This window comes from Ahaetulla prasina, chromosome 3 (genome assembly GCF_028640845.1).
Source record: "Ahaetulla prasina isolate Xishuangbanna chromosome 3, ASM2864084v1, whole genome shotgun sequence".
Lineage (NCBI taxonomy): Eukaryota > Metazoa > Chordata > Lepidosauria > Squamata > Colubridae > Ahaetulla > Ahaetulla prasina.
Window position 1 is genome coordinate 180,874,423 of NC_080541.1, and position 114,453 is coordinate 180,988,875.

General features: G+C 39.1%; 1 protein-coding gene across 3 annotated transcripts; it reads right to left on the bottom strand.

Moving 5' to 3' along the window:
• Window positions 1–1,496: 1,496 nt before the first annotated feature.
• On the bottom strand, window positions 1,497–113,365 carry TEAD3 (TEA domain transcription factor 3). 3 transcript variants are annotated; one of them, XM_058175590.1, is made up of 14 exons: window positions 113,094–113,365; window positions 47,000–47,254; window positions 26,218–26,282; window positions 23,024–23,086; window positions 22,833–22,895; window positions 17,085–17,096; window positions 16,470–16,607; window positions 15,444–15,487; window positions 14,310–14,371; window positions 12,172–12,305; window positions 11,479–11,652; window positions 6,984–7,124; window positions 6,705–6,857; window positions 1,497–5,003 (listed from the first exon to the last, which is right to left on the bottom strand). In XM_058175590.1, the coding sequence occupies exons 2-14, from the start codon at window positions 47,133–47,135 to the stop codon at window positions 4,890–4,892; spliced, it is 1,299 nt and encodes a 432-aa protein (XP_058031573.1). In that variant the 5' UTR covers window positions 47,136–47,254; window positions 113,094–113,365; the 3' UTR covers window positions 1,497–4,889. The 3 variants fall into 3 exon arrangements, with proteins under 3 accessions (XP_058031573.1, XP_058031574.1, XP_058031575.1); XM_058175591.1 differs by lacking the exon at window positions 23,024–23,086 and having other exon boundaries at window positions 113,094–113,364; XM_058175592.1 differs by lacking the exon at window positions 22,833–22,895 and having other exon boundaries at window positions 113,094–113,363.
• Between the last annotated feature and the right edge of the window lie 1,088 nt (window positions 113,366–114,453).

Sequence of the window (114,453 nt, forward strand, 5' to 3'; positions counted from 1 at the left end):
CCTAAAATTTTAAAATATTGTTAATTTTGCTGCAACAGATTAATGTAGCTACCCTTATGGAATATGTCAAAAATTCATAAGAGGTTCAGTATTGTATGTATTCTTCTGTGCTCTGGTTCCTCTACTGTCAGTTAAATTTTAAAGTAAAGAACATTTATTCAGTAATTGCCATATTAATAAAACAAGATTCAGAAACTTTAATAAAGTAAATTGCATTTGGTTTGAGAATCTGGGGACGGGAGGGACATGAAACAATTAGATGCTTGTCAGCCAGTACTTTGCTTTTGCAGCAACTTCACAGACAATTTTGTCACAGCCTGGAAAGAATATTTGAGTTGTAAGGCTGCTTCCAAATAGAGTTAAACAACTCTAAGCCCAGAAAACAAAAACTTCACTTGAATATTGTAGCAATAATCTCTTCACACAAGTTTTCATATACATTTTTTGTTACAAGTAAATATTTACAAGAACTGAATTCTGGATGCAGTGCATTTTTTCCTTTGTTCAGGAAATTGAAGCCTATACGGGATACACACATAATTTTACAGAATGTGCCTGGTAGAACATTATGGATAAAATAGTAGCTTGAGATTTGCTTATGTATAAAAGCAAACCCATTAAAATCAATGGAACATATAAAACACAAAGTTAAATTATGTTATGGCTAAATGTGGATCAAATCAAGAGTCAGACTAAAGCTGCTTCTTGAAAATATGCTGTGAACAAACAAGAAAGCAAAAATACAAATACAAAAAGGTTTTTGAGCCAACCCATGAACAATAAGTTTAATAGTTTTCAGCAGACCATAGCTTTCTAGAAGCTCCACTGTCTCATCTAGTTGAAGATGGACATACAGTAAACACAATAATATATGATACAACCCATCACAACTGGATTAAAAAAAATACACAAAATATAATACATAAAAATGGTTTTACATTATGGACTGACAGAGCTCTAAAAAATGGTGACCATAACCCTGGTAGGTTTTACAAAGTCTTTAAAAAAATAAAACAGTACTTCATGTGAAATTCATAAATACATAGGATGTGGGGGAGAGTTGGTTGTTGAGATTTGTGGTATATCCAACTAAGAAACATTCATAAAGCATTCTTGACATTCTTTCCTTAAGCTTGCTGTCACTATCTGAGGATACCAAATAGGCACTTATAAGTATAAATCTACCTGAAAGTTGAGGCCAGGGGTGGAGGGGAATCTGAAGAGGAAAGCTGAGGATAGAAAATCTAGTATTATAGCATGGGAGGACTGAAAAGGAAGAGAAATGTAACAGTCCGGTTTAAGAGGAGGCCTATTTGAAAGGCTTTAGCTGATGATTGTCAATGTAATACAAGAACCTGCGTTTACATAAAGACCTTTGTTCTCCCCACATCTTTTTTAACAGAAGATTATACATGAGCTAATGAGAATAGGGAAAGTTTAATCTTAATTCCTAGAATTTTTCATTTAGGAATGAAAAATGCTACATATAAATCAGCCAGCACTCCTGTCCTTATAGATGCTGCGGGCTGAAACAAAAAGGAATTCAACATCCCAGGCTCTATTGATTTTACCTTCTCCCATATTAGCTGTAATAGCTATTATTTGATACCAAGGATGCTGTACCTCTCTCCCCAAATGCTTGAGGAATCTCAAAACGTACCTGAATGTCAAAGCTGGCATTTATTGTCCAGTCAATTCTTCCTAAGGATAACATTTAGGACTGAAGATTGTGGCATCACAGTGACCAGTTTGCCCAAACAACACACAAGGTTGTGCTTGGAACATTCAATTTACCAAGGACAGTGGAGCAGAATTAACATGAGGCGAGGAGGAATGGAGAAGCATGATTTCCACTTGGCATTGCTTGATAGAATTTTCAGCACATTATGTTACTCATCTCTCCAGAACGCAACACGTTGCAAAATAAGGCACAGTTCTGAGCAAATTGTGACTTGGTTCTCTACAAATTCCATTTCAGTGTACCATTCCATTAGTGTGACCACCTTGGGAACTCCTTAATACAGAAAGGAGTGTTTGTTCTAACATTGTAATGGAGTTATCCAGAAGTTCTTGGGTGGAATCAATTACAATCAATTCATGGGGGGGGGGTAGGGAACCCCACAATCTTACTTGAATTTAAAACATCCTTCAAAGGGTTAGGGAACGACTCTGTCAGTTTTTCTTATGTTGCCACCTTGGAGTTGCATGTGTCACTCAAACAACAGTCCGACGGCTCTTAGGAACATTCTTACTCTTCTGATCAAACACTGAATTAGCCAGTGCCTTTGTACTGGTCCTTCCAGCAAAAGCTGACCATTCAGGTAGTGAAAACTGTACTAGATCAGTAATGTAGTGGTCATACAGGCCAATAGTGAAAATGAGGCCCACGTCAGTTATGAAAAAGAGATCATGATTTTATGAAAACAAATCTATTATCTACCCTCTCAGACAGACAGACAGACAGACAGACAGTGGCAAAAACAACACCTCCCCCCCAAGCACGAAACCCCTTGAAAAAGAAGGAATAACCAATGATAAGGCAGAAGTTTAACCTGAATATTATGTGACCCAGTGCCATGAACTAAATTCACAACTCATCTGTTTTAACATATTTTTATTCTGAAATTTCCCATCTACTTTTCACAGTCTCTTTGGGGGCTGCCCTCCGTACATGCTAATACTATGGTGAAAATAACATTTCATTGTGATGAAATGTCTCCTTACAGCACCTTAAAAAAAAAAACAAAAACCAACCCTCCATTTAAAGGGGGACAGATACCCAAGCATGAAAACGTAATAGCGGCAGGCTTTGACCTGTGCATTCCAAATCGTTTTAGAAAGGAGTAACCTCCTGTGCTCCCTTTTCCAACAATCGCACCCTTGCCTTGCCTTGCCTTGTAGTGTGCCCCTTTCCCAAGTACCTGCTTGGGAGTTCAAAATTCTACTGGCTTTGAGAAAGGTCAATGGTCTAGGGGTTAGTCTTGCTGGGTTGATCAGAAGGAATTAGACAAGAAGGAGGTGCTTTTTGTTTCAGTAAAAAAACCCATAGGACAAGATAGGAAAAGCTCAGTGATAGAGACTCAATGGTAGGGGCAGGCAAAAATAATACATTCTGTTAAATCCTCTATTACTCAAAACTACATGCTAATTGTTAGACAGGGTATAGTTGAAAGTTATGAGCCTCAGTCCAGGAGATGCCATGCATGATGATCTTGACGCTATTTCTGTAACAGAATTCCTAAAAGCACCAATCTAAATTAGAAGGCAACTATGTTAAACTCTATGTTTAAAATCAGAGGCCTGGGTTTAGACTTAAACGTCAGCATTTTCAGCAAGAAACAATATAGCTTTCAAGTGACGTGGGACTGCATTTCGTCTTTCAGTATCTCCTTATAATTATTTTGATACTAGCAAACCCTGCAGGGAAAAATATGTAATACAGAGGGGGGAGGGGGGAAATGTACCTGGATAATTATATTCTGACATTTTTTCTGTGACTAACACAGAAGCAGAAGACAAATTAATACCTCACCAGAATAATGCTTTGGTCTATGCTTTTCCCATAATGTTTTTGGCAAGGCAAATGTAAAAACAAAAAGAGAAATAGCTTCTTATGAGAGTTGTTAAATTCCCACAGACGTATGGAAATATGTCCAAATTACTCAGCCTTAGCCAGCCCAAACATTTCCCTAGACCATTATACCAATGTTTCTCAACCTTGGCAACTTTAAGATCTGTGGACTTCAGCTCCCAGATTTCCCCAGCCAGCTGTCTGCAAAACTTTAAAAGTTGTTAAGGTTAAAAGACACTATCTTAGACAGCTATCTCACAACCCCCTAGCCTAGTCAGACTGTTAATTTCATGATTACCTGATCTGCTTTCCTCCCAGTGCCCCCCTTCTTCTAATACATACTCTAACTTATAATATCCCACAAATACTTTTAAGACCTTCTTTTGCTTGCTGGGGTTCTCGTTCTTTTTTTTCCAAGTCAGTCAGTCAGTTAGTCAGTCAGTCAGTCAATCAGTCTCTCTCTTTCTTACCCATTCATACCCTTGCCTTCTTCCCCTTCCCCAATCTCATACTACTATTACTCATCTCTTCTTTTCAAGCATCTGGGAAAAAATTGCCACACTTTTTGTCATAATCATCAGCAGAAGCCTTCCACCAGCTTCTCAGCTTGGGTGGGGAGGTGGGACGATGCAGTAATCCTGCATTTAAAATGCCCAGGGTATTGAGGGAATAAAGTTATTTCCTTATAATTAACCAACAACTCCCCATGTTGCCCCAACTCCCTATGTTGGCACTGCACACAGACTGAATCAAGAGATATTTTTTTTTTAAAAAAATTCATTATCTTCCTCAGGGACTAGATCGGTTCAAAGGCAGCATCAGATTTCCCACCTTTCTTAGAACAAGCATCTTCAGCCTGCCCATATTAATTGTTCTCGGCAGATCGAAGCCACTAGGACAGAATCTGGAATTTGGCATGGAAAACATAGGCACATACGGATATTAACAAGAGTCTCGTTTCATCAGATGCTGTTAGCATTCTGTTGCTGGGAAGGCATCAAGAGGTACCAGACCTTGGCACCAACATCTCCTAAAATACTGATGGCCTAGCCCCCAAGATCAGTTCTTCCTGCTGCCTCCAGATACAATTCTCCTTTCACTTTATGCTTTCTTGTAATGCTTATTTTTTTTCTGTTTGTTTGTTCAAAACGTTCCTAAGTAGAAAACATCTGTGATTGTGAAAAGTCATTTTTTGGCATTTTTTTCTTTGTTCATTTTCAAAGGATGTGTGTCAAGGCATCCTATAGAGGTGGCTTCTCTGACAAGACTTTTCTTTCCTCCCTCTTCTTTAAATTGTCCAGTCAACCCAGAGGGGCTTTTAGTCTTTGACCAACTTGTACACATGATGCTGAGCTCCATGCTCACTGGTTGATACCTCGAAAACAAACGCTATGCAAAGTAATGTTTCCTGGGTATCTCTGTTTGTAACAACCTAGTTAAAAAAGAAACACATACAGGGAGATCAGAGAAAGTCAAACTGAACGGAAAGTCAAGTTATAAATCCAGAGAAAGGGTAACATATTTTGCATAAAAAACAACCATTTATGCAGGAATTCCTCTATCCAACTCAATAAATTTAGATTAAGTTAGAGAACTCAATTTAAATGATGGCATTAGGATGATGTTTTCCACAATTTTACTAGACACTTATTTCTTATTTATAGGATTTCATGTCCCTACAGTGCCACTTTATGTGGATAGGAACTTTTATTTGGGTTTCATGTTTTCTTGTGAGCAGCTTAAGGCTTAATGTATATGGAAAATGTACAGTAAAGTGGAACCATAATTATCCCTACTTACTAGTCAATTTCCTGAACTGTTATTCATTTAGGACTGAGTATGAGGAGCTGTTTTATTTTAGGAATTGTTGCCCAAGTTTACTTTTTTTTACTTTTTCCTGCCTATCTTTGTCTCTTTTGAATGAAGTTTTTAGATTGTAAACTCACAGGCAGAGGCTGATCGATATGAGTGGATGAGAAGTAATATAATTTACAGAACAATCACATGTGTTTCTAAAAAACCATAGATAGTTATAAGAGTTGCAGAGCTAGTAACTTACATTAGATTAGCTATTACATAACAGACGCACACCTGCACTTTAAATGAGCAAAAATCCAGGAAAAAAACTAAAAGAACTTGTTACCAATAAATTCATAACCTCCTGTTTCAAACAGGGAAAAGTGCTTCAGAACATGTTAGGAAGTGCTGTCAGAGGTCATGGGATTACTCCATCATGTTCTGGATCTCAATGGCTACATAATCCTAGGAAGTAATCATGTAACTTGCCAATCATTAAGCCATCTTTTTTTTTAAACAAAAAATAAATAATGAGCACTAAAAGAAGAAAACTCTTGAGAGGAAAGGAATGAAACTATTATTTATACTGGTAGTCCTTGACTTATAACTGTAATGGAGCTTGCCTGTTACAGTCGTAAGCTGTGACAGACATAAAATGGGTCATCCACATGGCTGACCTGATTTTACAATTTTTTTTGTGGTGGCTATTAAAGCAAACATGGTGGTTGTATAGTGAATGTCATGGCTATTAAAGAAACCCATTGTACGCTATAGAGTAGTTTTGCTGAAAACTGGAAGTAAACACCAGTTTTCAGCAAAAACATAGTAAATTAGGGTCATGTAAAATAGATTCAAGGACTACCTGTAAGCCAAGAACAAACCACTCTTTCCCTAAAGAATTTAATTAATCTTGATGTGCTTCTTGTCCTTTTATAAAGATTAGTTTTAGTATCTGGGCAGCAATAACACTGAATTTTTTATTTTATTTTATTTTTTTACATTTACATCCCGCCCTTCTCCAAAGACTCAGGGCGGCTTACAGTGTGTAAGGCAATAGTCTCATTCTATTTGTATATTTACAAAGTCAACTTATTGTCCCCCCCAACAATCTGGGTCCTCATTTTACCTACCTTATAACGGATGGAAAGCTGAGTCAGCCTTGGGCCTGGTGGGACTCGAGCCTGCAGTAATTGCAGGCAGCTGTGTTTTAATAACAGGCTATCTTACAGCCTGAGCCACCATGGCCCTTAAATGATTAAAAAGTGCTTTATTGAGCATCAATGAGAAATGAAGGAAAAGCTAAGAAACAAAACAGAAGAAGGAAGAGATTCTTTACCTGTAGGATGGTGAAATTCTCCAGGACACTATTCATCATGTATTTTTCTGGAAGATGTTTCAGTTTATGGATGAAGTTGATCATATACTCGCACATAGGAGACCGATGGATTCGATACACACATCTTCCATTCTCCATCCGAGCAAATTCAGTCTGCAGAAAGACACATAGAGATCCTGTAAAGCTATCAGTGCTGAATCTGAGAATACCTACTCAGAAAGGCAAAGATAATCAAATGGATTATCTGTTCGTTCCCCATAGAGAAAGCATAGGACTCACCTCCACCTTTTCAACAACTTGTTTTCCAAAGGAGCACACTTTAGTGGAGACTGTGATGGTCATGTTTTCAGCACTGCTATATTGGCTGCTTACACCATAAAAAGCACCAGGACCATCCTGTATAGTGCTGTTCAGATCCGCCTAGAATAGAGCAAGAGGTTCATGCAAATTAAACATGGATTAGAATGACTTATTGGCTCAGAATAGTGATCTAATTCATGCTAGTTAAGAGCATGTTGATCAGTTGGACAGGGGAAAAGGTGGATGGGGTTTACCTTTCACCTAAATATAGATGTCAAATCTACCTAGCATACAAAAGGAATAAAACCATAGCCAAATTAAGATTGAGAGGTCCTTGATGCTCTCTGAGCTTGCTAGAGCACTGATGATGTTACCTATTTATTTATTTATTTATTTATTTTGTCACAACATCATACAAAAAGATTATATAGTATATACACATATAAACATATATAGGAAGAAGAAAAGAAAAACAATAGGACAGGAACGGTAGGCACGTTTGTGCGCTTATGCACGCCCCTTATGGTCCTCTTAGGAATGGGGTGAGGTCAATAGTAGAAAGTTTTTGGTTAAAGCTATTAGGATTATGGGAAGAGACCACAGAGTCAGGTAAAGTATTCCAAGCACTGATGATTCTGTTGCAGAAGTCATATTTTCTGCAATCTAGATTAAAGCGGTTTACATTAAGTTTAAATCTATTGGTTGCCCTTGTATTATTGCAATTAAAGCTGAAGTAGTCTTTGACAGGAAGGACATTACAATAGATGATTCTGTGAGTTAAACTTAGGTCTTGTCGAAGGCGACGGAGTTCCAAGTTTTCTAAGCCTAGGATTTCAAGTCTGGTGGGATAAGGTATTTTGTTGTTTTCAGAGGAATGGAGAACTCTTCTTGTAAAATATTTCTGGACACGTTCAATTGTATTGATGTCAGAGATGTGGTGAGGGTTCCAAACAGGTGAGCTGTATTCTAGAATTGGTCTAGCAAATGTTTTATATGCTCTGGTTAGTAGTGTGGTGTTTTGGAAAAGAAGCTACGCAAAATTAGGTTTACAACTCTTAGAGCTTTTTGCTATGTAGTTGCAGTGGGCTTTGGCACTTAGATCATTTGACATGAAAACTCCAAGGTCTTTAACGGGATGGGGGTCGTCTGTAAGGTAATGTCCATCTAGTATGTACTTAGTTTTAGAGTTCTTTTTTCCTATATGTAAGACTGAGCATTTGCTGGTTGAAATTTGGAGCTGCCAACTTTCAGACCAAGCGGTTAGATGGTCAAGGTCGTTTTGAATGATAGAAGTGTTGTCTGTGGTGTTAAATAGTTTGACATCGTCAGCAAAGAGAACACAATTACTTGAGATATGGTCACAAAGATCATTAATGTATAGAATAAAGAGTGTTGGTCCAAGGACGCTGCCTTGAGGAACGCCACTCTTGACAGGAACAGGATTTGATAAAGCATTGCCAATTTTGACCACTTGTTGTCTGTTAGACAGAAAAGCAGATATCCATTTGTGGAGGGGTCCTGAGATGCCATAGGATGTTAGTTTAAGGAGAAGTTTATCGTGTACTACTGAGTCAAAAGCTTTGCAGAAGTCTATGTAGATTGCATCTATTGATTTGCCTTGATCTAGATTTGAAGTCCATATGTTTTTGCAGTGGAGAAGTTGTAAGTTACATGATAACTTTTTCCTGAAACCAAATTGTTTGGGTAATGAAACATCTGCAAGAAAACAAGCTCAGAGAGCACCAAGGACCCCTCATTTCAATCCTGAGCTACAAATATTCTCCTTTATTGGTACCAAATTAAGATTAATACTCCATGGATACTGCATTTGATACTGCTTTAATACGGTATCTTCTCCTATCTAACTGTATATTACACCCCCAAGTATATCAGCCTTCTTCAATGTTGGATGCCAGTTATGGGAATTGGTTCAACTTTCTGGAAGATTGAGGCTAGAAAAAACTTATTATAGAAATAGGCTAAGAAGAATAGCAAGATCATCTGCCATATTCTCATGTAAGAAATACTTTTTTTTTTGGTTTACATTTATATCCCGCCCTTCTCCGAAGACTCAGGGCGGCTTACAATGTATAGGGCAATAGTCTCATTCTATTTGTATATTTTTTCAAAGTCAACTTATTGCCCCCCCAACAATCTGGGTCCTCATTTTACCTACCTTATAAAGGGTGGAAGGCTGAGTCAACCTTGGGCCGGGCTCGAACCTGCAGTAATTGCAGGCTTTGTGTTCTAATAACAGGCTTCTCTATAGCCTGAGCTATCCCGGCCCTTAACTATCACAGACACTGCTTAACTTCAACCTGCATGAAGTTCTTACCCAAAACTTGACAAGGAAAAAGGAGTTCTGGGGTCCTCTCTCATAGAGTTCTTTTTCCTATATGTAAGACTGAGCATTTGCTGGTTGAAATTTGAGCTGCCAATTTTAGACCAAGCGGTTAGATGGTCAAGGTCGTTTTGAATGATAGAAGTGTTGTCTGTGGTGTTAAATAGTTTGACATCGTCAGCAAAGAGAACACAATTACTTGAGATATGGTCACAAAGATCATTAATGTATAGAATAAAGAGTGTTGGTCCAAGGACGCTGCCTTGAGGAACTCCACTCTTGACAGGAACAGGATTTGATAAAGCATTGCCAATTTTGACCACTTGTTGTCTGTTAGACAGAAAAGCAGATATCCATTTGTGGAGGGGTCCTGAGATGCCATAGGATGTTAGTTTAAGGAGAAGTTTATCGTGTACTACTGAGTCAAAAGCTTTGCAGAAGTCATATTTTCTGCAATCTAGATTAAAGCGGTTTACATTAAGTTTAAATCTATTGGTTGCCCTTGTATTATTGCAATTAAAGCTGAAGTAGTCTTTGACAGGAAGGACATTACAATAGATGATTCTGTGAGTTAAACTTAGGTCTTGTCGAAGGCGACGGAGTTCCAAGTTTTCTAAGCCTAGGATTTCAAGTCTGGTGGGATAAGGTATTTTGTTGTTTTCAGAGGAATGGAGAACTCTTCTTGTAAAATATTTCTGGACACGTTCAATTGTATTGATGTCAGAGATGTGGTGAGGGTTCCAAACAGGTGAGCTGTATTCTAGAATTGGTCTAGCAAATGTTTTATATGCTCTGGTTAGTAGTGTGGTGTTTTGGAAAAGAAGCTACATAAAATTAGGTTTACAACTCTTAGAGCTTTTTGCTATGTAGTTGCAGTGGGCTTTGGCACTTAGATCATTTGACATGAAAACTCCAAGGTCTTTAACGGGATGGGGGTCGTCTGTAAGGTAATGTCCATCTAGTATGTACTTAGTTTTAGAGTTCTTTTTTCCTATATGTAAGACTGAGCATTTGCTGGTTGAAATTTGGAGCTGCCAATTTTTAGACCAAGCGGTTAGATGGTCAAGGTCGTTTTGAATGATAGAAGTGTTGTCTGTGGTGTTAAATAGTTTGACATCGTCAGCAAAGAGAACACAATTACTTGAGATATGGTCACAAAGATCATTAATGTATAGAATAAAGAGTGTTGGTCCAAGGACGCTGCCTTGAGGAACGCCACTCTTGACAGGAACAGGATTTGATAAAGCATTGCCAATTTTGACCACTTGTTGTCTGTTAGACAGAAAAGCAGATATCCATTTGTGGAGGGGTCCTGAGATGCCATAGGATGTTAGTTTAAGGAGAAGTTTATCGTGTACTACTGAGTCAAAAGCTTTGCAGAAGTCTATGTAGATTGCATCTATTGATTTGCCTTGATCTAGATTTGAAGTCCATATGTTTTTGCAGTGGAGAAGTTGTAAGTTACATGATAACTTTTTCCTGAAACCAAATTGTTTGGGTAATGAAACATCTGCAAGAAAACAAGCTCAGAGAGCACCAAGGACCCCTCATTTCAATCCTGAGCTACAAATATTCTCCTTTATTGGTACCAAATTAAGATTATTTAATACTCCATGGATACTGCATTTGATACTGCTTTAATACGGTATCTTCTCCTATCTAACTGTATATTACACCCCCAATTATATCAGCCTTCGTCAATGTTGGATGCCAGTTATGGGAATTGGTTCAACTTTCTGGAAGATTGAGGCTAGAAAAAACTTATTATAGAAATAGGCTAAGAAGAATAGCAAGATCATCTGCCATATTCTCATGTAAGAAATACTTTTTTTTTTGGTTTACATTTATATCCCGCCCTTCTCCGAAGACTCAGGGCGGCTTACAATGTATAGGGCAATAGTCTCATTCTATTTGTATATTTTTTCAAAGTCAACTTATTGCCCCCCCAACAATCTGGGTCCTCATTTTACCTACCTTATAAAGGGTGGAAGGCTGAGTCAACCTTGGGCCGGGCTCGAACCTGCAGTAATTGCAGGCTTTGTGTTCTAATAACAGGCTTCTCTATAGCCTGAGCTATCCCGGCCCTTAACTATCACAGACACTGCTTAACTTCAACCTGCATGAAGTTCTTACCCAAAACTTGACAAGGAAAAAGGAGTTCTGGGGTCCTCTCTCATAGAGTTCTTTCAGGCCCCCTTTTTTCTCAGGAAACTTGTCATAAATCTGGCGTATGTCCACTGCTTCCAGGAGTGGGTCACTGTATGAGGGGTTCGTCTGTCCGATATGCACAAAAAGATGTTTGCTATACTGTAGTGGGAAAGAGAACAGAGGCATCGTTGCTAACTATGTAGGTTGAAACATTGCAAATAAAATAAAACAAATGGGATACCCTTGATGAATTTGCCCTGGATGACTCAATACCTTTTTTTGTCAATTGCTACCATCTGAGCAAAAGCAGACCAAAAGGAGCCATGGTAACATTTATATTTCACAAACCATGAAAAAGAATTCGGAACTCAAGTTCTGGGCACCACTTTTTTCAAAAGACCAGATAAATTGAAGCTCAGACACCATGTAAGCATGAAATTATGATACAAATCTCTCAGGATACCGCTAGAGTGAAAACTCAATTCTCTGGATCTTGATGCAATGGACCAAATTAATTTATGTGTTATGTCATTTGCGTAATAAAGCCACCACAGAAATTGGGATGGGATGGGAATAACAGATAGTGTTAAAAATGACACTTCATTGCATTTTGTAGAATAAAGAAAGAGCTATCATTCTCTCCTCCCTCTTGTATGAATTTCCTCTCTGAAGAGTTACCGTTTCAGGGTCACGCTGTACTTCCATGAATGCTGAATACTCAAGGAGCCGCAACTTGGCAGAGGCAATCGTTCGGTCCTGCCAGACTGGCACAGCTGAGGCAGAAGGTGGAAGAGGAGCCAAGGGCTCATAGCCTAGAAGAATGGGCAGATAAAATATTCTTGAACATTTTCGAACCAAATTTTAGTTGCAGAAGAAAAGTATGGAAAAAATAACCTTTAACCACCGAGAAGAATAGGCAAAAATAGGCCAGTTTAGTTCAATTTGGTTCATTTGTCAATCTTTCCAGGCTCATTCTGATTACAATAATATTGCATTACATTATATTCTCTTAAATCAAGATGTTTTTCCCCCCATTTCTGGGCTGTCTATGGACTTAGGAGATAGCAATATGAAACACGTTATCTCTTAAACAATGAAGAGGCCATCATTAGACCTTCCCATTCTGGACAATTAGCATTCAGTTTGTTCGGTAAGGTTATGGAGAAGGTTCTCTCTATTATCTGCTGCCACCTTGTGGGACGGAGGAAGCATGCCTTCTTTTTGCTGTCCTTTCCCTCTAGAATAGCAGTCCCCAAAAGATATGAATGGCCCCATGTTCTTGGGCTTCCAGAAAGTCCTTAAAATCTGCCTTTATCCTGGGTTTACTGATGTATTTGTGAGAGCTCTGTTGCTGCTATACATTTTAGTTTTTGGTTGTCCTTGGAGGAACATAGAAAACAGAATAAAAAGGCTGGAAGCAGGGATGAAATCTACTTATCTTCCCTACTGGTTTGAAAGTGCAAGCGATGCTCGCTACATGCGCGGACCCTCTGTGCATGCACAAACCCTTCTGCGCATGCACAGAGAATAAAAAAAAAATTACTTCCTGGTTAAAACCTGCTTGAGTGGGAGACCTTATGCCCTTCCGGACAAATCTCTTCTTGAAAACCTCCAGCAATGGAGCACCCACAATTTCTGGAGGCAAGCCATTCTGTTGATTGATTGTTCTCACAGTCAGGAAATTTCTCCTTACTTCTAGATTGAATCTTCCTTTAATGATCTTCCACCCATTATTTCTTGTCCTGCCCTCAGGTGCTTTGGAAAGTAGATCAACCCCCTCTTCTCTGTGATAACACTTCAAGTACTGGAAGACTGGTTATCATGTCACCCCTAGTTCCTCTTCATTAGACTAGAGATACCTAGTTCTCTCAACCATTCATTATATGGTATAACCTCCAGACCTCTTATCTTTATTGCTCTTCTTCGTACTCTTTCTAGGATCTCAGCATTGTTTTTTATCAGAACTGGACGCAATATTCCAAGTGTGGTCTCACCAGTGAAGTATAAAGTGGCACAATTACATTACGTAATCTTCATAGTATCCTTCTTTTGATGTAGATTCTGTTATGGATTGCACCAGAGACACCAATGACAATAAAGGCTATACTACTACTACTAGCCTAGGACTGCATTGACTTTTTTGGCAGCTGTAGTATATTTTTTCTGTTGAATTGCATCCCTTCCTTCTCTCAACCAGTACATTTTACAGAAGAGAACAAAACCAAATGCAGCCTAGAAAAGTAATATAAAGACATACATAATAAGAAGATTTTGTTCCAGCTGTCAGAACACAATTCTAGTCAAAGCCTGAGTGTAACTATGGCCATAAAGCATAATTCTGTAATTTCTTGACTTACTGGCTCAGCATTCCTTCAACATCAATTTGATTTTAGTGCAAAAAGCCGTTTCCATATGTATAAGTGTATTGTGAACATATTGTCTTACATGCTGATTCTGCTTTTATTTTGCCTACAGGTAAGTGAACTGAGGACAAGCAAAAACTCATTTTAGAGAACATGTAACTTGGATGAGCAGCCTGCATTCATATGCTGCATATAAATTACAAAATACACAGCCTAGTGGCACTATCACTTTCATTAAGATGATAATTACTCCAATTAAATTCACTATTGCAGTTGGTTAAAAAAAAAGTTCTTGAGAGCAGCAATGGAAGAAGAGAGCTATATCATGTAAACAAATATTTGAATCACATGCAGATGGTGGTAAAGGAGACAGGAGATGAGAAAAAATTAGTTTTTGCACGGTTGAGCATCAAGAGGGTAAATTGGAGAAATCAAGTGAGACAGACCACTTACTGGCTAGTGATGGAGGCATGGGTGGCTGAATGGGGTAGGCTGGTTGTGCAAAAGGTTTAATGCTGAAAAACAAAATAACATTGAATAGATTAAATTATTTTGACAAACCTTCCTCTAATCTGCATATCTCAGGTTCAAGCTTTACTCTGAATACCAGATGCCAGGCAATATGAGCAACAGCAGAAGAGGTGCAAGGATGAGGGAAATGATGAAATGTGTGATGGTACCATAATATAAATATCATCTATTACATATTTACATCAGATGTTGGGGTACGGGTGTAAAATTGCAGCATTTGTGTGATGATGTCTTTGGCTGCATGTCATTATTTTGCCAACAATGGGATTTTTTTTAAATTTGAATTTATATCCCGCCCTTCTCCGAAGACTCAGGGCGGCTTACACAGTGTTAAGCAATAGTCTTCATCCATTTGTATATTATATACAAAGTCAACTTTTATTGCCCCCAACAATCTGGGTCCTCATTTTACCTACCTTATAAAGGATAGAAGACTGAGTCAACCTTGGGCCTGGTGGGACTTGAACTTGCAGTAATTGCAAGCAGCTGTGTTAATAACAGACAGACTTAGTCTGCTGAGCCACCAGAGGCCCTTATTTGCTGCATATGTGACTGGGCAGAAAGATGCTAGTTAATTCATATTGTTGGGCTTCTCATAGTCGCTGGTCAGTCAATGTGGAATCACAGTGCTGGACCTGATGGGTCTTTTGATGTGATCCTGCATAATCCTGGATTTCTGGGATTAGATGTCTAAAAGTACTGACTCTCCAGTACTTTTATATCATATCATAAATTTAATATAGTTGATAAGGAAATATTGGTGGGCTTTGCTGGGGCAGGGTTTCTTAAGTGGAACATTATCTAAACAATAGAAGAGTTCACACAATGTCTTCCACATTTGAGTTGGAGCAATCTCTGTGTGCAACTGGCAACCAGGATTCAATTATTCTGTTTTAGAAAAATAGTAACAAGTTTGTTTGAAAAACACAATCTTGCATCAGCACTAAAAATGTACCATTAGCATACAGCTCAGATACCTACTTTACAAAAGTCATGTTCAAGACTATCCTATCCTATCCTATCCCATCCCATCCCATCCCATCCCTCCCTACTTACTCCTGAGAAGATCCAGACTGTCCTGGGATAGGCCCACTCCAAAACTGAGAAAGCAAAAAGGACAGAACACATGAAGTCAAAGATATTCTCAATGGCTGATGTCATCCCTCAATGATTCAAAGCATGTTAAGAGTGAATATTTAATACATCTTCTACAAAATAGTTTAAAACTTCTGCCACTAGCAGTTAAAAACTGGGACTACATCAGTGGGGAACTCTGCACAAAGCTAGAGGATTTCCTTAATTTTAGTGAAGTATCCTTCCAACTGTGAAGGAATTAGTGATTTTTAGAAGAATCTTAGGAGCCCACCTGTTGGTTTAGCACAATCACTGAAGAAAATGAGACTGGAAACTTATATCCATTTTGGGGGGATGGTGGGAGAAGGAATGAGAATGGAGGGGAGGCTTTTGAGGGGCAAACCAGTACTATTTACACCCTTAAAATTCACAAATCTCAAAATCGCTATAGGTAGTCCTTGGTTAATGACCACTTGTTCAGCAACTGTCAGAAGTTATGACTCCCACAGTCGTATGATCATGATCCTATAATGGTTGCAGTGTCATGTGGTCACATGATCACCATTTGCAACCTTCCTTGCCAGCTTCCCACAAGCAAAGTGAATGGGGAAGCCAAAAGGGAAGATCACAAGTCACTCCAGTAAGTAACTCCCACTCCTGCTGCTTTTTCTCCTGGGGAATCTGGCTATGGAGTATAAGATCTCAGGGATCCTGTATAGCATGTGCCCACCTGCAGTCTGAAGTGCATGCCCAATCACTCGGCCATACTTGTGTAGTCAAACCCTCCTGCACCGGCAGCAGCTACCCCTGGCCCACCATCATGCTTGTAAGCCACCCAGAACTTCCTTGCTTAGTGATTAAACATGGCACTCGAGTTAAAAAGGCAGAGATGGATAGCTGATGCAGGTTGGTATAAAATACCTAACATGTTTCAAATAAGCCAAGAGCATCTCTCCTAGGAATCCTTTCTGCTTATGTCACTACAGCCATATGTGGGGCATTTCTTACCCTGGGAGCAGCAGAGAAGACAGCCTGAGGGAGTGGAGGAGGAGGACTCAGCTTGTTCTGCAGGACACTGGCAGATACAATCTGTGCTGAAGACATGGAAGCCATACTCTGCAATGCCTTGTCCTTTGAGACTTGATCCTTCAAAATAGGATAGAAATGAAACAGAAGGAGGGCTTGCTAATCCATACCTTGAGAGCGCACAAAAATAACAAGCCACCTGAAATTAAGGGATAGTTTTTATAGTCTTTGTTAGTTACACTAAAACCATTTTCTGTCTGAGCTTCACCTACTGTACACTAACTATAAAACATTCATTTGTTGTTGTTTCTGAAAAGTAATGAGATAGTCGCCACTACTTGTAGAAAGGAACCGTGTTAATCAGAGACTGTCAAACTCTTTGGTTCTGTACGACTTAAGCAGAGCCAGAGAAGCAAACCACAGGCGGCTTCTTAGCATAATGTTCAAATTCTCCAAACAGCAGCTTCAAATTTTCTCTTTCTAGTGGTATCAGAAATCATTTCAGGTTTCACTGAGGTTAAGGATTTTTAAAATCTTGTTGGGACCTATACGGTATCTAAAACTAATGGGATAAAGACAGGTCTGGGTGGTACTTACCAGGTTCATAGCCTGCATGAAGGGAAAAAGAGAAAGAAATATGATTAGAACTCAGGTATGGGTGAACGCTGAGGAAAATCTGCATAATATCTGTAATCATAATGGGATTTCAAGGTACTGCGATAAGCTACCTTTACTTTGTCCCAAAGGTGCTACTTCAAAAGACAACTGGACTTTTGTTTTTCCTTAAGCTTCCTCATCCAAGAAGCTTCTTCAGTTCTCGAAGTTCTTCAGTTTCTTGGATGAGAAGCGAAACGTCTTCAAGGAAAAACAAAGTCCAGTTGCCTTTTGAAAATCCTTTAGAACAGGGGTCTCCAATCTTGGCAACTTTAAGACTTGTGGACTTCAACTCCCAGAATACCTCAGCCAGCAAAGCTGGCTGAGGAATTCTGGGAGTTGGAGTCCACAAGTCTTAAAGTTGCCAAGGTTGGAGACCCCTGCTTTAGAACAACCATGACCAGGATGACTGAGAATCTCCATAGACATCTGCCTTTACTTTGTAAATAAATGACACCTGAGCAAGGCCAATTTCCAATGTATCCTACTTCACAGAATACTGGGAACTTCGACTAAAAAGGGAATGGGTGGAAAATTCATCCTGGCAGGATGCTGATCTCAGTGGATTTTTGCTCTTCTGCAAATTAGTCTAGGTCTATGTATGGATGGTAACACTCTTTTGCACACGAGACAGATACAAGTGAAAAACAATGCTCAAGATTCTCTTCTATCATGTCTTTGCACAATTATATAGAAAAGGTAAATTAGGACTATCATATCTTGAGTGCAATAGTCTGGATGAACACTAGATGGCAGCACAAACTTACAGAAAACTTATCCAGGATTTTTGCAGGCCATATATGTAACCTTAAGTAAGTACTGTACTGAAGTATAGATATAATTATAATTTTATGCTATATATTAAAAGAATAGCAGTGTATTCTAGCATTAATATTTGGTATTTTTAAGAATACACTGCTTGCAGGCAGACAATTGTGCGAATCATTAGATCTTCTGCATTGTCTTTATATTTTCTTTGTCTTCCTCCTTAAAGTTTAAAGACTAACTGGCTGTTAAGCCATTTCTCCTTTCAGTCCCTCTTTTAAAGATGCCATGAAACATCTTTAGCAACCCAGAACTGAAGCCGAGAGAAGTTTATCAATACTGGACCAATCTCAAAATCTCAGTTCTGAACTTGCAGGGACAGAATTAAAGATCATCTCAAGTAGATTCCAATGTCAAAATTCAATAACAAAAGGAGGGCTTATTTTCTGAGTATTCCCCCTCACCCCAAGGCACAAGTTGCTAGCAGTAATGCCTAATGAGTTGGCTAATTCCAGAGTCTGAAAAAGGTCATTTTGTCATGAAGTAGACTATATACAGGGCTTCATTGTTAATCGCTTTGTAAGTCTGTTGCAAATGAATATACTTTTGTTCATCATATAACTTTTCAAAACAAATCAGAAATGCAGCATTGTGGACAACTATCTATTAAAGCAGGCTACAAAAGCCATGTTTCAGTATAAGAATGCACACACAGCCCCAGTTACAGAGGCACATGCAGGAACAACATGGCTTAGCAATGTGACTGCACTGCTGCACACTCAATGTCCTGCATTTTCTTCCGAGTATCCTCCTTATATCAAAATTAAAGTACCAGCAACAACAGGATTAATTTGGGCATGCATCCTGTAAAAAAGCTGTCAAGTATATCTCAAACTTAAGGGTTATAACAGCAATTTTTAAAAAACCAATTAAGATATCAAATCTATTGTTCAATATGTATTCAAAAGATTAAATAATTATTATTATGAAATAATGACATTAACTTCAAAAGAATGTTGATAAGTGATTTCATTACCAGCCCCTCTTTGTTTTCACTTATCTTTATGCAAGAAACTTCAATTTGCCTCCAGAAGTTTTGAATGCTGCAACACTGGATGTTTTTAAAAATATGTTGGATAACCATTTGTCTGAAGTGGTGTAGGGTTTTCTGCCTAAGCAGGGGGTTGGATTAGAAAACCTCCAAGGTCCCTTCCAACTCTGTTATTCTGTTCTGTTCTGTTCTGTTCTGTTCTGTTCTGTTCTGTTCTATTCTATTCTATTCTATTCTATTCTATTCTATTCTATGTATGAATACACTTCCCATTTTATTCTTACAATAACCTTTGGAGGCAGGCCAGATTCACTGTGTATACACAATTTATCTTCTAATGAACCACCTAGCATATCCATTCAGAAGCCCGTTGCACTGAGTTCAGTATAACCTACTCCCACAGATGCCAGTATAACATCAAATTTCAACTTGAGGACTAATTTGAAAATGGATCTTCTGGTTTCACTTGGGCACATGACATGACCCACCTGGAAGAGGTTTTGCCACTGGCGACAACTTTCACAGCAAGTAGCTAAGGTTTACTCTAAATACATAGCTTAAAAGGAAATTTGCCCCTTCCTTGCTTACAAGTAAGAAAAAGTTAGATGTGCTGCACATAGTGGCATTTCTAGAGTATTTGACAAAAATATTCCTTGACTTCAATTGTCAACCTCATTTCTGGGGTAATGTATTTTCTAACTTTTGTGGAAGATTTCCGACAGGGTCAGAATGAAGATAAAGGTGCTCTAGAACAGGGGCTGGCTGAGGAACTCTGGGAGTTGAAGTCCACAAGTCTTAAAGTTGCCAAGGTTGGAGACCCCTGCTCTAGAATTACATCCATTTACTGCATGCAGTACACTTCTATATCTTTTGTACTGTTCTATTCCACTCTTCAACTGAAAATATTTACTGAATTCTATGGAAACCAGGGATCTGACAATATAGGCAATGTAGTCTGTTTGTAAATAGTCAAGATTTTCTTTCTTTTTGAGTCAAAAGATGGGAAGACAACCACTGACATCTTTCCCAATCCTTTTTAAATATATATTCTACCTTGGGGAATCTAGAAAGGGAAGAGAGAGGCAATTTTGTATTTTTTTGTTTCTTTCCAAGGCATATATTCACCAACAAAAATGAAAAGATAATCCAGATCAGTTTAGAATAGTCTCTGGCTTCCTTTAGAACCACCCCACTCTCTGTGCTCCATCTTCAGACATTTTATTCAGCAAATCACAATACACAGAACACACAGAGGGAAAGGGATGAAGTTAGTCAATCTCCAGTTATAGAATAAGGAGAAAAAAGCCAACCACAGAAGAAAAGGAAAGGCAATCACAGGATAAAGCTCTCCAGTTGCATCCTTGCCCAGTTTCCTTAGTTCCTGGTTTCATGAACTTATTCTACATATCCTGATTCAACCACAGACATCTTATGTCCCTTTCTGGTTCTGCACATCTCGGTTGCAACCACCGCATACGCCTCCTTGCCAAATTACTTATTCGATTCTTAAACACATCACACAATAGCTTCTGTAAGAGAGCTAGAGTAACGACTTTTTCATTTGTTTCTTTCTGTAGCTGCTATGGTAACAAGTAAATTAACTCAAGCCTAACCCACTCGCACTAATAACTTAATCATTAAATTCGAACTAATAACTTAATAACCACATATTGCCATTGTAGATAATTGTTATATAATTAATAATAATAGTAGGGCTCAACGCTCCCTCCTACTTAACTTTAAATACGCAATAGCTGGTTAAGATTGTCCACTGTTTGGAATTGGGCATCATCAATATGCAGATGATGCTCAACTGTACATCCTGAACAGAGTGGCTTATGCTCTTGATCACTTCGTCATTGGTTTACTGCAGTGTATTTTCTACTTGGAGATGTCCTCCCAGAAATTACAATTGGTCCAGAATAAAGATAGCCCTCGACGTACAACTACAATTGAGCTCAAAATTTCTATTGTTAATAGAAATTATCATCATATTTATTTATTGAGCTTTGCCCCCATTTTATGGCTTTTCTTGCCCCAGTTGTTAAGTGAATAGCTTAAGGGCCGGGATAGCTCAGGCAATAGAGAAGCCTGTTATTAAAAACACAGAGCCTGCAATTACTGCAGGTTCGAGCCCGGCCCAAGGTTGACTCAGCCTTCCACCCTTTATAAGGTAGGTAAAATGAGGGCCCAGATTGTTGGGGGGGCAATAAGTTGACTTTGTAAAAAAATATACAAATAGAATGAGACTATTGCCTTATACACTGTAAGCCGCCCTGAGTCTTCGGAGAAGGGCGGGGTATAAATGTAAACAAAAAAATAAATAAATCCCTGCAGTTGTTAAGTTAGTGACAGGGTTGTTAACTGAATCTGGCTTCCCCATTGACTTTGCTTGCCAGAAGGACGCAAAAGGGGATCACATGACCCCAGGCCACTGCAGCTGTCAAAAATAGGAACCAGACACCAAGTATATGAATTCTGATCACATGACCTCAGGAACGCTACAATGGCCATTAAGTGTAAAAAAAACCTTGGCCATAAGTCACTTTTTTTCAATGCTTTTGTAACTTTGAATGGTCACTAAATGAACGGTTGTAAGTTGAGGACTATCTGTATAGCAGCGTGGACAGTAAAGGAAGCACTGTGTTATGCACGCATGATCTTGCTGCTTTGTGAGCTGCATTGGTTACCATTTGACTTCCAAGTGGAATTCAATGTGCTGGTTATCACCCATAGACTCTTCTAAAGGTAGTCCTCGACTTACAAACGTTCATTTAGTGACTGTTCAAAGTTATAACAGCATTGAAAAAAGGTGACTTATGACTCTTTTTCACATTTACAATAGTTGTAGCATCCCCATGGTCACATGATCAAAATTCAGACACTTGGCAACTGGAATGTATTTTTTTTTTAAATTTATATCCCGCCCTTCTCCGAAGACTCAGGGTGGCTTACATTGTGTAAGGCAATAGTCTCATCCATTTGTATATTATATACAAAGTCAACTTGTATTGCCGCCCCAACAATCTGGGTCCTCATTTTACCTACCTTATAAAGGATGAAAGGCTGAGTCAACCTTGGGCCTGGTGGGACTCGAGCCTGCAGTAATTGTAAATGCAGGCAGCTTTGTGTTAATAACAGGCTGCATTAGCCTGTTGAGCCACTTCCCAGTGCATTTATGTTGGTTGCAGTGTCTTGAGGTATTATGATCCCCTTTTGCGACCTTCTGACGAGCCAAGACGATGGGGAAGCCAGATTCACTTAACAACTGTGTTACTAATTTAAAAATAGCAGTGATTCACTTAACAACTATGGAAAGAAAGGTTGTAAAATGGGGCAAAACTGTTGTGCTTAGCAAAAGAAATTTTGGGCTCAGTTATGGTTGTAAGTCGAGGACTACCTGTGTGCAATTGTCACATCATTTCATAGGCCGTTATTCATTCTATTTTGCTAGCTTTGTTAAGACTTTTAGGTTACACAGTTAAGAGTTCAGGTGAAGGCATATTAACAAATGTCACCTGATAGGATTAACAATCTCACTAGGAGTTTATGGAAAAACAACAGCCAGCTGTTGAAAGTCCAATCTGGAAAGTTCTTACTGGAAATTTTCTCTCCTGTTTTTCCACTGACCTGACACAAAATGAATTGTTTTAGACACACAGCCCTATTCAAATCCTGCCACATAGAGATGCGCCATGACATCTACCAACTATCTCTCTCTGTCTCTCTTCCAAGATTTCTAGCTTTGATCTGATCCCAGGATCAAAGGGAAAGGGGCAAGGACATAAAAGGAACAGAGTGGCAATAACAGAATGCAGTATGTTAGCTGCAGCATGGCCATGGCTTAAAGGTGAGAAAGCTGGGGAAGCGCGTACCTTCAGCTTGGACTGAATCTCACGAGATTTCCGTCTGGCTAGAACCTGCAAGTGGCTAGAGACCTGCAGAGAGAAAAGCAGAAGGAGAGGGGGAAAAACAGCAGAGCCGTCAACCAGAGGAAAGGAGAGGAAGGAGAGGGGGCTGCCCATGCTCACATACCATGGATGCATGGGCAGGGTCTCCAACGTACCTTTATGCCAACCTGGTACTCTCGCACCTTCTTCCGAGCTAGAACCTGTATATGGCTGGACACCTAGGCCCCGCCAAGTCATTCAAAAAGGGAAAACACAAAAAGAATGAAGGTATGACCCCATATCGACAACAGTGCTTCAAGCACCCATGTGAAACACACTGGCCTCCTAAGCCAGTTGAAGTTCTGACGGAATAATATCAGCTTGCAGGGTAAACCGCGGTTAATGCTTACTGAAAGAGTCAGTTGGAGGAAGTTGCTGTAATCTTGCTGAATGAAACATTTGGAAATATTCCCAGGAAGTACCATTTTTAGGTTTCTTGGCAGCAACAAGTACTTTCAATTTCAAATGTATTATTTCTCATGGACTTCTACACATTATTAATCTTATTGGTTTCAGAAACTACTCAAATTCTGATTTACAGGTATTTTGGTGCTTCGGGCCCATGCACTCTCCTCAACTATGCAATCCCCTGTTTACTTATTTGATTTTTCTTAATCAGGTAATTGAACTGCCTTTCATACATTCAAAACTATTTATGGGAAGGTTCTTCAAAATATTAGTTTTTGATACGATAAATATTGATTCCTAAAAAATATGAAACATTTCTCAGCCGTTTGCAAAACTGCTTTTAGGGAATAAAACAGTAGGCATGAGGTTCTTCTTCAGAATAAAAATCAAAAAATAAGTTCATGGCTTTGAAAAACCGGTTCAATATTTTGAATAAAAATTAAATTTATGGTTGATTATAACTGACTAATGAAATAATCTTTTCAGGAAGTCATAACGCATACTTTTCCATTAACAAAATATTGAATATCATATACAAAGGACAGGTGAAGGAATTCATTACCTAAACAGCTACATTAACTTTAATCTGTGTTAAAAACAGGCAATGGAGATGGTTTCTTTCTCACTCTATATTCATTCATTTATTTTATTTTAAACTTTACATTTCTGTACAGAGCACATCTCCAATGATTGGGAGAGCTGATGAAATACAATAAGCCAGGCAATAGGGGAAAACTCCCAAAATAAATCTGTTCTGTTTTATAGTGACATACTTTGCAATCCACTCCAATCTCTCGAGACAGTTTTCAGTCCCATTAAATATGCTTAGAATTGTCTTATAAACCATTTCCTAGCTATATATGATTTCAGTTTCAGCAGAAAGTTACAGATTGTTAGCTTTGGAGCTGAGAATCATATCTGTAAAGATAAACAGCTCAACATGAAAGATGTGCTTTCAGACAGTCCAATAAAGATGCCTAGATAAATCAGCACAGATGTAGGACTGGCATTTCCAATTTCACTGTACTGTGGAAGGACATAAACCACAGTTAAAATAGGAGGAATTGACTGGAACCCTAGAAACAATCATTTTCCTAGTCCAAATAGACAGCTTTCATTAATATGTCACGCACTGCAATTTAACATAGCTAACACTTCTTCCATTAAAGAATTCTGCCGCTCCCCACTAATGAACCCTAATTATTCTAAAAGCTACTCCTATATGTTTGTAGAGGAAGAAAATGGAAACAAATGTTAAACTGAAGTTTCGTTCATCACAACTTTTACAACACACATGACATGTCTGCCCTTTCTCCATTCATAAAAAAAATTATTAGAAGACCATCGGATAGGTAAACACAAGGTACATTCCCCATCCCAATTCTGTTTTTTAGACTATACTTCAATTTTATTGAGATTGACCAGAAGAACGAAAGCTTTGATTCAATTAGGCAGACTTAGCAAGTAATAGCAGTCAAGATCCAGTAATCATCTCAAGACTGTTTACAATGTGGTATGCCATCTCATGTACAAGGAAGAAAAGTACAGTCCAAGATTTGTTACTTTTTGTTCAAAATTTCTTACTGGCATAAATGCTCCCTCACTAAAATAGAAAACCCCTTTAATCTTTCTCTTATATTTTCCATTCTTGTAGTTGTTTTTCTTTATTTATGGCTGTGAATTTCAAATTTTCACAATCCAGAACTTGGCTAGTCAGAACCCGTCCCTCCGCCCCTGTTTTTAAAAATTTTCACCAAGCTAAATTAATGAGGAAGAGTGATACTATGGGCAAAGGAATTAAGAATGAAAAGGTGAAATGAAATTAGTTTGATACCGTGTTTCCTCAAAAATAAGACCCTGTCTTATATTTTTCTGAACCCTGAAATAAGCGCTTAGCCTTATTGCCATGCGCTCAAAAGCCCGATTGGACTTATTATCAGGGGATGTTTATTTGGGGGGAAACAGGGTAAAAGTACTTATATATAACTTTAGCCTTTACTGAATTAAAACTTAATAATAATTGTTCATTTTTAATAAAAACCCTTCATTGTTTCCACTGACATGTCTGCATTCACTGATATGCTAAACAGGTCTTCACTTGAGGATTCTTCCCAGCTTTGTTATAGGATAAATGGCCCTTAAGTGGGCCTCCAAATCTGCCTAATCTAAAAGGAAGGTTTGCTAAAAGCCAGTGTCAATTTTTATTGTGTGAAACAGAGTTTCCAAAGCTCAGCAACTTCCAGATGTGTAGACTTCACCTCTAGAATATTCAATAATAGCTGGCTGCAGAATTTAGAAAGCTGAAGGCCACATATCAGGAATTCACCTATATTGGGAAAATTCTGACAAGCGACTTAGTAATTAGAGTTGCCATTCTTAATTCCTAAACTTTAAGTTATACAATAAACAAAGTGTTTCTCAATCATAAATCCAGCTGTATAAAATCAAATGACTGAACTTATTCTATTTTTTTGTGTGTGAGATAAATAGCTGTCATCCATAGGAAACCTATATTAAGGAAGATGAAACAGAAATCTCACAGGAGACCAATGGCCGAGTCAAAATGAGAACTTAAAGAGCAATAGCACTTAGACTTATATATTGCTTCACAGTGCTTTACAGCCCTCTCTAAGCAGTTTACAGAGTCAGCTTATTGCCCCCAACAATCTGGGTCCTCATTTTACCAACCTCGGAAAGATGGAAGGCTGAGTCAGTCTTGAGCCTGGTGAGATTCGAACTGCCAAATTGCAGGCAGCCGGCAATCAGCAGATGTAGTACTGCAGTCTAACCTTGGCACAACTTTTGTCAGTTAAGATATCCACCATGTAAGTATATATATACAGATTAGTCTTTTTTCATTCTTCACACTTTTTAAAGGGACAAGCATGAAATGCATTTTTACCTGTTTTCTAGTCCTTGTCTTCCCTGTCCGTAGCTTGATGTATCTTGCTATCAGTTCATTGCGTCCTAAAGCAGAAAAGGCAAAAAAGTAATGTGATGAATGCAGACCCTCTCTCGTCCCACTTCTTAGAAATAAAAGGCTGCCCTTTGATCTACCTTCCTTACATCCTTCAAGCTGACGAACAGCTGAACTCCTGCTCCTAACTCAGTGATGACATTTTACCAGAAGATGGCACTAATGCAACTCTTCTCTAATTGAACAAGATGGCCTGAAAAAAGCTCTGCTTGAGGCCCTGGTTGTTTATGCATTGAATCAGATATCCACAGCGGTCCATAGTGTTGTAAACACACACACACACAACCTTGGTGCTTAAGTTGGACACTCAGAAAACAATGCCAACATGGGACACACAGAGATTTAGCTAGGAAGTCATTGTTTCCTTTAAATAAGTTATGGGATTTCTGAGAACCAGGATTTGTAGCCCAATTTGGAAACCCAGAATATTTCTTGCCCTATTCTGCCATGTTTAATTCAGCTATCACAGCATGCTTGGACCATCCCTCCCTCCTTCCTAGCTTCCATGCATGACTCCATGGAGCTTTCATAATACAGAAGAAAAGAGGATGCTACAAAAAAAAAAAAAAGCTGTAAAATACAAAGGTATGAATGCTCAGAGTTTGAGGTCTGATATACGACAGTCAACAGGATGTGCAACCTACTGGGATGTTTTAAGTGGCACTGGCTTCTGAAAGGAGCTCTTCCCAACCTCCTCTTTGTCCTAATTTGAAGCAGAAGAGCTTTTGCTCCACATTTTACAGGCCAGCTGTGGCCAATCTAAATTCAAACGTCAGAGCAGCTGGGAGCTTTCTTTTCCCTCATCTCCCCCCCCCCCCAAGCATGGAAGAAGAATAGTTTGGGGAAGCATGCCAGATTTATTTTGATGGACCAGATGGTATTGGCTTAAAGCTGGCTGAAATGCCCTTGCAGCTAACTTAGAACAGAGACAGAGAGACAGAGAAGGCTGAAGGCTGAAGCAAGTGTGGTTGTTCTGGCAAAGCCAGAGTTCTGTTGTCCTTTCAAGGAAAGCATTGGTTTTCAGCCTTAGGGACAGAAGTCTTAAATGAGGTCACATCACAGTTCCTCAACCATGCCTCTTCTCTTCGCTCCCCTCCCCACCACCATAGTTTTTTACAGACAAGACCAGGTGCTGCGCCCAGTCAAACAGCACCATGTGAGAGGGAAAAAGAAGGATGATACCGAATACTAGAGTAACAATACCATCATAAAAGCCATCTGGCTCAGCGCATATCCCTTGATATATGTAGTTCCTGACATTGATATTAAAAAAAAATAACAGAAGACTAGCTCTATTTTTTTTTAGTGGCTGAGAAACAAAGATAAAGTAGGACTACATGTCATGTAAGAGTTGGTTCCCCCTTAGGAGTTGTGCGCATGCATACACAGTTCTGTTGGGACCTATTCAAAGTTTTGCATAGTGCTTCCTAGCCTGGTGTTTCTACTGTACTACTCATATACAATTCTATGGGGGGGAAAACTGCCTCTTTTACGTTTTCTGATTTTTTTTCCTTACAACTGAATATTATCACAGTTTAATGCTGGTTTTCTTAATATATGAAAAGAATCTAAATGAACAAATAGTTTTTGGTGATATAAATGAAATTAAGCAGTAAAGCCATCTAACATACAAAATGACTGTGTCGAGAGAGGAAAAAAAAGAATTGCCTTCTTGGATTTAATGACTGGTTGTACCACTTTAGCTGCAATAACTGCAATAACTGCAATCAAACGCTTCCTGTAATTATCAGTCCCTCACATTGCTGTGTAGGAATTTGGACCCATTCATCCTTGTATCGATTTAATAATATTCGGATGTTTTCTAGGTTAACTGTTTATTTCAGGTCCTGACATTATACTTCCATGGGGTTTTAAACCTGGACTTGGCTCTGGCCATTCCAAAACTATGATCCCCCCCCCCTCCATAATGTTGCTTGTAAACCTGGAGTTTGTTTCTTGCTGCATGTCCCACTTAATAGGAGAAAGGGTTTAATTGTCTCCTGAAGAACTGCTTCATCTAACAGAATTCATGCTTCCTTCAACTATGGAAGTCATCAGGGTCTTAACAAGCAAAGTTATGCTCATATCACAAAATCGCTGGGCTTGGTATTAGCTTCTACAATAAACCAGAGTGTTTTGTTTTTGCTAGATATAGAGTCATCCGCCTAGCCACCAAAATCCACTTTTGATTCAGCTCTCCAAAGGTCCACTGGAACATCCACATACTTTTGGCAAACCTAAGATCAGCTTCACTGTTCTTCCTGGTCAGCCATGATTTCCACATTGCTACTTTTCCATTTCTACCCAGTACTTTTCTGGCTGTGAGATCATGAATGCTTAATTTTAGCCAATGCAAGAAATGATTGCAGATCCCTGGATTATTTTATGTTGAACTTTTTAAGTTATTTTGACAGGACAGTTACTTTTGGGAACATTCATTATTGTCCCAACATATTTTCCATTTCAGTATTGCATCTTACTATTATTGGAATCCCAAGCTTAAGAAATGACTTTGAAACAGTTTCCAGATTGATAGGCATTAATAACTTCGCATAAACTGCCTTGGAATCTGTGCAATGAAAACTCCACAATGATAAGGAGAACCACAGGTTGTGACATTTATTTGGGAAGGGCTAACCCTGATTTTTTTTTCCCAATTGTGTACTCTTCCAACTAACTAGCAGAGCAATTACTTTTTCACACTGTTAGATTATTTTGTTCATGAAGTAAGTAATGAAACAAATGCCTAACTTTAATTTTATTTGTTCTCTCAGAACTTCTTGATATTCTACTAGGTACATAAAAAAATCTGCTAATTGTGTATGACTACTGCAATTCTGTAGCAATTTTTATAATCCAAAATTAACATCTGAAAATTGCACTGATTCAAAAGGTTATGATTTTTAAATGCACGTGTGACCCATTTAAAAATAGCCATTTACCATGACCCATCAGTTTCAGAAAACACAACTGTAGTGCTTCTGCCTTTGAGTTTACCTGCAACTGGGCATCTTGTCTCATGAAATAATACAGGCAGCAGAACTGGAAAAGGCTGAATAGTTTGGGTCAATCCTTCCACCATACCTCCAAGCCCTCCTGTTCTTTTTCAGTTGTGCTACGATTGTGCCTTGCTGCTGAGGCCTTCCTAAAAAAAAGCTTTGTAAAATAATCTCAGGTGCTAATTCTTTGTCTGAGTAACATTCAACTGGCATTTCCCTCCCACCCTTATTTCCCTATACTACATACGCATGTTCACTAGCTGATCTTTAACCAGACATTTTCAAACAATTGCTTTCAACTGGCTGTCACCCACGTGGGACTTGACATCACAGTACATCAAATAAATGTTTCGTTTTGGGGAGGGGAGGAGTGCTTTAATTGACTCAGGATGTCCAGTTCCTGTACTGACTGAATCATTGTTTCCATGAATGTGAGCTGCATGCCCACCACCTGGGATAAAGAACTTATGACTTTCTAATGCTCTAACTTCTTTGATTTAGGCAATTTAATACTTCTGTTTATGGAAAATTTGTCTCCTGGTTTATAACATTCAACATCTAAAAAATGTGCCAAGTCAGTATATTAGATGAAATCCCATGTTCTGTCTATTTTGGTATCTTTTAAATATATTTTTAAAATATGCCTCCATTCTTTCTATTATTCTATAAAAGTCTTACATTTCAAAGAACATAAATGTGCCAAAATCTGAGTTTGCGTTGACTTTTTGGTGAGGAGACGGTTTCCTTTCTTTCTCAACAGACCATCCTTGCTCTACGAAAGGATTATTCATTCCCATTTCTACTTTCAGAAGATAAGAAAAAGGCATTTTTCCTTTCTGCAGAATTCATCTAGGACAGTTGTGGGATGAATTTCTTGACTCAGAATTTATTTTTTGATATTGTCTATAAGAGCGCTGCCAGCACATGCTGCCTTGTTCATCCTTTGAAACATTTCTCAATGTGGAGCCTTCTAAACATGCTAGTCCTTCTATTCCATTATCCTCAACCAACACAACTATGCTGGCTGAACATCATGGACATTTTAATCCAACACATTTGAAAGGTGTTGGGTTAAAAAAGACTCTCGTATGTTATGGTCAAGATGTAACTCCTGAGTTAAAGATTGGAAGGAAGGAAATGAAGCTGTCATTGACAGTAAGACCTAGAAGTGAACTGACGTTTAAATAGAAGGCTGTACTTCTCTGCTGTTGTGATTGATTTCCTAGTTTACTGCTGCTTCATTTCCTATTTCGTAGCTTCCTGACTTGCCAGAACAGCAGCAAAAGTAAACTGAGATTTGCACTTGTACTTTGTGAAAAATAAGAAATCTTAGTGTTCCTGGTACATAGCCAAATACACACAGACAGGAAAACACAACTGCCTTCAATCTTAATAAAGACATACAAAATGATTGAGCATTTCACTAGATATGAAGGGAGTGAGACTTCTAGTTACAATTGTAGCTACAATTTCAGATACTGGAAAACAATCAGCAAAAGATAATAAAATGCCTCAGTAGCTGTAATAAGATGTACTCTTAATACAAATGATGTTTCATTCTCATCCATTTACTGACTAAGTTCAGCACATAGATAAGCTTCAGAATTACAAGAGAAGTGACCCTTGGAATGCAGGAGCCAGCTCACCAAAAAGAGACTAACAGAATAAAAGAGTTGGAAGGGACCTTGGAGGGCTTCTAGTCCAGCTCCCTGTTCAGGCAGGAAACCCTATACCATTTCAGACAAATTGTTGTCAAATCTCTTCTTAAAAACCACCAGTGTTGGAGCACTCACAACTTGTGGAGGCAAGTTGTTTCACTGATAAATTGTTCTAGCTGTAAGAAAATTTGTGCTCTCCTTGATTAGTTTCCATTCATTGCTTCTTATCCTGCCTTCAGGTGCTTTGGAGAATAGCCTGACTCACTGTACTTTGTGGCAATCCCTTAGATATTGGAACACTCCTATCATGTCACTCATTCCTAGTCCTTCTTTTCATTAAACTAGAAATACTCAATTCCAGCAACCATTCTTTGTATGTTTTAGCCTCCAGTCCCCTAATCGTTTTTGTTGCTTTTCTACTGATTATCTATTGATCATCTACTGATGATCATATACTACTGATCATATACACAGAAGTGGTCCTTCTATAGCAATAACAATAGTACTTAGACTTATATACCGCTTTACAGCCCTATCTAAGCAGTTTTGCAGCTACCTATCTCTCATTTTACTGACCTTGGAAGGATGGAAGGCTAAGTCAACCTTGAGCTTGTGAGAATCGAACTGCTGAACTGCTGGCAGACCACAGAATTAGCCTGCAATACTTCATTCTAATCACTGTGCCACCATGGTTATAGGTAACATACTTTGCTTGCCTCAGCTGATAGATGCTAGAATATAGAATGACAGAAACATCAGCATCTTCTGATTATTCCTTCAGAGCTCCCATATTATTTACCTTCTGTTAAAGGACTGAACTGCATATGCTATACTGTATTTGGAATATGCAGGAGAACTGGCAGAAGAGAGAACAATTCAAATGTAGAAGCAAACAACTATTTGAAAGGAAGAATAGATGTAATATATATTTATTTCTGTACTTTTTAAAGGATTCACTGGGTTTTTAGAACAGGAAAAATGCTACAAAAATGTCACAGGATGAGATCTTCAGTATAGGAAATGTTAATCAAGAGGTAATAAGGAAAAAGACCTAAAATCCTGGAAAAAGAAAACAAAATATTTTAAAGCAAAATGCCTGCTATTTCCTTTAGTTGAAGGGAATATGTGTTTAAAACAGGTCTCAACCTTGGTCCTTTAAGACTTGTGGACTTCAACTCCCAGAGTTCCTCAGTCAGCTTTGCTGGCTGAGGGACTCTGGGAATTGAAGTCCACAAGTCTTAAAGCGACCAAGGTTGGAGACCCTTGCTCTAAAATATGTAGTTTTAAGAACACTACAAAGATTCTGCTGCATAAGAAAAGCAATACACCTAGTCTCAAAGTCTCTCTTCCTGTCTGTTCTTTCACAACCATTAACATCCTAATACCAGAACATCCATTTCTTTAGAACTGTTAATAATCCAAACCATGATGTTTCTTGATAAACCTTGTCCCTTATCAAAGTTACCGTATATACTCGAGTATAAGCCGATCCGAATATAAGCCGAGGCACCTAATTTTACCACAAAAACTGGGAAAAACTATTGACTCGAGTATAAGCCGAGGGTGGGAAATGAGGCAGCTACTGGTCAATGTAAAAAATAAAGATAGAGCCAAGTAAAATAACATGAATATTTATTTGAACGAAAAACAATAAAAGTGCAAAAGGGGGAAGGAGGATTCCCAGCTTTAGAAAATTTAGAACTACGCCACCTTTGGTATGACCTGAGCACAGCTCATAAAATTATCTGCTACAATGTACTTCCTATCAATGACTACTTCAGCTTCAACCACAACAATACACGAGAACACAATAGATTCAAACTTAAAAGTGAACCTCTCCAATCTAGATTGCAGAAAATGTGACTTCAGTAACAGAGTTGTTAATGCCTGAATGTGCTACCTGACTCTGGTCTCTTCCCAAAATCCCCAAAGCCTTAACCAAAGACTATCTAGTATTGACCTCACCCCATTCCTAAGAGGTCTGTAAGGCGTGCATAAGAGCACCAGCGTGCCTACCGTCCCTGTCCTAATGTTCCCTTTAGTTGTATTCCTTTTATGTATTCAATTCATGCTTATATTTATATAATTATTTAATATGTATTTGACAAAATAAAATGAATGAATGAATGAATAGAATAGAATAGAATAGAATTTTTATTGGCTAAGTGTGATTGGACACACAAGGAATGAATGAATGAATGAATGAATGAGTGAGTGAGTTACTTCAACAACATTGTCTCACAGAAATTGACAATACAACTGCAAGCATGAAAATGAGTCCTCCTTTAGCTTCCAAGGGACCAGGGTGCCTCTGAAGGTCAGTGCTCTAAGCACTAAGAACCCAGCACAAATCTAAGCCTGTATGCACACCAATAGTGAAAATACCCTGCACAGTGTCTCTTGGCAGAGAAGGTTAATTTTCATAGACGTTGGGGTGGCTCTTTTTTTTTGGCAGGGCAATAAGGATCTCTAATATCATTAAACCCAAGTGTGAGGAAAAAGACAGCAGCTAAAATGTTAAGGCCAGTTGTGTGACCTTCTCCAATACAGTTGGCCTGGCTGTTTGCCAAAACTTAAAACACCCTCCCATCCCCCCCTCCCTGCTAAAGCTTCTTTCTTAAAACAATTGTGGTCTTTGCCTTTCATGTCGCTCAACCTTTCACCTGCCAGGTTCCTAGCCCTTCACCCTTGACCCACTGCTGTGTTTGCTTAGCATTGTGCCAATCGACTTTAGAAGTCTGTGTGTGTGTGTGTGTGTGTGTGTGAGAGAGAGAGAGAGAGGGAGGGAGGGAGGGAGTGCAAAAGGGGGAAGGAGGATTCCCAGCTCTAAACAAAGGGAAATCCCGGAATGCCAGCGCGAAAGGCGGTGCTCGCGTTCCTCCTCCCTTGCTCAAAAGCCCCAATAACCTTCACCAGCAAGGCAGACCCCCACGGGAAGGAAGGGGACGGGCTGACTCACCGAGCATCTGGCTGAAGAGCAGCTGCTCCAGGTCGCCCAGCACGGTGAAGCACGGAGGGAGAAGAAAGAATGAAAGAAGGGGAGGAACGGCCCCTCCTTTCTCTCTCTCTCTCTCTCTTCCAGCGCCACGGAACAGAAGGGGACTAGGCGCGCACACACGCCCAGCTTCTGAAGCACGGAGGAGAAGAAAGAATGAAAGAAGGAGGAACGGCCCTCCTTTCTCTCTCTCTCTCTCTCTCTACCAACGGGAAAACGCCTTTTCTCTTGCGGGGGAGAGGAGGGAGGGAGGGAGGGAGGTTGGCTTGCTTATTCAACCCTTCCCGGCTAGCCATCCAGCCCTTCCCAGGAGAAGGCGAGGAGTTTTGGGCGAGCGACCTTTTTGCTAGAAAGCGGCAGCTGCTGCCCCAACACCACCAGTTGGGGCGGGAGCCGGGTGAGCTGCAGTAACTCCCGCCAGGCTATGCATTGGCGCGGGGAAGCCCTGGCGGTGCAGTCCTTCTCGGCTGAGGGAGGGAGGGTTTTCCCCCCCTCTTCTCTCTCCCGTTGCGCCTGAACATCTGCCTAGCAACAATGACGACACGGGAGAACCTTTTTCTACTGGTTGAGCTTGGCCAATCGCCGCTTGCTCTGAGTTGCTGCATTGTTTGTTCACCCGGGCGTCTCAATTTACCAGAAAGCGGAACGCGAGTTTGAGGGTCGCGGGCGGGATGGCGCTGCGCTCTGCGCCGCTGAGCCACCGGCCAGAAAAGGTCATTCCATCGAGATGGAGCGGCTCCTTCCTCTCGCCTTACCCATGCTGTGCGAGCCGGCTGGGCTGCAACCCCGCCGCCGCTCCTTCCTCAGCCTCCCGGGGCTCGCGCTCTAGCAGCCGCCAAGCTCAGGCGGACTCGGCAGCTCCCCATCAGCACCAGGAGAACTGGCAGAAGAGAGAACAATTCAAATGTAGAAGCAAACAACTATTTGAAAGGAAGAATAGATGTAATATATATTTATTTCTGTACTTTTTAAAGGATTCACTGGGTTTTTAGAACAGGAAAAATGCTACAAAAATGTCACAGGATGAGATCTTCAGTATAGGAAATGTTAATCAAGAGGTAATAAGGAAAAAGACCTAAAATCCTGGAAAAAGAAAACAAAATATTTTAAAGCAAAATGCCTGCTATTTCCTTTAGTTGAAGGGAATATGTGCTCTAAAACAGGGGTCTCCAACCTTGGTCCCTTTAAGACTTGTGGACTTCAACTCCCAGAGTTCCTCAGTCAGCTTTGCTGGCTGAGGGACTCTGGGAATTGAAGTCCACAAGTCTTAAAGCGACCAAGGTTGGAGACCCTTACTCTAAAATATGTAGTTTTAAGAACACTACAAAGATTCTGCTGCATAAGAAAAGCAATACACCTAGTCTCAAAGTCTCTCTTCCTGTCTGTTCTTTCACAACCATTAACATCCTAATACCAGAACATCCATTTCTTTAGAACTGTTAATAATCCAAACCATGATGTTTCTTGATAAACCTTGTCCCTTATCAAAGTTAGTATCTTTGAATTAAAACTATGTTCCACACTGCTATGCACTGAATCCTAATTTCCTTAAATATGTGTGAGTTAAGAAAGATTCAACCCATTTACTTCATGGGTCTATCTTTTCATATGTGATTCCCTCTTCTGAACATCTTCAGATGAGACCACTAAGGCATGGGTTTCCAACCTTGGCAACTTTAAGACTTGTGGACTTCAACTCCCAGCTGGCTGAAGAATTCTGGGAGTTGTAGTCCACAAGTCTTAAAGTTGCCAAGGTTGGAGACCCTTACTCTAAAATATGTAGTTTTAAGAACACTACAAAGATTCTGCTGCATAAGAAAAGCAATACACCTAGTCTCAAAGTCTCTCTTCCTGTCTGTTCTTTCACAACCATTAACATCCTAATACCAGAACATCCATTTCTTTAGAACTGTTAATAATCCAAACCATGATGTTTCTTGATAAACCTTGTCCCTTATCAAAGTTAGTATCTTTGAATTAAAACTATGTTCCACACTGCTATGCACTGAATCCTAATTTCCTTAAATATGTGTGAGTTAAGAAAGATTCAACCCATTTACTTCATGGGTCTATCTTTTCATATGTGATTCCCTCTTCTGAACATCTTCAGATGAGACCACTAAGGCATGGGTTTCCAACCTTGGCAACTTTAAGACTTGTGGACTTCAACTCCCAGCTGGCTGAAGAATTCTGGGAGTTGTAGTCCACAAGTCTTAAAGTTGCCAAGGTTGGAGACCCCTGCACTAAGGGACCCATTGGAAATAGGTTAGTTTAAGTTGCTACAGGATATCAGAAATGGTGGAGTGTAAGTTATTGATTTCTGGCCTTCGTTATTTTTACAAATTACTCAAGGTGCTGAACATATCCAACACTCTTTTCTCCTCCTATTTTCCCCACAACAACCACACTGAGTTGGGCTGAGAGAGTGACTGGCCAAGGTCACCCAGGTGGCTTTCACAGCTATGTTAGGAAAATTTGAAAATGATAGTTTCATTCAGTGGGGGGGAGGAAAGGTTATATATTTAACAAATAAAAATAATGAACATTTATCATGAATACATGCCTCCAACCCACATGTAATTTACGAATCGAATCTGACCAAGTTTATTGAGAAAAGCTGACCATGATTACATGGTTTGATACAGGAAGTCCTGCAAAGAAAAGTTAACTCATCGTTCCTGAGCCTTAGAGATTCGTGAATATGAAACACGATGGTTGTCATCTGGGAAACATTTGCAGCCACCCATTTAAGAAATGAAATATAGCCATAACAGACAGCAACTGAAAGAATAGAAACAGTTAAGAGCAAGGGAAGGGATGGCTTAATGATCCAAGGGCTAGGATTCTCCCCTCCAGTTGACAGAAGAAGAGAGTAACTTGCTGGCCAGGTTTGGGTTGAAACTAAACATTTAAAGGGGATGGAATTAACTAGCTATTTTCCCTTTTCCTGCCCTTTTGATTAACTGCTAGCCTTCACTGACTGCTTTTCATTAAAACAATCAAGTACTGTGATCCTCAGACAACTTTTATGTTTTTTGGAATTGTTGTGGCTCTACAAGCATAATATACCTCACAGGAATTGTTGCAAAGTAAACAATCTAAAAGTGTTTGGCATTCTGCAAATCCAAAGTAAGATATCAAGAGGATTTTTTGAAAGGAAGAGTATTAAGATAGGACTGCAAGCACAGAAATACACCCTTGTGGAAATTCTCCCCCTCTCTAGGCTATCCAATATCCATTGTGCTGATGATAGTAAAAAGTGTCGGAGCAGCTCTTCCCTTTCCTGGGCACCTGCCATGGCTAACTGTCTCTTCCAGTTACCGGCAGGCAGACACTGCAGGCCTGCCTCTGCTCAGCTGTCCCAGTCCCGTGATTCACCAGAGGCTGTGCCATTCCCTCTCGGAGGGCACGTCCTCCTCCAAATTACTACATTCCACAAATTCCTCTTCCCTGACACCACCATGTGAACCAGTTGGACTGCTCTGTTAAAAATAACCTAGTGGGGCAGCCTTCCAGCCAATCAGCCTTTAGTAGCATACCAGCCTTGGTGGTGCACAACTCAAGTTACACCTGCTGTCTGGGGCAAGTCAAGTGCAGAGCCAGTTTCCTGTGAGCTGCCTAAGCTCTCTGCCCCACCAGAGGAGAAAGAAATGCCCCTTGCCATACACGGCCCAGACTCTCTCCCCACACTTGCACACTGGCCACCGTTCAAGGGCTCCAGGTTACCACAGGTCAGCAGCTCTCCCTCCTCCTTGGTCACTCCTCACAGCAGCTGGAGATCAGTTCCTGTGTCAATAGCTGGCCCACCCTTTAGCCAAGTATGAGCCATTTATCATAGATGTTTAGATAGTGGTCTGTGATTCCTGAGGCATTTGCCCTGAATAAAGCTCTCTATGATTCTGCAGAAGCCCGCTCGCCAACTTGCCTTTGGACCCACCCATGGTTATAAAGTTATGGAAGGAAACGTCTCACCAAGTTCAATCTCTCTACAGCTGAGAGTGCTTTTCCAAGAACGGCATCGTATAAGATTTTACCAGTCAATTGTTAGGTGTTCGGCGCACAGCTTTGTGTATCTCCAACGAGCAACATGGGCTTGGTTGGAATTGCTGCAGGGTGGCGTTGCTAGGAACATCCAGGTGCAAATGGTTTTTTTTTTAGGTAATGGACAAAACACTCAAGATTGGCATGCTGATATGCAAGGTTATTTATTCTATTTACAATTATTATAGAAGTACACCCACCTTATTGTTTGCAGAGCCTAGTGTACACTTCCCACAGAAAGGAATTCACTCTACAGCATCACTAGAGGTATTCCAGAACAATCCATGGATAATTAGGCAGAGATTACATGCCTATGATGCATTGGCACACACTCTAAAAAAATGTTCACCATGTTTCTTCATACGAAAATATAGTTCTAGAATGCACTGAATCATCTCTTGAAAAATGAAATATTATTTCTAGTTTCACATAACTTTTTTTCTTCATCTGATCAGTGACAATATTCCTTGCTATATGACATCTAGAAATATAACATGTGAACTAAGGCTCAGCAACAATTTATGTGACTTAGATCAGATTTCCACAACCTTTCTGGATTGGTGGCCTGGAGGTGGGGTAGGGGATGGTTTTGTGGGAGGGGTGGGCACGTGTGTGCATGCGCACAAGCACCCATTCTTCATGCAAGTGGGGCTAAAAGCCCGCAACGCTCGTGTGACTGAGGACCTGAGCGCCTCATGCGAGTGGGTCGAGTGTCTGTGATTCTTGCATGAATGGGGTCCCAAGCGCCTGTGACACTTGTGCGAATGGGGCTGCGTGCGTGCATGCCTGCGCACGCACCAGCCACCCCCTTACACGGTCTCCTGGCAAATAAGCTGCAGGCTGGTAGTGGGCCACAGCAAGCAGGTTGGGGACCCCTGACTTTGCTGACGCTTTTGCTATGCATTTATTTTATTCCAAGAAAGGCTGCAACTGGGCCACAGGTATTATATGAAATATCTTCATGTACTCTCATGCTCAGAAATTAAAATGTGAAATGAACTGTTTCTTGTGAAAGCATGTGAAATTGTGCATTGATTGTTGTTTCATATTTATTATTACTTGCATGTGAATAAGCAGCACACAAAACATAGATAATTAAAGACAATTAATTATCTTTATAGCATAATGCCCAATAAGCCTATTTTATACACCTGATAAACTGACACTAAAGTGCATATTGTTTCCTTATCCTGAGGAAATTTTATCTGCATCTACCCCCTTTTTTAAATAAAGGAACTTCTGTTTCTTAAAATCCAAGTATTAATAAATTAGCATGTGAAGCAGTTTAGAGAATGACAATATTATGTACCAGGCCTGTGAAAATGATTTATGAGGCATTGTGCAAAGCATCCTTCCAAATCCTCTACACCTGGGGAGTTAAACTGGTGACCCATGGGCCAGCTGCATCATGCACAGGCCATGCCCATCCCAGCTCCGCGAAGGAGAAAAACGTCACAAAAGTCACATGACAGTGATGTGATGCTGCGAGTTTGACATCCGTTACTCTACACAAAAGTGAGAAGTAGCTGCAGCCTCTTTGCTTTGCATGGCTACTTCAAGGCATTCCCCAAATCTACTTCCCATTCATTTGTGTGTCCAGAAGCTACTTCTGCAGAGTAAAGCAGAAGTCTTTTCTGATGAAGCCAAGATCTTCTAGATGTCTGTGTGTGCCCAGGACTCTATTCTGGTGGAATAGACTTATGAACACACACACACACACACACACACACACACACACACACACACAAACACACACACCCCTAGAAGATCTTGGATTGCCTCAAAGTAACAATTCTGTGAGTGATTGGATCTGTTTCAAGGAAAGATCCAGAGATGAGATCTCCTCATGGATGCCTGACCCAGACCTACTGTGCCAAAGGTTTCTCTCACAACAGTGGAAGAGTAAAGGCAAAACTATAAGGCATTTATTTTTTTAAAGAGCACTTTTAGTCCATTATCCAATCTATCATTAAACTGGAAGGGTGCAAGAGATTCTGATGACTAATATGCAACTTTGTTATCCAAAAACATTTGCAGAGTAAGCTGTCAGCTTCTGACAAACGAACAATCAGCCATAACGATCAGTGATCATAATGGACAATCACTGCTGCCATATAAATCAAAGCTAAGCATAACATTTTACAGACAGAAATCCTCAAACCCATTTCAGTCAGTACCTCAGCAATTGGTGCTGCCACTGTTGTTATTACAACCCACACTGTTCAAAACAGCACTGCAGTCTACTTGCTACAAGGGAGCAGCACAGTAACCCAAGGCCATATCTGGGAACCTTAACAGAATACTTAACAGATTATCTATAGTGCAGGGGTATCAAATTGCCGGCCTCTGGGCCGGATACGTCACACGCAGGCCACGCCCACCCCAGCTCCATAAATGGGGGGAAACATCAAGAAATCTCATGTGATGACAACGTGATGCTGCGAGTTTGACACCCATGATCTAGTGCTTCAAGCTTCCTCTTAATCAAAGAGATTAGGGACCCTCTTCCAAGGCAGCCTCTTGCAAACAGAACAGGGCTTAAAAGAAACAGGATTCGTACATTGGATTCCATTAATCAAGCATCTTCTCCCATCTTACATAAAAAGATAAGCATATTAATTGAGTAGTTACTTCCTCCAAATATACTTGGAGGGTATCCAACAAAAAAGCATGACTCCATTCTACTTACTGCAAGCGAAGTATGGACTAAAGTGCTACTGAGAAGAAAAAAAAAAAGGAGTTAGTATGAAGCAAAATCTAAAATACCAGTTCTTAAGTTGTCAGGTTAGAAAAGCAAAGGCAGAGCAGGGTTGCTGTTTCTTTAAGTGATTGCCAGATGCCTCCAAGTGGCTGGAAAAACCAGTTTGTACGCTTGGGTTTGAAGAACAAAGGGCAAACTTCCCAGCAGTACTCCAGATATTTCTGGAGAAACCTTTTTTTAAATGTCTGTTCAGAAATCTCCCATTCCTTTCAAGAGCTCTCAGATTGTGTGTCCCTGGTAAATTGGCTAAAGGAAGCTAAGGTACAATATGGCAGCTTCTTAAGTTTATCTTAGTATGAAATATAAAGGTCCAGTTTCTTTTCCAGTCTCTCTTCGTAATTACAGAATGATGCAAAGCAGGAGTACTTCAATCAGCAAAAAAATCATTAAAAGAAATACCCAGGCCAGGTATCTAACCAATGTCTTTAGTTGACCTTACAAGCAAATGAAAAAAAACCCCACGAAGTATGTTTGGCGAACCTGATTAATTTTGGCAACATGGAAATCTATAGCCCATTTAGGGACAGGTTTTTCATGTAATAACATTTTTACTTTTTGAGGATTAACAGATCTGGATAGACATCTTCAAAGGAACAAATAGTTAGTTACTATATAATGATCATCAGTAGGGTATGGAAGTATGGAAGCCCTCATCATGCTTACGAAATAACCATTAGAATTCTATTCTATTCTATTCTATTCTATTCTATTCTATTCTATTCTATTCTATTCTATTCTATTCTATTCTATTCTATTCTAGAATAACAACCTACAGTTATAAAGGGAGAGTTAAGTAAGCACCCAACTTTTGCCAATCATTTTCAGCAGCCATATTTCATATCAGCATCCCACCCAATTACCTAGTTGAAGTGTGGCCTGGGATACTGATCCCATCTGGGTGGTCCCATTAAATGATCCCATCTGGGTGAATTCTTCCCAAGAAATTGGCAATTGCCCTTCCAATCATAAAGAAAAGATTACTGTAACATGGCCTCATCTATGCAATAAAGACAAGGTAAAAGAGATATATCTTAGATTCTGGAAGTACCATAAAAATAGGGAAAAATATATGTACCCATTTTCATATGATTTTTTAACTCATAGCTACTTATCTCCTATCCCCAAATTAAGGACTAAATAAGCTTTCATTATCAGAGAGAAAAAACATTGTTATGCTTAAGGAAGCTCAGACCTTGACTTAAACAAGCTCAATTAAGCAGGCTTTGACGAAAACAATGTTGTGCTTAAAGCAACAGGCAGTTACCTCCCTATCCCTGATTCATTTGGCAAGATTATTAACTTGGTGTTTGCTAACAGAACAATCATTCCCATGGAAATATTTCTTTGAGGTCACAAGCATAGGATTATGACATCACAAAAGGAACACTGGTAGAACAGATAAGTGGGAAGGAGCAATGCAATGATTGTTTATACTTTATTGCATAAGATGCAGTTCAGAGGTATCCAGGATTAAAGCCTTCCAGAGAAAGAAAAACCAGATATCATTACAAAGGGAAGTTAGTTCATTCAAAGTCTGTTCCAATAAGTAAATTTAAGATATGGAAATGTATCAATTGTTTACATTCAAACCAAATAAAAATGGAGAGACTAGAGATTATAATTTAGGAATTATTTTAGATTATGATTGTTAGTTTTGATACCCTGCATTTTGTTCTGGGAAGTCGGGGTGGGGGCGGGGGTATGGGGAGGGAATTGGGGGTTGAGGCTAGAGATGGAGTGATGGTGAATGTACAGGGATTATTGAAGATGTATAAATATAATTAATGTAGGGTCGGGTCTGCCCAGTTACCATTTTAGAACAGTGGGGAGGGAGAAAAGAGAGAGTAGGAGGTAGGAAAGAGGAGAAGAGGAAGGAAGAGGGGTAGAAGAGGGAGAAGGAAGGTGTAGGGTGGAGAGAGGAGAGGATGTAGATAAGAGAAGGAGAGGAAGGTTTGGATAGTAAAAGAAGGTAGAAGAGGGGAGTGTTAAAAAGGGGGGGGGGTGACTGGGCAGGCCCGACTAAATGTATATAACTGTACATTGAATGAACTGTTTGACATGATTGTAAAAATAAAACTTTTTTACTAAAAAAAAACCAAAACCAAATAAAAATGGGGGAGCTTCATTTTCCCCTTCCTCTATTTTTAAGTTTTCAAAATTTTATGGATTACATATGAAGAACTAACCAACAACAATAAAAGATCTAAGCAAAATACTGTTATTTTTTTTCAAGCTTTTAAAGAAAAACAAATGTAGGGATTTTCAGATCCTGAGATCTCTGTTTCATAGTATAAAAGATATGTTTGACTGTCTTTCATGTTACAAATGTCCTGCGTTAAATGTCTTATGTGTTGTGCCTCATACTATCATGTCACAAGAGTAATTGATAAAATATTATCATTCCCCTACTGCTGAAGCCAAACCACTTTGAAGATAGTGTTGGTTCTAATGAGGTGCAGGGCCCAACATGAATGAAGTCCTATCTTTATGAGGCATACTATTTTGAGACAGTATGTGATTTCCTGCATAATATGTATGCATCAAAAAGAAAACACAACCATGTCAGTTTTTATAGCATTTTGAATAGGTTTAAGATTTGCATGTTATTGGAGCAAACAAACATAGCCTCCTTATCTCACGGCTTGGCCACGATCAATGAGTTAGCCTTTAAAGCAGCCTTTCTGAGTAGACTGGATGGATGCCCTACTGAACTACAGACTTTCCCTTCCAGAATTCCATTCATTAGCCTGGAGAACTCTGCTTTAAGTTTTTAGAAAACACTTGGTTGTTTTAACTTAAGACACATTTAATAGATCAATTAAAAAAAAAGATGGAAGAGGCTATCCCCCTTGGGGAAAAAATTGCAGCCCATTCCTTACTGAGTTTAAAAAGGTAATTCAAATCTGTTCCATAGTTAGACGCAAGAAAAACACAGATGTGGCAAAAAAGAAAATTCAAATAAGGTAGTGTAAATGGGTAGTGAGCAGACCTTGGAAAGAATGTGGTGTTTTGTTTGTGACCTGCATTAGAGGCCAGATATACCACCTTTCACACCCAAAGGCAGGTATGTGGGATCCTCAAGCAGACAAAAATCAATCTTCCTTTGACAGGAATGAACTTCCCAAACCAGTTCATCAAGTCAGGCAGAAAGAAGAGTGGGAGGAAGAAAAGAGGTGAGGCATAAGGGAGTGGGAGGGATATATAGTTTAAGGGAACTACAAAGGAAATATGAGTCACAGATCCAGGGAAGAAGAGTTCAGCACTCTGTTTATTCACTTCAATATGACCACCCCCACAAGCCGTAAGCCCTTCACAATATGGCTTCTGGAAGTCCACTGTCCAGTAACCCAGAAAGCAGCCAAGTAAAGGGCCAGGAGCAAAATCCATTTTTCGTTTTCAAGGTCTGCACGTTATAAGTACATGCTTTAAACTTCAGAACGTTTATAAAAGGCAAATCCTACTATCTCATTACACAATGGTGAACTTTTATGATGTTCTAACACAGACTCATGGTAAAAGGATAGCTTTTGTGCCAGATTAAGGTGGCAGTGAAGCTAATGCCACAGATAAAACTATCAAATTCAAGGAGAATTCTACCATATCTGACAAATAGATTTTCTGCAAAAGTTATCCTGCAGCCTGCAAGTTTCATTGCCTGACAAAGACAAAGGTAATCCTTGGCTTATGACTCTTCATTTAACAACAGTTCAGAATTACAACAGCCATGGAATGTATGCTTTAAGGCCTATAAAGCACTTCTGACCTTTGCAAAATTCCACTCACACAATTGCAATCTAGGTGCATGGCAACCTGTTTGTACTTATGACTGACCAGTATTTTTATTTTTATTTATTTAATCGCATTTTTATACCGCCCTATCTCCCAAGGGACTCAGGGCGGTTTACAGCCTAATAAAAAATACATATAAATACAAAATAAAACACCAATTTAAAAAACTTATTAAATAAGGCCGAATATTAAAACTACAATAAGATAATAAAACCCCGTTAAAACCAAATTTGAAATTCTAGTCCAGTCCTGCGCAAATAAATAGATGTGTCTTAAGCTCGCGGCGAAAGGTTCGAAGGTCAGGAAGTTGGTGAAGTCCTGGGGGAAGTTCGTTCCAGAGGGTGGGAGCCCCCACAGAAAAGGCCCTTCCCCTGTGCGTCACCAGCCGGCACTGCCTGGCTGATGGCACCCTGAGGAGTCCCTCCCTGTGAGAGTGCACGGGTCGGTGGGAGGCAATCGGTGGCAGCAGACGGTCCCACAAGCACCTTGTGATCATCTGATTGCCACTGGCAAATTTCTCTGTTGCTTCCCTAGAAAATCAGTGCACAGAGCTGTGATTCCCCCCATCCCAGAGAGGGCTGCCTGCCGAGTGGAGGGGAACTCCTTTGACAGGCTACAGAAATGGCGATCAGATCCACAAAATCAGGAATTCTGTTTGTCTACATGTCAGTATCATGTTGTTAAGCGGACGGAGCAAAAGAGCTGCCTGAAGAGTTCAGCTCCCTTCTGTGTGTGGAGGGGAACTCCTCTGAAGATCTGTTTGTTCCATCCGCTTAACAACCTAAAAGACAGCTTAACTATCACAATTGGGAGTGCTGGGATTGTGGTCATTGAATGATACTGTCATGTGGGCATCTTAATGACAGCTTCACTCAGCAACTGAAATTGTCTTCAATTTCTACATCAAGAACTATCTATACCTAATTTTCTATTTTTTCAATTTAAAATGCAGATCCACCTTACTATGTATTGGTTGGCTGTCCTATTTAATTAAATCAGTGTACTTCCTGGATAAATATAGCCCCTTCTTTCTTTTCTTTCTAAACTTTAACCACTGTGTACTTGTTTCAGATTAAACTTAGAAAAATGCAGTTCCTTGCTCAGCCATCAAGCTCCTCAGAAGATAGTTTCTCTTGGAGATGAGGCCTAGAGCCATGATGGCAAACCTGTGGCACGCGTGTCACAGGTGGCATGCATAGCCATATTGGTGGGCACACGAGCTGCCCACCTGCAATAGGGAAACAGGCTGTTTCCTACCTCCAGAGGGCCTGGTGGGAGTGGGGAAGGCCTTTTTTGCTCTTCTTATGCTCCAGAGCCTTTCTAGGAGCCGGGGGGGGGGGCAAAACGGCCTCCCCACCCCAGAAGCCAGAAATGGCCCATTTGCCAATTTCTGGTAGGACCGGAATGCCATTTTTTTGCTCTCCTCAGGCTCCAGAGCTTTTCCAGGAGCCTTGAGAGGATCAAAACAGCCTTCGCCACTCCACCCGCCCCCGGAGGCTGAAAATGGCCCGTTTGCCAACTTCCGGTCCCACAGATAGGCCCATTTTTCACTCTCCTCAGGCTCCAGAGCCTTTCTAGGAGGCTGGGGAGGGTGAAAATGGCCTTACCCACCCACACACCCCCGGAGGTCCCCCAGAGGCCAAAAATAGCCCATGTGCCACCTTCCGGTCCCACAGGAAGTTGGCAAATGGGCTGTTTCCAGCCTCTGGAGGACCTCCGGGGGTGGGTGGGGGTGAGGAAGGCCGTTTTGGTCCTCCCTATGTGCCTAGAAAGGCTATGGAGCCTGAGGACAGCAAAAAAAGGACCTACCTGTGGGGCCAGAAATTGGTAAACAGGCCATTTTCAGCCTCTGGAGGGCCTCCAGGGATGGGGAATGTTGTTTCCCCCAACCCACCCCCGCTTCCTAGAAAGGCTCTGAAGCCTGGTGAGAGCAAAAAACAGGCCTGCCGGGCCAAAAGCGGGGGGGGGGGGTTTGCGTGCGCATGCGTGGGGCACATAGAATTATGGGTGTGGGCATGCGCCTCACACACACACACCTGCGCTCCCCCCACTTTTGGCACGCGATGGCAAAAAGATTCGCCATTATTGGCCTAGAGTGACTATTGCTGCTTGTCTCTGTTCTACATTTTTAACCTGCTGAGTATAATTTATTACGTATCACTATATTTTGTCATTATACTTTTTAATCTACATGATAGCTTTTGGAATTGCATTCCACAAAGAAGCATTTTGTAGCAGCATGAAAGCATCTGAAAATAAATACAAAAAACCACTATTCAACTATGATGGTTGTGATTATAGAAGGAGGGGGTGGTGCCAGTATACCTCCTTGATTTTTTTGAAGGAAGGTGGGAGATAAGTATGCTTAAGTGAATAGTAAATAAAATCTATCAAGCTATCGCCCTTGGATCTTGTCTGAAATCCAGCTTTTATTATGCAAGTCATAAAACCAAATCTCACTCACCATACATTTTGCCTTCATCTGAGAGGATAATCTTCCGCCGACCACAGGGCGGATATATTGCCAGTGCCTCCTGGAAGCTCTGTTCAATGTCTGGACTCCACACTCCTTCGGCATCATTGTCCAGACTTTTGTCCATTCCTTCTTGTCCATCTTCTCGCCCCTCCCCAGGGCTGCCGCTGGTGTTCCAGCTGTTGGACGCTATTGTGATGGCTGCTCTGGGCTCTGACCCTGAGCCCCAAAAGGCAATTTGTCAGCCTAAAACAAGCAAAGAGGGTTGATTAATGAACTGCTATTGAACATAGATGGAATCTTAACCTCCAGATTGAAGTTAAAAATGAATTTCGAATCACATAAACATCAATATGGGTGAAGACCCAAATTTAAACTTTTGTTTCATAGTAAGTATTTTTAAACATACACATTAAACACTTTTACAGCTGATGTCCTAACTATTATAAATTTGTTGGCCATAATTGTAGCAATGTTTCAATGCTTTTACATACCCCCTGCCCTCTTTAACACTTATCCAAAGAAACCAAAAGGTATTTTCTCATATATATTGAATATTTAAATAGCTCTATCTCAAAAGCGTATTTAAGCAATAGAACTTCAGACAAAATTGTATCAGAAATTTAATCCCTCCCATGTATACCATCCCACTTCCACATAACATGCAGCAAACACAGGGAATATGATCTTTAAGAAATAATGATTTAAATTATTTTCTAATTATCTTGGTTGTACATTAAAAAACAAATATTCAAATGCTGAATTCAATAATCAGAGTTTGTCTAAATCCATTTCATCATGATAAACTATACTGTGACTATTGGAGAAAGCCATTAAACATTTTTAACAGTGATGTGGTTTGGAAAGATTTTCATCAGCACAATATACTTTTGTTTAAGGAAAAACACTGTTATAAAATTAATTGATAACATAATGAATTAAGACAAATTGAACAATCTAATCAAGGATTTAATGTTCATCAAGTTGAACATCAAAACTACAATTTTTGTGTGTTGTAATAATCTGTAATGCACAGATTGTAATAAAAATAATACTATCTTAACACTATTTAGGGCCTTCATTTTAATTTTGATTTTTAATCTGTTTAATTTTAATTAGGCAGTGGAAGTATTTCACTGAAACTATACTGCCTAAAGCATGTAAAATGTTTAAAAATCGTATAAGTATAACTTTTAGTTTGAACATAACATTACAAAAGATAAAATTAATACAGTATATTAATGAATTCACCTTTCTTAAAACTGAATCAGAAGCATCTATTAAATACTGACAAAAACACTAAATACTATGTGGTTGGAAGGATATTTTCTTATACTTCCTTTAATGTAATCCTCTCAACCCCGAAAAGTTTCTTTAAAATTATGAAGCCTTCTTGAATGTGATTGAGTTGAGAAGAGGGAATTGGTCAAAAATACATAGCTTTATTACAGAGGTATCTAAATTTAACTTTGGTCAATTTCCTCCTTTAGACAATTCGGATGAGTCTCAGACAAATGTTTTTCATAAGATGCAGAAAAGAATGAAGAGATAAAAAATGATTCTTGCAGTGAACAGCTCTTAAGAATCTTTTATGTGTTATACAAAAAAAAATTGAAGAAAAAAGCCTTCTGAATTTAAAAATTATAAACAGCGATGTCATCTACTGCAGACTTTCTAACAGAAAAGGACTTGAGCAATGGGATTTTGTATCTTACAGTTCTATATTTATTCCATGTCTATTATTTGATGCACATTTTTCAAATATTCAGCACTGGTAGTGAGTAGTTAAATCCAAGCGTTTACTTTCACATTTCCTTTTTCAGAGAAACACTATTTTGTTCAACAGCAGGCTGATAAATTTTACTTACAGCCTGGTGTAATGCATGCTTTATTTAGAAGTAAATCCTGCTTTGTCCAATTGATAAATTCTTTGTGTGCCACTGAACATGTTGATGTGCTTTTGAGAAAATGAAATTGCTCAGCCAGAGAGGAAAGCAGAGACCCACCTTGTTTCCATGCTGATAAAAACTACCCAAAACTACATGATTAAAAATATTGAATTCTACTCCTAAATTATATAGAGCAGTTTTTGTGGCAAACCTTACTGTCTCATTATAGTTTTAATGTTTAGAAGAAATACATAAGTTTCTCGCTGATTTGAAATAGTTTGTTGAGACAATGGTTGGACATGATTCAGAGAGAAAACTAGATATACATTCGTCCTTATGATGTGAGTCCTGAGAAATCACAGGATTTTTTTCCTAGTTTTTAAAAATAATTTTCGGACAGATTTTGGAGAACCCTGTTTGCAATTCAGCGGTATCTGTGAGCTTGGAAATTGTGGCGGCTTCTTCCTACACATTACTCCAAAGGCAGCTGGATGTTTTGCAATAACTTGTTTGGGGGCTGCAGCACCACCACCAGCTGCTCATGGGGTGATGAGAGCAGAGAGGTGTCTTCTCCAGCAGGAGGCTTCCGGGAGGGAACACGCAACTAAGGTGTCCAATGCAGATATCTCCTTTTAAAGAAACTGTAGAGACAACAGGCTGGCTTAATGTTTCATGTTCCTTTTTTTTTTAAAGGAACCTCTTTCTCTGCTGCTCTATGATGTCACCCAATCTCCCTCTTGCTTCCCCCTCCCCTTTCATCCACCCCACCCCACCCCTTCTTTGGAAACAGCCTAGCCAAATAAGGAGATCAGAACTACAGCAACTAGCCAAAGAGAAGGGGAGGGATGACGGGGAGACTGCAGTCCACACAAGGCTCTAACACACTCTTATTCACTCTCAGTCTCTTTCCTATGCTTGTCCCCTCTCTCAGGCACATACACACCATGCAACATGCACACAACTGTACAAAACAATCAGGGATCCTCCGACTCTTAGAGAACATTCTGACAGCAGAGAATGCAACAAGAATGTCAAGAGCCGGATGTAAAAGTATGCTCACAGAACAACTTTCGAAGAGCTTATGAAGACATGAAGGAAGGGTGGGTCTGCTTCTAATAATCTTGGATAAAAGCTATGTAGCAAAGTTGTTTTTTTCTGAACATCAGCCTCTGTGTCTCTTTCGCCCTCCCCCCTCAAATATACAACAAATATTGATAAGATTGAACAGGTCCAGAGACGGGCAACAAAAATGGTGCAAGGACTGAGGGACAAAACATATCTGGAGAGATTGGAGGAACTGAATATGTACAGCTTGGAGGACAGAAGGGAAAGGGGCGACATGACTGACGACTTTTGAACATATGAAGGGTATGAATAAGGTTCTAGAAGGCAATACATACTTTCAATATTAAGCTAAGATCAAGAACCCAGGAGCATAACCTCAAACTTATAAGATGGAAGTTTAAAAGTAATGTTAGAAAGTACTACTGCATGAAGCTTGGAATCAACTGCCACCAGAGGTAGTGGGTCAATCTGAGCCACTCTAACTGAGTTTGAGCATGCTTGGGATAAGCACATGTTCAGCATCTGACAAAAATTAAAAAATAATCCAAATAAAAATAAATAAATAAAAATAATAAATATTTTTTTAAAAAACTCAAGGGATAGACTCAATGGACCACTAGGTCTTTTTCCGCTGTCAGTTTTCTATGTATCTAGATAGTCCCCACCTTATTTTCCATCTCTTTCTCCCATAAAGCTGAACATCACAGATCTTAGATAAGGAGCACAACAAGAAACTTCTATTGCTACTTAGGGGAGAAACCAGCCAAAAGGATGGGCTCCATGTTTGGATCCTTTCAAAGGAAGATATTTTTTTCTGTCTCTGTTGCCCATTTGCTTGCTGTCTCTGAGCTCAATTCTTACTACTGCCCAGAAGAAGAAGGCAAGTTAGGGAAGGGCACTGGTAGTGACAGCTGCACTCCTGCCAGGCTCTTGCAACTGCCAGTTTACTCAGCTGTTCAGAAAAGGGAGAAAGACTGAATGGATAAGCAATGGATGAAACAGCAATAGGATCAGGGAATTTCAGTAAAGGGCCTTGAGCAGATGCCCACCAACTCCAGCTGGCAGTACTGACTCTGCTGAGAAATCTTCTAACAGGGGCATTAAAATAGTAAGGAACTTTTTTCAAACTGTGATCACTTCATGCAGTTCCCTACCTGAGATTCATCATCTTGCTCTTGCTCCAGAATCAAGAGTGTACCATAAAGAAAAATGATGTTACTTATTTTTACAAAAGACCATCTTCCCTGCCTTGCTTCGGTTTTCCAGAAATTCAGGAATGCCAATAGCAGTCAGGAAGACCATCAATAAAGAAGAGCTATGGAAGCAATCAAATGTGAAAAGATGTTTTGCTAGTTTTAGAACGTCTTTTCACCTTTTAGAAATCTGTTCATGTTTCAAATCTTTTTTATTATCAACAGATTTGAAATGGCAATTGTTATCCTAAAGAGCAGGTTTCTTTTTCTTTCTGTCACACAGACATAGAATAAATCATCTTCACTTAGCCTGGGTTTCTGTGACTCAGAACTCCCAACCAAAAGGCCACAGCCCTGCCAAAAGAAACTTCTGAGAGTTATGATCCAATATATCCAAAGCCACTATGCTGGAGAAGACTGATAAAGATCAGTGAAATCTATGACCCACATGATAAGTGGAATTTGGAAACAATTCTACAAAAATGGCAAAACATTTATTTCCCATAGAAATGATCTTCTAGTTCAGGGGTCTCCAAGGTTGGCAACTTTAAGACTTGTGGACTTCAACTCCCAGAATACACACTCCCAGAATTCTGGGAGTTGAAGTCCACAAGTCCTATTCAAGGGTGCTTTTTCAAAAGGCAACTGGATTTTGTTTGGAAAAACAAAGTCCAGTTACCTTTTGAAAAAGCACCTTTGGGACAAACTGATGAGTGAGAATCTCCATAGATATTTATTCAAGGGAGCATTGACTTTATGAATATTGTTGAAATCAAGATGAATTGGAAGAGAGAGACCTTTAACCTTTATTTGCATGCTTAGATTTTTTTTAATTATTTTTATTTTTATTAGATTTATTTTTATTATAATGTTATAATATTATAATATTATAATGGAAGGACCTTTCTTTGTAAACTTCAAGAATTGTGGCAGCATGGGAGGATAGTAGAAACTGAACTCATAAGATCTACCTTCTCAGAATTTAACTTCTTCCAACAATTCATGTAAGAGCGCTTTTCCTTGGAATATTTTGTATTGCCCTGTTGAGATCAGAGATAGCAGAGAAATATTTCTAAGCCCTATCGCTGATAATTAGCAAGATAAGGTGTTAATCCAAAATTTTATATCCAATTGCTAGGAAATGACTCCTAAGAATCAGTCAATCAGATGAGAGCTAAACCTGGCCTTAATATGGAGATTATGAGTGCTGAGGAAAGATTTTAAATTTGCAATTCTCAACCCAGAACAAGGCATAGCTACACAAATTAATGCTAAAATAAAAAATAATACAGATTATATTACTAAATATTTCGATACTTTGCTAAATCAAATTACAATTCAGCTTTACAATTTCATTTTAACGTATGCAGATTAGTGTACATTCAAAGTGACAATAAAGTATTTTATTCTATTCTATTCTATTCTATTCTATTCCCTATTCAGTGTATCTTGCAAACACACTATTTGTAATGAATATATTCAGTTAAGCAACATGCCTTGCCACTAAGCTTACTCCTATCTGCCAACTCAAATCCCATGACATAATTTTATTTTGGAATATGTATATTAAATATATATTCATATTCTCCTATTTTGCAACAGTTACCAAAATGATAAACATTGAAACACAAAAGTAATAGCAAAACAAAGCCCAGTTTCTAATTTTTTTTAACCAATGCTGAACTGAAATGCTCTCTGCCCATCCATATCTGGGAGAAAACTATTTGAAATGTGCTGTTCCCTTACTGATCCCTATCCTCTATTGCAGTGTTTTTCAAACACTGGCTGAGGAACTCTGGGAGCTGAAGTCCACATGTTTTAAAATTGCCAAGTTTGAAAAACACTGCTCAATTGCATATGCAACCAATCACTGTAATAACATGGCTTCTCTCCAACATAATAGGTAACAAGGCCTAACAAACTTGAGGCTGCCCTTGGAGAGTGTCAGAATAAGGGGGAGGAAATACTACTTTAATGCCAGCATAGCCGAAGACAGTTTAAGACTTTCTCCTTCACGGGGTAAGGAGAACAATATCAGGGAATATTGCAGAGCAAAAAAAAAAAAAGACAATTATACATGGCCATGAATATGGATCTCTTTCTGTAAGTTATTCCACATGAGCAAATAGTATCCCAGCTTTGCTCTTAATAGAATCAAAGCAACCAAATAAGCTACAGTCAGCTAACTCTGAGTGACACAATGGTATGAGGCCAAGTATGTCTGTGGAGTGAGTTCTGAATAAATGTTATTAATATAAAACAGTTTTGTTGCCCTTGAATTGTTTGTACTTTACAAAACTATATATCCTACTGCAATGACACTTGTTAGGAAAAGACTTCTAACGCTGAACACTCAATAAATAGGTTAACCAAACCTTCAAAGCAATTCCAATTAGGTTCCTAATAGCTTTCCAACAGTTCCTAGCACAAAAGATTAGTCTAATTAGCATCATATTATCATTATGTTAGATGCATATACTACATATCCTCTATCTTTCTATGAGTTTAAAAAAATCAGGACCTCAACCTTCAAATTTCTACAGAAGGGAAGATCTTAATGCTAAACCAAAAGTGCAAGCTTCCTTTTAATGAGAGATGCCACCAAATAAACCATCTGTCAGCTTTTGATATGGTCTTCCATACCATCATTCTTGCAAAGCATGTGCTCTGAACAGTGAGCAATGGTTGAGCTCCTCCTATAATTAAGGGGTATATGTAGAAAAATCACAGAGCAGTTTGGAACTTGTTGCAATTTCTGTACAATAGTCTTTCCCAATGTTAGAACCTTCCAGGTGTGCAGGAATCAAATTCTCCCTAATTATGCTAGCTATGGATGATTGGATTTGTAGCAACATCACTGCCTGACAGATACTTTTGGACCAATTTTGGGCCAACATTATTGCCCGACAGATACTGTATGTTCTGTCGGGCAATATGCATACAGTATCTGTCAGGCTATAATGTTGATCCAAAATTTCTGGTTTTTGCAGGGAGAGTGCTAGCAAGCAGGCAAATCAGGAATTTGACTAAAAGTCTAATAGAGATTAACCCACAGCTACTCCACCCAACTTTTACAAAGCAACAACAGAAACCAAGATGGAAGCTAATAATGCTGGGCGGGTTTTGTTTCAACAGTAGAGTGCTGACTATTTTTAGTCAATATAGAGCAAAACTACAGCCACCCCTGAGGAATTTTTCAGCATTTCACTTAGCTTCAATAGTCTGATATGCCTTACTTTATTCCACTGGGAATAGCAGCCCAGGGAATCTGACCACTTAATACAATATTCATATTCCATTGTTTTTTGTATATCTATTTAATTTGTATGTGCAGTAAAATGTACATTCCACACATTTCTTTTCAGATATTTCCAAACTATTAATAAAAAATATAGCATACAGCAAGATGTCAGGTTAAGAATGCACCAATTTAAGAATGATCCAACCTATTACAGCAAATTTTGAGTTAAGTACATAATGGTTCAAATACACAATGGGGATTGTTCATTATACAATGCTAGTTATACAATAATACTGTTCCAGTTTACATACAAATTCAATTTAAGGACAGATCTTGAGTTCAGAACTTGTTCTTAAATGGTGGACTAAATGTAGCTTGTGTTGGGGAAAAGGTAGATACGAAGATGCAACTGTGAATTGATTAGGGTGAGTTTTTGTTACATGAAGCAAATCAGTGTTTTTCAAACTTGTCAACTTTTAAGATGTGTGAATTTAAACTCCCATAATGCTGCTGGGAATTCTGGTAGATGAAGTCCACACATTTTAAGAGTTCCAGGTTTAAAAAAACACTGTAATATAGGGGTGTCAAACTCGCGTCGCCATGTTGTCACCTGACGTATCGGGACTTTTTCTTCCTTTGCTAAACCGGCCACGGACAGCGCATGACACGTCTGGCCCAGTGGTGAAATTCAAAAATTTTCCCTCTGGTTCTGTGGGCATGGCTTAGTGGTCATGTGAGTGGCTGGGCATGGCCAACTCAATGTCACTCCCACCCAGTCACATGACTCCCCCCCCCAGCCACACTTACCCAGGTTTTGTGGCTCCCGGTGTTTTCTGTGAAAAATGGGTCATTGACTGGGTGGGCGTGGCTAACTTGATTGGTTTCACCCTTAGGAAATTTCTCCTTAGTCCAACTCATAATAAAATAGCACTGTTCCAATATTTAGAATAAAATAGAACACCACAGTTGGAAAGGACCTTGGAGATCTTCTAGTACAACCCCCTGCTTAGGCAGGAAACCCTATACCACTTCAGACAAATGATTATCTTCTTTAAAACTTCCAGTGTTGGAGCATTTACAACTTCTGGAGGCAAGTTGTTCCACTGATTAATTGTTCTGGCAGGAAATTTGAGGGGCTCCTACAATAATAAGGGAGTCAATCTATTTTCCAAAATACCAAAAGGCACAACAAGAAACAATGGATGGAAATTAACCAAAGAGAGAAGCAACCTAGGACTAAGGAGCACTTTCCTAAGGGTGAGACCAATCAAACAATGGAATAGCTTACTATCACTAGAGGCTTTCAAAAAGAGTGAGGGAAGTACACCCCAAAAGGACAGCATCAGGAACCACTAAAACAATACAGAAAATTTAAAAAAGCCATTCCCCTTTAAAAAAAATCAATCCTAAAGCCAATGCAGCAGCTGAGAGGGAAACTAAGAGCAGCTGGTCAGGCTAATTGAAAACCTGGGCACACTGCCAAAAGCCATTAACCCTTCCAACTCTATTATTGTGTTCACTATGTTTTAAATTGGGTGCTTCACAGCAGAAGCAATACAGCTGGCTGGACCACACATGCATTAAATTCAGGGCCTGTATGAGCAAGCTGCATCATTGTCCCCTCCTGTATCTTTTCCCGCAGGAAGAAACAGGAAATAGCCAACACTGCAGCAGCTATAAAAGATATTGGGAAACTCTAGGAGGTATCAGCTGATCACAGAAGTGTTACTTAATACTCTTTATAATGAAAATGTTTGTAATCTTGTCCTCTTCTTGAAGGGAAAAGGTTAATCCCATCCCTAGATGGGTGATTGATTGGTTTCCCTGCCCAAATCCTGTCAATTTCTGTGTTTATTGACTTGATTGAGTGTGTATCGGCTGCATTCCAGCTGCAACTGTGAAGTGGAGATATTAACTGAAGGGAGAGAGGGGGAGGAACCTTTCTTGTACTTTATTTTTAACTGATTCTCGGAACTGCCTAAGCAACTTACTAACGGTTCGGGTGAATCGGTGAGAACCAGCTGGATTTCATCTGTGGTCCGGCTCATGGGCCGGGAGTTTGACAGCCCTACTGTAGTAAACAAAAATTACATAAATGGAGATTACAGTCCTAAATTTCTCTTAATGAAGGTCTCTCTGAATCAAATGATTCATTTGGTTTGAATCTCTTAATTCAATTAAGTACAACCCTCTTACATAACCAAACTCTTGCACCAGGGTCCTGTAGACCCATGGTCAACAATTGGTGGTCCGCAATTAAATTTTGGTAGTCCACAGAAAAATATTGCACTAAATCAGGGGTCCTCAAACTACGGCCTCTGGGCTGGATATGTGCAATGAATGTTTGTGTTGCTGCAAAGAGTCTCCCCTTCGGGGTCTTTTGTGCAGGTCGGAGAAGGGCAGAAATTCTGACTTGGGGTCTGTTTCAGCCTCCTGGTGCGGGGCTTTGGGCGAAGGCTGGAGGGAAGCACCACTGGTGGCGAAGAGCCGGAGGACCTTGTTCCAGTGGGACTGCATCATGGCCTGGAACTGGCTGACCATCTCAGCCCACTGAGCCTCCAGGCGCCAGTCCTTGGCCTTCCCTTCCCACAGGTCTTCCCTCTGCTTGGAAAGCCTATGCTCGTAGTCCTCAGTGAGGTGCTTCTGCTGAGCCCCTTTCTTGGCCAAATCTAAATTGAACTGGGCAACTGTTTTGCCAACTTTTTCTCGTGGTGGTTACTTAGCTCCAGCAACTGCTTCTTGTTGGGGCCCTAAGGAGCCTGGGCAGACAGGCGAAGAGTAGCTGGGAGGGGAGGGGCGAGTAGAGACTGGCGAGACATCCCTTGATGTGAGTAACATAAAGTTGGCTATGCTCACCCAGTCACATGACCACCTAGCTACGCCCACCCAGCCTGTCATTAGGCAGATCATATTAATGGTCCGCGGGATTTAAAATCATGAAGTTAGTGGTCCGAAAGGTTAGTGACCCCTGCTGTAGACAGTTGTCTCTTCCAAGCTTCACAAAACTTCACAGGTTTTCTGTTCATTCTCATTCTGCCCTTCTTGCTCCACTTTCATCATTGTTACAACACACAGCATCTCTCTGTTAATATGCCATCCTTTAGACCAGGAGTGTCAAACTCATGTTGTCATGGCGGCATCACTTGACAAATTGGGACTTTTTCCCCCTTCACTAAACAGTTGTGGTGCGTGTGTGTGTGCATGAGCAGCATGTGACCATGGGCCAGGAGTTTGACAGCCCTGTTTTAGATCTTAATAGAGAGATCAGTTAATAGGATGGACTTTGCCTGCTGTATTTCAATGAGCTAACTATGTAGGAAGCTGGAGGAATGTTCCTCCCCGCCCAACAAACTCTTTTCATTTAAGTTAAGGCATCATGAAACTCTATCTGCCAGTCTGTCCACTTTCCAAAACAAACTATTTCTAAGGATGAAAGACCCAAATATACAAAGCAGTGCCATTATCACCTCAGATTTACATCTAGACAAAAAATAAGAGATTTTTTTTCTCATATCTTCCAAATTATGTTATTGTATTCCTGCAGTGTATAAACCAGTTAATAACAGCTATAAACAGTTCAGACTTGAAAGCATACCACTAAGAATTTTTCTAAGTACCTTAAAACAAGAATGCCAATGGCAGCCAGTTCAATATAAGTTTTTTCATGACGTTGATCCTGACTAGTCTCTGAGAGGCATACTAGAATGTTCCAAAAAGTAATCAAGATTAGGAAAACAAGAAAATATAACTTAAACTTTAGATAATACCTATGTATTTAATAATATTCTTATTTTGTCATTTAAAAAGTTACAGGTCAGAGGCATATATGATTTTGATATGTTTATCTGATCAGCTACCCACAGGACTCTGGGAAGTGCAAGCTGTCCTCATGCCATGCACTATTGGCATAGACAGGAAAATCAATATAAAGGGAATATTCCCTTACTCTTTCATATTGTATTAGATTTGGGGGGGGGAGTTTCTCATTTGGTATCTGGAATAGCAAAAATTGTAAATTTTTGGAAATTTAAGTAATATACTCATCAGCTAGATCAAGAAAACCTCTTTCACTAGAACTATGTTCACATGTGTGAAGACATGTCATTTATCCCAGTTCCTTTTATTTTGCTTTGCACCCACTGATGCAGAATGAAAAATCAAGGAAATGCTACATCATCTGACATCAACACCCAATGTTGCATCACTGTCTGCATCACTTCTGCATACCAGAAAGGTTTATTTACTTATGGTTTGTTTTAAAAGAAATATCTTCTTGTGGTTATCCTTTCTGACCATGTTCTGAAATATTTTCCACATACTGTATTTTTCGGAGTATAAGACGCTCCAGACTATAAGACGCACCTACCTTTTTTGGTGAGGAAAACAAGAAAAAGAAATCTGCCTCTGCCTCCCAGCAATCTTGTCTCGTTGCAGCAAACAGCAAATAGTCTGCTTTACTTTCATTTTCATTTTCAGTATAGCTTGATTAGCACAAGAAAAAAAAAGTCTGCTCCCAGCAATTTATCTCCTTGCAGCAAGCAGCAGAGGCTGGCGCAGCAATAGGCAATGGCAATCCTTGCAGCCTGAAACAGCTGAGAGTCGGAAGGCCAATCCAACAGACAATCAACTTTTGCTAATTAGGCTGTGCTGAAGCTGAAATGGGCTGTTTCTTCTTGCTACAAGGAGGTAAATTGCTGGGAGGCAGAGGCCAAAGGTGGGGGCCAGTGGGTGGGCGGGGCTACATTCGATATATAAGACGCACCCAAATTTTCACCCCCTTTTAGGGGGGAAAAAGGTGTGTCTTATACTCTGAAAAATACGGTACACAAAAAGATGTATCTTCTCATCCTGCACACCCCATGGATACATGTATTACATGATCTGGTTAATTACCTGACCACAAAGGGCTGCTTAATTTCATATTCCACAATGTTCTAAATCTGTGTTGAAAAATGGTGCCCAGTATGTGTGTCATAATTAAGACATTTCTTAATTATGTTTCAATATGGAACCCCAACTTTCATTCAAAACTGTACGGACATCCCCAGATTTGTACTTGAGTGAACACTTTTCTTGTTGGACATAAAAACCAATTCTGTGGAATAAAGTCAGTGTTTTGCAACATGCCGCTGAGCAGAATTAGTTGCGAAAGGAAGGAAGTAGCATTTTTAATGTCCATTTAAACTTATCTTCCAGTTTAGTACTGTCTACATTAGAATACTAAACCCATTTTGGCCTAAGCAATGAACTCCTGATTAGGGGATTAAAAAAAGAGATGTGGCAATTCATGCAGAACATTTGAAGAAGTATCAGCAGCAGATTCTCTATATCTGGTCTGAATTGATTTGTTTTCCTGGACTGTAAAAAGAAATATTTTTAATCCTATCTGGAACTTCCAAGGACGGAACCTGGAAATGTGTTGAATGGAAAGTATGTATGTGATCATGTACATGTATGTGTTAAGTATGGTTTCCATTTGCCTGAGAGACTTATATATGAACTGTGAGTTATCAGTCAAGTTAGTTCATGCTTCAGTAAACCTGTTGGCAGCTTTATTCACCTTCAATTGTTCAGGAGGTAAAACTAATTGATCTTTCAACTTGTAACCTATGTAGGTAAAGGCTTAGGACTACACAAGATGGAATCGAAATCACTAAAATGTGAATTGAAAGTCATAAAATTCAGAGAGAATAAAATTTATCTTTAAGTCTACCATTATTCTGAAGAAGTCATTTCATATGGCCTTAGACTAGGGGTGTCAACCTGGATTTCTTCGAGGGATGGATTAGCACTGTAGTTCTCCTCTGCGAGCCAGCAGGGCATGAAGACAGGACGGATGTCTCTTGCAGCACCCTGCTGGCCAAAACGGGATGCAGGGGGCTTCACACACCCTCCCTGCGCCCCGTTTTGGCCAGCAAAGTGTTGCAGGAGGCTGCCCAGGCTGAAAATGGAGCATGGGGGGCTGCACATACCCCCCCGTGCACTGTTTTGGCTGCCAGGGGCACCATGGGCTCATCCTTTGCTATTTCCAGGTCAGATTCAAACATCCCATGGCCCAGATCTGATGTCGTGTCCCACTCCTCCGCTGATGGCCGGGTCAGGGAAATCCGAATCAGGCTTGCCTCTGCAGCTCTGCCCAAAGTCCTAGCAAAGTCCTCAGAGCAGGCAGGAGACCAGTAAGTGACTTCAGCAAGATAAGTTCGACTTTGCCTGACTCAGAGACTGCCAGAAAGCAGATCCTTTATATAGGCCATGGGGTGTGGCTCCATGACTCAGCACTCATTAAGGCCTGCCCCTCCCTTCCTTCTGTTGCCTCCGCCTATCCAATCTTCTGATGCGAGGGTCACTCCAATTAGCTGTTGGAAGTAAACTTTCCTCAGGCTCACATGCTGTGGAGGAGGGGTCGGGGTCTAGCTGCTCCGTTTGCCTGGGCATGGAGCCAGGGCTGGGGCCGGGGGATGCTCCCTCCTCTGCAGCCTGCTTGGGCATGGAGCCAGGGCTGGGACCGGGAGGTGCCCCCTCCTCTGCAGCTTGTCTGGGCATAGAGCCAGGACTGGGGCCGGGAGGCATACATTCCTCCATGTTCGGGAGCAGATAAGCAGACCCCGGCTGCGGTGAGAGCGGACAAGACACAACATCTGGCCCGCAGGTCTTGAGTTTGACACTCCGCCTTAGACCATTCCAAAACAAAAGAAAAAATAATATCAAAAGGCCTTATGTCCTTCATAGGTTACAACAAGGAAAAACTGTAAGACTAAAAGCATCTGAATCACATGATCACCAGGTGGATTTGACATATAAAGCAGCTTCAACAAACTATCTTCCAGACATGGGTTATCACTACAATTCCTAAAATTGCAGATTCAAGCAGCAAATAGGATATCCAGCAGGTATCAGCAAGGGCTTGACATTTTCTGTACAGTACTCTTTGGTGGTTGTCCAGACTTTTGCAGTTCAGATCTGTTAAGCCTGTTCTTAGCATCATAATCATGAGCCTCTGCCCATTATTTAAAAAAGATCTTTATTCTCATACTGCCTGCTAATTCTCAAATGCTCCACCCACAAATATGCATATACAAACCTCCTTCAAGGAAAAAGACACAGAGGGAGAACATTTCTAGAATCACATTCTTGTGATTTTATTCATCCCAGTTTTTCAATGTCTTGGTTTTGCAGCATCTAACCAATAAAGAAGTGGAGCATAACTATTCTGAATTTTTTTTTCCTTCTGCTCGATTGCGTCCAATTCTCAGAGTTTGCCTGGATGAGTCTTTGCACTTTTCTTGGCAAGGTTTTTCAGAAGTAGTTTGCCATTGCCTCCTTCCTAGGGCTGAGAAAAAATGACTAGCCCAAGGCCACCCAGCTGGCTTTGTGCCCAAAGCAGAACTAGAATTCATTGTTTTGTGATTTCCAGATTGGTACCCTAACCACTACATCAAACTGCCTCTCATCCTGAAAATAAGGGAAACAAATAAATCTTGCCAAGACTTTAAAAGAGGATGCAATCACTTATTAGTGGATTTCTTTTTAAAATCTACAGCATAAAGGAAGAGGAATATCGACTAACAGGATGAAGACCATCAAGAATGAAAAACTAGCAACATTTTTCAATATGGTTTCAATAATTTAGCAGATGGTAAAGATTTATAATAAGCTTGGGGAAAGCAACAGGGGAAAGTAGTAGAAGATTGGTCTACGACTTAGGCAGATAAACTAAAAAGAACATATCAAAGGCATCATTTTTTCTATACATGTGAAAAATCAGTTTTAGTTCTAATGCCTTCAAGCTCTCAAGAGAAACTCGATTCTTGACTTGGCTCAAACTTGATTACTGTATTATTGAAAGGAGACAGCTTCTTTAGGGGTGTTACATCACGGATTATTTGGTAGTGAAATGGAGTACTCCAAACCAGAGGTCTCCAACCTTGGCAACTTTAAGACTTATGGACTTCAACTGCCAGAGTTCCTCAGCCAGCGAAGCTGGGAGTTGAAGTCCACAAGTCTTAAAGTTGCCAAGGTTGGAGAGCCCTGCTCCAAACCACAGTTAAGTGAAATTCCTTTCAATAAGTCATTTCATTCTGAAATATTTCTCTTATTCAAAAATTGTGTACAATTTTGCATGGCAAGACTGAAGTAAAAGGAGGGGAGTGAAACATTCTGTGTTTTATTACCACGTAAGATATTTGTCCAGAAGTCTGTCAAAAATACATGCGCATGTTGAGCTAGCCTGTTTTCTAATTTTGAATCCAATTTTGAAATGAAAAGGCCATTTGAAGGTGTGTCTCAAAACAGTACTCTTAAGTTACCTGTGATAGAGAGTTTGCTAATTTCACTCTAAAATATGTTTATTACTTCTTGTGAAGATGCCCATTATGATTTCATCAGGATTTTTAAGCTTGAACATATGTGCTAAAATGTATATCCACATTCTCCATAAGTTTCTTATTGTGCACATACTGACTGGTTGAAAACTATGGGAGAGTTAGAGAATATTATCTATCCATTCAGACAAATATTGTCTCCCTAAATAGCTCAATTTAATTAAAACAATACATACAGTACTGCTATCAAGCACAGAAACCATCCAACAAAAAGACAATATATATTTGAGGAGAGGAGAAAGGTAGAGACATCAGTTCTTTAAAGACAGACTGATGATTGAGATAGAAGTAGATTTTCTACCTAATTATGGCCAGGATTATTTTTCCATTATGATTTTATTGGTTTAACATCTGTTCCTTTTATCGATGGGTGGAGCCAAAGTCATATTTCCTTCTCCTTTAAGAGACTTAGAGCAAATTATCAGTTTAAGCCAATCGTTCATTGTGACTTAAAGGAACAGGGAACAGATTCAAATGGATAGGGAAATAGTTCTTTTTTAGCCTTAAAGTTTAAGAACTACTGAACTTTTAAAAAATATTTGGTTAAAATGTAATTATAAAAATCCAGTCTTTCATTTCTTCTTCTCTTACTTCATTGTTTTAGAGAAATTTGTGCAATTACGTCTAAGATACAGTACTAAACAGATTAAGAATTAACTATTCTAACCCCAAGAGTAAGACAATAGTAATCAGATTGGCCATTTTTATTCATAGACATTTGGAATAACTGCTACTTTATAGAAGAATTACAATTTAATATTTTTTGATTTAAAAAAAAATAAAGGTAAGTTATAGCCATTAATTTTGTCTATGATTTACTGGATCTGTTCATACAAAATGGGTCAACTCACGTACACTTGATCATATTATGACTTAGTTTTAAAAAGAGAATTAGATTAATGTAAGTGTCATGCAAGACATTTTTCCTTGGGCTGAGAAAAATGAATGTTACTTGTACTAATATTGCCACAGAGAAATAGCTACAGGTCAAGTATTATTTACAAGTTTAAACCAATTACTGTCTTACCCACACCCAGCTTCACTATGGCATTTTATAACCTGACTGTATGGTGTATCAGCTATTTCCACAGTTACTGATGGGACATATTCTTCAAAAATAATACAATGATTATTTCTAGTCTACAAATTTAAGAAATTACTTTTCAAAGCCAATCATTTACTTTTTGAAATGTAGTTCTTGGGTATCTTGTAAACTGTGCTTTGAATTGTTTAACTAGTACAACTTGACAAAGATCAATGTGCAGAATAGATATGATGTTTGCAAAAACACTACTGAAAGACATTTTTAATCTGAATTCAGATGACTTTAAGGGATACTCTGTTGTTTGCTGTTTGAGACTGGAAGTAAATTAATAACGATGCTACCTTATCACCCCTTCACAAGAAGACAGGTCAGAGTATAGTCAATATAGGATTACTGGAACTATTGTAAGGAATAACAACAGAATCTGGAAAGCCTGCCAGAGTTTCCTTCTGTCATTTCTTAAACCAAACAGAAATAATCCAGAATCATCCTGAGTTTCTTACTCATTCCCTCTTCCTTCTGAGGACTAAATTAATATTTGCTTAATGATTCTTGCAATCCTTCAGAGCTTTCTCTGCACTCTTCTATATTCCTTTCTGACAACTACCCCTTAATCTTTGTCAATTGATAATGCAAATGGTTTAATCTGGATCGTCTTCCAACTCAAATTTTCTCTACAAAATTTATATTTGTTAGAGAAAAATGACAAAGAAAAAAAAGCAAAGAGAGGACAGAAATAACCAGTAGTCATCCAACAGAGTGGTTAATGGTTGTCTTAAAGGATTCTTTGAGAGTGGAATTTGAGTCAATGAATGGCAGTGGTAATTCTTTCTTCAGTGCCTCAGTGGCAGATCTACCAGACTGGATCAATTATTGCAAGCCCTACAGAGGCATTGGTCTTTCTCTTCCATCTCTTATCCCTGAAGCCTTTATCTGAAAAAGGATAAAGGTTCACCAACAAGCCTGAACAAGAGGTTGTTGCTTGGAGCTAAAGTAGCAAGCTAAACCTCTCACCTGCAAAGCTGAAAAGTTTCAGTTTACAAATGGGTGTGATCTCCCCCAGCACAGAATTTTCTACTCCAGACATCACTCACTGAGTGGGAGGAAGGAACAAAAGGAAAATCAAGGCGTAAATCCATGTTTACTGAAGTGTTTCAGTTCAGGGATTCTTGATTTCCGTGAGCATTACCCTAAAATTCAAATGTCCCACAAGAGAAAATTCTAGACCAAGTCAGAGTTCTGGTTCCAGGATACAACCTTCAGAACTGCATTCAAGTCTTATCAAGCTATTTGATAGTTATCCTTCCTGCTAATTTATTTGGAGACAAATGACACTGCCAAAAACAGCTTGGAACCATATCACAGAATAGAATAGAATAGAATAGAATAGAATAGAATAGAATAGAATAGAATAGAATAGAATAGAATAGCTTCTTTGTTGGAAGGGATTTTCCCTACTGCCTTGAAAGAGGCGGTGGTGAGACCCCTCCTCAAGAAGCCTTCCCTGGACCCAGCTGTTTTAGGAAATTATCGTCTGGTCTCCAACCTTCGCTTTGTGGCGAAGGTTGTAGAGAGTGTGGTGGCACGTCAATTACCCCAATACCTGGAGGAAACTGTCTATCTAGACCCATTCCAGTCCGGCTTTTGGCCCGGTTACAGTACGGAGACGGCTTTGGTCGCGTTGGTTGATGATGTCTGGAGGGCCAGGGATAGGGGTCACTCCTCTGCCCTGGTCCTATTAGACCTCTCAGCGGCTTTTGATATCATCGACCATGGTATTCTGCTGCACCGGCTGGAGTTTGGGAGTGGGAGGCACCGTTCATCAGTGGTTCTCCTCCTATCTCTCCGACTGGTCGCAAACGGTGTTGGCAGGGGGGCAGAGATCGACCCCGAGGCGCCTCACTTGTGGGGTGCCGCAGGGATCGATTCTCTCGCCTCTCCTGTTCAACATCTATATGAAGCCGCTGGGTGAGATCAATTTAATTCGCCGGGAATTAAAAACTCACTTATTTATTCAAGCGGGACTGGACTGATTTTTTAAATTTTAAATTTTTAATTTTTAATCCTTTGTAATTTTATATGGGGTATTTTAGGTTAGGTTAATCTGACGGTTTTAATTCGGCCACTATTGAATAAGTATTTTAAATTGATATTTTAACTTTGTATACTTGCTGTTTTTATCTTTGGCTGTACCCTGACTCCTTCGGGAGAAGGGCGGTATAAAAATTTAAATAAATAAATAAATAAAATAAATAAATAAATAAATCAGTGGTTTTGGGGTGAGGTACCAACTGTACGCTGATGACACGCAGCTGTACTTTTCCACCCCAGGCCACCCCAACGAAGCCGTTGAAGTACTGTCCTGGTGTCTGGAAGCCGTACGGGTCTGGATGGGGAGAAACAGGCTCAAGCTCAATCCCTCCAAGACGGAGTGGCTGTGGATGCCGGCACCCCGGTACAGTCAGCTGCAGCTGCGGCTGACTGTTGGGGGCGAGTCACTGGCCCCGGTGGAAGGGGTGCGCTACTTGGGCGTTGTCCTGGATGGGCGGTTGTCCTTTGAAGATCACCTGACGACCATCTCCAGGAGAGCTTTTCATCAGGTTCACCTGATTCGCCAGTTGCGCCCCTTCCTCAACCGGGATGCCCTATGCATGGTCACTCACGCTCTGGTTACCTCTCGCTTGGACTACTGCAATGCTCTCTACATGGGGCTCCCCTTGAACAGCAAGGGGAGCCCCATATTTGGTTTTTAATTTTGAATGGGTTTTATGATTTTAAATTCCTTTTAATTTTGGCCAATTGGAATAAGTTTTTTAATAGTATTTTATATTGTATTTATATTATTGTCTATTTTATCTGGCTGTGAACCGCCCAGAGTCCTTCGGGAGAAGGGCGGTATAAAAATCTAAATAAATAAAATAATAATAAATAAATAAATAGAATAGATTTTTTTATTGGCCAAGTATGATTGGACACACAAAAAATTTGTCTTAGTGCATATGCTCTCAGTGTACATAAAACAAAAGATACGTTCATCAAGAATCATAAGGTACAACACTTAATGATAGTCTTTCAAGACATTGGAAGAAAGCTCAAAAAGCTGAATGTTTCTTCCATTCTTATGAGTCTTGTAAATTAGGAAGAAATAAAAATTTAATTTTTGAAGATAGAAATAAAAGCCTTAAAAAACCCCAAAAGGGTAAAAGAATAAAATAGAACTGTTAACAAAAAATATCAACAGCATCAGCATTTCTGATTGAGATAGCAGGTTGTAAAACTTCAGCTGCTCTATTTGCATCAACTAAATTCTGATTCTGCAAGTGGGAGCAAGTGGCATCGATCTCAAGATACAAAAAGGTAGAATTATATTCAATTGATCAACGAAGAGACAGTGGAAGAAAATATAAGTAAGGCCTTCAGGTTTGCTTGAACCACAAGGACAGACTCTACAAAAGGGATTTTTTGGTATCTACCCTGTTTTCAGCTATATATTTATGCTCTGTAAGGGATGAAACTAGATGAGATAGAACATTTAATGCAGGAAGGAAAAAATGACAATAGCTATAAGATAGCGTTCTCCAACCTTTCTGCCTCTATAGTCAGGTGGCAATGGCAGCGGTGGGGGGAGGGGGGGCATGGCTTTGCACGTGTGCACACCAGTTGCACAAATGCAGCTTCTCATGCATGCATGCTCACCCACTGTTTGCAGAGCCTGGTTCCCAATGGGCTGCGGTCCGGCACCGGGCCATGGCCTGGGGGTTGAAAACCCCTGGTACAAGGCACAGTGACATGACTCTTGTGATCAGCATATTCAACGTCTATGTTCAAAAGAAACATAAGCAATAGGAAAAGGGGAAGAAGCTGCATAAAATATTGAAGCATCCATACCTACTCAGAAATCCAAGCAAATGAACTTGGTGAAATAGTACTGTACAGTAGAGAGCTTCTGAGTTAAAGTACAGTAATTGTTTAATTCATTAGTTAATTGCACTAAATTGGTCTGACCTCAGGTGACAAAGGCCTGTTGCCCAACCCAGCAAAAATTTAACCGCTTTCAGCTTAGACATCCATATATGTAGATACCCCAACAGGACTTGCTTCTCAAGGTCATGAGCACTAAACATAGCCTCTATGCTGATCTATGGCTCTGGTGTGAAAGAAGTCTATTCCCTGCTATTGTGGCAGAAGATTTCCTGTACAGACATTCTAGGGCCGTGATGGCGAACTTATGGCACAGTGCCCTATCTGATGGCACGCGGGCTATCGCCCCAGTTCAGCTTCGCTAAGAATGTGCGCACACCTCCCACCAGGAAGCTGGGCTCCGGGTCTCTGCCATGCATGTGCAGGAGGAGGGGGCGTGTGTGGAGCCATGCATGCATCTGTGGGGGGCATGGGGGGGTGTGCGCAAATGCGGGGCACACACATTGACGCCACCCACACATTGCATTTTGGGGGTTTGGGCACACACATGCGCACTTTGGGCACAGTCCAGAAAAGGTTATCCATCACTGTTCTAGGGCATATGCAGGAGGATTCTTTGGAGGTCAGTGATCTGCTGAGCTCCAACTAGCCAGAAATGTCTGCTGTGAGGCTGTTTGTTTATTTTTTCATTTCCATTTTAGCTCCTGTTGCAAGAGAGATGGACGCTTCACTTGTGCAGCATTTGGGGGGTTGGTGTTGAGGGAAGTCAGTATCGATCTCAGGGAAGAACAAAAGCAGCTCTACTAAAATGTCGACATTCCTACTAGGGTAGATTTAGATTTGATTTAAATCATGATTTAAATCACTAGTAAAAAGGCTTGATTTAAATCAACTTGATTTAAATCATACTGTATTTTTCGGAGTATAAGATGCACCTTATTTTTTGGGGAGAAAAATAAGAAAAAAGCTGATTGGCAGGTGGATCAGCCTCCCGGAATACCCCCAATCAGCTGTTCCCAGAGGTGAATTTTAGCAACAGGTTCCTTGGTTGTGAGCTCTGTGCCTTGCTTTTTTTGGCTTTTTTTCCCTGCTTCTGAAACTCCATTTCAGAAAAAAACTTTTTTCTACCTCTGAAAGCCTCCAAAACAGAACTTCAGAAAAAAAGCCTCTGAAGCTCTCTTTGGGGGCTTTTTTTCTGAAGCTCCGTTTCTGATGTTTTTTTCAGCCTCTGAAACCTCTGTTTGAGAAGCTGGGCAGGCTACATTCGGAGAATAAAACACACCCAGAATGTCACCCTCTTTTTTTGGGGAAAAAGGTACGTCTTATATTTTGAAAAATATGGTAATTTTTAAAGAGCAATTGTTATCTTTATCCCTCAGAGACTCCTCCTCTGACCCGCTATTGACTCACCAACAGTTCCAATATTGCAGAATATACAGCCTCATGCTATATAACTAAGCTCCATTTATCTGAATAAACTAAATTATTAATGTATCTTAAATAGAAAATTATCTACATATATAGATTTTTATTCCAAAAGCATTATATATTAAAATAAATTTGATAAAAATAAAAATAAATCCGATTTAAATAAAAACATCAATAATTTTTTTTTTTTTTAAAAATCATTGACTTTTATCCACCCAGATTTCTACTGGTAACAACAACAAAAATAATGTTTCACAGAAAGAGTTTGCTTTCTTCTGAATACAAGGTACAAATTGCAGTTGCCATTTGATGAAGAACTTCCTTTATGAACTTCATAAGTATGCTAATTGTATCCATGAAATATGAAATGAGTACATATTAACATAATATGACATCATTCAAAACAGGAGGCAATCAGCACTCCACAAAATATCTGCTTAAAAAATTTCAATAGCTCAAAATTTTGGAGCAGCACTTCAAAAAAGTCTTTTGGACCTTATTTCTCTGGATTTTTTATTTTTCTCTCTCTTTTTCTCTGAGCTAGAGAGGCTGCTGCCAGTGATATGGCCCAACAAATCCATTTGACAATTGCTGCACTTTTTCACTTGCTAAATAGATAGTAATATTCAGCTAAGAAAAACTGCAAAAAGGTGTTCATCTTAGAAAGCAGGGTAGACAGCCTGTTGTGTTGTGTTGTGTTGTGTTGTATTCAGGGATGAAGCTAATGGTGATGGAGACTGAATAGAGAACAAACCACAGAGAATCTATCAGTTATTGCTTTGAAAATAATGTGTGTTATATTTACTTAGGGCAGCAATCAACATAATAAACATAGGTGGGGATAGTGATTTTTATACCAAAAACTTTCTTCCCATCTCAAGGATAGGAGAAAGGCACATTACCATTGCTACATGGATATGCCCAAATTATATTTTCTATATATCTTTCCAGTTTAGAATCTTGTTCTCATTTATTTTCATCTAGCCTCTTATAACATACAGGTATACCTTGTTTTATTGCACTTAGTTTTATTGTGCTTTTTTAAAAAAAAACAAATGGAAGGTTGTTCAAATTGAAGGTTTGAACAAATTGAAGGCAACTTGCATCGACCAAATCTATTGGTACCATTTTTCCAACATATCAGCATTTTTGGTAATAAAGTTTTTAAAAGTAAGATATGTTCATTGTTTTTCTTAAACATAATGCTATTATTTAATAGACCACAGTATAGTGTAAACATTACTTTATATGCACCACAAAACTAAAAAAACATGTGTGATTCTTGTTATATTTACTTTATTGCAATAGTCTAGAACTGAACTCGCAATATCTCCAGAGGTATGTCTGTCTTTCCAATCTATGTTAAACAGATGCTAGGATAAATTGCATCTTTCTCTCTCTGCCTTCCCTATTCAGAACATTCTGTTTCTCCAAACCGAGATCTTGTCCACCATAAAGACTCCTCAGAAGAATAGTCAGGTGTTTTGGCATTTCCATGATCAATACATTCCAAATTCTAGCATTATGCGTAATCAGAAATTAACTCCCCTTCTTGAATTCTCTTGATCATTGCCCTATCTGCGTTAGCTATCAGATCTCATGTCATTTATCTTGCTTGTATATTTGGCATTTCTCTTGACATGTATGATGAAGAGGTATATAAGTGTAAGTGCTACTGCTATTGTTAACATTCTTCTGGTAAGATTTTAAGCATTTTTTTTTGCCTGAGAAATTAGTACAATGGTTCAATAATCTATATATCATCTTACACTTTCTTTTATATAATAAAAGATATACACTGATCTTTTTCAATATCTATTGCACTAACTTATTTCATATTTGCTGACAGAGTTGTTACTGTTTAACTGCCTCTTCTCTTTCAATTTGCCCCCTTATCTTCTCCTGCAGCTTTAAATAATTCAGTGTGTACTTCACTTATTTCTAATCCTTTTTTTATTTAAGAATTCAACTATTGCCTCTCATGACTCATTTTCCAGTAGAATCAATTCGTTAAGGTATTCTGTGTGCCAATATTTCTCTAATTTTATAATCCTACCATATTTGTAAAATGTTTCATTATAGTCCTCCCATCAATGATTTGCTTTTATAAGATTTTCCTTTACAGCTATTCCATTAGCTGTAAAATTTTCAGTGAAATTTCACCTCTGAAAAACATCTCTTCTCTCTCTCTATTGAGATTTTATATTCAGGCATCTATTCTTTCTTGCTTATGTTGTATGTTTACCTTCAACTATCTTACATACCTTTGTGTTCTCCAATTTTTATTCCTCTGTCTTTTTCTGGCTTATCAACGATAGCTTATTCTGAAAAATCACTTGAATCTCTTCTTTGAAATTTTGAGGGGAGGGGCTACTGCTTCACTTTTAATGGCTCTTATCAGTTCCAATAGCTCTTCATGATTCCCTTTTACACAGCTGAAGTGTACTGAATCTACCTATAAACCTGACAGCAAGAATTCCATTTATTTGATCACCTACACGTATCCATTTTCTCTTTCCTTAATCAATTTGATTCCAGTCTTACTCATTTGGTGATACCAGATATCTGTGTTCATACTGCTCAAAGCGAAGGAATCAATAAAAACTAGGGTTTTGTTGGTATACTGTTCACCAAAAAGAAAATATTTTCTTTTCAAAAGCAAACTGCATATCTTTTGAAGTAGCAATGATGGTGGTTTTCATTATCTTGAGGAACTCAGGGGCCTTTTTCAAGGAGGATAAATTTGGCATCCTTTTGAGGAATCAAGAGAGATAATATGTGAAATTTGAAATTAAAACTCAGCAAGAGGTAGGTAGAAATATTCGTTTGAAATTCATCTCCTTGTGCTTCTTGATTAACATTTTCCAAAAGCCAAAAAAACAGCCCTAAGTGTCAGTGAAAAAAATAATAATATTTCTTTCTATGTTTGATCCAATCTTTTTTCTTTGAATTCTGGGCATAAAGAAATATGTCAAAAAAGAATGTCCAGAGGACCCATTCTAGAAGATGCAATTAGACCCTAATAATCAGTGGTGGGTTTCGGTTCGGGTGAAGCGGTAGTGGTGGCGGCGGGAGGCTCTGTCCACCTGCCCGGATGTCATCACGGATGCTCTGCGCATGCACAGAAGGTTCTGCACATGCACAGAACTAGGAGCGAAGGCAAATGGAACCCACTACTGCTAATAATGATTCCAGCAACCCTCTTTTCAGGGATCCTGTATTGCAGATATTTATAGCATAAGGGGACACAGTATATGAAGATAAACTGCCAAGTCCAGTTCTCTAATATATCTGCAATGGCCAGCATGCCTGGCAGCACTCATAATCACCCTGAGAAGATAGTGAATGTTGTCTACATTATGGATTTAGTCCATACTAGAAGACCCTCTAAGAAGCCCAGAATAAAACTTCATCTGAAGCCTTCTGTCACCAAAAGGCCTACTAATTACTAGACCACATAGCAACCAAACTCAAATTAAGATTGAGTTATTCATTGCAGAGAAGGTAGAAGCAGAGATTTAACAAGTAATTACTTCTATTATTTTTCAAAGACAGTTAAGAGTGTAAGGTTTCAGTTCCCTTGTTGCACACAAGTTTAGAAAAATTTCAAGTTTGGAATAGCCAGCTGTACATTAAAGTCAGATATTTCATATTGTTGAAAATGTTTTATTTTCAGAGCCACCTCCATTCCATCTGTGCAGCAGGCTATGTAACAGACTGCTGGACACTCATGTTCTTTTACAAGTGAAGACCACCAATGAGAGAGGTTCAAAAATAGCATATGGAAAGATGAGCTGGGTAAGTAAGCCAGCCAGCCCATTTGTCAAACTTGTATTGAAATAAAGAGCATACTTCTATCAGAGCTTTTGAAAATGCTACTGAAAATTGTTGTGAAAAGAAAACGTGGATGTGGAACCAGCAACTAAGCAGCACCCAGCAGTCAGTGCAAAAGGTTATTTATCTTGTGATTTTTCTCATAAAGCTGCTAAAAACGTAATTCCTTTACTGTATCTGCATTTATACAAAATTTGTGGGATATTCCCCAGATTTTTCCCATTTATATATAATCAGTTGAAATGAATGACAATATGATCAAGGCCACTTAAAGGGTACAATTTAAAATATATCAAGACAAACTCTCAGTCCAGTGATTTAGTATTTCTTAAAGTATGGTACAAAAATCCCTGGGGTTCCTCAAGACCTTTTTAGGAACTGCAAAATCAAAATTATTTGCCAGATATTGAAAATATTTGAAAAAAATTAAAAAATATCATTTTTCTCATATTTATTTTTAAATATATATAGGCTTTTGTCATGAAAAATACTTTATTCATGTTAATATTTAATGGATTTCAGTTATTTTTACATGACTCAATAAATATTCTACGAATACATCAATTTTAATTTTTAATATGGTAAATATCAATAAATATAAATCAAACAAAAACTTTTTTGGGATTCTCCATAATTTTTAAAAAGTGAGAAGGGGCCCTGAGAGCAAAAAATTTAAAAATCTTGGTTTTGCCCCAGGTTTCTCAATCTCAATAACTTTAAGATGTGTGGACTTCAATTCCCAAAATTTTCAGCTTAAAGTTGATGAAGTTGAGAAACGCTGAGCTAGCCAATATATGATAACCAAATTCCAATCTGCATCCATCATATAGTTCTATAAAGGATTCACCAATGGATCCATTTTAAAGACATGCAAATCTTCTGTCTTTTTCCCTCTGTACAAAGTTCTGCACTACCAGTTGAAAACCATGTTTCTCATACAGACAAAACTACTACTCAGCAACCATCGTCAAAGATGTTTACAGATTTAACAGTACTGAATTACATATATTGCATAGAGAGGAACACATACATTTGCGTGAAAAACATACTCTTCTTCTCCAAGAGAATCTATGGCATAATGGCTGCAAGGATTTTTTTAAAAGAGCTTTCTCCTCTCAGCACTGATTTAGGCAAGAAAAATACGGTCTTGAAAGTAGGTTATAGACTTTAACACAAGGAATCAATTTGCAGGCATGCAAAGACCTTCAACAAAATGTGCTTCTAATTTTGGGAAGGAGTGTGTTTGCCCAGGGCATTCTCCATGATGCTACATCCAACAGAGCATGACTTCTTTATGCTTACCCACTCTTGCTCCTAGCTCATGCATGCTTGTTTTGTCTGTGTGCTAATATGTTTTCCATCTATGTTCATGGAAGCATTATAGCATTGGTAAGGGAGCTCAGGAGGTCAAAAAGAAATGGTTGGGAAAGCATCTGTAAAAAGTAGCACATTTTCTGGGCACAGAATCAAGCACAACTAGTCCAGCACACCAATTTCAGGGCAAACTGATGTTCAGGGTTCATACAATGTGTGAATGGGATCAATGAATAAGTCATGATTTGCTTTAGGGCAATAAAACAGTTTGAAATTATGGTTTGTTCATGGTGATTGCAGAGTTGGGTGTGAAAGGGAGCACATGGCTTGTTTGTAACTTTATAGTTTGTTTTTGTGTTCTGCCAAAATGTTTAACTAATCCGGACAAATGGAAAGCAAGAGTTGTTAAAATGTAAGAAAAATAAACCAAGATTTACAAAACAAACCATAATTAATGTGTGTCTATATAAGCCATCATTAAAATAAACCATTACTTGGACCCCTTTCCTGACAAAGCAAGCGGCCCATGAATTTCAGAGTAGAAATAAATCAGTCTGATTTATTTCTACTCTGAAATTCATGGGCCGTTTAATATTCCCGCAATGCCATATAGTTAAAACAGAAAATGTAAAGAACATCCCAGTTTGAGGAGCTGTCAGCAGCATGACCTTATAGATGGAACAGCTGCCCTGTTAGGAAGTGAGCTGATCATTTCATGCAAAATACAGCCTGGGAAAGCTCCTTATAATGACTCTCTTTAGCCATATAAAGTTGAATTCCAGCACTGGTGAAAAGTGTAACTCCAAAAGGACATTCTTTGGATATCAAACAGTGCTGATCTTTGCATTATTTTGATTGCTAACTTCTCAAATATTAAAATGTTACCTACTATCCTTCAGTTATTCCTAAACTAACAAGAAACAATGAAAATTATTTTACATTTAAAAATTCACTTTTAAGCTATTTGAATTGAAAACAAGACAGGTTCAAAATGTCTTATATAACCAATTCATTATCTTTGCATTATTTTGATTGCTAAATTCTCAAATATTAAAATGTTACCTACTATCCTTCAGTTAGGAATACAAACTAACAAGAAACAATTAAAATTATTGTACATTTAAAAATTAACTTTTAAGCTATTTGAATTGAAAACAAGACAGGTTCAAAATGTCTTATATAACCAATTCTTGAACTTGCGTCTACTTACAAATTCCAGATGTGAGAAACAGTGATTAGGCGTAATGACGAAGTCTGCAATCAGACTCAGCATTACAGGGGACATTCTCTATCCTTGATTGATAAAAAATCTTACTGAGTGTAACTTATTCCTACAAGTGGAAAAAAAAGATATTTAATTTTTAGAATTAACACCAAGCCTATCAATAATTGCTATCTGCTGTATTTCGCAATTACCAGCAAGGCAAAGGCAAACGATTTATAATAATATAGACAACTTCATTTCCCTTAAGAGCTTGTTCCCCAGTTAGATGTGCATACTGACAATAGGCAAAATTCAAGCTACTCCATAATCATAGTTGCTTAAGTCATCATTTATTCAGGATGCAACTACAATAACCTCTGAGAAATGGCTGCCTGGCCTCTGCTTACGGCACCTCTCAAGGCAGTCTTTTCCAGTGCCAAACAGGTCTTTCTGCCATTTCCACTCATTGGCCTTAAACATCTTCTTTGAAATAATAAGAGAACAAGAATGCTCATTTTCTGAGTGATAGTTTCCCCCCCCCAATATACAGGTACTTAAAAATTATCATGTCACTCTGTCTTCTTTAGGTTAAACAAACATGCAGAGCTATAACTGTTCTTGACACAATTTCTTTTCCCAATACCTCAATCATCCTGGCTGATTTCTTTTGGATATGCCTCAGATTGTCAGGATCTTTCTTAAAATGAGATGCTCAGAAATAATGCACTGTACTTCAAAAATACGTGACCCTAAATTAAAAAACAAGAACTCAACTCTAGATATAGACAGAATGTTTAAAAGTTTTGTCACTGACACTAATGATAAATAATTAGGGATGAAATCTTATATTTGTATTAATTGCCTATATTATTTTCTACCCACATTCTTAGCTTATTAAGATTAATGAACTGTTCAATTTCACCTCTGAATTTGTCTTATCACCCAAAACTGATTAAAAACTATACTTATCTTAATAATGAATATCAAGTGAATGAAGGGCACTCAGACATTTATAGAGCATTCACTGGAGTCTCTTTTCTGGTACAAAAAACATCAAATATAGAATGATCCCAGGGACTGCCCCTCCCCCAATACCCCTGCTCTCCCCAGCTGTTGAAAGCACACAAGAACCTGGCAATTAGATTTTATAACCTCTTGTACAAGAGACCAGAAAGCACACTATCTCAGCTGAGCAAGCATGCAATTTCACACTTACTCAGGGAGAGATATATGGAGTATTGCATGAGATTTCCTGAAAGCAGCTGGGGCTGGAAATGATGGCCAATCCCAAACATTTTGCTATATATGAGTTTTATAATATTCACATAGCTCTTTAAGAATTAGAAAGAACTGTTCACAGTGAACTCAAGAATTCTGGATTACATTTATCTAACCGTTTTCCTCTTGGACATCCTGAAAGCATTGTCCCTTCAGTTAATCCTCTGAGTTACTATTACTTTAGGGCTGGCATCATGAAAAAAATGCTAATATTAGTTTTCCACTTGATACTAAAAAAAACCCAGAACGCTGTGCTCAAAATTACAATGACGAACTCCATCCTTTTTTAACTGACTTATTGGCATGTAATTTGGGAGCCCATTTATAAAATACCCAAAATAGTTAAAGTAATTTTTGCTCCCTTGGGTTAGATTCCAGAGGATTAGCTTTTGTCAGCTTCTTTTCAGCCAGCTATTATTTGGTTGCGCAGTAGAAAGTGTCAACATTTACATCTATCCTAAAACTTTTAATCTTGAGAGATAATTAATAAAGTGTGCGCTGAACCTTAAAGTGAATGGGGATAACGGAAGTTAACAGAAAATCAGAAACAATATCACTAAAGAATATTTCTGTTCCCCAAATCCAAATACAGTCATCCTTGGCAGAGGAAGAAATATAGCCTTTTAGAATTTTCAGGTGCATCCAAATAATTAGGCAATTGCAAAAACACAACCGCTAAATAAACACCATGTTTACTACAGAAGTAAAATATCTTGGAAGAAGAAACACAGTCCATTTATCAAGCATTACTTGCAATTCACTGGGTCCAGAATGCATGATCTCCCCTCACTATTCCTGTTCAAGTGTAGATGGAAGAAATGTTGTTCTGAAGGAATGATGGAATCTGTAGCATCCTTCAGTTTGCCCAACCCTATACTCCCCTGTGTGTAGTCCTCTTTTAATTTCTCTTTCCTTTATCACTTCCTGTTGCTTCCGGCCTGGCGCAAAGCTCAGGAAGCAATCCAAATAAGAAAACCGCAAGAGGCCATGTGGCAGGAAAGCCACAAGAGACACTATAATACCAGATGATAGTCTTACAAGAATTGTTAACCAACATCCATCTAGAAAAAAAGAGACCTAGCCTGAAAAAAACTTTCTGACACAAGGGAAACGGAGTAATTTCTACCTATACTAGCTGTAGACAGACTTTTAAAATGGCAATGGTTGTCTTTGGGCATCAGCCCTTTGAGGTAGGCCAGATCAGGAAACAGGTTCCAGAAGTCTGATTAGAACAATTCTTTATTAATAACAGCACCTTGACAGCATGACTGAATTTTCCTTATTCATTAGAGAATTAGGAAGGTGCCAGTCTCAAGAGAAAGTTTCCTGGGCTTAAAGTATGTTTTTGTGATTGTCATTCTTGTCTTGTTTCTCCAAGGTTATGTCCTTGGGTCTCTATACAATTCAACTGCTTTATTTGGGTAAATAATTACTATTAAGTTTAGATATTCTGCTCTAAATTGAAATCAAGAGTGAATTTGAAGCAAGGACAATGGGAATGCGGTCCTTCATTTATCCTACCCTTTAAACAATCTAACGTCTTGAAATGTACAGTATAAGAGAGGTAACTTCTATAAGACACAGCCATAATGATTAATGGCTGGAGTTATGGAAAAACTAATTGCAAACATTCAGCAGGTATCAGGTTACATACCTCTGTCTTACCCAAAGCGTAGGGGCCAATTCTATTTGCCATCAGTAAACAGAACAATAATTTATCTCTCTTAGTTACTTTGGCAATTGTAACTTCTGCTTTTTTTTACGGGGTATTTCTTTTCAGAACAGCTGACTAGGTGATGGCCAGTGGTGGGTGGAAATTTGAACTTACTGAAATGTTTGGCATCTAACCAAGTGTTTCCTCCAAGTTGTTAGGACATTTCTTCTCACTTTGCCCATTCAAAAGGGAAGGGCACATTCTTTCTGCTGAAGTGGGATCTGCAAAGGGCTCACCGTATCTTCCTCCTACCTCTCTTTACAAGTTATTTGGGGAAATAAAATTGCTTGATGTATAAAACACATACTCCTGTAAAGCATATCTGATCCCTGAATTAGGAGGGGAAAACATACTGCTCAACTCCAATGTAGAAGCACATGGTTTCAAAAAGATTTTTTAATTAAAAAAAAAAAGGAATGGCTAAAATCATAATCTTCTCATCTATTGTTGCATTTTAATATTTAACAAAGATTCTTATTTTTCTGCAAGATGGTATTAATTTCTATATACTATAGCTATGGCCAAGTATAATTTTCTTTTTTACTTATCACAAATAATGATAAAAAATATTTTGTAATGGGCTAAGAAGTTGTATATAACCACTAAGGTTGGCATAATACACCACATATTCTTAATGAAATTAGTTTTATAATAGGCTTTCACCTAATAAATACCATAGCTTTTCTTGTCAGTAAATTATAAACAACTGAATTATAATCTATTACTTCTAGTAACTAAAATTATTATAATAGATTAAATATCAAAAACATGATCAACAAAATATAAATCACCACATAACATTGTAAGCCACAATAACTGATAATCTTATGATTATTTACATATATCATCAAATTGAAGAATGAACTCAATACATTTTTAAAAAGCTCATTACCAATTGTTTTTTAGCTTCCAGTTATTTTAACATTCATTGCTACCTTACCATTATGAGTTGAAAGAATAGTATAGGGTAGTGATGGCAAACCTTTTCAGCACCAAGTACCAAAAAGGTCACGCAGAAACGTCATTTGCCGCGCTGCGGAAAAAGCCGTTTTTTGGCACTGCTGCGCGCGTGAAACGATCACGCTCTGGAAAAGCCAAACTTCCTGGTTCTGGCACCCAATAATAAGCTGGCTCGCACGCATGCGCACACCGGTTTTTGGCACTGCCGTGTGTGCAAAGGATAGCTGATCGTCACGTGTGCATGCGTGCCAGAAACCCGTAAGACAAACAGGCAAGGTTGCGCATGCTAGGCAACATGGCTTTGCGTGCCCCTTTGGACATGCGTGCCATAGGTTCGCCATCACAGGTATAGGGTCTTCTGCTTGAGCAGAGTCCCTTCCAACTCTGTTATACTATTACTTATACTGGAAACAGTAAAGTTCTTAGTTTGTCCTCTATCAAAAGCTAATATAAGCTAATAAAAAGAGGCTTTCTCCTAAACACAGTAGGAGACTAAAGAAGGGAAGGGAATAAAGTTCCATCTCTTTCATATTTCTATAGGTTTAAATTTATTGTTACTTCAACAAAAAGTATTGTATACTGAATATCTATATATCGTTTCATGAAGAAATTGAGACTTTCAGCTGATTTTTGGAGATGTGATGTTCAAATCATAGCAGTGATTTAAAAGAGGAGTGTCAAACTAGCAGCCTGCGGGCCAGCTGCATCACGTGCTGGTCCCGCCCCTCCCGGTTTAGCAAAGGGGAAAAAAGTCCCGATATGCCACGGGACGCCGCCATGATGACATGAGTTTGACACCCCTCTTCTAGAAGATCTTGGCTGCATTCCAAATCCTAACTAGAGTGAAACCAGAGGAATACTTGTACAGAAGATCATCTGGGAATATCCAAGCTATAGTTAGATGCAGAAACTGAATAAACTATGCTGGAAGAAGGCAATGACAAGCCACTTCTGTACTGTTTCCAACAAAATATATGGATGTAATTATGAAGTCACAAGGAACAGAACCTGACTCAAGAAGCTTTATTTTTATTTCGTGCCACAAGGGCTCCCTAGAAATTATCACACAAAATGAACTTTGTTTTGGATAGATTCATTGGCTTTTTGTAGACACTTGTGTTGTTTTGAATTAAATACAAATGCTGTGGAAATGAGATCAAAGGAAATGGACACTGTACATTCATGACTTCAGAAAAATAGAACTATAAAAGGGGGAAGGATAGCAATTCATCATTTATACAACGGTCTGAAGAACTTTTCTTCCTTTCTATATTTAAATGATAATTTTATTGCAGAGATGTTTCACCTGGAGGGCTCTTTAGAGATTTAATCTGCTTTACCACTTTTTATTTTTACTCTTACATTTCTTTTTTCAGCTTTTAAAGTTATATGAATTGACATCATCATCAATTTTATATATATATATATATATATATATATATATATGTTTTCACGGGTGTTTGTATATAGGTCTTTGGTTGTTCGGGTTTTCTCCCGTGTAAGATTGGAAGTGTCTTGGCGACGTTTCGACGAAGTCTCATTCGTCATCTTCAGGCTTCAGCTTCGTGCTTCTGGGAGCAATGTGTGATTGCAGCTGTTTCTTCCTTTTTAACTGCTAGTGGGGGTTTGAACTGATTGGGTGGGAGCTTGGCTGTGCTCTGATTGGCTGGGGATTTTTTGTGCTCTGATTGGCTGGGGGTGTGTCCTGTTTGGGTGGGGGCTTGGTTGTGCTCAGATTAGTCTGAGTTGCAGGGGGATTTGAGCTGGTGAGCTGCACTGCTGCTGTTTGGCTTCGTGTTTGTGGTCGTGCTACATCTTCGTAGTGGGTGTCAGTCTGCTGCATGTATGGATTGGAGGGGTTTGAAATGGCTAATGTTGCAGCTGCGGTCTGGCTTCTGGTCCTTGGTCGTGCTTCCTGATCAGTGTGGGTTTGGGTCTGCTTTCTGGGTGGATGTGTGGTGGTGACATCCTGTGTGGACCTCGTGAGTGTGGGTCTGGTGTCATTCCTCGTGTTAAGGACTTGTTTGTCAATAAGGGCGGGTTTCCAAATGGCTGGTAGGCGGGAGGTATCATCTCGTTTGTTCATGCTGTGTGGGCGTTTTTCTATCTCGATGGCTTCTCTGATTATTCTGTTGTTAAAGTGTTCAGTTTTGGCGATAGTTCTGGTCTTTTTAAAGTCAATATCGTGTCCTGTGGCTTTAAGGTGTTGGACCAGGGAAGAAGTTGGTTCCTCTTTTTTGACAGAGTTCTTGTCTTCTTCAATGCGTGCACTTATTCTTCTGTTGGTTTGTCCAATGTATGTGGTGGGGCAGGCGGTGCATGGGATTTCATATACTCCTTGATTTTCTAACTCGATTTTGTCTTTGGGGTTTCTTAGGATGGTGGATATTTTTTGGTTTGTGCAGAATGCTGTCTTGATGTTATGTTTGTGGAGGATCTTGCTGATTCTGTCTGTGGTGCCTTTTATATATGGGAGGAGGGCTGTGCTGTTTTCTTGTTCTCTGTCTTGGGTTTTAGTGGGGGGTTCTTTTTGGATTAGTTTGGTAATCTTATTTCTCTGGAATCCATTGGATGTTAGTACGTTTGTGAGAGTGTGTAGTTCGGTTTTTAGGTGTTGTTCGTCAGCTAAGCATTTTGTTCTAGAGATGAGTGTCTTGGCTACGGAGTTGATCTGTGCTGGGTGGTGGTGTGAGAGTGCATGCAGATAGCGGTTTGTGTGTGTTTTCTTCTGGTAGATGGTGTGTCCTAGGGAGCCATTGGGTTTCTTGTAGACTAAGACATCTAGGAAGGGAAGTTGGTTGTTAACTTCTGTTTCCATGGTGAACTGTATTTTGGGGTGTAGGCTATTGAGGTGTGTGAGGAAGTTGTCAAGTTTTTCTTTCCCGTGTGGCCAGATTATGAAGGTGTCGTCTACGTATCTGAGCCAGAGTTTGGGTTTGTGATCAGATTTTTCTAGTGCTTGGGTTTCAAAGTGTTCCATGTAGAGGTTGGCAATGACAGGTGAGAGGGTTGATCCCATGGGTGCGCCTTCTATTTGTTTGTATTTTGTCCGTTATAGATGGAGTAGGTGTTGGATAGGCAGTGGTTGGTCAGATCTAGGATGTGCTTGGGGGGGTTATATTTGTTTTGGATAGCTGTCAAGGCTTCTTTGATTGGCACTTGGGTGAAGAGATATGACATCAAAAGCTCACGAGTAGGTCGCTGGGCTGTAAGTTTTGTTTCTTTATGATATCTATGAACTGGAATGAGTTTTTTACGTGTGAGGCGATGGATTCTGCATAGGGCTGTAGTTGTTTGGCGAGAAATTTGGCTAGGTTTTGTAGAGGTGAGCCTATGGAGCTGACTATGGGTCTGAGTGGGGTTCCTTCTTTGTGTATCTTGGGGAGGCCGTAGAGCTTAGGGCATCTGGATGATTTCTCTCTGGGGATGATTCTTTGTTGGATTTCTTCGCTGATGGGGGAGGCTTTTATTTTGGATCTAGTGGTTTTTTCTAGGCAGGTGGTGGGGTCTGTTTTTAGGGGCTTGTATGCAGGGTCTTGGAGTAGGTTGGTTAATTTGGTTTGGTAGTCAGATGTGTTCATAACCACTGTGGCGTTCCCCTTGTCTGCTGGTAGGATTATTATGCTGGTGTCTGAAATGGCAACATTAGCCATTTCAAACCCCTCCAATCCATACATGCAGCAGACTGACACCCACTACGAAGATGTAGCATGACCACAAACACGAAGCCAAACAGCAGCAGTGCAGCTCACCAGCTCAAATCCCCCTGCAACTCAGACTAATCTGAGCACAACCAAGCCCCCACCCAAACAGGACACACCCCCAGCCAATCAGAGCACAAAAAAACCCCATCCAATCAGAGCACAGCCAAGCTCCCACCCAATCAGTTCAAACCCCCACTAGCAGTTAAAAAGGAAGAAACAGCTGCAATCACACATTGCTCCCAGAAGCACGAAGCTGAAGCCTGAAGATGACGAATGAGACTTCGTCGAAACGTCGCCAAGACACTTCCAATTTTACGTGGGAGAAAACCCGAATAACCAAAGATCTATATACAAACACCCGCGAAAACCTCAGAAAACAAATATTGCACCTCTACGGGGAGGAAATCCACCTTCTGACCAGGACCTATGAAAAACTAGAAGTCCAAAGAGCTTCCATTTTATGTGACCTTGCATTCCTACGAAACTGCCGAGATCAAAATTTAATCCCCACATGCTTCCAATTGAAATTCCACTCCAACTCTGCAGCCGCCAAACGCATCCTAAAAAGAACAGAATTGGCCCTAATCAGAAATGAACTTCACACAAAAAGATTCCTCCTAGATCAAATCAACAAAGATCTCCTCACACTTCACCTCAAACTCAGCAACAAGATCCACCCTGCACTTTGGGACAAATCCAAACAACTCGCCGTCTGGAGAGCCGAAACACAGACCACCCTCAAGACAGACACACACACCAACAAACTCCGAAGACTACAAGAACGCCAGAAACAAACCCCTCCACCCTCACAGCCACACATGAAACAAACAGTGCATAACATCTCAGATAGGATCCTCACCAAAGCTGAAACCGATGTCCTTTCCAAAGGATTCAACTTTGCAGTCACTCCCAAATACATCCCCACTGAAAACATTATATGCGGAGTTGAAACCAGCCTGACCAAAATCAACCCCGATGATGCTAACAAAATCAGACTCGAAACCACCAACATCCTCTGCAGCAGCAAGCCACCCAAAAGCAACTTACCCAAAGAGGAACAGACAGCACTACTTAAGTTGAAAAAAGACACCAGCATAATAATCCTACCAGCAGACAAGGGGAACGCCACAGTGGTTATGAACACATCTGCCGCCAGGATTACCTTCAAGGCGCCGTGACTCCGGGGTTCCTCCCAACGCCCCTCGGAGTCGCACAGCGCCCAGCCACCCTTTTTTCGAGTGGCTAGATCTTCCTCCATCAGGGCGGGGGCCTAAGATGTTATTAAGGCCCCCCCCAGACCCGGACAGAGCCCGAAAAGGCCCGTCGCCGCTCCCCCGATCAGCAGGGCGGCGCCATCATGGACATGCGCAGAAGGTAAACTGAACACTTTAACAACAGAATAATCAGAGAAGCCATCGAGATAGAAAAACGCCCACACAGCATGAACAAACGAGATGATACCTCCCGCCTACCAGCCATTTGGAAACCCGCCCTTATTGACAAACAAGTCCTTAACACGAGGAATGACACCAGACCCACACTCACGAGGTCCACACAGGACGTCACCACCACACATCCACCCAGAAAGCAGACCCAAACCCACACTGATCAGGAAGCACGACCAAGGATCAGAAGCCAGACCGCAGCTGCAACATTAGCCATTTCAAACCCCTCCAATCCATACATGCAGCAGACTGACACCCACTACGAAGATGTAGCACGACCACAAACACGAAGCCAAACAGCAGCAGTGCAGCTCACCAGCTCAAATCCCCCTGCAACTCAGACTAATCTGAGCACAACCAAGCCCCCACCCAAACAGGACACACCCCCAGCCAATCAGAGCACAAAAAAACCCCAGCCAATCAGAGCACAGCCAAGCTCCCACCCAATCAGTTCAAACCCCCACTAGCAGTTAAAAAGGAAGAAACAGCTGCAATCACACATTGCTCCCAGAAGCACGAAGCTGAAGCCTGAAGATGACGAATCAGACTTCGTCGAAACGTCGTCAAGACACTTCCAATTTTACGTGGGAGAAAACCCGAATAACCAAAGATCTATATACAAACACCCGCGAAAACCTCAGAAAACAAATATATATATATATACACACACACACATATATATATACACACACACATATATATATATACATACATACATATATATACATATACATACACATATACATACATACATGTATGTATGTATGTGTGTGTGTAGGTCTTGGCATATTCCAGTCTTCTCCTGTGTAAGGTTGAGAGTATCTTGGTGACGTTTTGACGAGGTCTCACTCATCATCTTCAGGCTGGTGCTTTCGGCTTCATGCTTCTGTGGGCAAAGGGTGGTCGGAGCTGCCGTCTCTCTATAAATACTGGTGGGGAGGTGGGGAGTGTTGCTGTGAGCGGGTTGGTTGGCTGTGTGGTTGCAACTTGATTGGTAGATGGAGTGGGTGTTTGCAGATTGGTCAAGGTGGGTGGAGTGTTACTGTGAGCAGGTTGGTTGGCTGTGTGGTTGCATCTTGATTGGTAGATGGAGTGGGTGTTTGCAGATTGGTCGGCTGTTTCGTAGCATTCTGTGTGGGTGTGATCCTAGTCTTTTGTTCCTGAGCTTTGGTGTTGTGACCTCTGGAGTTCTGTGATGTGATGTGATGTCTTGAGCAGTTGGCTGTGATGCAGCATCCCGGGTTTTGGTTTGGCTCCAAGTGGTTGTTTGCAGATTAGTCTAATCTAATCTAACACAGCCCATTAACCAGGTCGTTACAACACAAAAGACTATGACCACACCCACACAGGATGCTATGAAACAGCCGACCAATCTGCAAACACACACTCCATCTACCAATCAAGATGCAACCACACAGACAACCAACCCGCTCACAGCAACACTCCCCACCTCCCCACCAGTATTTATAGAGAGACGGCAGCTCCGACAACACTTTGCTCGCACAAGCATGAAGCCGAAAGCACCAGCCTGAAGATGATGAGTGAGACCTCGTCGAAAGGTCGCCAAGATACTCTCAACCTTACATGGAAAAAGACCCGAATATGCCAAGACCTACATACATATATACATACATACATACTACTAATATTTAAATTAGAGAAGGGGATGAATATGTTTTCCAATTATTGGAAGTGGAATTCCAGTGCCCAATATAGGTTTATGCCACTCTCTATTTAAGCAGTGATTATGAATAGATGGTGATATGTTCATGTCCTGTTTATGGACATGAGCATATCAGAACAAAACAATGTACTAGTTTAAGCTTTGGTTTGAGCCAGTATGGCTATTTCTGTTTTTTATGAGCCGCTTCCCATTTACCATCCCTCCTTCACCACCCAGCAGACTAAACAGACTCCTGAAAAGACAGATTACTTTTACAGTGGTACCTCAGTACTCATTGTTAATTGGTTCCAGAAGGTGTCATGAGTTTCAAAAAATATGAATACCAAACAAAGTTTTCCCATAAGGTCACAAGGCAGTGGACAGCTAGTGCATTGAGTACCAAATAAATGAGTACTGGGACAAGATTTTTGTGTTGAAATGTGTTGAGTACAAAATTCAATGAGTTTCAAAGCAATTGAGTAGCAAGGTACCACTGTATAACACCAGATATCTGAACTGATCATTTGCAGAGCACTTTGGAAGGTAGGCCAAAGCCTGCATGAAATTACTCCAAAAGATTCTTAATAATAATATCGCAATATCTTAATAATACTAGGATATCTTAATATCTCCTTCCCCACAATCCTGCTCACTCAGTGGATTACCTAGGGAAGCACTCTTGTTTTCAATTATGTATCAAGGTGAGCAGGAACACCAGAGGGAGTATCTCAGGTACAGTCTCAACATTTGGATTTTCTGTTTTTCCTGGGCAGAGAATGAGGGGAAAATTGTCCGGTAACAATTAAGCAGAACTCTGTCCTACCCATATTTAAAAACTGTCCCACTAAAGCCAATGGAAGGAACCCATGCTCAGTTTCTTAAAAGTTATCTATTAATAATAATGCATAGGATGAGACTATATGGCAGCGCCTTTATCTACAAAGCAAAGTGAAATATCAGTCATTGTCCAGCCTAACCTTCTTGAACATTTCCTGGTTTAAACTAATTTCTAAGCAGTATAACCACAAAGGTGGCTATATTATATATATTTCCAGTCTGAGACAGGTTTCTTCAACCGTATGACCTCCAGATGTATTGGACTTCAATCTCATAATTTTCCAACCAACACAGCCTTCGATCATGCTGGCTGGAATTAAGTCCAACGTATCTGGAAGGTGGCTGTTTGGATAACACTAAATCTCTCATAAGCAAAGTTACATTAATTAATATAACACATCAAATAGTAAAGCAATTAAAACAAACCCTATAAACTAATAATTAAAATGGCACCAAGAAATCAAATTGACATCAATACAAGTAAAAACTAGGATTAAAACTATAATGTTATCTGAGAAGGAATTGAGTTTTCTAATTTACTTTAAAAATGTAGACCATCCACTATTCAGAGAATATCACACTTTCATTCTATACTAACTATAATTTTCAAATCACCTTAAGATAGATACCAACAGAACACCTTGCACTAATCAATTGGGAGGAATCAGAGGACAGAATTCTTGTACAGGAACAGTTGTGTATAATGCCACAAGATTATACACAGCTAGCTAAATAAACTCCATGCCATGTGGATGCTCCCCTGCTCTTTGAATAACAGAGATGAATTGAACAGTACATCAAGGCTGTGACCACCTTTAAAGAGCTCCATGGCTTAGGACCGGGATATCTACGAGACCGCCTTCTGCCACCGAGAGCCTCCCAATGACCTGTGCGCTCCCACAGAGTGGGCCTTCTCAGGGTGCCGTCGACCAAACAATGTCAACGGCATTGGCAGGGGGAGAGCCTTCTCTGGCAGCACCGGCCCTTTGGAATGAGCTGCCTCCGGGGTTACGCCAACTCCCCGACCTCCGGACCTTCAAACGGGAACTGAAGACTTTATTATTTCATCGAGCGGGACTAGCTTAAGTGTATTTTAATTGTAATTTTAAGGGGTTTTATGTCGGTCTAAGACCGTTTTAGTTGATTTGGCCTACTAAATATTTGTTTTTAAATTCTTTTTAAATTTGTTATTTATTTTCTGTATTTTAATATCGCTGTAAACCGCCCTGAGTCCTTCAGGAGAAGGGCGGTATAGAAATTAAATTATAAATAAAATAAATAAAATAAATACCTGCTCTTTCAGCAGAAGTGCAACTCCTTCCACACTCTGAAACCTATACAATTCATATTCTATCTATCCTGTTGGGATTCAGTTCAGTTTATTGGCTCTCATCCAGCCTACTTCAAAGTCCAGGCATAGATCCAGTTACTCAAAAAGTCTCTGAGCTCTAGGAGACCAATATGGTTGTACTTCCACATTTTTGCTTGGAACAAGACATTAGTCAGGTGATCAAAGCAATGTTTTGGTGCCAAAACAATTCTGGACTGTGATGGTTTTCCATACCCTTCAGGAAGGTATGAAGCTGAATGGCTACCATTCTCTCAAACATCTTGCCTAAGAATGGGATATCTGCAATTAAGCAACAGTTCAGATACAAGGAGCAGCCAACAATGTTGCCTCTTTTAAATAGGGGGAAACACCTCCTGATGACATAAGAGATTTATCACACCCTGGATATAAGCTATCATTGGTGAGACCTTAATAGCCAATACAGGCTATCGACAAGGATTGTGACTACATATGATGGACCAAACAGATGCAAATATTTCACCCACATCCTCAGGCTTTAGAAACTGAAATGATTCCTAAAACAAAGCATGACCAGTCTGGACATTTTCCCAGATTCCCACAGCATACCATCCCACAGACAGATGCAAGCAACATTCTCTGCAAAACACTTAGCAGACAACCAAAGATTCAAGAGTTACTGCTCAGAAACTGCACCTGAAAAAGTTCTGCAAGGCAGAAAAATGAATAAGAGTTTTGTGCATTTCTCATTGCCGTATAGCAGGGGTCTGCAAACTTGGCTCTTTTAAGACTTGTGGACTCCAACTCCCAGAGTTCCTCAGCCAGCTTTGCTGGCTGAGGGACTCTGGGAGTTGAAGTCCACAAGTCTTAAAAGAGCCAAGTTTGCAGACCCCTGCCATATAGCAAGCTCAGTATATCATTTTCCATTGTACTCTGCTTTATTCATCTTTAGAATTGTACTGCTGCACACTCTTGCTGTTTTATACCCTAATTCAGCACCCAAACATGCTCCAATGAGCAAGGTTCATTACAGGTTCCATAATACCATAAAAAGCATTTAGGGCAATCATGTCAGCATCCGTTTTCATCTCATAATTTCAAAAAATGAGAACAAAAAAAAAATGAAACAATTCCATATTGCATTCAAAAACGAAACATTTCCATACTGCATAATTCCAAAATGGGCCCTGCACTTATGGGAAATACTAGGATGAAGAACAAAGGAAATTTTGTTCCAGACCAGCCAGGAAACCTCATAAGTATCAGGGGCAAACTATCTGAAGAGATCCCTTTCTGTATTGGAATGGTTAGTTGCTGTCAATCTTATCTTTAATCTTATTCTAATGAGGAAGTGGTCTGTCCATAAACAAGAGTATCTTGAAACATGCGCACCACAATACATTATCTTCCCTGTACTTGATCACAAACATGAAGAGATGTTCAAGTCTCCTTTTCCAACACTCAATTCTCCAACACTTAACCACTCAATGCAGGAAGTTGCCAGGGAATGCAGTGAACAATATTATCTTTCTGGCCCCTTACTAAACTGCATGCCCTCAAAACTGGTGCTACAGTAGAAAAGTTATCTTTGAAGACAATGGATTCTATCTATGCTTCCTTTAAATCGTAACAGGTGATATCTACTGCAATGTTTTTAGTAATAACACACTCTGATATGACAAGGAACAATAATATACACAAACAAAAAGGGACAACCCCATTTTGTGGCTATCTTGGAAGAAGGTATCTCAGAGATGTTGAACTGCCATTGAATTTACAACTGCATGAGAATTTTGCTACCACTCAGCTTATAATCATACAACAAAAACATTATTTACATTTTTATTAAGTAGCTTTTGCATTATGTTTGAATTAAGTTGAAGGCAAACTTGAAATACAAACAGTGGGCTGGCTGATGTAATTAAAATTGGAAAGGAAAATAGAAGGGCACAAATTGCTGCTATGTCCAGAGGTTTTATCACTTGGAAGAGTCAATGGGCTAGAACAGGTTAAAAAGTGTTTTTAATTCAAATTTAGATACTAGTAACTAACCTGGAAAATCTAGGAGTACCATCTGGAAGAGAACAGAAAAATAATTGGCAAAATATTTGATATTATTATTTAAATTTATATGCTACCCAAATCCCTTCAACTCTGACATAATATCTAAAAATTTCATTTTGAAAGAAAGTCAAGGAGGATTGCTACAAATAGTATTTTTAGATTGGTAGGATAAGCATATTCAATATTGGGAGAAAAAATATTTACAGAACTATAATCGGAATTTTGTAGGCACTAAAAACAAATAATAGCTGAGTAAAGTAAAAAGCCAGCAAATAGTTATGACTTAGTCAAGACTTCTTCTCTTCTTAATTTATTACATTAAAATTTATTTTAATCTCCCTAAAAAGATATATCAACAATGAAATTACATTTCCAGAGTGAAGATACTTGGGTTTAGCAGGAGAGACATTGGGACTGCAAATTCCCTTTCATTCTGGAACTCAGAAATAAAATCCAGGTTTCAAGAGTTCTGTAAATGAACACCTATGTAGGAGGTTCCTTTTAAATAGTGGATCTTTGAATGAAAGAAGAAAACTAAAGAGAACTTGAAATGCCACAGCTATAGCACCTGTCAGAACAAAGTTGCCCATTCAGTAAGAGAAAGAAACATGACTCTTAAGAGTTACATTAACTCTGAGAAATCCCTATAGACCATTCATGTTCAGTGTTAATATTGGGATCACTGGTTTTCAGGAAATTAATTCAAAATAAATTCCAGGCCTCTGATTTTGATTTAGCCTGGATTAAAACTCATACTCCATCTTTTAAAAGCTTTTATTCCACACCTTATTCTGTGAACAAATGCAGCCACATGCTCAAAACCACAGCATTCCATTGTTCATTCTGAATAAATTCATTTAAACTGGCTTCACAATCCCCAACACAGATTACACCATCCTTTCCAAGAAGGGAAAAGTCCACTTTTTAACTATTCGTTAACCAACTTATCTAAATGCAAGAGGCTAAAATGTGAAAAAGAAAACACCTTTTAATTTATTACAGTTCAACTGCTTCCCCATAATGCTTCACCCCAATGCCTTAGGAGGCTGGAAATAATTTCTGAGTAAAAGTGGAAAACCTGAAAACATTAATTCCTGATTACGTGCAATGTCAGTGTTGTACAGTCAGTTTAGAAAGCAAATATCAAAATATATTCTCCTTGCCTGCACACTCCCCCTATGAGGTGAAGACCTTTTGTTTTGGCCTCTGTGCTTCTTTTCCATCCTTTTACACAATATAACTGGATAATACATATCTTAGGAACTGGGTTTTTTTTTTTGGTTTTTTTTGCAAATCCTACCGAGGCTTGACAAGTAGGGCCGGTGAAAATCTAAAACTAACCAGTACTAGTATCTATAAAAGCCTATCTTAGATGAAGCATAAACAAACAAAACACATGCTAGCATAACACTATTGGAAGACTTAACTGCAGCTATCGCTCTCCAAACAAACTTTCTCAATCACACAGTCTCAGCAACATTAGGACAGTTATCTGCCCAGATTATATGGCATTTCCACCTCATTTTGCAACACCAGGACTCCTCTTCATATGGCTCAGATATGTGAATGCAAATCCAAATCCAAATTCCAAAATTTCTTACTACATGTACAGAACAGAACAGAACAGAACAGAGCAGAATAGAATAGAATAGAATAGAATAGAATAGAATAGAATAGAATAGAATAGAATAGAACAGAATTTTTATTGGCCAAGTGTGATTGGACACACAAGGAATTTGTTTTGATGCATATGCTCTCAGTGTACATAAAAGAAAAGATATGTTCATCAAGAATCATAAGGTACAATCCTTAATGATAGTCATAGGGTACAAATAAGCAATCAGGAAACAATATCAATATAAATCATAAGGATACAAGCAACAAAGTTACAATCACACAATCATAAGTGGAAGGAGATGGGTGATGGGAATGATAAGAAGATTAATAGTATTTCTGGAGCTTTTCCAGAAATAACTCCTGTTTTAATTGGTATACCAAGTAATTGCATATATTATAACCTTTTACATACAATGCATACAAAATACTTTGCAGACTTAAAAGCAACCTCCATCAATGTATATAAAGTTTGATGTATCCATGTAAGTGATACATCTAGTGAAAACTGTTGTGATATGGAAATCCCAAAAAAGAGCACATCTTTTTTCACATCTGAACTGAGTTCCAATAGACCGACTAATGTGAATATGTATTTCCATAAGACATAATTATATAATACATAATTTAGGTTCCAGCTTCATAAAGGATAATATTTTAAACAACATCCTTCATAACAAAGGTTCTAAAACAAGAAAGACAAGCATAACCTTGTTCAACGGTCCGCATTTTACCAACTGTGTATTCTGTCTGATATACTTAAAAGAGTCTTGGTGAGACTGGCATTTGTACTCCCACATATTCTAAAATACACCTTCCAAATCATCTTCAAAGCATGCACAGTCCTAATATATAAGACAATTTAATACATTCATGCAATAGAATAGAATAGGCTAAATGATAGGTGAGACGACTAGTGGTCTAAAGAAGACAATATGTATTACCCACCCATACTGAGTCTCTCACTCACAAAGTATTACAAATGTGGCACAGTAGATTAATGTGATGATCAGAACAGCTTTTTGTTATTTTTACCTTTCCCAAACAGATTCCATCTAATGAAAGTTGGGAGAAATTATTATGCAGTGTGTACACTACTGGACTGCCCAATGATTTTTCAGCAATTTCATAATAGAACAATTTACAAGATGGTGGAAGAACAGTATGCCACTATTCCAAAATCTTGCTGACTCCCTATTTGTACTTAAGTGCTGGATTTAATTAGCTCCAGGAGTAATTATTCAAAAAATGCTCAGTCTCCTTCTGCTGCTGATTCCATATTCAATCTATTATGATTCAGAGCAAGGGCATTCTTCCTTATAGCTGGAATGTGCCAAATTCTGCAGTTCTATATTGCCATGACGGAAAACTAGCACAATGGCAGGTCTTATCTGATCAAGAGCTGAGCAAGGCTGATTTCCCTACCACCAATTTTCATTTACATTACTATGCTGTGTGAATTCATTTTCTTTCTTCAGCTTCCCAGCATTCAGCTTTACTGGGTTGCAGTAATAGATCAGAAGAAAACATTCTTGGTATATGCTTTTGCTACAATATAGCATATCATTCATATGCTATATCCTCTATCAGTCTCATTCTCAGAGTTTCTTCATTCAGCAAGTGAATGAAACAAGAATCAGATCAGATCAATAAAACAATTATTAGAAACAGTAGGAGCAGCAAATATCTCAATTTTAAATTTTAATATGGTAAATATAAATAAATATAAACCATACAAACAAAAGCTATTTGGAGATCCTCTATAATTTTTAAAAGTAGATAGAAGGTCCCGAGAGTAAAAAGTTTGAGAAACTCTGCTTTAAGTTATTTAAAGGAAAACATAGAGACACAATTAAAACCCTCAGCAATCTTATTGCTTGCATCCCTCCTTTTAAAAACTGCTTCCTCTCCCATTTCTGTCCTTTAACCAGTTACTGATTCCTCGGAAGACATTTTATCTTGTGATTATGTCAACTTGCAGTTTTTGTATTAGGTTAGGTTTGTGTTTCTCTTTGTCCTTATCATTGAAGCAGTTTTCTGAAGGCAAATTCTTTTGATTTCCAAGGACTCTTCTTGACTCTCCTCTATAACCAAAATCTCATCTTTAGGGTTTGCAATGCATTGCAGTAGACATTCTAATGAATGTTGTAATGGTCACTTAGAATAACCACAAAGCCTCATGACTTCCCTTTTCTGTTTTCTTTTTATTTATTCCCTGTTTTCTGGGTTAAATTTGTGACATTATCTTGGACTTCTTTTGGCAATTGTATAGCAGTCTCGCACCCACAGTCCTCATCCCTCTGGTCAGTTCTATGGTTGACGATTTCATCATTTATAGCAATCCGCTTGCAGGCAGATCCCAAGTGTTTCTTTTGCAGGACATGCACAGTATGGGCAAAACATCATTTTCAGACAGTCTTTCAAGGAAGGTGTGTGTTGGGTGCGATAGATAAAATGGGTGCCTTATAGAAGCTTTAAGCTGTTCATTTCACCTCTTAAAACCTACCCCATCAGATACCCACTCCCTTCTTTAAAAAGCCTATTATTTTCCTTTGCATGGCTTTAAGGGAAAAATTCCAGACAGCATTTTTAAAAATTAAATGTAACCCTCTCCTCTTCTGATGTAGGATGTCTATAAATTTTATGTCTTTTTGACATAAGAACAACACATTTAGCCTGCTTTGTATGAGAGCAGATGAAAATCTCCCTCATCTGATCTCTCGAGGTGCCCTGGTAGGAGGATGAGTTTTACTGTGTTTTCATAACTCGGTTGTTTCAGAACCTGGAACTGCTACCCAGATGCAGGAAAAGAGCCCGCCTTGTCTGAGATTTCTAGTTTATTCAGCTCTATGCTTTTCCTGCTTCTGAGAGGGGGGAAGAAAGTGGTTAGATGAGCTGGCACGCAAGTACAAGCCCATCCTCCACTAACTGGAAGTCATTCTAAGCCTGTGAACTTGGAGCATCTTTTCTGGAAATTAGTAACTATTGTGAACAGCTGGAACTAATTTGGAAAGAAGGGGGAGGAGAGAGTCATCAAGAAACAATAATATATCTCTTTGTAAACTTTTAGAATTTGCAACGCTCCCCCTGAAAGACTGATGTTGGCATTGTTGCCTTCGAAAGGAAACTGAACCAGAGAAAGTTGATTGTCTCAGCTCAGATTATATAAGGAAGATTGGAGACATTTTTGTACCTTGAAAAATAAAATCATTTACTATATGTTCTCTCACTTGCCCATTCTGTCACAGACTTATAACAAATAACAATGTCCAGGTAAAACTTACATCAGGAAAAATATGGATTGAAAATATTATGTTCTCAGTAGATTTTGGCTAAAAATCCCAAAAGAGAGAGAGAGAGATAACTTGTATTCGACAAGACCTAAGTTTAACTCACAGAATCATCTATTGTAATGTCCTTCCTGTCAAAGACTACTTCAGCTTTAATTGCAATAATACTAGAGCAACTAATAGATTTAAACTTAATGTCAACCACTTTAATCTAGATTGCAGAAAATATGACTTCTGTAACAGAATCATCAGTGCTTGGAATACTTTACCTGACTCTGTGGTCTCTTTTCATAATCCTAAAAGCTTTAACCAAAAACTTTCTACTATTGACCTCACCCCATTCCTAAGAGGACCATAAGGGGCGTGCATAAGCGCACAAATGTGCCTACCATTCCTGTCCTATTGTTTTTCTTTTCTTTTTCCTATATATATATATGCTTATACCTCCTTATATTTACTCATATAAGTGTTTATATACTATATAATCTTTTTGTATGATACCTACATGTATTGTTTTGACAAAATAAAATAAAAAAATAAATAAATAAAAAATAAAACTAACTCCCCGTCCCTCCACACAGTCCAATAATGCTGTTAAGTCAGTCAAGCTACAACAAAGTGGAACAAGCCTAAATTAAAGCACCTCTGTTTAAGCAATGCATATGAAGAACAATTAGTTGATCAAAAAGTAGCTTATAAAAGCACACCAACCACAGAATTTACTGTTTGTTTAGCTTTCTAAACAGGACTGATAATCAATGTGGCTCAAAAATATTATGAAATACTACATGTGAATACAGTTAACAATATGTGAAATTTAACTTAAACCTTATTATTCACCATATTATTATTATTTTTACTTTTAGATATTCTTGTGCCTTGAAATCCTATCGAAATTTTAGAATACAGTACAGATAAGCCATGACTTCTTGCCAAGAAAACTAAGCGCAATTGTTCCTGGCACAATAACCCATAATTTGACTTCTGGCATGTTATTAATACATAAAGATATTTACATTTTGCAAGGTGACCTCTTTCACTCAGCTGCAAATTGTTTGGCTTGGAAGAAATTTGTGAATGGCCAAGGAAAATGTAGAATGTTGTTACATGTGCTAATTTGTTTCATTCCATAAAAAGTAAATATAATCTATAATGATAATTGTGATATGCTATATTAAATAAATCATTCAACAGAGAGAAATTTACCCTTCAACACAGTTTGCGAAAGACTGATTAACAGGGCAAATGCCTTTGGAAATTTTTCCTTAAAGTTTCTTTAGCGTAAATTTAAGCCTCAAGAATTGATCAAGCAAAACATACTGGAAATGTTTAGATTGTTTTTTTTAAAAAAATGTATGGACCTAAGAAGATATCACACTGATTTTTCCTTTGTAGCTAATCTGCCTAGTACTTGACACAATAGTAACATCCCACTGTTAGTACCCAAGAATGTAATCTGAACAGGAAACGGTAGGGGAAAAAAGAGTGTAAGATTCACTTCACAATGAAATCCATAACTGTTTCACACTCATGGGAATGGAGAAATACTGTAATACTGAAGAACATGTTACATAGTCCCACTTTAATCATAAAAGCCATCTGGGTAACTCTGGGCCAATCACTCATTCTCAGCCTAATTCACCTCAAAGTGTTGTTGTTGTGGAGGAAAAGAGGAGGAGAAAGGAGTATTATGAATTTTTGGTGCCTTAAGTTACTTAAAAAGTAATGGGGGGCATAAAAATAAACATACAAACATAATTACGTAGGACACTTCTAGCATCTAATGAGGTTCATAATTTTACCAAAATCATAGATACAAGGAGGACCAGGTTGCAGAGAAGGGCTAATGTGTTAATATCCCGAAACTGAAGTTTGTTATGAGTGTTTTATCTACATCTGTGATATAGGCTAGAATTGAGAGGTAGTGACTCACAGCAACTCGTAATAAAGACTTTAAGAATTGTCATCTGCTTTATATGACAAGGCCTTGCAAATAGTTTTCACTATATGTCAAAATGCAACTCACACAGGTTAATTAACAAAATAAGGGTCAGCCTTTGGAGAGGTTGTGATCTCAGATTTATTAAATACTAGCGGGATACCCGTTCTTTGCTAGGAAACTATGTGATAGGGCTTGATAAATTGACACTTATAGCTTGAAAAATAATGAGTAGTTACAATCGGCCTTTCCTCTCCCCTCCTCTCCCTCAGCCTTGCCCCACAGAAATGTCTCCTACCCTATTCCCTTCTCTCCCTCAGCCTTGCCGCACAGAGGCCTCCTGTATCCTGTCTCCTTCTCTCCCTCAGCCTTGCCCCACAGAAACCTCCCCTATCCTATCCCCTTCTCTCCTTCAGCCTTGCCCCACAGAATCCTCCAATCCTATCCCCTTCTCTCCCTCAGCCTTGCCCCACAGAAGCCTCCCCATCCTACCCCCCTCTCCCTCAGCCTTGCCACACAGAAGCCTCCCCTATCCTATCCCCTTCTCTCCCTCAGCCTTGCCACACAGAAGCCTCCCCTATCCTATCCCCTTCTCTCCCTCAGCCTTGCCACACAGAAGCCTCCCCTATCCTATCCCCTTCTCTCCCTCAGCCTTGCCCCACAGAAGCCTCCCCTATCCTATCCCCTTCTCTTTCTCAGCCTTGCCCCACAGAAGCCTCCCCATCATATCCCCTTCTCTCCCTCAGCTTTGCCACACAGAAGCCTATCCTACCCCCTTCTCTCCCTCAACCTTGCCACAGAGAAGCCTCCCCTATCCTATTCCCTGGTTGCTGCTGTGAAAGTAAAACTGAAATTGAAACTCCTCTCTTCTGCTTGTGTTTTGCATTTGGAACAGATTTCTTTTGAGGTGGGGAGGGACAGTAGAACTCCTTAGCATCAGAGGGATGTTTGGAAAGTGAAATAGTATTTGCTATGTGAGCAAGGAGACAAGAAGGAGCCTGGCCATGGCTTAGCTCAAGTGTTCTGTATTAAAGCTGCTTCCTGCTGTGAAAGTAAAACTGAAAGTGAAACTCCTCTCCTCTGCTTGTGTTTTGCATTTGGAACAGATTTCTTTTCAGGTGGGGAGGGGGAGTAGAACTCCTTAGCATCAGAGCATGCTAATAATAATATAGGAAATACTAATGCTCCAATGGTCATTTAGAAAAATCCTTTCTTAGTGAGCACCTAGAAGCCAAGGGGAACATACGTGCCAAATTTCAAGTTTGTAGGCTTTACAGTTCTGGAGATTTCATGATTATGGCATGAGTGGTTTTCACTTTTATATATATAGATAGTTTTTGTTATCCTAAATGCCCAGGATGGCTGGGGATAATATTTCAACACTCCTGGAAAACACTGGGTTTGAGAAGGCTGATATAAACTGACAACAGAACAATGTTATTATTTACACAGCAGGCAAGTTTTTTAAAAAATGATGATCTAATTGTTCAGTTCAATATAAATGCTTGTGATTGTATATCTAACTCACCTGAAATCAGTGCATATGATACAACACTAAGAAAACATTCTAAAACTTGCCTTGATGCAAAAGAAATCTAATCAAATACTGTAATTAGTTTTATAATTATCCAAGTCATCCCTGAACATTCTGGATAATTTTTCCTCTAAGGAAGAAAAGGGAAACCAATAGTTCAAACATAATAAGGGATGGGACACTGGGGCTGCCTTCAAGAGAACCTGGAGGAGGATACTTGACATCCAACATTGATCAAATCTCCTGAAGCCTAAATGTCTGGAGTGCAAAATCAAAGAATTGGCATATGAGGAAATGCTTAAAAAGGTAAAGGTTCCCCGCACACATACGTGCTAGTCATTGCCGACTCTAGGGGGTGGTGCTCATCTCCGTTTCAAAGCCGAAGAGCCAGCGCTGTCTGAAGATGTCTCCGTGGTCATGTGCCCGGCATGACTCAACCCCAAAGGCACACGGAACGCTGTTACCTTCCCACCAAAGGTGGTCCCTATTTTTTCTACTTGCATTTTTACGTACTTTCGAAACTGCTAGGTTGGCAGAACCTGGGACAAGTAACAGGAGCTCACCCCGTTACATGGCAGCACTAGGGATTCGAACTGCTGAGCTGCCGACCTTTTGATCGACAACCTCAACGTCCTAGCCCCTGAGCCACCGCATCTCGAAAGTCTGCAGTCTGGGTGGAATTCTGCTGGTTAAATCACAGTACTAACTGGCCTGGGGGTGCATCATTCCAGAGGTAGTTGACAGACTAGGTAAGTCCCCTCCTCCCTCATGTGCATTTTACTCCCTTCCCTTCCCATCTTGTTAATTTTAAACTAATTTAATATTATTTATTGTTTTAATGTTTTTATTGGTTTCATTGTTTGTAAGCTCAGAGTTGCCTCTAGGCAAGATGTGCAGTGTATAAGTTGAATAATATAAATAAAATAAAAAATAAATAACGTCTTTGGTTTGCAGCAGACTCAAATGAGACAATGTTGTAGTGGGGCAATTGTTCTAACCATTTTATCTTGATCATGGATTTCAGGTGACTTAACCTTGGACTTTGATTTCCTGTTGCTTGGACTCCTTTAGTCCATTAGCCTGGCTTTTGACCTGCTGTTTTTTAAGTCACCTTGCTATGGTATCTCTCAAGATATGCTATAAATATATATTGTAAATATTCCTTTCAACATATATTATAAACAGATATATACTGTAAATAGAGGCTGTAATTAAAACAAAGCAATGAAACCTTAGTATCTAATTGCTAACTATGGTTAGGGGGATTATAAGTATTGAAATCCATTTAGAAGCACTTGGAAAAGAATGATTTGTAGGATAGTTATTTAAAGTTGCACCTCATTAGAACAGGCACACAAATGCATTTTTAATTGATGGCAACTGGATGTTTAAAATCATAGAATAGGTTTTATTAGGTCTCTCTGGGACAGAAGAAGTCATGCTATAATTGACATTAATTTCAATACAACCCATCAAATCTTTGGTGTCAGAAAGAGCCATGCCAATTTCACACTATGGACTGCTTATTTTAGAAATAAGGCATGAATCATCTTTACAATGAGAAACAAAGGCTAAAAGTCATCTGGGATCTCACCATGATTGATACGCACTAGTTTAACTTTTATTTTCAAAAGAACAGACACACTTCTAAAAAAATATATGCCAGATTCCAAGAAATAAAATCTTTCAAAACAAAAGAGAGTAATCTGTGTTTCTTGCTCTGGCATATCTGCACTTTGCTAATACCTTGTCCACATATGATGGTGTATGAAAAATCTTCTCTTAAATTTGGTTCTCTATGGGAAAATCTTTGGGGGACGACGACTATCCAAGGTGGGCCTGCCGCTATCCGTTGGTAAGACAAGAGCCAAAAAGTGAGTAGTGATTCACTCTCTTTGACATCCCTTTTTGTCTTTCTGACAGCTCTCTTTCCTTTTTTTTCTTTCACTTTTCTGGCACCTTCCAACTTTCCCAAGCAGAGACTCAGGAAAGAAAAAGATAACTCTTACTGGAGGTCTGACCTGATTAGTTGCAGACAGCATTTGAGATTAAGCTAAGACTACTTAAATACTGTAGATGTCAGGCTTCATTTTTGATTAAGAGTTATCCTAGTACTCTTGCCAGCATATACCAAGAGAAGCATTTGTAATGTGTAACATTACAAAATAAGAGTAATTATTTTTCTTTTCTTTTCAGTTAGTCATAAAAAGGTAAAAGTTCCCCTCGCACATATGTGCAACTCTAGGGGGCGGTGCTAATCTCCGTTTCAAAGCCAAAGAGCCAGCGCTGTCCAAAGACGTCTCTGTGGTCATGTGGCCGGCATGACTAATTGCCAAAGGCATACGGAATGCTGTTACCTTCCCACCAAAGGTGGTCCCTATTTTTCTACTTTCATTTTTTACGTGCTTTCGAACTGCTAGGCTGGCAGAAGCTGGGACAAGTAATGGGAACTCACCCTGTTATGCGGCACTAGAGATTCAAACCGCTGAAGTGCCGACCTTTCGATCAACAAGCTCAACATCTTAGCCACTGAGCCACCGCATCCCTATTTTTAGTCATAAATGAATGCAAAAAGCAGTTACATTACAAAGTTATGTTTTACCAAATGTATAGAAATTTGTTGAAAAAATGTGATTAAATTCTTAAGTGCAATTCTGAAAATAAAATAGTAATTTGAGAAAAGGAAAGGTTTTCGTAAGCTTGAATTTTTGAGAGAGAGAAAACAATAGTAAAATTCACAACATAGAGGGAAATTAAATGCTCGCTCTCTATTGGAATCACATTACTTTAATATTCTGTCATTCAATAAATGATTTGGGAAGAAAAAAGAATAAAAATAAAGTGACAACATATTCTGACAGTAACTATTTTAAGGAGGCTTTAAAGCTTTGTAGATGCCTTGGAACTTTACTGAAAAACCTATCAACACTAGCTCTGCACAGGAAACATACAGGTAACAGTCAGAAAAGTGTATATCAGAGCACCACCTGGAGATACCCAAAACTAGACAGGGATAGAGTGAATACAAATGAATACATGAACTCTTGAATATTTTGTCTTCCCTTGAATTTTCTCTTATGAAGTGACAACAAACTGCAATACTGAGAAGGGCAAAATAACATTATGGAAATAACAGCACCAAACAATCAACATGCTATGTGGTCAGAACTTCATTTAAATCTAAGTTTGCGCTACAGGTTTTCAGTAAACCCACATTGGTAGAGGTGGAGAAGAATCAGCTGCTTTAGTGTTAAAGGACTCTGAAAGGAAGCAGTAAGTAAATGTCGATGGAGGGAATGAATAAAATTGGGGAATGAATAAAATTGGGACAACAATCATTTCAATAGAAGGATTTGAACTGAGAAGACGTAAAAGGGTAACATGTTAAAGTTACTATGCTAAAAGAAAGCAAGGGATATTTTTATACAAACTACTCATTCTCCAGCTGGCATCCTTCCCTCCTATCAAAACTTTGGAAACAAATTTAAATAATAGAGTTTGCCCTTCTAATTAATTTGAGTATGACATTATTACCTTCAATTGTATTAAAGGTTCCAATATTTGCCTCTCCCCCAAATGGCAGAGATCTATCAAATAAATTATGGAGATCTATTTTTAAAATCCCTAAAATGTTATATCCGGATATTCTCCAAAATTATACTACCATTTTCAGTCAACACACAATCTTCTTTTTAAAGATATGTGGCAAATTCTTCACAGTACTAGATATGGCAAAACAAAATAGTTGCATTATGAGATGCATATAATCTGAATCAAGTTTATAGATATTCCATCATTAGTTATGGCCAAATGCTTAATATCACATACTGACTGTTAGATGGAGAGATCTACATCTTGCCTTATAATAATTCTCCTCTACAGGTGGTCCTTATTTAGTGACCACCTAATTTAGATACCTTTTGTAGTTAGGATGGTGATGAAAAAGTACCCCTGCAACTTTGTATTATGACTTTCACAGGTCTGCAAAGCAAAAGAAAGCTGAAGTAAGATCGTAAAATAATGAAGTTCCACCTAGCTGCTACTTTACTTACCAGCCAAGGTGCCAGTCCCAAATGGAGATGCTAAATGAGGACTACTACAGCTAATATAGGACTTCTTATCCAACAAAAGGCATCATTACTAATGAATTGATGAAACTTACACAACTATATATGCAAGCCAAATAGCATAGTTAAAAAATTTTTTAATTATGTAAATATAAATTTCTACAGACTCATCCTCTCCTTTGTAAGATATGAACAGTGTTTCTCCTAAAATTGATCTGTGCAATTATCTGAATTATGCATAATTATACAAATACTGTAGGTAGAAGCTAAAACAATCCACTGCAATTATTTGATGGATTCAAATTCAGTTGGGGATTTTCCAGTTTCCTTGTTAGTAATGCTGAAACCTGGCCAATTTGTAGGATTAAACAATTGCCTGGACAGTAGATACCATCATTGTTCAGCATTATTCTGCTCATTGCAGAATAAAACCAGTCATCTAGTTAAATAGGGAAATGAAGGACTGAAGCAAATTGAGCAGTATCTTATGGCTAAATGGAGAAAATCTCACAGAAAATCACAGCACGGCTTAAAGCCTCCCTGGACTACTCTTCTGTGAGTGGAACCATCAATTAATCAGACTTGGCCTCCAAAGTAAGGGAATGATGATGCAATACTCATCCAATTTAGATTCTTTGTATGGGATATGGATAGGATAAAGATAAAGAAGCAAGAATTTCCCTCTTGTTTGATTAGATTGGAAAGAGCGAAACTGGCCCGATCAAAGGAGAACGTCCATAGCTCTGTGTTGCACAAGATGCTTAATTCTACAGGACAATATCTGTAAGTGTCCAGTGACTTAAATTGTTGCTGGGCTACTAAATCTGGCGTCATAATGTGAACATATTATGCTTAGTGAATGATTTGCATAAGTCTCCAATTATTGTTTTGGTATAATTAAAGGTGCTGGTTTTAACTTTCAAAGCTTTAACACCCTATAGCTTGACTAATTCTATTCTTCAATGATTTTACTGTTTTATTTCTGAAGTTACCTACAGTATCTGTTGCTAAAATTCTGGAACAGCTGATTGGGGGTATTCCCAGAGGCCAATCCACCTGCCAATCAGCTTTGTTCTTATTTTCCTCCTCAAAAACTAAGGTGCATGTTATACTCCGGTGCGTCTTATACTCCAAAAAATACGGTAAGTCCTTGATATAGACATTGACAAACGCTGTCCCACATTTAAAAATCCAAAAGAAAAAATATTTTCCTTAAAACAGTCAGCCAAACTGCCTGGAAATCCAGGGAATTATAATCCAGAATAATCCAGATATCAGTATTGTATATACTTGCAGCATTTGTGTAAATGATACAGTATCATTTGTCTCTCCCACCCACTGTGGACATTATGGCTACAGCCCTTTCCAAATGTTCTTCTCTATTAACCAAGGTTAGATAATTCTTGAGTTGATATATTCTCAAATAATAGCAGTTTCCAGAAATATAGCTTTGCTGGGTCTTTTGCACCAAAACTAATAATCTTGGAGCACCTTGAACACTAAGACACAAACAGAAATTTGTCTTACATAGCTTGGATGGCATAAGTATATAGTTGCTGGTATTTGAAAAAATTGTTACTTATTTTAAAGGTCCTGCTCTTATGCCTTTAAAACCTAGTATGTAGACAAAGTGATAAATCAGTAATGTCTGTCTCCATGACATGAAAGGTTTTACCTGTTACTTCTACAGAACAAGCTGATGTTACAGGTTCAGGTTAGCTCAGGCCAGTTTGTTCCTGTTTCCAATCTCTTCCTTTATGTGGAAACTAAACCGTGATTGAAGGATTTTGCAGACTGGTGCATAAACCAGCCAGCATAAACCAGCAGTTTTAAATATTTTTAACATAACATGAGGCTGACAAGTGTCAAGCTTATACAACGAGTATATTAAAAGTACAGCTAATACTTATGTTCACTAATTACACTCCTCAAAGAACAATTACTTGCAGTAAACTAACAATAGAAAAGACATAACATCTAATAAGGCCAATAAATAATATTAAACACAATATATAAATAGTAACTATATACCATCAAGTTGGTATTGACTCTTACAACCTTCTATTTTCTCTATATAAAAATTAGACTTGTAACCCCCATTTACATTATTGTAATATTCTTTACATGGAGTTCCTTAAAGAGCATTTGGAAACTTCAGTGGGTGCAAAACGTGACTGCATGGGTAACCAATGGTGCCAACTATACAACACATTTAACACCATTACCCTGTGAAGTGCACTGGCTCCCAGCATTTCTGGGTGCAATTCAAGGTGCTGCTTGTCACTTTTAAAGCCCTATATACTCGGGACTGGGTTATCTAAGAGACTATCGTTTTCCAAAATTTCTTCCTGTCCAATCTGATCCAAGAGATTGGGTATGATGAAGATCTCATCAACCAAGGAATGTTGACTGGCATGAACTGGAAGAGAAGCTTTTTCTGTTGTAGCCGAAGAGCCAGCGCTGTCCGAAGACGTCTCCGTGGTCATGTGGCCGGCATGACTCAAACGGCAAAGGCGCACGGAACGCTGTTACCTTCCCACCAAACGGGGTCCCTATTTTTTCTACTTGCATTTTTACGTGCTTTCGAAACTGCTAGGTTGGCAGAAGCTGGGACTAGTAACGGGAGCTCACCCCGTTATGCGGCACTAGGGATTCGAACCACCGAACTGCCGACCTTTCCATCGACAAACTCAGCTGTCTTATCCCCTGAACCACCACGTCCCTTGATTTGGCTTTTAGCAAAGCTCTAAAACAGTGGTTCCCAACCAGTGTGCCGCGGCACTAAGGGGTGCCGTGAGATCTTTTGAGGGTGCCGGGAACTTTTGAGCTACGGAGATTTTAAATATCTATTTCCTTATAAGGGTGCCGGGAACTTTTGAAAGGCTTTCCAAGGGTGCCTCAAACAAGAAAAGGTTGTGCCTCAAACAAGAAAAGGTTGGGAACCACTGCTCTAAAACCTGGCTATATATCCAGGCCTGGGGTTTGAAATGTGTTAAAGATTTTATTACTTGGCTTTACCATTAGTTATTAATAATCTTCGGCTTTGAAACGGAGATGAGCACTGCCCCCTAGAGTCGGGAACGACTAGGATATATGTGCGAGGGGAACCTTTACCTTTACCTATTAATAATCATGGCTGTGGATGTTTTTATTGTTTTAATGTTTTAAAATTGTTTTATAATTTTAGAATTGCAAGCCGCCCGAGTCACTTGGTTGAGTCACACAGCTATAGAAATTAAACGAATGAATGAAATTAATGTTCATATTACTTCAGCCATCCACAGCTAATCCACACCGAGCTCCACAAAACAATTACAATGAAATAAATTCCATTATTCAAATAAATCAGGAACTTTTGTTTTGCCAATATGGGAAAGAAACAGAATCTGAGGAACAACTCTGAATGCACTCTATACAACTACTGCCCATATCATTCCAACAACCCAATAGAATGCATTCTTTACTAATTCAATAATTAGCAGATTTCTCACACAGAGAAATATGCATACACACATATATCCCAGAACAATTAAATTACGAAATCATCCACCATACTACATTGATATAACTAGACCATCAAATCCATTTTCTATGGTAAATTTCAGCACATTACATCAAAGAAACTGACAAATATCTGTACTATCCATATACTGTAAAAATATCATAAGTACTTCAGTGTTTTCTCTTCTATATATACAGCGTGTGAACATCAAGCACACATTTGCAGGTATCTTTTTAAATTATTTCATTTAAGATATAACGCACAAATTTACAAGCATCTTTCGTACGTACATTTAAATTACTCATATCCAGATTTTAGTATACTTGTTCCAAGACAGATACTTCTTTTAGCCAGAAAATAATGAATCTATATTGAGAAATGTAGGGAAACTAGAAATTTCTGCATGATTCAACATGGACATTTAAATTATGGATATTTATATTTTGCGTGTGTGTGTGTACACACACACACACACACACACATACAGGAGCCACATTTTATATGTTTGCTGGAAAAAAAACACTAAACAAAATGCAGCTACCCTCTCCATAGCCTCACTAAGTAAAGAAGTTTATAATGTTAATTTGTAAATCCCTGCTTTCTGTCATCTTAATATAGCTTGTAGTGATTACTCTACCAATACTCACGATCAAAGAAACACCTGGCAGTATATGAAGAAAGCAGCAACTAATCTTTTAGCAAAAGTACTACAACAATGACAACATTTCTTACTTCAAACTAGACTGCAGATTTAGCAACAGCAGCAATACCAAGCAGGAGCAAATGTTGGTCTTATATGCACTCTCTCTCTCTGAGAAGAGAACCTTCAAAATTTGTATTTGCTATCTCATTAGATACTAGAATTCTTGCTAAATCAGTTGATGAGTTTAAACATGACAAATTATTATGTGAAGTGTATTTGAAATTAGCCATAGATAACATTAATCAGTTGATCAGTTAGAGTAGACCAAAAATAACACATGATCAGAAGTAGGTGAAAATTTGCAACCATCGTCTTCAAATACAGCAGGAGGAAGATACAAGTTTGTGACTCACTTCAGCTCATTTACATTGCCACGCCAGCAGAACAGTCTGATATTTGTAAGCCCAACAGATCTGCTGCACCAAACTATGAATTAGTGCAGCGGTCTCCAACCTTGGCCACTTTAAGCCTGGAGGACTTCAACTCAGAATTCCCCAGCCAGCTTTGCCGGCTGGGGGATTCTGGGAGTTGAAGTCCTTCAGGCTTAAAGTGGCCAAGGTTGGAGACCCCTGAATTAGTGCATAGGTGCAAATCCTGACTGTAGACCAAAGCTTTTTAAAATATTCCCACCAAAAACTGAGCTAATTCAAGTTTTTTTTTCCTAGCCCTTTCTATTGTTATATCACTAATATGGCCCATGGCACAGAAATGGTTGTGTAGTTTAGCACAGTTGTGCAAACTGTTTTTAGCCATTGCAATTCCAATGTACTAATGCTGATGACCATGATCAAATGGCAGAAATAGTCATATTGCTGGTTCCTTCTAGAAGCATCTGCAACTAATAATCACAGATATTATACAGCATGATATTTTGTTTTGTTTCAAACTTGGCCGAACCAAACATTGTGGCTTACTCCTTCTAGAAAGAAGCAATGAATTCATTAGGAAGCATGGAGAAAATGTTTCTACCTGATATTTCTGAATATGCAAACCCAACAAAATGGTACGTCTAATCACTATTCTATATTGAAACTGCAAATAAGAAACTACTGTTACCGTCAGTAGGGCTGATGATTTCTGCAAGACAAGCATAAGTTACATAAAGAAAATGAACCAAGAACTGTCAAACTTGTTTCACAAAACTATCTGATTGTAACAACTGCCATTTTACCTCAGCTTCAAGTCAGTTCAGACTACTAAAGAAGTATGCAGAACTTGAAATCAAGATCTCTTAATATGGTCACTTCATATTTTAAATGTTTACGTATAGATTACACTTTTAAATTTGGAAAAAATTAAGACTAAATCCTTTGCAAAGTTTCCTGAAAATTATCCTTGCTGAATATAATTATAATATAATTATTTTCAGTAAAATAGTACTGGATTCTGCATGGATAAATGGAGATTTGAAACTCAAATTTTAATTAAAATTTTATACCACACTAAAAGAAGAAAAAACAATAATAGCATGGACAAAATTTTTTGGATATACGATAGAGGTAGATAAATGGAAGCAATTATGGAAAAGAAAGTACAAATAACAATGGCTACAGCATATAAAGAGAGTTTGTATAAAATGTTTTATAGATGGCATATCACCAGAAAAAATTGGAAAAAATGTTTAAAGATTAATCAGCTAAATGTTGGACACCGGGATCGTACTATCATATGTAGTGAACATGTCCAGAAGCGAGAAATTATTGAGCAAGAATTCAAACTTCAGTTTGAATTCAAAAGGCTTCAGTTAGTCCAGAATGCAGCTGCGCGGGTGATAGAGGGAGCGCCACGTAGCTCCCATGTAACACCACTCCTGCACTGACTGCACTGGCTACCTGTGGTCTTTCGGGTGCACTTTAAGGTTTTGGTTACTACCTTTAAAGCGCTCCATGGCTTAGGGCCTGGGTACTTACGGGACCGCCTACTGTTACCTCATGCCTCCCACCGACCCGTACGCTCACACAGAGAGGGACTTCTCAGGGTGCCGTCCGCCAAACAATGTCGGCTGGCGGCCCCCAGGGGAAGATCCTTCTCTGTGGGGGCTCCTACCCTCTGGAACGAACTTCCCCCTGGTTTACACCAAATACCTGACCTTCAGACCTTCCGCCGCGAATTGAAAACACATTTATTTATTCACGTGGGGCTGGCTTAAATTTTATTGATTTTTTTAAATTTTTACTATGAATTTTAATGGGTTTTTTAGTTTTATATGTCTTAGGCCAATGGTGTAATAAGTTTTTTAAATTCGGGTTTTAACTGTATATATTGTTTGTTTTATTTTGGCTGTACACCGCCCTGAGTCCTTCGGGAGAAGGGCGGTATAAAAATCGAATAAATAAATAAATAAATAAATAAACAAACATGGTTAGAGAAAATGACACAGCAACGTATTGATTTAAAGCCGGAGCTGTTTCTGTTGGGTATCTTATTGGAGAAATTTAGTAGAGAAAATGTATATTTGATCATACATGAATCATATTTTCACAAAATTGGAAAGCAGAAAAAATTCCCACAAAGGGATAGATAATTAAGAAAATATTAGAATGTGCAGAAATGAATAGACTAATAATGACAATTAAAGGGAAGGAAGAATGGGAATATTACAAAGATGTATATGTATTAAGAAAATGGTGGTAAATATTGAATATGACAACACAAAAATTTTGTACTTAGATGACACACTGATTGAATAACAATGTAGTTTGTTTAAAAATAAAAATAAAAAACTTTATTAAAAAAAGTAAAAGAAAAAGGATGTTTTTCTTTTGAAAATATAAAACTAATAGTATTTGATATTATTTATTATTTCTGTAGCAGAATGGAAATGAAGATTATTTTTAGACAGTATGCTACATTGTGTTACAATGATCATCTAGCAAAACATGAGCCTTTTGATCCAATTGTATGTGTTAAATGTGTCAAACAGAAAATATACTTATTTTGACTATGTAGCATTTTGGATTTGAAGCTAAAAAGACACTTCAGAGCCCATGAGGACATGGACATAGAACCTATCTACAATTCTAAACCAAATATGTCATTTCTAGGAAGATATATTTAATTTAAAGTGTTGCAGTCTGTTCTTATGCGAGAGGATTTGTACTATCATGCACCCTGAAGGACCTTTTTGCTTCCAACTCCAAAGTCTTGCAAATCCTATTGAAAAAACATATGCATATTTCATGCCTGCAGATTGAATAATTGCACCAAAGTCATTTTTACAATATTAAACACTTTTATTCACTGAATGTAAAAGTGGTCCTGCATCCCAGAAAATCTGCAACCATCTGTTTGAAAATTGGACTTCAATGGAAATCTGACAGATTTTGAACCCAAGCAAGAGTTATTAACCTCCCATTTAGAGCAACTTGTTAGGAGTGCAAATGCACGTGTATCTTATTCTAACTAGATATTCAAGCTTATAAAAATAGGACTGGTAAATGATCCAATAATAACAATTTATACTTACATATTCACATACAGACATCATTAAGCTGAAGACAAAGCTACAGACATAGCATACTGGAATGGGTGGGCATCACATTTAAATTATTAAACAGAAACAATAAGAAATGGATTACAACTTATTCTTCTCAAATTAAGTTTGGTTTAGATGGTATCTAAGGAACACTTTCTTCCACAATACAATTCTTTTCTATAATACCACCAAGCTTAATTACTCTTTAGAGCAGTCTCATGAGAATTGGTAAGCGATATGTGCGCATCATTGAAATTTTTAATCCTGGCCCACTTCAATGCAATCTTAAATAGTGTATGTTTATATAAATTCCCATTGTGCACAATACGATTTACTCCCAAACGAATATGTAAACTCGTTCTCAGAATTACAATCTGAGAATTTCTGGACTGATTTTGAAGAAAGTTAAGATCTATTATATAGAATAATACTTAAATTTCTTGTTTCTAGCTTTTCAGTGTGCTCTAGTGGTTCATCATTAATACGTTGAAACTCTGTCCACCAATTTCTCCACACGCAATTAACAAAATGTAAACCTGAAAGTAAAGCTGCACTATTTTTACATTTGGCTATGATTCAAATTTAACTTCTTTAGACAGCATCTACAACAATTTCTTCAAAGAAGAAAATCTTCATTTGAAAGGTCAGGTGTTCTTCAGCAATACAACATGCAATCCAGGTGCTATTTTCTAGACAGCTAGTTCCTCAAACAGTGCATTTACATGTAAGGGCATGTACAATCAAACATATATCCAACCCTGCAAACTGTGATCAAACAACAACCCTCCCGAGAGGGTCCACTATGAGAAAATGGTCTTCAGGAGAAAGTCAATTTCCCTAAAAATTCCATATCTGAAGTCTGTCAATAACATCCGGTTGTAGTAGTAACATGGTATATTATCTAGAAAAACTGTTTTCCTCTTTAACTATTCTCCAGCATATCTGTATGCAGCTTCCCATATAATAGATAAAAGCTAGCTTCAAAACATTTCCTTTTGAAAATCCATCAAGATAAGGGAGAAGTTTGTCTCGATCCTATCCTAATGTAACTCTCAATGTATTGTGGGTCTTATTTTTGAAAAACAATAGGACACCCTTCTGGAATCTCATTTTTAGATCTTTGCTCTTTAGTTTCATAGTCTTGTACTCTTTGTTGATTCATTAACACTGGAGGTCAACTGCCCAGAACTAATCAGTCTCATCACCATACTCCTGCTTATGATTGATACATGGTAAATTCATCATCTTGTTTCCTTAATTTTAAGATTAAAAAAACTCTGATCTTCTCCTTCCCCAAAGCAGCCAGTGCTTGTCCTCCCATTCACACAGAAACATAACCACCTGAATGATACAATGTCAATTATAACTTGGGTTAGAACGGTATAATTTACCTACACACTAGATTTACAAAAGCACTTATTTTTGTGCATGTGACCCAGGAGTGAGAGATATGGCATTATGCCAATAACACACAAAGGTAATTAATTGAGGAAATGTGTTTATGCAATTGGTGAGTTGTCAACACTGCCCCTATGGCCTATGTACAAGCTGCCAACACAGTCACGCAGGAAGCAAAACTGTTTTGATTTTTTAAAAATCTTTTCAAATCTGAATAACGATAAAAAAAATAATTTTAATGCTCACTTCCATCAAACTCCTATAAGGCCAAACCCTCTATATAAACCCACCAAACCCTCAATATAAGGAGCAAAAGAAGGCCACCTGAAAAATAAGGGGGGGAAAATACACATTGTACCACAATACTTGTATACGCTTTACTGTATTCTAAGGACTATACAATCTAGTTCACAAGAAAACCGTCTCATCAAGAAATGCATGGGCTACCACCATAGCTACAACCAAACGGGATGGACAAAGGGTAGGTAAAAAATTAATCTCAATCAGTTACACACTAAATTTTCAAAACTTAAAAAAAAGCACAGAGAGGCGATCAGGGCAGAAAGTAAGGACTCTTAGCAGCATATCACTGGCCGCCTTCCAAGGGAAAACTGGAGGTTTTTGTTTTTGTTTTAAAGTTATTTAACTGCCCCCCTCCCCCCCTCCCCGAGGTTTGCTGAACAGACCGAAACTTGACGAAGAAGTTGCCCAAAAGAGCCCGTGAATAAAGGCCGGAGAGTCCCTTTCTCCAAAAGAAAAACCACAACCCAGCAGCAACCGGGAGGGGGAGATGGCCCGGGGTGGTGGTGGTGTAAAATGAAAAAGGGGTTTCCCCTTAGCCTTCCCCTCTTTCTACCATTATGGGCGGGAGAAAGAAGGGCTGGGGTTTTAGTCGGGGGGGGGAGGAAAAGAGGGGAAGGGACAGAAGGCGGAGAAACTGGGCCGTGCAGCCTCCCTCCGCACCGGCCGGGACAGCCAGGGGGGCGCAACAGAGACGAACGAATCGTTTTCCTCTTCCGAAGGAAAAGAGTTTCCAGGGCCGGAGCGGGAGCGCTCGCTGGCCGCTTTACTTACTCAAGTCCTCCGTCCGGGAAAGGGTGGGTGCCAAATCCCCGCCGCCGGTTTGAAGGTCCGGTTCGGTCCGCGGGGTGGACGTGACAAGAGCAGCGGGGCAGGGTCGAAGCGACGGGCTGGCGAAGGCTAAGCGAATCCGCCGCGCACCCGAGGGGAGCGAGCCGGGAACCGAGCAAGAGAGACGGGAAAGTTTGTGAGAAGGAGGGAGGAGCAGAAACTTGGAAAGAGAGCAAGAGGAGGGAGGGAAGGAGAATAGGAGTCAGCCCCCGCCCTTGTCGCAGATGGACAGCCTCCGCCACCACAGTCGCTGGGGGAGGAGGAGACCTCCTCCTCCTCCTCCTTCGGTGGAGGAGTCTCGCTTGGAGACGGGGGGGGGGAGGGTTGTTTCAGCCTCAGGCAGGACGGAAAGGGGGCTGGGAGGATACTGGATGGATTTACTGGAAAAGGCTGGGTCGTTAACGAACTAACTTCTAGTGAAGAGGAAGAGGGCAAGGGAGGGGGAGATCTGCTTGCAGGAGGGAAAGCTATGGCTGGAGTACATGAAAAGTTTTATGGGAGTCAAGAGTTTCATCCATCTTCTTTGAAGGAACAGCAAGCCTGCAAAAGGCGCTGTACATGAAACGCGCCTTGTATCTTTTTTTTGTTATTCTGGCGCAAAAACTAATCGGGGGAAGACTGACTTCAAATCCGGATTAATCACTACAAAACCTCAAACCGGTTGCTTAATTCACTCCACAGGTTGAGATTTTTTTAAAAAAACAACTACATTGTAGTCGGGAAGGCCTATGGGGCGAAAAAAACCCCAAATCTATAGTCGGGTAATATCTTTATTACCTAGTCGAACCAATTTGCTCAAAAGATTGTGCAAGCTTTTGGGAACCCTGCTACTTAGTGTCTAGATAAAATGTTAACAATAATAATAATAAAAAGCATGAGATTGGGAAGTAGCAAAGCGAATCATAAACACTAATCAGATTTGTAGGTAGGTAGGCAGGCGAAAGCCTGTTTTGCCAAAAGATGATATGAAGACTTCCTTGACAGCCCGCAGCCCTACTAAATGAATTCCGCCGCGTTTGCTTCATGATAAATAGGCCTAGGAAATCCATGGGAAGGCGGAATAAAATGAACATTTTTGTTCTTGAGGTCAATAAACGATGCAGTAAAATTCTATTGCTACAGATAATATTTCTAAAGCGATCAGGTTTAGATTGCGGAGATTGTGTCTCTGGAGAGAGTGGATTCAGGACTCTGGGCACCGAGGTCCCACCTGGACAGGTAGATTAACCTGTCTAGAACAGGTTGGACGGGTGGCCATTTTCTTATGTCTCCAATCCAAGATATGTGAGAAAGAGGTGAAGGT

Coding starts and splice junctions, on each gene's coding strand:
- TEAD3 (XM_058175590.1), bottom strand. CDS start 47,135: ATGGACAAAAGTCTGGACAATGATGCCGAAGGAGTGTGGAGTCCAGAC. Junction 15,488..16,469: donor TCTTCTCTGCTGCTCCCAGG/GTAAGAAATGCC, acceptor TTGCTTTCTCAG/TTTTGGAGTGGGCCTATCCC. Junction 6,858..6,983: donor AAGTTGTTGAAAAGGTGGAG/GTGAGTCCTATG, acceptor GTCTTTCTGCAG/ACTGAATTTGCTCGGATGGA.